This window comes from Balearica regulorum, chromosome 2 (assembly GCF_011004875.1).
Source record: "Balearica regulorum gibbericeps isolate bBalReg1 chromosome 2, bBalReg1.pri, whole genome shotgun sequence".
Lineage (NCBI taxonomy): Eukaryota > Metazoa > Chordata > Aves > Gruiformes > Gruidae > Balearica > Balearica regulorum.
The window spans coordinates 63,323,538-63,467,716 of record NC_046185.1 but is presented as its reverse complement, the minus strand read 5'-3'; the positions used below and the strand labels follow the sequence as shown (position 1 = coordinate 63,467,716).

At 37.9% G+C, this 144,179-nt stretch overlaps 1 protein-coding gene across 2 annotated transcripts; it reads left to right on the top strand.

Annotated features, from left to right (window-relative positions):
- Window positions 1–47,003: 47,003 nt before the first annotated feature.
- On the top strand, window positions 47,004–117,375 carry NETO1 (neuropilin and tolloid like 1). 2 transcript variants are annotated; one of them, XR_012834295.1, is made up of 11 exons: window positions 47,004–47,506; window positions 51,113–51,166; window positions 52,770–52,907; window positions 61,509–61,757; window positions 85,937–85,978; window positions 86,093–86,220; window positions 97,941–98,169; window positions 111,340–111,453; window positions 113,783–114,341; window positions 115,496–115,584; window positions 116,851–116,965. XR_012834295.1 is itself a non-coding variant. In XM_075747106.1 (11 exons), exons 1-10 carry the CDS (start codon window positions 47,479–47,481, stop codon window positions 115,568–115,570), a joined length of 1,602 nt encoding a protein of 533 aa, XP_075603221.1. In that variant the 5' UTR covers window positions 47,004–47,478; the 3' UTR covers window positions 115,571–115,584; window positions 116,851–117,375. The 2 variants fall into 2 exon arrangements, 1 of the variants encoding a protein (XP_075603221.1); XM_075747106.1 differs by having other exon boundaries at window positions 115,510–115,584; window positions 116,851–117,375.
- The last annotated feature ends 26,804 nt before the right edge of the window (window positions 117,376–144,179 follow it).

The window sequence follows — 144,179 nt, the reverse complement described above, 5'->3', positions numbered from 1 at the left end:
TAGCCCAGAGGCTCCGTGCATCCTTGATGTAGACTACCTCTGGAGAGGGTATTTCAAGGACCCAAAAGGTACTGGTGGGCTTTTGGAATAGCTGCCTTGGAGGAAATTAAACAGCTGTCTACTTTGCCTGGTTTCGTGCAGGACTCTTGTTGTGGGGTTGCTCAGGGTCGAAGAACAACAGGTGCCAATCGCTACCACAACGGTGCACCAACGGCAATATTGCACCAACCGAGACTGCCTCATTCCCATCCATAAGTTGATTCGTTGACTGGGGGGCCAAGGAGTGATCAGCAGAACCCACTCACCCTTTAACAGTCCCATACGGCCAGTGCAAAACTCTAATGGAGAGTGGAGTCTGACAGTAGACTATCGTGGCCTGAAAGAAGTCACACTGCCAATGAGTGCTGCCATGCCTGACATGCTAGAACTTCAACGTGAACTGGAGTCAAAGGCAGCCAAGTGGTATGCCACAGTTGATATCACAAAAGCATTTTTCTCGATCCTTTTGGTGGCAGAGCACAGGCCAAAATTTGCTTTCATTTGGAGGGGTGTCTTGGAATTAACTGCCCCAGGGGTGGAAATACAGCCCCACCATTTGCCATAGACTGATTCAGATTGCACTGGGACAGGCTGAGGCTCTGGAGCACCTGCAATATATTGATGACATCATCATATGGGGCAACAAAACGGAAGAAGTTTTTGAGAAAGAGAAGAAAATAATCCAAATCCTTCTGAAAGCTGGTTTTGCTGTAAAACAAAGCAAGGTCAAGGGGCCTGCACAGGAGATTCAGTTCTTAGGATTAAAAAGGCAAGATAAGTGACGTCAGATCCCAATGGATGTGATCAACAAAATAACAGCTATGTCTCCACCAACTAGCAAAAAAGGAAATAAAAGCTTTCTTAGGCATTGTGGGATTTTGGAGGATGCATATTCCGAAATACAGTCTGATTGTAAGCCCTCTTTATCAAGTGACCTGGAAGAAGAACAATTTCAAATGGGGCCATGAGCAATGACAAGCCTTTGAACAAATTAAAAAGGAAATAATGAATGCAGTAGCCCTTTGGCCAGTCCAGGCAGGACCAGATGTAAGAACTGTGCTCTACACTGCAGCCAGGGAGAACGGCCCTACCTGGTGTACCCGGCAGAAAGCACCAGGGAAGACTCAAGGTGTTTTGGAGTCAGGGATACAGAGGATCCAAGGCCCACTATATCCCCACAGAAAACGAGATATTGGCAGCATGTGAAGGGGTTTGAGATGCTTCAGAAGTGGTTGGTACTGAAGCACAGCTCCTCCTGGCACCCTGACTGCCAGTGCTGGGCTGGATGTTCAAAGGGAGGGCCCCCTCTACACATACGCAACCGATGCTACGTGGAGTAAGTGGGTCGCACTGATAACACAGTGGGCTCAAATAGGAAACCCCAGTCAGCCAGGAATTCTGGAAATGATCATGGACTAGCCAGAAGGCAAAGATTTCAGAACATCACCAGAAGAGGAGATGATATGTGCTGAAGAGGCCCCACTGTATAATAAACTAACAGAAGATGAGAAGCTGTATGCCCTGTTCACTGATGGGTCCTGTTGCATTGTAGGAAAGCATTGGAGGCAGAAGGCTGCTATATGGAGTCCTATATGACAAGTTGCAGAAACTGCTGAAGGAGAAGGCAAATCGAGCCCGTTTGTGGAAGTGAAAGCCATCCATCTGGCTTTAGACATTGCTGAAAGAGAAAAGTGGCCAACGCTGTACCTCTACACTGACTCATGGATTATGACAAATGCCCTGTGGGGGTGGTTACAGCAGTGGAAACGGAGCAACTGGCAGCGCAGAGGCAAACCCATCTGGGCTGCCCCATTGTGGCAAGATATTGATGCCTGGCTAGAGAAGTTGGTTGTAAAAGTACGTCATGTAGATGCCCACGTACCCAAGAGTTGGGCCACTGAGGAACATCAAAACAACCAGCAGGTAGATCAGGCTGCCGAGATTGAAGTGGCTTAGGTAGATCTGGACTGGCAACGTAAGGATGAATTTTTTATAGCTTGTTGGGCCCATGACACCTCAGGTCATCAAGAAAGAGATGCAACATATAGATGGGCTCGTGATCAAATGGTGGAGTTAACCATGGATGCTATTGCACAGGTTATCCATGAATGTGAAACATGTGCTGCGATGAAACAAGCCAAGTAGTTAAAGCCTCTCTGGTATAGAGGATGATGGCTAAAATATAAATATGAGGAGGCCTTTTATTATACTCCCACAAACCTGCCAAGGCAAGCGCTATGTACTTACAATGGTGGAAGCAACCACCGGATGGCTGGAACCATATCCCGTGCCCCATGCTACCACCCAGAACATTATCCTAGGCCTTGAAAAGCAAGTTTTATGGCAACATGGCACCCAAGAAAGAATTGAGACAGACAATGAAACTTATTTCTGAAACAATCTCATAGACACTGGGGACAAAGAGCATGGCATTGAGTGGATATATCACATCCCCTATCATGAACCAGCCTCTGGGAAAATTGAATGATACAATGGACTGCAAAAGACTACACTGAGAGCAATGGGTGGTGGGACCCTCAAACATTGGGATACATGTTTAGGAAAGGCCACCTGGTTAGTCAACACTAGGGGGTCTACCAATTGAGTTGGCCCTGCTCAATCAAAACTTCCACATACTGTACGACAAGATAAAGTTCCTGTAGTGCACATGAAGAATATGTTAGGGAAGACAGTCTGGATTACTCCTGCATCATCCCATGGGTGATGCAGAGAGATGGGGCAGTGCAATGAGTATCTCAAGGGGATTTGATTTTGGGTGAATAGCTAATAATTTAAATTGTATGATGCTAATTGCTATATGATATTACATGTCATCACTACTATGATTGCTGTATGCTATTACAATAGTATTACAGTAATAATACAATATAACAGACTAATGAAGAATGAATCAGCTTTGATGAAACTGAGCAGGGTGCAGAGGTGATGAAACCAGAATTGGCTTCAGCAACGAGTGATCTGTAACTTCCTCGAGTTTGACATCTTCAGCCCTCTTATGGTTTAACCCAGTAGGCAGCTAAAACCACACAGCCATTTGCTCACTCCCCTGCAGTGGGATGGCGAAGAGAACTGAAAAGGAAAAAAAAGGTGAAACTTGTGGGTTGGGATAAAGACAGTTTAATAGGACAGAAAAGGAATACACTACTACTACTACTACTGTTACTACTACTGCTAGAATATACAAAACAAGGGATACACAGAACATTTGCTCACCAACCGAAGCTGACACTCAGTTCTCAAGACGACCTGCCTCCAGGCTCACGCCCCAGTTATATATGGAGCCTGATGTCATATGGTATGGAATATCCCTTTGGTCAGTTTGGGTCAAATGTCCTGGCCATGTCCCCTCCCAGCTTCTTGGGTGCCCCCACCTTCTCGTTGGTAGGCCAGTATCAGAAGCTGAAAAGTCATAGAATCAATCATAGAATCATAGAATCATAGAATCATAGAATGGTTTGGGTTGGGAGGGACCTCAAAGATCATCTAGTTCCAAACCCCCCTGCTGCCATGGGCAGGGACACCCACCACTAGACCAGGTTGCCCAAAGCCTCATCCAACCTGGTCTGAAACACTTCCAGGGATGGGGCATCCACAACCTCTCTGGGCAACCTCTTCCAGTGCCTCACCACTCTCACAGTAAAGAATTTCTTTCTAACATCTTATCTAAATCGACCCTCCTTCAGCTTAAACCCATTAGCCCTTGTCCTATCACCACACTCCCTGATAAACAGTCCCTCTCCATCTTTCCTGTAGGCCCCCTTCAGGTACTGGTAAGCCGCAATTAGATCTCCCCAGAGCCTTCTTTTCTCCAGGCTGAACAACCCCAACTCTCTCAGCCTGTCCTCACAGGAGAGGTGATCCAGCCCTCTGATCAGCTTTGTCATCCTCCTCTAGACTCACTCCAAAAGCTCCATGTCCTTCTTATGTTAGGAGCCCCAGAGCTGGATGCAGTACTCCAGGTGGGGTCTCACAAGAGCGGAGTAGAGGGCCAGGATCACCTCCCTTGACCTGCTGGTCAGATCTCTTATAACACAGCCCAGGACACGGTTGGCTTTCTGGGCTGCAAGCGCACACTGCCGGCTCATGTTGAGCTTCTCATCAATCAATACCCCCAAGTCCTTCTCCTCGGGGCTGCTCTCAATCCATTCCTTGCCCAGCCTATAGCTGTGCTTGGGATTGCACTGACCTACGTGCAGGACCTTGCACTTGGCCTTGTTGAACTTCATGCGGTTCGCACGGGCCCACCTCTCCAGCCTGTCAAGGTCTCTCTGGATGGCATCCCTTCCCTCCAGCGTGTTGACCACACAACACAGCTTGGTGTCATTGGCAAACTTGCTGAGGGTGCACTTGATCCCATTGTCCATGTCACTGACAAAGATGTTGAACTGTGCCGGTCCCAGTACTGACCCCTGAGGAACACCACTCGTCACTGTTCTCCACTTGGACATTGAGCCCTTGACCACAACTCTTTGAGTGCGACCATCCAGCCAATTTCTTATCCACGGAGTGGTCCATCCTTTGAATCCATGTCTCTCCAATTTAGAGACAAGGATGTCATGCGGGACAGCATCAAATGCCTTCCCCAAGTCCAGGTAGATGACGTCAGCTGCCCTTCCCTTATCCACCGACGCTGTAACCCCAGCATAGAAGGCCACCAAGTTTCTTAGTGAAACTTAGTTTCTTAGTGGCACTTCTTGCCCTAAGTGAAGCAATGTTGGCTGTCACCAATCACCTCCTTATTCTCCATGTGCCTGAGCATAGTCTCCAGGAGGGTCTGCTCCATAATCTTGCCAGGCACAGAGGTGAGACTGACCGGCCTGTAGTTCCCTGGCTCTTCCTTTTTACCCTTCTTAAAAATGGGGGTTATGTTTCCCCTTTTCCAGTCAGCGGGAACTTCACCGGACTGCCAGGACTTGACTGCTTAGCAACAACTAAAAACATCAGTGTCTTATCAACATTATTCTCATCCTAAATCCAAAATACAGCACTATACCAGCTACTAGGAAGAAAATTAAGTCCATCTCAGCCAAAACCATGACAAGCCTGCAGACCGTGAGCGTAGACCATGCCAGATACATCACCTACTACAAGAAATAACTTGGTAGATCCTGCTAGAAGAGGCAGGCCTGTGACTAGTATTTTGCATAAGGACAAGACAAAAGGATCTCATACTATCTTTCTCTCTGCTCCCTTACCACCACCACCCCAATATATGTGGTACATGGTAATTTTGAAAGAAGTCATAAAAAAACTTTGTTTAGGCTTTGTCTGAAAATCACAGTCACCCCTTCATCACTCCTAACTGCCTGTTCCTCTCTGCAGTGGAGTGGTGTAAAATAGCTTTTGCCTGGTATAATACTGGATAATCCTGCTGTAGTGAATATTCAAACCATAGGCTCCAAGCTATTCTTTCAACAGCTCCTAAGAGCTTCATTTTACTCTTTTGTGCCTTGCCGGTGATTCTTCTAGCAGCAAAAGAAAGTATCAGTCTGCAATTGTTTATGCACCCTGAGATGACCTCCCCTCTCAGAAGTCTTGGAATATAGGGAGGAAATTCTGTCGTCTGTAATATGATTCTGTGCTCCTACTTTGAACTCCAAAGAGCAAGTAGTGATAACAATTTGTTTTGGGGTTGTGTCTTGCAATTTTGTTTTGACTTACATAATTTGTTTTCAATCTCATCTAACATAACAATTTTATATAGTCTAGCTAAATTTCCAAGCCCAAATCAAGAACTGAAAATATTGCTTTAAAATGGAAGTTTCAAAATGCAAGTTTTTAAAAGACTGCAATATTTCTAGCACACAGCAAAAATATTTATAAGGCACTTTTACTCTATCAATACATCTAACAAGTCTTCTGATACTCCTCTAGAAGGTTGATATTTGAGTCAAATGGAAAAACCTAGAAAACATTTATACAAAAAGTGAAAGTAATAAAGGACAGACATGAGTTCATTGTAATGAAAACAGTTTAAGCCACCCTGAACTACCTAACCTTTTAACCAGTGCTTTTTTAATGATGATTTGGGAAAAATATACTTAAGAAGATGGTGTCATTAACTGAAGGCGTAAATCTTCATAAAACTACTAATGAAGCTTGACATTTTCCTACAAGGTTAAAACAATGTTACACTGCTGGTTGTCCACTTCTGTGAAGGAAAATACATTTAAGAAGAATTTACTGAACACTAGAAGCCACTTTAATTGAGATTTCCCAGAGAATGACTTATCGTTTTGATCATCAAGCTCTTCAGGTCTGCAGTCATGGAGCAGCAGCAACGTTTTATCTAGACCCATGGATCTTTAAAAACTCTGTAGTTACTATTTGGGTGCTTTTTTGTTCCCTGTCAGCCCTTGCAGTGCTTTGTAGTTTTGCAAGAGTTTACCCAGTGCACTTGTGAGCATGACATTTAGGAAGTACCACAGCAAGAGGCTTAGTTTGCAGGAGCAGGTGGTGAGAAAGCTTGTTTGGTGCTTGGTGGGAAAGATGGCATTTTAAGCAGTGTATAAGGGGCATTTGCCATATGGTTAGGATTGATATTGCATCTTGACTTCCACTGGCAATTAAGCTGCTTTTGTTGCAAAAGGCTTATTTAAGGCCAACTGGTGGCATTTAAGGTGAGAAGGCATGATCTCTTTCCCTCATTGTAACGTCCCATGCCTTGCTTTGGATTCTGGTCAGAACGCACAGAGCACACCTGACCATGACTGCAGCTAATACTCTCCTTTGCATTTATCTTTATTTGTCAACTATATGTTAGAGGTTAACTAAAGTTTAGTTTTTATTTTCTGGACCTTTAACGCAATATTCGTCTAGTTAATATATTCTGAAGGTGTCACTCGGTGTCACTCTGTGACAATTCTTTTTCCTACAGTAGACTTTCTTTATATTAGTTAGTAAAATGGGATATTTTGATACAGCAACACGGATTGGATTATTTTTTTCTGAGCTCAAATATTGTAATTTTTTTTGGCAATCTATGTGCAATAAAAATGATCAATAAAAAAAGGCAATTCAGTAGAAGATATCTCAACAACAGATTGAAATATGTTTCACATATTCACTGTTATTTAAATTCTCAGTTGCTAACAGTGTTTTACAAGGTGCAGCAATTTTGTCTTGGCAGAAATTTAATTCTCTAGAATACTGAGCTTTCAAAAAATTCTTATGTACTTGGAAAATTAAAAATATTTAATCTAAATTCTGAATTACTGGTATGAATCAGTTACAATGATTTATTACTATTTTTCCCTTTGTGGAAATTGTTAATCTCTCATATTCACTTTAAGTTTTGTGGAATTTTTTCATTTATGAGCCTGGACTGATTAGTTATGAGCCTTTCAATGATTAGTTGTCCAGCTTATTTTGGCAGGAGTTTACCTATTTTCTAGCAAATCCAATATCCACCATGTGTAACAAGTCTGACCACAGAATTTATACATGCAATGTATCCTCTTCAGTTAATGACTGTAGCTCACTTTGCTTCTCTCTAGATGTAATCCATCTTCCCATTTGTAACTAACTTAACATCGTTCTCTAGTTTTATCTGTTATTATTCATTGTTACAAATGTCCATTGCTTCTTCTGGCATCAGTTTATAATTACGTTAATTGTCTCTTTGCTGGAACTTGCTGAAAAATGTTTGGTATTCTATTCCATTATCTTTTATATTCAGGTTATTCTAAGAGTCAAAATCATCTTCTCATTAACGTTGTGGAAAGAAATGTGCCACTATCTTTGCACTGCCCACATGCTGTCTGCCTTTCAAGTGCTGAGATTTTTATATAGACAGCTGCATTACAACAGTAGTAGCCACTACTTCCTGCACAGCTATTGTATAGCACAAAATGTGTGCATGACATCTTGAGGTTTTTTCTGATATCAGGGTCGTTTATGTCTCTTTTGCATCATCTTCCACATGTAAGTGATAGTGTTGGATAATGATGGTTTGGTATGCTCTTATGATTTTCTCCTCTCAGGAAGTTAATGAGTTCCTTTTCCAGGATAGACTGCAGACACTCACTTAGACATGTAATATAACAAAGCATAAAAACAAGGTTTCATCTCAAATGATCTTTATTTTTCTCTAATAATTTATTATGATAGGAGGCTTTTTAAATTGTCTTAACTTTAGTAATGAATAATGGATGGTGTAATTACACAGAAATAGCATTTAATTATGGTTTTTTTTTTTCTTTGCACACTATGACCTGTTAACTACAGTTATTGAGGCTCATTAAACTGCAATAGACAATAGCACTCACACAGTGTGTCTTGGTCATGCCAGAAACCTTTTTGTATTATTCTGTAGTGCTTGGCATTGCTTTATTATGTTTGAGTGACTGCAATGAAATATGATCTCTATTGTAGCTAAAATTAAAAATTCAAAGCTAATTAATATTTGAAATAAATCTTATTTCATAATCCTAGCATTGTTCCTGAATGCTGGCACTTTATGTGCTTTCAATATAACTTTCTGGTGTATTGAACTAAAAAGAATTATTATTTATTAATGGAAAAGCATATGGAATGTTAAACACATTTAGTTAATTCTACTCAAGAGCCATAAATCACCCTTGACCCCAAATTCACACAATCCTTGAAAAATGTATGGGATAGCAAACGGTTACAGAAATCTGAAAATATGAATATGTAAAGGAAGGACTGTGCATTCAGAGTGAAAGGTATCAATTTTGGAAAATGAAAAGGATTTTTATGTAGAGGGAACAACTGTATGAAGTAGAAGAATGAATAGGAAACCTTCTTTTATTGGTAAATAAGAATTCATTCACTCATATCAGTGGAAGTGCTGAAAGATTGATAAAAAATAAAAAACCTTCCAGTGAACTGAGGTCCTGAAACATAATAAATAGCAAAACTATAGAAAGTCAATGCCAATGAAATACTAGGACTACTGCTCTTCACTGTCTGCCTGAGAGAATCTGATTTGATTTCTAGATTTGTTCTTTTTCCTTATCAGGCCACCAAGTAACTGTAGGATTCTAGCCAGAATCCCTTTTCACTAAAGTAAGCCTATGTCTTTGGATGTTGTCCAGCCTTTGCTGAAAGCATAATGACTGCTTTATTTTTTTATACAGTTGGTGCCCCTTCAGTATTTAACTCATACTCGGTAAAATACATCTGAGTACCGTAAGTGTGAAAAGAGCTACTTAGGAACCAAACTATTCCCCTTCAGTTACTTATGGGAAAGGATGCTGCAAAAAGTGGTGTAATTCCAGGGTGTGATTACACAATAAAATTCACTCCAGGAAATCACAATCTGACTTTAATGAGAGCAGGAAAAGTCAAGTATAGCCTCGGTAATGAAGATTAAAATACAAAGCTGTGAGGTTGCTATCAGAAAACCATGGGGTTTACCCTACAATTGAGCTAGTCTGCCAAGCTTCACAACTTTTTATTTACTTGGTATAAAGTAGTTAATACACAACTACAAGACAAATAAGATCATACTGTCCTTAGCACCTCATCTCACTCTACCCCTTGGAGAGCCTGATGCTGCAACTCCAGCTCAGACAAACAGCCTTTGTAATGGTGGCTAGCCCCATACTTTGCAGCCGACGTCAAACAGATGAGGAACAATTATTTCTGTGAATAGAGTGCACAAAGGTTTAAATATCTCATTGAGAAGTAGTTGCACAAACTGAGCTGAAAAAGCATAGAAATATTTAAATGTCACCATTTAAATGTGTGTGAGACACACTCACACAGAGGTAGAGGAGTCAACTTAGAGAAAATCTTTTCAAGGTCTTGGAGCCTTACTGAGTAGCTTAACCCCTTAGGGATGATCCATCTCCTTGAAGTGAAGTAAAACAGTGACTACAAATATGCAAGGGTCTGAAGTATTTCAGCTATGTTATTCCATTCTTGTTTTACATATATCAGGTGCTTCGTATATTATGCAATAAGCAAGAATTAACAAACTGAATTATAATTTGATTAGAGTATCAGTTAAGTTTTTATCTAAGTTATATTAGAAAAGTGTAAAAATGTGTAAATATCTTGGAAACTAACATTCAAGATTAGACAATGGCAGACTAATGTCTTTCATTTGCCACTTGAATTTTTGTCATTACATACCACAATAGTGTTGGAGGTAAAACAGACTACTTAGTAGGAATGTCCTTTATGCTAATATGAAACAATGGCTTTGAGTTGCTTCCTCTCACTCTGCATGCAGATGTCTGGAGAACTAGTGTTCTCCAACGTAGTGCTGAGGATATGAAGGTTGAACAAGAATACAAATTTCCTCCAATTCCACAAATTTGCAAGTATTGCATCAGAAAAAAAAAAAAAAAGACTTCAATATTTTCTTGAGAAATAATTATTTAAAAGAGTAAGATAGTTGTACTTGCTAGTTAATTTTAGGAAAAAGCACTTTAAAAAGCCTAGGAGAATGTCTCATCTGATTATCTTTTCATCTGAAGAGCAGCAAACCAAAGTCACTTGTACAAATATTTGGCAGTGATATTGGCTAAGATCATTAGGAGCTTTAAAATCCCGATGAATTCTTGAGTCTTGGCAAGCAGCCAATGTGACTTTCCAAACTCACGACCCTAATGCAGGTTATGTAAGACAAGATACACACAGAAGACTAGATAATTCCAACCGTTCGACACAATTTATTCATACAGTATTCAACCATACTGTACGAGATAGTTACTATTTGGGATGCATTTAGTATGCTGCAGGTGCTTTAGTGCTAAACCACAACCTTCAAGTAATGACAGATATGATGCAATCTGGGATGCAGCAGCTGCTAATGAGTATTAATACTGCATAGGAACAGCAATTGTTTTTCTTGGCCTGTCAGGCTGGCTTTGATTAGAAGAACGCAGCAGAAATACTCAATTAAACAGTTCTTTCAGAAAAATGGCCTGCGCACCTTATTCTTTGAGTATTTCCAGTGTGCAACTGGACCTGTATAATTTCCTGTAGACGTGCCAACTCCTGTTGAGTTTTAGCTTTTGTCTTGCTTTCTTTAAATATTTTTCTTTTGCAGGCTTTTTTTGCAAACTGAATTAATGTGTCATCACAGTCATTGCTGAGTGAATAACATAGCAACACCAAAAGGAACACAGCAGAAGGTAAGGAGACTGCACTAGTAGGTAATGCAGGGATTTACGCATTTTCAGTCAAATTAGTCCTGTCTATATAGTGTGTACTTGTGTATTTTTGTAAGCAGTGGATGAAATACCTTGTTTTATTTAAGATGCAGCAACGATGACATAAAAATCTCCACTTCTGTCATCAAATCTTCACTATATGACTGGATTGCACTTCCTATAAAGTGAGAAGCTCTTTCCTAAGGGTCTGAGACATGACCGACATTAGAAGCCCAGACTCTCAGTTGAGAGACAGCAGCTGCTGTCAGGCACGTTAAGCAGTCCTTTGCCAGTCCCTGCTTGCCAGCTCACCTGGGAAAAGATTTGAAAGCGCCAGTGCAGACTGACAATATTTCAGCAATTTCTGTTATCAAGGCTTGTAAGTCTATGAGGAACCCATCATCTCCACAGAGGTTTTTCTGCACGTTTAACTCACAGCTCAGTGTCTTGGTTACAGAAATATTTCAGAACAGAGGCAAAACAAAACTCAGACCTTTCCACTGTTTCCAGGTAGGCTATGTTTAGCACGTTTCTTTTCAAATGTTAACGAGAGATAAAGACAAAAAGCTACCGTCAGGGCTGTGTGATCCCTCATTGTAATTTGGGCCTCTTTTGAAAGTGATCTTATTAGAGGAAACACTGCAAGTGGACAAAGAACACAAATATTCCTCCTTCACCTTGAGGTGAAGTGTCTCTAGGCTAGAACTGCATTCATTGACAGGCTGGCACTGAACCTGCCTACTTAACTTGTAAACCAAAGACATGAGTTTGTGGGAGGGCATGCTTTAAAGAAATTGTACAAATAATTGCCTGGTTTTCTTCCCACCTGTCGTCCCTACAATCAATAACTAGTGAATGCTAGAGTTAGAGGAGTGAGCACAAGCGTGAGAGTTTATCACTGTGTGTTTGCAGTGGGTAGCACATGTGTTTCTTGAACTGTTTAATTTCTTTTGTCAGACTGATTTTTTTTTTCCTTAATATTATCTTCTCATCTCTGCCCTACTTTTAACTGTGATGATATTTATTTGCAAAAACCTCTGTGGAGAAGTATGATTTTTACAAGATAATAGGCAGCAGCTGTCAAAATGGAAATATTTCCATTTGTGGCAGTGTGAAAGAAATCCTCTACCAGTGAGTATGGCTCTTCCTTTCTGAGTCTGAATTTTGCATAATACATATATATAGCTTGCTTTTTTCCTAAATAATATATCAAAATCACATGAACTGTGGAAACAGATATATTTTGTTCAGCTTTGCTAGCTTTGCTGAGCATGATGGTGTGAAGGATGCTAATTTTAGCAGAGATCAGCTGATGTACACTGTTTGTTATTCCTGGAGAAATTTGGTCGCGTGCCTAAGTCCTTTTGAAGTGCAAAGCATGATAATTGATGGCAAAAAACCTCTTGTTCCTTGTGAATTTGTGGCAGTAGATCTACTCTTTTGCTTCAGAGCAGCCTGTGTCTTCCTGCTAAATAATTTTCTGATTCCTTTACTTACAAGTCTTCTCAGTCAAGGAAAAAAAAAATCTAAAAAAAATGAGCAAAGTGTTCATATCTGTATTGTGTAGGTGCCCCCATATTCAACTTATATGGAGCACAACCTTGTTGAAAGCACTGCAATATGTACGTACCATTGTGCATATGGGATGGGCAGAACTAACTGAAGTTTCTCACTTCTTCTGCTTCTCTTGTAATTTAAAAGTGCCAAACAGAACTCGGATTTTTGGACTCCAATTGTTCATACCCTATTCTAGCCAATATGGTATAAAATTGAAAAATGTTCCTTTTCATTTTTCAGTTACCAAAAGGCTCAGTTACCTCTAGGAGGGGAAAGTAGTAACTTAGAGTGAATCTTTTAGACAGGAGTGCATCGTAAAGGGACATAAAAATTGCAGACTTGATGTCTTGCTGTGAAAAGTTGCCAAGCCATTTTCTCTGAAAACTTTGTTCAGTACAAAGTCCAAATTCTTCTATTTAAAAAAAACAAAACAAAACAAAAAAAACAACAAACAACTCAAACCCAAAAAAAACCCAACCTGCCTTTCCTTAAACCTTTTAAACACAACTGTCTGTCATGAGATTAATTGATTAATTTGCTGCTAAAATCAGAATCACTTTGAGCCTGAACAGCTACCCAAGATGCTCTTTCTGTCAAATGGTCTCTGTAGAGTCCTTAACTGTAGATCAGTGTTTCTGAATTTTTATACAGACTTTAAAGGGAGTATTGCAAGGAAGTGCTCTGTTTCCTAGAGCTAGTCATAGGTTGTTACATTTAGAGGGATTTTACAAAGCAGTTTCCTTACTGTTTTGTCCGTGTTATTGCCTGAAGGACTTGCTCGGCTTAAGTTGATGTTCCTCATTTTTTCCCATCTGTCCACACTACTAGACTGGAATAATATCCTCAAATTCTTTGTAAATATGAAAAGAACTCCTAGTGCTAGAAAGACTGCTGGAGAGAGCAAGCAGAGCAGTTCACCAAAAGTGAAGGGACTCCTGATAATAACTAAGAAGTGTTATGGAATAGGAAGCAGTGCTCTTAATATTTAAGACCATGCTTGAAGGGCTTTCTTGAATCAAGGTTGAACCTCATTAGGTATAGAAGTGCGAATTTTGATTTAAAGTGTCATCCTAAATTTGCTTCTGGCCTGATAATTTCAGGCAAGCAATCTGAACAAAAAGAATTGAACAAAACACTTCTTTTAGATTTTTCAATAACTAAAAAGTTCTTATGCTCTTAATTTTTAGTTCATTCATGATCTCATAAACCCTGTTACCAAGAGATTTATTTTCTTTTCCAGTCCCAAGATATAAATCCTCATTCTTGTCATTTTTTTTTTTTTATTTTATTTCAATTCTACCATTCCAAAATATCAATCTAGTAGTACCTTACATCTTTTCTTACTGGTTCATAGAGTCAATTTCTGTAAAATATTTATGTAGGAAATCCATAGGGTGTGTACTGGCAGCTTCTGAAATCACACATCTACCTTCAGGCTTCAGTTAGAAATAGAAATCACTAAGAAAGTTATACAGAATTAAAAACAAACACCTAAATTAATACAAATTTAAAATAAGATTCTGGTTCTTGAGCACAAGTTAATTCAAAGATTCATGCTCACTGAATGAAAACATTGGTACAACATCTTGTCGATAATTTACAGTAATTGGTGATTTGTGTGGTTTCAAGGGGGAAGCGTGCTTGTGTTTTGTTTTTTTGGTTGGTTGATTGGTTGGTTTTTTTGTTTGCTTATCTGAGTTTTTGGGGTTTTGGTTGGTTGGTTGGTTTGGGGTTTTTTTTTATGGTCTAAAATCTAACTGACTACAGATATAGGCAGCTTTGTATTCACAATGTGCTGAACTAAAAGTCTATATCCAAACATTTCTGAATTTCAGTCTTTTGCATACTTACAGCTCTGGCTGTGAAAGTAACTGCTTGGGCTGAATTCTATGGCATTGGAATTTGTGAACTAGTAGAAGTATTTAACTTCTTTTTCTCATGCATTTTCTTCCCACTTTGTCTCTTTTTTTTTAATCCACCTCTCCCAGTGGAAATGGAAAGAAGATAATGTAGAAAAATAAGAAAATACACTTGTCAGTACCTGGTTTTGATGAGGTTTTGCACAGTTTAGACTTTTAGATGAGGAGTAATCGGGATCCAAAAAAGAAAACTATATAAAATGGGAACTGCAGTGAAATATTACATTACAAATAGGAAGAAATATGGTGAAATTAATTAAAATTTTATGAGCTGTAGTCTGTTTTGTGATGTGATACTCACTACCGATTTCCAGTGAGTTCCATAGGAGAAAAAGTATTGTACTTCCTCTCAAGGCTCAGTAGTAACAGAGCAATACCCTGATAAAGGAATAATAGTGCTTGTTAAGGGAGCAAGAGAAAAGCTGATGTGCCCTGCTGTAGTGTCACAACTGAAACCTTTGTAAAGAACTGAATTTGATAATTACAAGAAATTAACTTTGGGATAAGATCAGAGAATTACAAAGTATTTAACTTGTGCTTTGAATGCAAGTAGAAATTAGTCAGCTGTTGTCTGTTCATGTGGGAAGCTTGGTGCTGACAATTTTGTTCTGAATGACAAATACAACTGCAGATAAATGACCTTGATTTCCAGAATTTAACTCAAGTGCTTTTCAGCAAACTAAATGGCAATCAAATAAAAACAAAACAAAGAAGTGTGGATCACAGCTCTCTCTTGAGTTATAGTGATTGATCTGAATAATCACTAACACTGTTTCATTTTCACTGATTCAGCAACACCTCTGGAAATGCAACACACATACATGTACACACAGAAAGAACGCAGCTTATCTACTTGTCAAATTGGTTTTTAAGCCAATGGTTATCAAGGGACCTGACCAAATATAGCGAAGAAAGAAATCTCATTAATTACCACAGACAAAGAGATACACATGGATGGCTAAAAGGGAAATGGTTGTGTCTGAGATTTCAGGAAGTTTTTAAAAAAATAAAAAAATAAAAAATTTTGGTTTGTTTTCTTTTCTTTTTTTCTTTTTCTTTCCCCTCCCCAAAGAAGAACATAGAGATTCACTCTGGTGTTCCCAGGGTCAAATTTCCATTCTACCTGAGCCACACACAGAAGCTCAAATCTGTTCTCCCAAATTCCAACAAGTGCTCTAACTTCTACATTTTGGGGTTCATAGAACCATAGAATGGTTTGGGTTGGAAGGGACCTTAAAGATCATCTAGTTCCAACCCCCCTGCTGCGGGCAGGGTTATTCTGTTTCATTATGTATAAATAATTATTCCTAACAAATGGGCAAGAGTCACATCTGTCAGTCAAGTGTATCCAGTTTAATGAATCAGCAATATGTCACTTCTAAGTCTTGACTTGTCAGCTTCCCTTAATTCTCTCCTGGAAGTACATGAAAGAACAATTTATTCTCCTGTTAGCTACGTTGTTAACCTTTGCTAAGTGAGCTCACAAAGTGCTTAATATCAACCACAGTAATAATTTTTTCAGCCTTGATTTACCCTCCAGGTAGATCAGTTAAAAACTCACATTGCTGAACATATTTTCACTGAACAACTTCTATTTATAATCAGTCTGGATAAACTTTGAACCAGGTTCTTGAAAAATATCACAAACAGTTCTTACTTCGTGAGTCATCCAGTCTCTTCACAAAAGGTATCCAAAGATGTTCCAAAGTTACTGTGGATTAGTCTTTCAAGTGGAGTAATTAAATTACATTAAACCTCTGTGTGGTGATGCTTAATCAGAATTACAGGATTTCATTTCAGTTTAGTTTAATGTATTTTGAAGTGAATTGCACCAAATCAATTATTCCATTTAAATTTTGAATTAACATGTTCATATGAATAGTAGATGGGGTTAAGTAATCTACTTTAAACTCACACCTTTAGTTAACTTAATTAACTTTTTGACCATGCCCATGTAGCCTCAGTTAATTTCAGCATTTATACAGGCACAAGGAAATTTAGCCAACAGCTTTTTTTCAGTACAATATTTTAGAATAACTAGAGAGAATGTAGACATTTTTTGGTTTTTTTTCTGAAAATTCTTTCTCCCTCCGACTGCTTGATTAAATCAGATCAAAGACTTATTGAACATATTTTAGTTATTGAATATATTACAATAATGATGTCTTAGGTGCTTGATCTTAAATAACTAAAGAAATGTACTTCTTTCTTAGGGAAATAGCATTTACCAAAGTTGATACTCAAGGAAAAATAAAACCTTTTTAATAGTTTCAGTTCTCTTTGCAGAAAAATTAAGTGCAGAATCTTCTCTCTTAGTAATTTTCTCTTAGCCAAAATCACTGTTGAGTTAGGGAAATGAAATCAATTTAATTTATTGCCAATTAGCAAACTTTTCATTCTTGTGTTGAAAAATAAAAACCAAACAAATAAACACTTAGGGAAAACATCTCAGCTTCCATCTGGACATATTTCCCTGCCACTCGCAGTCTCCAGTCCCCTCGCTGCAGGTGACAGTCCCTTCGGGGAGGCGACAGGTGGTGCAGGAGATGGTGGTCAGTGCCCTGTGGTTCCTACTCAACTGCTCCAGTGTGGGCTCCTCCACTGGCTGCTTTTGTGGTTATGCCTCCTCCTGGGTGTTCTCTCTGTCCCCACTTGGGTGTCTCTTTTGCTCCTGCCCTGCTCAGGGTGGTTAGCTTTGCTTTGGTGTTTTTCCTGCTCCACCAGCCCTCCTGCCCTGGCACATCTCTTGCCTCTTTCTTGTCCCTGCCCTGGCGTGGTCTCTTGCATCTCCTCCATTGCCCAGTACCCCTCCTTTGGCATTTTTTTCTTGGCATTTACCATCATTACTTAAATGTTTTCACAGAGGCACCATAAAGTCATCACATTGCTTCAGTTTTGGCACACAGTGTATCATCATCTGTGCTGTCTGTCGTGGAGCTGGCTGGAAGGGGCTGTGTCTGGCACAGGGCAGCCGCTCACCCCCTGCTACACGGGTTCCCTCTGTCCCTCTTCACTACCAAAACCAGGACAGTTATGTCCAATATACTAATGAGCTCCTAAATTTCTTGTTTGGTTAGATTCAGACAATAAATTTGTCAAGATTTTTTCCTGTGAAAGACCTTTAGTAAGCCAAAAGGTGTGTACTGTAAAAAACAGATTTTCTGTTATTATTCTGCACCCTTGTACACCTGAGGCTGTTCTGCTTCTGTCAATAACCCATTGACCATTTTTAATAGTCTTCATCCAGATGAAACTTTCTTGGCTGCTAGCATGATGATGTTTCCAAAGTGACAGAGAAATGTCTCCTTACAAACAAATAATAAAGACCTCACCACATTTGAGACATTTGCTTGTAAAAATGGTATCTGCTGGGAAAACCCAATCTATTAAGAGAGTGAGACATTAATCAATTTCAATATAGAAATCAATTCAGAATTTTTTTCACTTTTGAGTTTCACTTAAACCTTGGCACTCCCTTCCTAAAGAAAACCAACAAATATTTCCTGAGAGGATAGGCATTGCCCACATCAGACTTTTGCCATTAGCTGATAGTAACTGGTGAACTAAATCAAGAAGAAAAATGAAAAAACAAAGCAAGATCAGTTTCTACATCTGATTCAGTGTCACACAAAGGCAGAAATGAGTTGCTAGGCTGAAGAAAAGGCAAGGCTTCTCATGGAGACAGTGATACCTCATGCTGTCTAATGTTTTCATGAAATTTTGGGCTAAATCTTCCTGTTGCTTCTCCCTGGCACATTTTTGTTGTTGTTGTTGCATTCCCAACAATCACTTAAGACTCTGTAGGCTCTTCAAAGCAGTCCTCTCACTATGGCAGGGCACTGTATAGCTCAACATTTTCAGTGGGGAATGTATGCCTGCCCTGTCTACCTATCATCAAGGACCAGAATATTTTCTCATGGGTGGAGAAGTTAGAAACAATAGCCTTGCTAACAAAATCTGATCATTAATCTAGAGCATGACATAGGTAAAGTAAAAGGAGAGAAAAGGTGCATTTGGAAGAAGGGTTTCAGCGTAGTTCAAAACCTCAGAAGTGGAAATTATTTACGTGTGTGACTGGATCTAAGATTAGAACTATGCAGCCAAAGATGAACCACTTACAACTGTCTAGTGGTGCTTGAATCTAGAATTAGCTTTTGCATCTTATCCTTAATTTAAATCACCTGAAATTAGCATTTTCATATTAAGTGGTGAAGGATTATAAAATTAAATGTTGACCCACCAGTCACAGAATATCTGAGTGAAATGACAGGGCAACATGCTTCAATCTTTGCTGTGTCACTACTTGACAAACCTTCTAAAATATGACTCGTCAGTAACACTGTGGCTATTGGTTGATAAACACCATGCAGGACATCCTAGGTCACTATTTTTTTCAAGTGAAACAATTCCAGGATCTCCAAATATCCTTTCTACACTTACATAATCTATATATAAACATCTTTTTGATGTTTTCTATAATAGTTCACATAGCTGTGTAATCTTGAACATTTTATTTCAAATTAAGGAACATGTATTCTTAATTTAAGTATGTTTTTTTAAGTACGTTCATTTTAAGTATGTTAATTTAAGTATGTTTGCAAATGCGTGCAATATAATAAGAGCTAGACGAAATGCACTATGTATTCAGGTTTCTCACAGTTTTTAAAGACCTTTACAAAACCACTTTTAAAAAAGTTTTCCTGTACTTCTCAGTGAGTGACTCTACTAGTTTGTAGGGCAGCAGCCAAAGATGGTTTTGTAACGGAAGCTTCCAATGTGTGAAGGAAACTTTAAGTATCCTTATGCAGATCATCATTTAGCAGCCACTCGCATCTGAACAGATGGTGAAATCAATTAAAATGAATATGTAAACATATTTTCAAAGATCACAGCACCCTAAAGGAGAGTGCTAGAATTTATTTATCTTGAACAGTTTTTGATGTCTTAAAATAAGACAGAGATAAGACTACTGAGACAAAGATTTTTCACTGATAGTTGCCATTTTAGATGTCTAAATCCAAAGTTTAGATCCTTAAAATTTCTTCATAGCTGCAGAGGTTCCAGAATTTCCAAAGTACATAATTTTAATGCCAAAAGGACCCTTATAAGCCAACATTTCTGAAATAAGGCATATTTCTATCTGAATATATTCGACCACTGTTTGATGCTTAGTTTACACTGAGGATCCAGTAACATTCATAGCTCGGTGATTTAGATGTGTTTCCTGGTTCAAAATCTGTGACCGGCACTACCTCTCTACCTCTCAAGCTAAAATTTGAGAGAATACATGCTATTCTTACAAGCTACAATCCACCTACAATCCACCTGGAAAGCTCACCTGGAACCTTTGAGACCCAAGACTTGTCTTGTCCCCTCCTGAACTTCCTTTCTCTTCTTTACCTTTTCTCCCCATCACCATCTTCTATGCCCTTCTTTTTTCTAAATTCTGATTTTAAAATCATTTATGGGCCATTTATGACTGACTCAAATTATAAAACTGCATTTTTCTTATGATGATAGTCTAAGTAAGTGCTGCACTCCATCATTTTGGAGCAAAGCAAGACCTTGGCCCTGTTAAGAACAATTATGGTAGTTGTCTGCATCTACCATAGAATCAGTTTGTCATAGGAAACACTAAAAATCACATCTACTATTGCCAAGTACAGCCAGGCTGGAGTTTTATTTAAAGCAATAGCTAATTCCTTTAAACATTGAATTACCTCTCTGTGTGGTGTTAGCAGATGACACAAACCTAAGTCGCATTTCAGACTTTCACTTACCCTACTTCACTACTGTGAAACCACATCTATTTATTACATCCCATTAAAGGCTTTGAAGGTTCAAACTGATGATCACAGAGAGAGGTGAAAAGCTTATAGCTCTGGTGAAATCTGGTATACATGTAATGGGAGGTTGCATTTAGGATATTAATTCTTACAGAATGAATGACAAAGTAAATAATTTTTCAAAATCCTCTTCCTATTTTCATTGAGTGTGAATTAACTATTTTAAGGAATGTGATGGTTGCTCATGTTTAACTAATTCTTTGCATAATGAAAAAACTTTAATCTTAGTATTTTCAGAGATCTTTTGTTATTCTTGAATAGTAAACAAGGACATTTGTTGTAGGTAGCTTGTTACTTCTTGGTTTTTTTTTCTGAATTATAACTTCTTTTTTACTAGTACACCAAGATGTTTGAATTATGAGTGATGTCATTTATGGTGTGAATACTAGCTCTTACATTCTTTAAAGCCTCAAGGCCACTATATATTTTGCCAAACAAATAAGAAGTCCATTCTCCTTCCCTCTCTTCACTGTGTAATCCCCAGGTCCTATCAGAGTGCCCCTGAGAAGAAAGCAAGGACCAATTTCTATATGTATTTTGCAAAAGGCACATTAAATCATGCACAATCCTTATGAGTGACACTAACAGAAAAGACAATTTAGCCATCATGAAAACCTTTTGAAGTGTAACTGACTAACATCTCTTTTCATCTTCTCTATAATTTCAGTCTCATCTGAAACATGTCTAGTTAACAGGAACAAAGAGTATCCTTAAACCCATCTTGTCATATTCTTTTCAACTATCACTGAACCAAGAGTTCCCATGTCAATTCAGATGATCTTTTTTATGTTCCATGTACTTTTTTCCTTACTACCCCACAGCTGCAAGTCCAGCAATTCAGAAGAAGTTGGCCACAGAATTTGCATATGGAAAGAAAATAAAAGACAAAGAAAATTACTTGCAGTTTAAGTAATTTTTTCCTCTTGGCAGTGGTCTGTGTTTACCTGTGTCTAAAAGCAATTTTCATGTTCAAAAGGAAACCAGACTTTCTGATGTCAATGACAAATTGTGTATTTATGAATACACACGCGCACACACACACACACGCACACAAGCGGGCAGTAAATATAAAACCTAGATTGAAAGACTAACTATGATTTTATCATGAACTATAAATGAACGTGATTTGTGTGACAATTAAACAATTTACCTTCAAAATATATTGTACAATAGTTGATTGGAAAGAAATCAACTATTTCTTAGACAGATAAATCAATTTTTTTCCTACTATTCCAGTATAACCAAGATTTTAATCAAGCCATGCAGTTTTATCATTTCATTTGTCACAGTATATATCTACTGAAGTCCTACTGTAGACAGGGGAGCTTCCACGGATCTGCTGTGTAACATAAAAGTAATTGAGGTTAAGAAATCTCTTGATCAAATGATCAAGATGATAGGAAAGATTGCAAAGGCTGAGGAATTTTAGGATTCTAGAAAAGTAGTAAGTAGTAACAGCAACTTGAGGGAATAAATCAAGAAGAACCCATTAATTGTTAGTATTTTAGAAATCTTACAAAATGATAATATTTTAAAGTACATTTTTCCACTCACCTTTCTATATTTATTTTTCCTTTTTCTAAAGCTTCCAGGTTTCTTTTGTAACTGATTGAAAAAAAGCAAATCTCTCATATCTATTATGTCTGCTGTAGAGCTAGAAAAGTGCTATTGCAGCTCATCTAAGAGCAGAAAATTATGAAAGAGGAAAAAGTATGTATTTAAAAAAAAGAGCACTTTACTGTCTGATACTGTGGAGAACTTATACTGAGCATCATGTGATTATACTACCAAAAAATCTTTCTTTGGCATGTGCAACAATCTGACAAGATAATTAACAAAATATTGTTGGGAAAAAACAAATATAAGCAAATATTGTTTGTAAATGCAAACCAGAGATTGAAAAATTAATTTGATTTGCCTGTAATAATCAAGGCACAGAAATGCCACTGCAAGTTTACATTCATTGCCAAAGGTCTAAAGAGAAGTAAGATCAACAACAGCTGACATTATCTGCCAGTATGTCTCTCTGTTAGATTTATATTTGATTGGTTTGATAAATTCTTTTCCTGAAATCAGATTATGGAAAAATCTGGTGAGATCTTTGCAGCAAAAGGCTACCATTTTGCACCAAAGTAAACCTAAAAATCCAAACCCCAAAAGATGTAGAATCCTTGAGGCAGACCCCTCACCTACTGTCAGTATGAACTGAGCCACCACATCACTCATGGAAAGAGGAGGACATTTAGATGGCAAAACAACTGCACAGTAGTTTATGAACAGCAGAAGTTAAAGCAGTTCAGGTGTATTTCACCTCACTGTGCACAATATAATGAAATGATTTTTGCAATTACTGCAATGCAGCTGGAAATAAGGTACTGAATTTTTACTGACTGAAAATCTGCTGAAACCAAATGCATTGAAAATGTAGTGAAACTAGGCAATAAATTCAATGTATATTTGGGTAATTGAACTTTGAATGTGCATGGCAGATGATTTCTCTAGATATTAGATACCTGTGTCACATAGCACTGAGACACATTTTCTCATTCCTCTTTCCAGGCAAGAAGTTTCTGTCTGCCTACAATGTAATGAATTGACTTGTCTGACTTGTCTATTTAAGCACGCTCTCTGGAAAACCTTAACGTATGGTTTATTCTTTCTATAATGTTTGATGGCTTGTGACTCATTTTTCAGGTGGTCAATCTACAGGGATTTGTTAATGGGAAGATACCACTTCTGCTTTTCTAAAACCATTCAGGGATAAGTTAGTTATCCCTAACTGGGAGACAGTAAGGTCACAAAATATTTGTAGTTTTGAAAAGGTTAGGATGCTTACAATACATAAGATGTAAAAATTAGCATAATGAGATGAAAAAAATATTTTTTTTGTTAGTGCATTTTCATATATTTTTTGTTCTTGTAAGCACTTCATTCATTCATATCTTTTTACTTATGCTGTCAAGACCTGTTGGTAAGTTCAGAAACCTGCTTTAATTGTCACTGAAAAATTACTGGGCATTGTCTTGGTCATAATGCCCATTCATTCTTCCTGACTGTCATTGAACAGAGAAAGTAAGATGGCTCAACAATTTATATTAGTACCTTAAGACAAGCACCTGCACAACCTTGTACCCTTCTGAAACTAGCAAAACTGCCATAAAGTTTTAAACAATTTCTATGACTGTGTTTCTTTAGTAGGATAAACATCTTCATCTGCCTTGATTTAATGTTGATTTTCCCTTCAGACTGCAATTATCCAGCTGGCAAACATATAATGGTCTCCTTAGTTATTCCTCAGCTTAAATTCACAGATTCATCCAAACTGAGACGAGGAATTGAAACATGAAGCTGCTTTGGAAGATCTAGGAGAAGACAGCTTTTAATACTTCCACCTATAATTTCTCAATGTGTCTCAAAATAGAACTGCATCCATTGGTAATAATTCACGTATGAGTGAAATGCAAGTTACGGTGCATGGAGTAATGCAAGCTGGGTGTGTTGATATTATTTGGTAGCTTGAGCTCCTGAGAACTTTTGAGATCAATTTTTCTGTGCCATCATCTGTATATACAGGATACTTCCCTAGTCATAAGCACATATGATCATAAACATTTCAGAAAGTATCTTGACAACATAAAGAGGAACAGATTATGTAGCTCTGTTTCTTGGATCCTAAAAAATCTCATTTATGTACTTTACAATTCGGTGTCCTGATTAACTAAAATTGAAATGAATGGAAGTATAACCCCTACCGACAGTAAATATGATCAGACTTGTTTCTGTCTGGACTATTAAACCATATGATAGAGAATTCTTGCTTTACTGTATTTGAAAGAAAACCAGTTCTTGGCAGGAAACATTTGCTGGCTGTAACTTTTTGAGGTCTTCTGAAAGTGTTTTGATAAAAATAGGTCAGAGTGGAGACTCTGAGACAAAAATGTGCTCAGAAATAAGTAATTGTGACCTCATCTTATGTCAGAACATTTTTTGTTGTATTGCATTGTTTCTCTATGTTGGTGAAAATGTTATCTCGGGCTGATTGCTCAAGGTCCTGACCTGTAGACGTAAGATATTTTGAGTGAGATATTTCAGTGTAGACCAAAACCTGTTTTGAATCTTAGCATCCAAGTGAATACCCCAACCTTTACACTTAAAAAGCACACATTCAAAGGCTTCTATTTCCTTTTGAATCAAAAAATGAAAATAAATCATAAGAAGAATGCAATTATTATTGTCTGTTGTATTCTATTCACAGATCTTGCAGCTTAAGGCAAAGATCTGTATCAGCTGTACAGAGGATTATAGCAGTCACTTGGTAGTTCATAAGATACCAGAAATTCAAGTGGTTGCTTGTTTTCAACTTGTAACAAAAAAGGGCCCAAGGACCTGCTATTAATATCACTTTATCATTCATGTCACCATATTAGGCTGCCTTTAACAACATTCTAAGTGATATTTACCCACGAACTGGTACTTGAACAGCTTGTATAATACGTGCCTCCCTCAAAAATAAATCATGATCAAAACTTTCATATCCCCAGACATGTGACTATATCATTAGCAATGTCTGTTTTCCTACATGACCTTTTTCAATATATTCAGAAATGTCTTATTACTCTTGACACTATCAGCGTTTGACACCATGTGAAAGATTTCAAAATGAGCATCCACAGGTGTAATTGCTAAATGAAATCTTGTCTGATTTTTCATTACCTCCTGGAAGAGCTACATTGCAATGGCTGTCCTGTAGAAATAGTAGAATGTACTGCTTAAGGGTATTTTGCAGACAGAAAAGCATTTTCTGCACAGAGTGTTTTTACATTATGGAATACCCTGATGATTTTGAAACTCTAACGTTATGTTAATATCTCTGACAATGTAAGACACTCTTGCGGCCACATGAACATTAGTCACAAACCTAGATATGTCTTATAATCTCATTTTTCAAGCTACTAAAGAATGCAGAGATAAATTGCCACACATTGCTTGCCCCAAGGACAGTGAACTGTAGGTGTCAAAGCAGAGGAGACTAATTAGTTACCTTTCACTACCTCAAGGTCAGAGGAACAGGGTTTTTTGTAGTTTACATAAAGTGATCATCTATGCTCTCTTATGATCAGAATGTCCCTCTCCATTCCCCCCCCCCCGCCCCATACCAGTAGTATGGGCAGCCATGAGGAAAAGGCTGCAACACCGAAGTCTTATTTTTGCAAAATGCTTTGGTCATCATCAAGTCTTTGTATAATGATTTATTTTCTTCATGGGGTCAATTGATCATATAGTCGTCTTGGCTGTATTTTGGTAAGTGGGTAATCTGCTCTTGAAGTCTGTTTATCTTCACATGCAATGTCGTGTTTTGAATCTTTTTTAATGTGTGTTAGGATTCTGCAACTTTAAAGGCTAAAGCCATCTTGTACTTCTATATGTTTAATGTGCATGTGTGGTAAATGTCCATCCTCATTCAAGCTTTTTCTTTATGATGTCTTTGAAATAGCTTATTGCTACATTAATGCTGAAAGTAAGTTCTTCATCATTTCTAATGCACTGTGTGATGTCTGTTCATTCACAGCTGTTTAAAATTTCATCCAGTGTAAACTTTTTCCTGGTCAAAATTATTATCTTTAAAACATCCTGTAACAGTCACATTTTGCACCATTCAGCATTTATCTAGCCACAACTATTGCTCAAGTAAAAATTTTACAAATTAATATTTTTTTTTTAAATCTTGCTGTACTCCTGTAATTGTTGACACACAACTACTGAGGCACATATTCTATTTTAAATGGGTTTATTTTACCTGTGAAAGTACAACAACTCTTCAAGCTTTGCCATGCAATTGAAATCAGGTGGTCCACAACCATATCATACTTTGACAAGGGTAGATAGGGTGGGTATGTTAGATGTTCAAGAGAGAAGTTGCTTTCTCTTGTGCTGTAGGAGAATGAAAGCAAAGTTGTGACAGATGCTCCAGAAAGAGTTCTGGTTATTCTGGAATACGGCCAAACCTTACTAATGCAGTTCTCAAAAACATCAGATTCACCATGGAGCAAACACTCCCTTTCATCTATGACATCTCTAAGGCATATAATAAAATAAACCCTACTAGCTGGCATCTTCATCATGCTTTCATTCTTGTTTCTATTCTGTCCTCTCTTCATTTAGTCAGTCATACAAATAGAACATTTGGTCCCATCCAAACTGCAGTGTCCAGACCTAAAGCAGTTTAAAAGAAGAATCCAGTAGGTCTGTCATTAAGCAGAGGGGAAAATATGAATATCAGTTATGGGTCCATGTTAAAAGAAGAAAAGAAAGGAAATTCAGACTGTGATTAAGGATGAGAGACTGGCTTTGAAACCAAGAATTCAAATAGCTTTTTTTCTAATGTCTAGCTAAGAGTATTACATTGTAAATTGTGGTTATAGCAATATTTTTGGGAATATCATTCATTCAGTGCATTTAAAACACACATAAATGCAGATACATTGTGGACTAAGTAACAGAAAAATGTCTGAATGAATTGTATTTCTTTCTTTTTGCACCTTTAATCATAAAATACAAGCAAATTTCATTCTTTCTCTTTTAAATATGGCCTTTTAATGCAGCATTATGAAAAAGAGAAAGAAATTAAACAAGATGTATTTTACTCAGGATTGCGAAAAAGAGAAAAGACTCAAAAAGCAGCTTTTATTATTACAGTCAAACTTCTAAATTTTTCATAAAGTTCTGTAAAATGAATATTGATCTGTTGGGTTTTGAGGGGTTGGTTTGGTTGGGTAAGGTTTCTCTGCACTCTTTACAGCAGGCTGTAGCAAACCTGAGTTGTAGAATTAACAGCTCGATCCCTATATTGATTAAATTTAAGCTGAGATTTTGCCTCTGGGAATGTAAATGATTCAGATCAAATAGTTTAGTATATATTTCAAGCACTAAAGCCATGTAACTGGCTACAGGTTTTTACTCAAATTGCAGAATAAGCACAGGCTGTGAGACATTACTGGTATACTGACAGCCAGTCTGGAAGCCAGGATTTCCAGACTCTGTAGCTGCTCAGTGTTAAATCAGGGAGTCCAGAAACCCCAGGAAGGATGTTTGGGCAAGAGAGGACTTTCCTACTCACCCCTGGAGTGGGAGGAACCTGAAAACTCCAGACTCTTAACCTCATTCAAGGACATACAGGAAGACTAAGAGCCCTTGGGACTTCCAAGCACCTCAGGGAGCCTCGAATATTGCAAGAGCTCTGTGGTGACCAAGGCAGAGGAAGATTGCTTGGCAGGATGCCCTTGGAGCTTGAGAATCTGAATATCTTCACGTCCTTGTGACCTACTTGAGAATACACAGGGAGGAATGGAAGAATTTTTCAGGTCTTTTGTAGCAGTGGGTTTAACTTGGTGCCTGACAGGGAAACATCTAGCTTTGAAAGAACCAGCATCACCCAGTGGAAGTCTGTACCAGCACATGCTAGTACTTGGCCAGTGATTCATGTGATATGACCACGTTCAGGTAAAAATTTCTTTCCTTTTAGACTTATCATGCAGATTGCATGCAAACAATACTTTGACATGCATTTTTCAAAGAGTCTGAAAAGAATGCTAATGAGAATATTTTAAAAAATTATGCATTGCATCAAAACAAAATCTTGTTCAATGTCCTATCCCTCACAATCAACAAGAACAGATTCTTAAAGGGGAAAAAAAAAAAAAAAAAAAGTATTTATCCTCCAGTTTTCCCAGTTCTCCCACTTCATGTCACGAATAATCCTCTGGGACTCCCATCATATCTGTTGTCAGCAGGCCCTCTCCAAACCTATAGAAGCTACTACATTTCTCTCAACACACTTCATATCTTTTGATCCATATTTTTTCATTTTAATGTAAATTTGGAATGGGATGAACAGTACTGTAGGCAGCATGTAAGAATATACATTCTAACCAAGTTGCCTATTTTGTTCTTTCTCTATTCCTGATCACAGCTAACACTCATTGTACCTTTTTGCCTGCTGAAAATTCTCTCTGACATTTTCGAAGGACTACCTCCAAAAACTTCAAGAGCTCTTTCATTCATCATAATAGAGTCTGTTATTGTGAGCATGTCATTGGGTGATTTTGTTTTAAATAAATTACCTTGTATTATCTTGTTTGAGTGAATCTGCCACTTTATCTTCCAGTTTCTTGAGGCTTCATCCAAATATTATAAGATCCTTTCGTAATACTTCACATTCAGCTTTGAGTCTTCTGCACAATTTTGTGTTCTCAGCAAGCTATATCACATTGTTTCTCATATAATTTTCAGGTTTATTTGTGAACATATTTAACAACAGATATCCAAAAATGTTCCTCTGAGAAGTCCCTGTAATTGTTATAACTGACCCTTTATTCCTGTGTTTTGTTCCCTACCATGGGAAAATCTTACCTTGTATCTCTGATGTCTTAGTTTATTTAGGAACTTTTGTGTAAAATATACTGAAAAGCCAAGATTGGTCTATTAACCAAATTGCCTTTTATTTTCTCACAAGTTTATTGCTGTCTTGGAGAACTCTGGTGGATGTATCAGACATGGCTTGCTTCTACAAAAGCTGTGTCGACTCTGCCGATTCTATTTATCCTCAGGTCGCCTTTTCTTCTTGTTTCTACCATTTTTCCCACCGTGGAGCTCAGGCTGATCTGTAGTTATCCAGATCATTACCCAGCTTTCTTTCACAAGCTAGCATTGCTACTGTCACCTTTTATTCTTCCAGCACCAATTCCAGTTTAAGCAGTACTTTAAACTCACCCATAAAGCATAGTTCCAGAGAGAGAACATCCTCACCTACTCTGTGATGAAAACCAATACATAGAATTTATCTACTTCTTTTTCTGATAAAACTTTAGTTTTCTTGCATATTCTCTCTATATTGTCTCTATCTGCCTTATATATGCCTTATATATCTGCCCTGTCAGGTTTTCATTAAACTATGAAGCAATGAAAACTAAATGAACACATTCTCTTTTCCACTACCTCATGTATTCTGAAAGTAGTATGAAATCCAGTGCTAATCCTATTAAAATTTTCATCTTATAACTCAGAATGTGAATGTGGCTGGTGGTGGACTTTGGCAAATAACAGCATTTCATTAAATGAAACTAGTGATATGTTTATTCAGTTTGAATCTACTGTGGAAATTAAACCTGATCAATAGGCTTTTTTTAATTGAAATTATTTTGCAAGGGTAAACACAATTTAGTGATGAATTTGGGTCCATTTTTAAAAGTGCATTTCAAAGAAAAGTTTAAGACAGTATAAATTTTCTAACAGTATTCATCACACAAAAGGATGAGCAGACAATAACTCTCAGAGCATTCTTGAATTAACTTTTGAATTATCTCAGAAATGTTATCACCTGTAATTTCTCCCTTTCTGTATGGCAGGTGAGTTTCTGAGTATTTTGAAAATGAACTGGTATGATCTGTGAGGATTATTGCTTTATTTTCACAAATGACATCATCTGACTGTTCCTGAGATTTATTAGGAAATCAAGGGATTACCTGGGAATTATTTAGATTCCAATAAACATGTTCTGATTACAGGCCTTTGTGTTAGACTGTACCTTAATATTACATGTTGTGGATAAAGCATAAAGACCTTTGTGCTTACTTTGTAATTTACCTTCTTTCTTCCTTATTAAAGCTTTATGCAGAAGTGGGCTCTGAGAACCAAATTCTGATTAGGAGCAGCAACCAAAATGGGCAAGGTGAGCAACAGTGAGGGGCATCATCTCATGTGCTGCACTAGGCAGCCAGGAGGGCAGTGAGGAAGGAATACTTGGGCCCCAATTGTCTCAGGGATGTGGTGTCATATTATATCCTATACCACAGCATAAATGGTGTAACTGAACTAAAATTGCAATGCTTTCCATAAACCAGTGAGAAATCACTAAGTATCCCATACATAAGCTTGCAGGGGCAATAGTTTGGCAAAGAGTTCCTCTGCAGGTAGTTTGGAGGGAGGGATTACGAGTGTTAAGCCCAGAGTTTATGTTTTGAGATATCTCTTTTTTGTACTTTTCTTTTGTGATCTCTGTTTGAGCCAAAGACTAGACTGACCATAATGTTTGAGTGCAGAATCTAGTTCCCTTAATGGGAGAGTAACCTTCAACTGAGCAGCACCACTGCACCCAGAGCAGCGTAAACCCAGAGTCTTGTGATGCTTAAACACATCCAGCTGACCCATGGCATTTTGTCAGCACATGGCGGAGTTGTATCCAAAAAGATTCAGGTTGGATATTAGCTGTGGTGAGTTGACCCAGGCTGGAGGCCAAATGCCCACCAAAGTCATTCTATCACTGCCCTCCTCAGCTGCACAGGGGAGAGAAAATAAAACAAAAGGCTCATGGGTCGAGATAAGGACAGGGAGACATCATTCGCCAATTACTGTCTTGGGCAAAACAGACTCGACTTGGGGAAAAATTAGTTTAATTTATTACCAATGAAATAAGAGTTGAGTAATGAGAAATAAAACCAAATCTTAAAATACCTCCCCCCATCCCTCCCTTCTTCCTCAGCCTAACTTCACTCCTGAGTTCTCCCTCCTCCCCCCAGCGGCACAGGGGGATGGGGAATGGGGGTTGTGGTAAGTTGATCACACGTTGTCTCTGCCACTCCTTCCTCCTCAGGGGGAGGACTCCTCACACTCTGCCCCTGCTCCAGCCTGGGGTTCCTCCCACGGGAGACAGTCCTCCATGAACTTCTCCAATGTGAGTCCTTCCCACAGGCTACAGTTCTTCACAAACTGCTCCAGCGTGGGTCTCTCCCACGGGGTGCAGACCTTCAGGAGCAGACTGCTCCAGCGTGGGTCCCCCATGGGGTCACAAGTCCTGTCAGCAAACCTGCTCTGGCGTGGGCTCCTCTCTCCATGGGTCCACAGGTCCTGCCAGGAGCCTGCTCCAGTGTGGGCTTCCCATGGGCTCACAGCCTCTTTCAGGGGCATCCACCTGCTCTGGCATGGGGTCCTCCATGGGCTGCAGGTGGAATCTCTACATCCCCTCATCCTCCCTCCATGGGCTGCAGGGGGACAGCCTGCTTCACCATGGTCTTCTGGGTGGGCTGCAAGGGAGCCTCTGCTGCAGTGCCTGGAGCACCTCCTGCCCCTCCTTCTGCACTGACCTTGGTGTCTGCGGAGTTGTTTCTCTCACATCTTCTCGCCCCTCTCTCTGGCTGCAAAATTGCTCCTGGTTGTTTTTTGTTCCTTCTTAACTCTGTTATCCCAGAAGCGCTACCCCCATCGCTGATGGGCTTGGGCTTGGCCTTGGCCAGCGGCGGGTCCGTCTTGGAGCCAGCTGGTATTGAATGGGGAAGGCTTCTGGCAGCTTCTCACAGAAGCTACCCGTGTAGCCCACCCACTACCAAAACCTTGCCATGCAAAACCAGTGCATTAGCATAACTGTAATAATAGGGTTACTGAAGCATGGAAAGAAATTGCCCATCAAGACTTATGTCCTTCATTAGAGATTTTTAAGGACTGGCTACACAAACATGTATCAGGAATGACAAAGATATAGTTCATCTTGCCTTGCGCCAGAGAACTCAATGACCTCTTAGAGTCCCTCTCAGCTTTATTTTTCTGTGATTCTATGAAGATTTGAAAATAAATATAATAAAAGCTTTGAGATGCTCACAGACTCCAGTAATGGAGCTATATAATGTTTTGAATAGATGACAACTGGGACTTTTGCCAGGTAAGTGATTTTGAACTACAGCTTTTCTGAACACTTATACTACTGAATCCCTCAATTTCTTTCCAGTGAAGCCTTTATTCTTAAATCCATATAAATAAATAAAGCATCTGAACAGAAGGGAACACATTCTGATTGTTAGAAATTTATTAGTATGCTATAAATGCTAATAAATGTAAATCCTCTATAGAGAACATTTCTCTGATTTAGTCCATTTTCTTTTTGCTCTTTGGAGACCTCTTTCAATTCTGATCGCTGTGCAGGTCATGTGATTAGTAACAGGTACATGCAGATCTCAGAGGGCTGTATGAGTCCTTTCTGGCTTTCAAGCTTTTTAATATTGTCAATGGAAAAAAGCAAGTTTTCTGTGATCAAAGGCTCATTTTTGTATAAATTTTAAAGATGAAATCCAATCAATAGTGTTAATTACTGCAATGTAATTTAGTTATGGCAATATGTATAAAATTGAAAATTACCTTAAAAGTACCTGGAAACATAAATACAATATGCATTCAGAGGTTATGTATACTATATGTGAGATTATTTGATATCCTAATAGTATCCCTTGTTTGTATAACAATAGTATAGACTCTAATTAATTTATCACAATCTATTTTTTTCTTAAAAGATTTTTTTTACCACAAGAGCGAAGCAATAGCACCATCTAGAAGAAGTATACTTTCAGTTATGTGTTAGTCTTTTCATATCTTTTTTTCTCTTTCCTTCCTATTGTGTAGAAGATAACACTAATATACTTCTCAGTATCCTAATTTGGTCAAATATGGGTAGACTTTTATTACTTCTATAAGGCACTAGAAATTTAACTTAAGTTCATATCTCTCTATTTAAAATAAGGTCTCTCAAACTTTTCAGTGAAATAATTGTCAAAAAGATAAATAATTAATTAGGAGAATTTTTTTTCCTTTACATCAGACTGAGAAATGACTGAGCCATTCTCGACATTTTTCCAAAGTATGAAGACAGAATCAGATCCTTGCAGAAAAAGTCTACACAAATTGATAAAGCTTAGAAAAGTATAAGAAATTGACAATGGTTCTTAAAATTAAGAATGCTGAAAAACATCAGATAAGCCTTGATACACCCCCCAGGATATGTGCTCGTATCAGTAACACTGGGCCAATATTAACATGTCACATGACAATAATGTAGCTTGCAAAAAATTCTGTCTCATATAATACCATGATAATCCTGATAAAATTTTCTCCCATAAAAAAGATGATGATATAAGATTTTATCTGTAGCCAAAGAGCAGTTACTCAAGTGTGCAGTACATCAAAAGCAAATTTCACTGATCCTGGATGAGTGAATGGCCAACTCGTTGAATGGTTAAACTCATTCTCTGAGTAGAGAATGAATGATTGAACACCCTTCTCTGGGCATCTCTGCTGGTAATGTAAATTCAGGAGCCAAATTCAGTAATGCTTGTGGTATCGATATTTATGCTTTACATTTGGAGTTTTAGTCACTAATTCTGCAGTTGATCCTACCTGATATATGAGCTGAAGAAGCCTCTTGGACTGTCCAACACAGTTTTTGTGTTGCACCAGTTAGTGTGACTAACATAATTTGAGTATTTGATATCTCACTGTCTTGAGTATGGAGTGGAATACTGTGTTTTGGTTTTTCTAGTTTGCTAAGATATTATCTCATATTTTGGAAGGGCTAGGATTTTTTCAATGCAGCACTTTGATGGAAGAGGGTTGGTTGTTTGTTGTTTGGTTTTGGTTTTTAATTAGATCTTAATGACTTGTTGAAGTGAAAGTTTTTAGTAGCAATGAGCTAGTCTCAAGAAAACATCTTTTGAGAAAATTTCTTCTTGCATTGGATTTTCCAGGAAATGTAAATAAGTAAAAGAAAAGGCCATAGTCAACATCTTGATAATTACTTAGGATGCAGCACCCCTAGATTAAATCTGTATTCTGAATCAGAAAAAAAAAAAATACTTGAACCAAGATTTCTTAGATTCCAGATGCAGGTTTCCTGTCCAAGTCTTTTAAAGTGTGTTAGAGAAGACAAGGTCAAAGAAATGAACCTTGTGGCTGGCTGGGAAGAAAGGGAAGTATTTTTCTGTCCTTTGCTTCACAGTGATGATAAAACCTTGCAACAGTTTCTTAACCTTTATTTGATGCTCTTGCAGGCTAGACCTGCAATCTACAGCAAATTTTATTTATTTATTTATTTATTTTACTGGAAGAGTAATCCTGTTTTCTCTGTCTTCCTCCTCAAAATTTGAATTTATCTTTTAGTTTCCCTGGGCCCTGGCCATAAATTAGCAATTAAATTAGAAATTATAGGGAAAGTCAAGTATCATGGAGAGGGAAGGACAAGCCTAGCCTGTTGTTCTTGTCAAGGGAAGTTTTGTGGTGATGCTTGTTGTACTACTGCAGCTCAACTACGAGGTGAGGTAAGCGTGCATAAGTAATAAGGCAGATCTGTGTTGTGCAAAGGAGCTTCGTACATAGATACCTGAGCTAGCCCCAAGCAGTGCTGATAAAATCATGTGGCACACACAGCGTCGTGTTCTAGAAAATAAACCATGTCTCCCATGGGTGCCTTGTAACTCAAACTTCTTCTGGCCATGGTGATTATCCTGTTGGAGATTCCTGTTTGGCAGCAAGTGGGATCAGTGCTAGTCTGGGAGCAGCCGTACTGTGCTCCGTGGCACACTGCAAACACACCTGCTGAGACTTTCAGTGCTCCATGAGGAGACAGAACCACCAAATGAGACTGTAAGATTGTAGTAGAAACAAAACTTCCTAAAATTCATGTTTTTTCACATGTAGAGTGCCTTCCTTGTGCATATTGTGCGTATTGTACAACCTGGAGAAGTTGTAAATTTACAAAGCATAGGAAGCACTACTCCACAGCTTCAGATGAGAAGTGCTTTGGACCTTACATCTTTTGTGGAACTGTAGGAGGCAGTTGTCATAACTGCACAACTGAGGTCTGGCATCTTATGCAATATGAATATGATGAAAAGACCTATTATGTACCCGTTGATTTTCCTACTCAGCACAAGTTGGAAGAGAATCAACAAGAAAAATGGCACAGCATAACCAAAAAATATGGTATATGATCTAACTTTGGGGTTTTTTTTCTTTTGAGTTAGTTTATAAATAGCAGGAACAGGATGTATGCATTTAATATGTTTCAACTTACATATAAAATATATTAAATGTAACTAATTTGGACTTTTTTTTTTTTCCATGTTCTAAGTAAAATGAAGCAGGACATTAGTATTTAGTGTTCTTTTAATTAAAATACAGTTTACTCTAAGCCCTGGAATTAATTACTTTTTTGAACTGCTTCTCTGCTTTACTAATAATGTTTGGCAGTTTTAAAATAGAATAGCTGAACTTGAGGCTATTCATTTTAGAAAGCTGATGCAGAATACACTGAGTAAGCTGAACTGTAATTAAAAAAACCTGTCATGTGCAAGTGCATACTATTCGTTTAACCAGAAGACCTCTGTGAAAATTTGCATATGCACACTGTGAATGAAAGGCCATTCAAAAGACAGAAATCAAAGCTAATTTTAACATTATTGACCTCATGATACTAAATTTTGCCCTAGCTATGACTTTAAAGACAGCTGATTATTTTTTCATGAGCCCAGCCCTTGGAAAAGAATAGTTTGCATTTTGCAGGAAATGTGTACTAGAAATGCTGGGGTTTAACATATTTTTCTTAACTATGAAGAAGTGCTATACGACTTAAATGACAGAACATGTGTATTAAACTAGAAATTGAGAAAAGATTTCACCTGGTAAAAACTTGTTGATGTAAATAATAGTCAAGGAAGGACTCTGTATTTATAGTTATCTTCTTGGAGAAATTACAACCTTAATAGCTACTAACACTTTGTCCCAAAGTGTAATAGAATCATTTTGCCTCATTTAGAATATTTTGATGCCGGTCTCCTAAAAGTAAAACCGCCATGTATGCAGAAAAAAGAAAAACAATCCAGATGATAACTTCAGGCCTTAATAAAGTAGGCTCCTACATAAGGCAACTCATTTCTGGAAGCAGTAAAAATACCCAAGTAAGGACAGATGTCACACCAGTGTGTCTTGGGCCATTATAGACAGGGACTGGCTGTATGAACCATATGTGATACTGTCATGGTTTGACCCCGGTAGTCAGCTCAGCCCCACGCAGCCGCTCACTCACTCCCTCCCAGCAGGATGGGGGAGGGAATTGGAAGAGTGAAAGTGAGAAAGCCCGTGGGTTGAGATAAAGACTGTAACAGGTAAAGCAAAAGCCGCACACACAAGCAAAGCAAAACAAGGAATTCATTCACCACTTCCCATGGGCAGGCAGGAGTTCAGCCATCTCCAGGAAAGCAGGGCTCCATCACGTGTGACGGTTACTTGGGAAGACAAACACCATCACTCCAAATGTCTCCCCCTTCCTTCTTCTTCCCCCAGCTCCTTATATGCTGAGCATGACATCATGGAATATCCCTTCGGTCAGTTGGGGTCAGCTGTCCCGGCTGTGTCCCCTCCCAACTCCTTGTGCCCCCCCAGCCTCCTCGCTGGTGGGGTGTGTGAGAAGCAGCGAAGCCCTTGGCTCTGTGTCAGCACTGCTCAGCAGTGACGAAAACATCCCTGTGTCATCAACACTGTTTTCAGCACCAATCCAAACCGTAGACCTGTACTAGCTACTATGAAGAAAATTAACTCTATCCCAGCCAAAACCAGTACCAATACACAGGCAACAGTCTCTTCCAGGCATTTGGGGTGCTAACAAACAGTCCCTGCAGCAGCAGTTGCCAGCTCCGTTCATGTAGGTGCTGCTGGGGCAGTGACTCTTGGGAGTGCTTTTCATGTTCTGCTCAGGTCAACTGTCCCCATTCTGGGGATGCTATGGCTTGAATTTGCTTGTATTGCTGAGAACCTCAGGTTGATTCTCTTTTCCCTCATGGTCACTGTGTTTAAAAGTCAAACACCTCCTGTAAGCAGGGTGGTATGATCCTGAATGAATCCTACCCTGGCGGAGGTTGTCTCCGGCTATTTCTGTCAAGTGAATTCAGGTCCTCAGAAGTATTTAGATTTTTACTGCCAGATGATGATCTGATATTTAATAGCGGAGCTTTCTGGATTTGTAAGTATTTGTAAAGATGCAGTTTTACCCAAGAAGAGTTAAGTCTGCAATGTTATCCCTTAATATCCAAGCATCTCCATTAGGAGTATGTCACACTTGTCTTCATATTTCTACTCTTTCCATCCCCTACAAACCTTCCCTTTTCTGCCCATCTCAAGATTAAGAACAGAACAAGACAATTCAAGTCTAAACTATGTGTTAATCTGGAAGCTAGTAATTAAAATAGGACTTCATTTGGACTGATAAATGTGTATCCAACATCTTCAGTGAAATTCTGTTGATTTACACCTGCTGACCAAGGTAGGTTTCTGCTTCTAATTCAGTGTTCCCGTATAACTCTTCCTCTTTTACTGTCATCTCAGTCTAGTTTTCAGTACATCATTTATTTACTTGTAGCTTTGCTGTATATGCTACATATATAACTCATGTGCTAGATATAGCAAAGATGCTGACTTCGCAGTTAGCAAATTGCATGCAGCATTCAAACTCCTTTTCTCTAAGAGATTATAAATAAGTGCCCTTTTTGAACCAGATCTACAGTAATGAATATTTTCATGGTATCTAACAATAACTGATTTAAGTCCAAAAATGTGTGACCTGCCACTGCCTCTCTTAGTGTCTCACAATGATGAAAAGTTTGGTAAAACAGTGTGATTCATTTCTTTCCATGGCATGATATTACAAACATGCCATTTAAATAATAAAGACAACCTGCCCTGCCTCCCTAGTGTAAAAAAGAGTGTCTGTCTTAAAATGTAAATTGAGTCCTATTAAAAATCCCCTGGAAAAAAATGCATTTAATCACAGTGTTCTGCTGGAACACTAATGGAATAAAAATTAGTTGAATTTTCCAATTAATTCTTTTAAGATTCCATACTATTACATAGGAGAAACAATGCTGTTTTGTCTTAATAAGGTCATTTCTTTTGTCAATGCCAAAGAGAATATTTAATGAGCTTCAGGAAAACATGCAAGTATCTTTATAAATAAATTAAACTTTGCCTTAAGATGCAACGAAAAACAAGTACATACAGTCCCTACATATGTCACATTATTTTTAAATACAATTTTCAGGTGGGACCCCCTTTTTATATTTGGATATAATTACCCTAAATACAGATACAGGAAAAAGAGTGCAGGGAAAGTTGCAATGGGATGGCTCAAAGGTAAGTGCAGGTGAATCACCTAACAGTTAATGTTACCAGAACACAGCTATACAGTCTACTTTATCAGCATATTGTGCTGAGGTCCCAATGATATCAATCATTAGGCTATAATTTATTACTACAGTAGTTATCTGCCTTATTTCCAGACATTTTCTATTCATACATGGCAGACCAATAGGCAAATGAGTGCTCTGGTATTGTATTTGCACATAACTAAAGACGACTTTTGTATTCCCTCGTGACTCAAAAGGGAAAGTTGTCCTTCAGAAGAGCAACAGGAGCAAGGCCCAAAACTGTCTCACTTGCGTGAGCAGAAAGTTCCTGCAGTTCATCAGCAGCTTCTCTTGGTTATCTATAGGCACTGGAGTCCTCCAGTGGAGTATGCAATCACTTGATTTTATTGAAAAATCCATCCTACAATTTACATTTCACTCCTCTACTTTGGAACCTTGCAATTTTATCAGATGCTTTCTTTTTGAATTAACATTTTCTACAGCTGGCATCATATGGGGAGGATTCTTTTTCCCTCTTTTTTTAGGATTGAGTAAATCTCTGCAAGTACTCCTTTTAATTCCAGTAAATATGGAAATGAATGCTCTGACTTATATGAGTATTTATACTTGAATTGGCATAGTTCAAAAGAGATGAAGTTAGAAACCTCAAAGTTGGCTTCTCTCTAGTCTTCATTACACAAAATAAAGCAGTGATATCATGAATCCCTAATTCCAAAATTCTGCATATGCATATGACTATGTTTATGCATATATGTAGCATTTGATTTTAGGAAGATTTAAAAATGTAAAATATAGTTTAGGATATAAAAGTGAAAGATGGCCTAGATATTTCACAGGTTTGAAAAATTCACAAACTTTTTTTGTGTAAATATGAATCACAGAGGAGCATATTCTCCCATCTAAGAGATTACACTCAGGATTTAAAAACAGGTAGGCATATAAGCATTTTGAACCATTCTTAATAATTCTTTGAATCCTTTATTATCATATTGTTCTTTCTTAGTATTGAATAGCAGGTTTAATAATAAAGTAATTACAGAAGGACTGTTAAAATATTTACCATTAGCATATAATGATATATTTGTAATTTATTACTTCATAATAAATATCAGATAATTTTAATTCATTCAAGTATTTGCCCAACACAACATGCTGGTGAAAACAGTATTGCATTTGACTTTGCAATAGATCTTAATTTATTACACCAATTATTGATTATATGGTGGTTAGCAGGTTTAAAAGGTCACCCTTAACTGTGATATAAAAATCTGAGTCTTCCATCTCAAACGTGGGCCAGCCAATGTTATGGGGTACTAAAATTTAGTAGAACTTTATCACGGTAATATTCGTGATTTGGATTAGACTGATCTATGTAAAACAGATTTTTACTTTCACACAACATGTCCACTGGGTGGAAACTGGCTGGAAGTTATTCTTCAGAAAAAATGCAAGTAACAATTTTTTTTAAAGTTTTTATTGTGTAGTAAGTTATATAAGTTTTGTAGGGAGTAACTTATGTATTTTAAAATTAATTTAACTTCTGCCATTTCAGTTTTCAATTTTCAATTAAGTATATTTCCATGGTTTATCTTCCACAGTTGTCTTCAAATTCTTAGCCTGTGACTGATGATTCAGAATATAATCTTGAGAAAGGTTTACCATGAGATTCATGTACTCTTACAGTTGATTCTTTGAGAACTGATTATTTATCATTCTTTCTTGTTTTGTTTTGTTTTTTTTTTTTTTTTTATTAGTTATTTTAGCCAAAGAGTAGTAAAAATTCCTACTGGATGAGTTAGAAAGGAGAAAATTTTTTCAATTATTCCTGTTTAACAGCTTTCTTCCAGATTTTGCCAATAATACACATGGAATTTCAAGAGTTCTTTCAGATAGCAATATGTCTATGTTTAATTCATGAACTAACTCACTAACATGTGAATTACAGAAAAAATTCCCTTATTCTCTACTAAGAAGTTCCGTTAGGAATGACCCTTACTCTTTAAATGGCAAAATCAAAGGTTCTTGAAACCTTTAATTTAAGTGCCAAATATATGTCAGCCTAAAAATTGGAATCCTGGCTAGCACTTTTGCAAATCTCATTTGCTCCAGAGAGGATAGTTGACAGTGATTTTCTAGGTCAGTGGTCTCCAAACTTTTTTGATTGTGAACCACTATTAGTGAAAGATTTTTGAGCATGTACCCCCAATATGTGTTTGGTTTTTTATTTATTTATTTATAAAATATATACACATACTACTGTACTAATGTATTTTGTACATTATAAAACATATATAAAAATGGAAATTAAAAAGAATGAGATAAAGATGAAGTAAACACTATTTTAAAATATTTTTATGTATGTTGTTTATTAATGGTGAAAAAAATATTTTCTTCCCACACTCCAATGGGTTGTATTGTGCACCCCATAAGTGCACAATCTCCCCCCATTTTGGAGACCACTGATCTAGATAAAACAAAGAAAACTGAGTACAGTAAGCAACCGTGCCAATTCCTGTATCACACAACAAATACTTTTTAATTATTCAGAATAAGACTAATCAAATAGGAAGGGGGGGGAGGGGGAAGGGCAAAAAAGGCCAACATCCTGTAGAAGAGAAGTCTATTATCTGATGGAAATTATGGGGTATCATGTAAATCCAAATTGCACTTAGTAAATCCTGGGCTAATTATGAGTAACTGCTGATAAAAAGTATCAGATTATTCTTCTTTCCTTTTTTAAACTGTTTTCTTCCCATATTTAAGTATTATCACCCAGACTAGCTTGTAGAAGGGAAACACACTTCAATTTCCAAGAAAAGTTTGTGAAAAGAGGTGGTCTAACCCTGTTGTTTTCAGGAAAGTTTTGTTGGAGGATGCAGACCCAGGGTCTTCCTGCACTCCTCCTGCACAGGAGAGAGGTCTGTGAATGCCCAGAAAATGGACAATAAGAGAACAGAATTTATTTTAAGGGACCAAAAGGTACCATTATCCTGATATCAAACAGGGACCGGTGTCTGTATGTATTATGCCTCTCAGTAGGTGTTTCATCACAAAAAGAATGGAGCATATTTCAGTTTTTCTTGTTTCAGCTTCTGAGTTGAAAGAAATATTGGGTAAGTCCACATTAATAAGTAACTCCGTGCAGAAGGAGCTTGTCTGAAAGAAGAAATGATTGGTACTAAGATCTCCATGCTTTCTCTGTATCTGCTTTAAAGGATATTTATTTAGCATTAGTTTTACTCTGTTCCTGTGGACTGCATGCCCTTTAGAAGTTGGAAAACAGACTCCACTCCTGGAACACATCTCTCATCTTAGTTTCATCCATAAGTAAAACAGCTCACACACTCAGACTGCTCCAATTTGCAATCCAAAATGCGGTGAGCGGGGGCAACTGGGAGATTCACTTCAAATCCACACTCCTAATCTGAACTAAAACACGAACGTAGATGTGCTGATCGGCTTGGTGATTCATTTTAGCGTTTCCAAATGTCACGCTGTGTATAGCTGTATTATTCTGAGCCTGTAGTTTGGATTTGCTACATTCTAGCAACAAAAACCATTCACAAAGAGATCGTGACAAAAAGCGTGCATCTGTGATTATTTACGTCAGCACAGAATCCACACTGTTTTTAAAGAAAATGTAGAGAAGTGAAATACCACTCTCTTATTTCTTCTTTCCCTCCCTCGGATGGGTAGATTGCTCTCCATAAATCAGGAAGCAAATGTCTTCTCCATTTCATAACTTTGCTCTTTCTTGCAGTTCAAGGAGTCTTTCAGCAGGAATGTGGGTAACTCATGGCTACTTTGGATCTTTTGAGTCTTTTATCTACACAAATTGGAATTAATTCGCTTAGTTATTAAGGGGCATAATTAGAACAGTAGTCAATGGCAGAGCACGGATAGGACAAGACTATCTGAAGTGGCCAAGAAAAGGTATAAATGCTGGACAGTTTCTGTTTTCACAAGAAAGATTTTAATGGAGAAAGGTACAGGGGCAATTTACTTAGGATGCCTCTGTGTTGGGGAATCTTTAACTGAGACCGAATAATTTTCCCTTTTAACTGAGTCTGAACAATCTCCTCTCGTTCAAGGAGAAAATAATCCAGATATATTGTCTAATTCTATTATAAGTTACAAATGGAAGCAAGCTAATTCAATCCTGAATATTAAGGAGTTTCTTCTTCTCACTAACCATAAAAATGAAACCGTTCCCCTCCTTTATGATCCATTGTCCCCCGTTGCTTACAGAATCACAGAATCATGGAATGGTTGAGGTGGGCAGGGACCTCTGTAGGTCATCTCCTCCAACACCCCTGCTCAAGCAGGGCCACCTACAGCCAGTTGTCCAACACTTACTTCTGCTATTTGTCATGTAAACACATAGATTAACCACAGAAGGGGGAAAGCAAAACAGAATTTTTTTTTTTCTTTTCTTGTGATTGAAACACCAGCATAATACAGTCCAGAGGTAAAGTATTTCTTCTGTCTATTAAAGTGTCCAGTCCTTCACTTAGCTGTCAATAGGAGACTGTACACTGCTGTTTCTGACAAAAATTCCAGAAATATTTTTGTAGTTGTCTTTTTTTTCATTTTGTAATTTCAATTTGAAAATGTTCCATAGTGCTTAAATTAGTCTCCAAATGGTTGATCTCCTTTCTGGATGCTAACCATCCTCAGGTGGATCAGTGTCTTAGGTTAGCCTAAAGATGTTAGACCACAGGAAGAAGTGCTTCATATCTTGCTGAATAAAATATTCTGGGTTCAAACAAACTCCCATAAAAATCAATAGAAAAACTCAGCTGTGAAAGTGAAAGAGAGAGGCTGACAGAATGTGCTATATGAAGAGATTACCATGTAATGGATGGTTTAAAACTACAAAGAATATCATTGTATGTACTGAATCAAGGAGCATAATTGTGTTTTGTTGTCTTGCTTATTTTTAAAAAATAAGATTTCAGCTGACATCCAATAAAGAACTAATAAAAGTACATATCTAATCTAAAAGTGTAGCTGTCATTCCGTGTAATAAAATAATGCAATGTTCTTACTCTAAGGAAAATGCAAAACTTAAAACTTCAAAAAATCTTAAAATGATTTTAAAAATCAATAGGACTCTTACCAAGAAAAATACAAAGGATTCCAAACATTACTAAGATGTCATTTGAGACAATTTTTATGGTCACTATTCTTTTCCTTTTTTTTTTTAACATTTCATGTTTTATTAAATGTGAATCCCTTTCTCCCTTTTTAAGTTTACTGCCTAGTAGAAATATAAAGGTATGGTTATTGGCTAATAAAGGATGCAAAAAATACACACTAAGTATATAAATATTTGCCCATACAAAACAGGGTAGTGAAAGATGCATGCTGACTCGTGAGCTAGTACCTTTTTAGAAAGAGTATTTACCAAAACTCAGATAAACAGATTTTGCAACAAAATGAGACATAAAGGCGGCGGGTGGGGGGAAGGTGGTGGTGAAGACTTTAGTAGGTGTATGAAGTTCAAAATTTCAGACTTTCTACAGGAGGGAGATCTATTGAGGCAGAAAGTGATTTTGACCAGTCTCTAACTTACAAACCCTGTGTGCTTGCTTATGAACATATTAAACAAGTTTTTAGCATCCAGCTATGTAGATCCTGAGATATTCCTGTAAGGTCTCATTAGCAGAACACGCAATGGCCACTGTGGCCATTCCTCAGCTATTTTGTGGATGTCTCACTTCATAATGATGGTGACTGATTACATTTTGGCCTATTTTAAACATACCTGGTATGTACCACATGCTATTTATCAATACTATTGCAATGGTGTCCTTAAAATTAAGAGTGCCAATCAAGAGAAATCTAAGATCTTTAAAGATGAAAACACCCTATTTCAGAAAAGGAAAAATGTCGAAGCTCACTGTTATATGATGTGACACAGCACATTTTCCCAGAACAGCAAAATCAGCTGTTTTGTGCCTACTTGTTCTATAACCTTTTTTTTTTTTAAAGTAACTATAACTTGAAACTTAGCCATATGGATGTCTGCATCATCCTGCAGAAGAAACATCTGACTGTCTATAAACACTCCTATGACTGTTTTCAACACTATCTTTTTTCAGTTACTCTACTGTTACTTGACTAAGGCAGACTGCACATCTGTAATAGAAAAGTTTATCCTATGGATAAATCGGGTAACTTTCAATTACTGCACAAATAAAGTTCTTTAACTTGAGGCGGGAGAGAATAGGGAAGGTCAGAGAAAGTACTGAGAGGGTTAGAAAACAGAGTAGGACAGTTTATTAAGATTAACAGCTGCAGACTTTATGTTGCTAATGGCAAGACAGATTACACAAAACATAGGTGAATCCTCTCATGGAGTCTTATACCCTCTATATTCCTTATTATAAGGAGCTTACTGCAGAGCCCTGTAGCTGAATCCTGTACCTTTCTCACCCAGCAGGATTTTTAAATGCTCAAAGTCAGGCTGGCTGGGGTGATGGCTGGCTGGCTGGTTGAATGGATGAATTCTGCTAGCCAAGATCACCTCAGAGTCATCCTAATAGCATGCTGCTATTGCTGACTGTCTGCACTCATAAGCATCAACGGCAGATATATTCTTGATTTCAGAGTACAGAGCAGACAATCCACGGGCTGAAAAAAAAAAAACCCTGAAGTTCTTTGTTAAAACCTGGTGATTCACTGGAAAAAAAAAAAAAAGAAAAGAAAAAAAGAAAAAAAATCGAGGCTTCTCATCGTTCACCTTCTGGAGTAGCCGTTGCGCGGTTCAGTGCTGTCCCAAAGGGAGCAAAGGTACCTGCCTCATTAAAAAGCTACCTTAAAGACAACAGGTAGCCGAGTACATTATTACTGTCCACCGGGTACCCGGCAGACGCCAGGCTGGAGGACCCGACCCGGCGGGCAGCCCGGCTCCGCGGGTGCGCACTGCCCCTCCGCGCCCGGGCGCGGGGACCGCCTGCCAACAGCGATCGGCGCCGTCTGACCTGCGCTGGCCTCCCCTTTGCCTTTCTTTATCCGCGCAAAGGTGGATCGCGGACTGTATTTTATTTTTTATTGATTTACAGCCTCCTCCCCAGCAGCTCCCTCCCCTCCCGTCTCGGGTGCTCGCTTCCAGACACACTTTTCTCGTCGCAAACGGCGTGAGCATCAGGTGCGGGCAAGGAGGAGCGGGGACGCCCCTACCTCCGAGGTGCTGGCTGCGGCGTGGGGAGACTAGGGAGGGGGCTGGGTGTACCCCGAGACCCAGGTGCCCCGGTTCTGCCCCCCATGCCCTCTGCCGCGCCGGCTCTTCCCCAGCCCCGCCGCCGCGATGTGGAGGGGCCGGGGGGATCTCATCCTGCTCCCCTCGCACTTCCGTGGCACAAATCTTTCCTTTTCCTTTGCCCTCCCCGCCGCCCCAGCGGTGCGCTTCCCCCCCCCCGTCCATCCTCGCCGCCCTCCCCCTGCCCGGGCCGCGGGGTGCCGGGGCCGCGGCGCTGCGGGAAGCAGCTGTCTGCCGTGCAGGGCCGGTTGCTGGGGCCAAGAGGGGACGCTGCCCTTTCTGTCCATCCACTCCTCCTCCTCCTCTCTTGTTTTTTCGCTGAGATCATTTCAGCTTCTCTCGGTACTCTTATTATTAATATGTTTTCCCCACTCTAGTCTCCCCCCTCCCTTCCCGCCCTGGCCACCAGCCCTCCGCAACCTCGTCAAAGGCATGGATGTTTGGGGCGGGATATAGCCGTGGAGGAAGATAAGCCTGAGAGAGGGAGGGGGGAGCGAAAGGGAGAGATTTTGCTGTCGTCTCTGGGCTGATTGGAAGAGGCAATCATTGTATCTGCGGCCGGAGGATTAGCAGCTAAACTTTTATTGCTCCCTTTTGTGCGGGTGCGTGCGTGTGTGTGTGTGGGTGTGTAAACGGAGAAGTCGCCTCTCAAGGGGGGAAATCTTTTCAATTTCCCTTTGGCAGGTGCAGTTCAAGGAGGAACTCATGAGCATTTTGCCCCATCCATTAAATGATTAGGGGAGGGGAAACGATCCCTCTCCTCTTACTCTTCCTTTCCCAGTTTTGAAATCATTCTTTCCCCACCACCGCCACCCTCCTCCCCTTCCCCTTCCCGTTCCCCTTCCCCTTTCCCTTCCTCTTCCCCTGCACTGAATGAATGGAAGAGTCTCCAGGGTTTTCTTCTGCTCCTCGCCCTGGACTTGAGAAGTGAGGGGACATCTCTCTACCCTCATCCATCTCTATCTCGCTCCATCCATTCCTGAGAGGATTTCAGACGGTGCAATGTGTTTTCAACCTCCTGCCGCTGCTGCCACTTGATACTGGGCAACGCGCAGGGAGAGGGGTTTTGCAAAAATGGATTTGTTCGATTTTAAAGGATTTCTTCTCTAATAAGGATCGCGTTGCACACAAATATGACTAAATCCCCTATTTGGTAAATCTTTCTTCCCCCCCCCCCCCCCTTCCTCTTTGGGTTCCCTCCCGCCCGCCCCCACCCCTTCAGAGGAGCAAGCACAGGGAGCTGATGACGGACCCATTAATCCCTTCTTCAATGCATCAAAAGAAGCCGAAGGGCTGGAAGTCGCTGGGCTCGGAGTCCTGCAGGAAATGCTTCGATCTGCTTTTGGTTTTGTATGAAACTGGTGACTAGGGGCTCGGCTCGCCCCGCCGCCGCCCGCCGGCACCTGGATGCGCGGGCCGCCGCCGCCGCCGCCGCCTTGCCCGCCGCCGCGATGCAACGCTCATGGTGGTGCTGATGATAGCTCGGGTGTGATGGGATTGAGCCGGCGGTGATTATTTGAAGGCGGTGAGGGAGAGAGAGCGAGAGGAAGGGCTGCTCCGCTCTGCTGTGTGTGGGCTTCGGGATTTTTTTTTTTCTTCTTCTTTTCCTACTTCCATCATCTCCCAGCCACTGGAAGTCCTCCCGTATCTAAATGGAATTAGTGGAGACCGAAGCCCCTTGTGTAAGGAACAGACATGACCCATGGGCGCAGCTTCTTTCACAGTGAGTATCTCCCCCTTCTCGCCCCCCCCCCCCCCCCGGCTAAGCTCCGCCGCCGCGCACGGACTCCTGCCCTCCGCTGCCTCCACAACTAGCGTAACGGGACGCCCAGACCTCCGCGGCGTGGGGGTAAAACTCCCCCCACGCACACACAACACCCCTTTCCCCACCACTCTGCGGTGCAGCGCAGGGGGGGCTGGTGTCCGTCCGCGCTGGGGGGGGGGGGGGGGCACGCTCCTGCGGGCTGGAGGCTTTCACCTGGGCGCGACGCGTCTGATGGCTTTCAGCGTGACGGGAGGAGAGAGCGGGAGAACGGCCCCCGCCGTCCGCGGCGGTGCGGGGTCCCCCCAGCCGGGGCTCGAACCACCGACCACAGGGCGAGAGGGCGCGGGGCAGCGCCGAGCGCCGCGGTGGGGACGACCACCGCGGGCGCGGATCCCGGCGGGCTGCGGGGCGGGGGCGGCCCCCTCGGGAGAAATCCTCCAGGAGCAGCAGGGAGGCACCGAAACGTGACGGTTACTCGTCGAAGACCCCCAGGGGCCTCAGGCTCCATGCATGGGACCCCTCTCCCTCCTCAGTTTTGCAGAGGGTCCACTCCGCTGAAGGGGCTTGACTGGCCACTGTTCGTTCCAGCACCTCCCTCTACGCCCACACCTGTAAAATAGCAACGCTAAGGCCAGGTATTTCTCGTCCAGCAACTCTTCGCTAGGCTAAGCCATGTCTATGCCAAATCACAGCCTCCAAAAAACTGTCTGGTCCAGAGATAAATCTCTTAATGTATAGCTTGTAATGGAAAAATGCACTGATCCAAAAAGATGCAAAGATGCATAATGAGTGGCACTAGGAAGAGTGATTATAATTACACCCGTGATTAGGAGGGAAAGGGGGAGGAGGAAGACAGAGAGAATGCAATAAGAAATTTTGTGGAAACTTCTTTAAAATCATTCCCAAACCCAGATAATCACAATATTGTTGCCGTACTGTCAAAGCTTCCCGAGTGACAGCTTTGAATAAGTGGAGACTGCGTGACTGGTCTCTTTCGGGTTTTGTTTTGTTTTTTTTTTTTTATTTATTCTCTATGAGAAGCACTGTTCTTCTCCCGTGGCTTGAGAAAGAAAAAAGCAAGGGGTCATAAAATAAAATGGACTGCCTTAACTGCTTATGTAAAAAATACTGTGTTATCGTTTCCTATAATGCCCATAATTTTAATTACTTTCTGGCAATATACAGATTCTGGTGATGCTGGTGTTAATGTCACTTTCTCTTTTTTTGGAAATATGAGAGAAGTATTTTACTTCATCAAAATGCTAGATGTGATATGTCCAGAAAAAAAAACCTTAAGTTCTTAGTCTCTTCTTGTCTATTACATTTTATTATCAAGATTATTTTGACTCCTTATTAGTGATGAATACTGGCATCATGATATGTAAGTAAAGCTCTTTGCTTTGGAATAACATGGCTCTGCAACTTGGAAGCATCCTTTCTAGCGGTTACAGCTGGAATTGAAAAGACCTGTAGTTTTTCTATCATCTTTGTAATAATATCTCTGTGATGTGGACCAACTCTCTTCACTTCTCTGAACTTTAATTTTTTTCCATATAGAAAAGGAGGGGAGGGCTAATAGATAACGGTTCTTGAAACGAACCTGTAAGAATAAGATACGAATTGTTATTAATTGCCTAAGAAGAAACATTTCTCACTTTGGGTTTGTTTAGCTTCTGTGACTCCTATTCTAGCTTCCATAAATTTGTGGGCAGAAAGAACGCCGGCAGCTGGCTCCATATTCTAAAACCAATCCACCTTAACGCTATTGAGAAATTAGGTTTTGATTGCTGAGGATTACAGGCATAGATGCAGTATGTTCACTGCATGAAACGAAGCTAAAGTAAATGAGCAACTTAGTAAATGGGTGAATCCTTCATTGCCTTCAGATTCTGACACAGCCGGCGGGCAGAGTCCCAGCTAGCACGTATTTCCAGAATCCATCCCTGAGGAGAGTAAGGGCATGAATGGTTGGGTAGCATTCACATGCAAGCAGAAGATGTAATGTTCTCACTGAATGCCCATGACACAGAAGAGTTTTTAACTACCAGCTCTGTCAACATCCGCCTCTGTTAGCTGGGGGATTCAAAAAGACACAGGGGCTTGTGAGCCTGACCAAGAAATTGTGAATATGCTGCCAAGCCTTCATTTTCCCAGCACTTCATCCTTTCCCTGTTTAATAAGATAGCCATCATTCGTGCCTCAAACCCTCTGTCACATGGAAAGGGTCAAAGGCATAGAAATAGAGATCTCAATGTCATTACAATACTGGAAATATGGAGTGGCTGGCTTCCTTTGGGGTAAAAATTGCACACAACTTGCAATATAAAAACTGAAAATGATGCAAGAACCATTTCTGAAAGGATCATTTAGGTAGCTTGTCACTAGTCTATGATGCCTTTTGGTGTCTCTTGGCAATAAGAGGAGGAAAGTGTGCCATTCAATTGCATTTGTTAAAGACCACAGGTCCATCTATTCCTCATCATGGTCAACAATACAAATGGCAGCTGATGGATCCAAAACACTGAGTATAAACATGCAACTTCATTCCACTTTAACTGTAGTGCAGTCTGGGCACTATGTCCGGGCTTAACGCCAAACTAACTGGGGTCAAAACCCCGAGCATTCCAGGAACTGACCGATCTGTTCTCTTTTGCTTTTGCTATCCCACTTTCTCCAATAGCCAAAGATATAGGTGATGATGAGAAAATGCTATTATCAGTACATGATTTCTTCATCAGGTAGCTAGCTAGTGACTTTGATCTTCCAAAGCAGTCTCATTATGACTGGCCTCAGCCTCTTCTAGTTAAAATGTTATATTCAGAAACTTCCAGAAACTCAGGAATTATCTCCAGGTTGAAGTCTGTCTAAGAAAGGCCACATTTGTTCCCAAGAGGCACAGCTGCCCTATCACGGTTGGAGATAGGAGATTTCTATTTGTAAAATGGGCTGCAGATTTACTGCAGCACAAAGCAACATCCCTTCAACAAGTCAAACAAACTAGATTAATGAGATTGTTAAGCACACACAATAATTTACTTCACTGAGTATTTGCAAATGCTTTGATGTATGTGAAGAACCCAACCCCTACTTCTTTCATACTCCCAGAACTCATTTTTAGATTTTATGATGTCATAGCGAGAGGTATGAGACCAGTGGCATTGAAACTTAGCAGGCCTTTGTCTCTCTCTGTTAAAAGAACCCACTTTTCTATTACTGGGCCAAGCTATGTGTATAAATAAATATTGGTAATTTTTTTTTGTTCTCTAATATTAAAAAATTAAAAAAAATCAAGAGGGAAACATCAGTGCTTGGGAATTTTGTTTTAAACCCAAAAGATCTCCTCTTTGTTTGGATACATCTACAAAGATAAATGCTTACAAGGACAGATCACAAAAAGAAATCTGTTTGTACAAAATATGCAATTTAAATATGCAGGTAAACATGAAAGCTTGGTGTTTTTTACAGTAATTCTATTTGATTTTATTCTTTTAAGATAGAAGTTTACAGTTAATTTGATTGCAGGCACTATCACACTGTGATATTTAATGTGTATTTCTCTTTCAGTTGTAGCAAGTCTAATCATCCTACATTTGTCTGGGGCAACCAAAAAAGGAACAGGTATGTAAACTTCAGACATTTTTTCAGACATTATATTAGAGTCCAAAGTATGGATCTGAGTTGTTAGTTTAGGTCTTGAATTTTTTAGTAGTTCACCTACTTCCAGTGTCTGTCGTTTGTTCATTTTTTTTGAGTACTAGCACGCCCGTACACACCAAAAAATCCAGTGGTACTTTTTTTAACAAAGTAGTGATCTGATCCACAGCTAGATCTAACTAAAGACTCAGCCTGACTCCAACTGAAGACTGTAAAGTAGCCCAGCTTCCCACTGGGGAGTCCAGATTGGGCACTGAGCTGCCTACTCTTAAGATCTTTTTGCTTGCTGAAGTAGAATTCAAAATCTGAAACTGGGTATCGTGGGTGCATTTTGTGCAGGGTGGGAACAGAAAGAGGTTCTTAAAAGCCCTGGGTGCTGCAGTGAGAACCAAGCAGGGAGAGTTGTGAAGCACAGTGTGTGTCTGAATTTGTGTCTGAATGCTCAGTCCCTGCAGGCCTGAATTCATTTCAGGAAATGAGGATCCGTGTCGTCCTCAGCTTGGATACAGACCAGGAAGAAACACCTGCAGAGCGTAAGGCAGGTCTCAGGTGGTTACAATCATCCTTGGAAGGCTCCTGTCTCCCTCCGCTGATCGTGAGAGGGAGCCTCAAACAACTCAGCTCCACACATCAGAGGCTTAAGTTAGATACGACACTCCTTGGATATCGGTACCTCATTCAGAGCAAACTAGAGTCCTCTTTGGACACCTGTGTGAGGTCTAAGAACCTACTATCCTTCCTTTTAATATGAGCCTAGATATTTTTCTCTCCAAATAATCCATCTTATTTTAGCCTACTTGTTACAGTATGATGCCCAGGAAGTGATTCTTCATCTTCTTCAGCCTGAACAGACTCAAACTTTTGTCTCCAGGCTCTCTGCCAATGCGCAGAAAGGAAAGCAAGAGTTTCAGGGCTAGGAAGAAAGCAAACAAGAAGGTCTGACTCTGCTATCTGATGATTCACCTGGGAGGAAGAAAGTTCTGGACGTGATTCCTGGCCCCAGAGCTATGTATTAATTTTACAGCAAACGGCAAGATAAAAATAAAGATATTCTGTGAACCAGAATCCAGGAATTCCCCCGTCCATCTCTGTCTGGTGAATATAGAGTCAGTCTGCTAAGAATGAAAAACAATTCTTATATTCTGTCATAATTCTGCATTTTTTTCTTGATTTTGCAACTCTGATGTATTCCTGTATTGCAGCAGGAGCTGCAGCTTGCTGATAGAGCACATGATTGAGCCGTTTCAGATATACAAGGGGAAAACTCATGTCTCCCGTTTCTTGAGCACATGCTTTCCCTACAGGGTTATTATTTAAAAAGCAGTATAAATACGTCTAGCCCTAAACATCCAAGCCTCTTCTCTGCTTTGAAAAAATGTTTTGAGTAAGAATTATATGTTTCTACCCCTCATTTTTCCCCAGGTCCAAGATCATCCTCTTAGTCTCAACAGAAAAAAGCAGAGGCCACTGACAGAAGGGACTGTTTATTCTGTAAGAGTTATAAGTGTCATAGGGACATAATAATTTGTGAACTAATTATATAATGCTTAATGTGATCATTTCACAGAAAAGCAAACTACTTCCGAAGGGCAGAAACCAGTGCAGTGTGGAACTTGGACAAAATATGCAGAAGGAGGCATCTTCACTTCTCCCAATTACCCCAACAAGTATCCTCCTGACAGAGAGTGCGTCTACATTATAGAAGGTGACTAGCCAAAGAATCTTTATATTCTATCATCAAGTGTATAAAAAAAAGTGTTTTGTTTCATTATATGTTAAGCATTGGTAAAGCCTATATGACCATGATAAATCTTCTCAAGACACAAGATTTAGAGAAGCTCTACCTCTGCACTTTTTCGTTTCCCTTGTTTAAAAAAAAAAAAAAAAAAAAAAAATTGTAGACCATACTAAGAAATACTGTAAAATACTGGATTTATTTCCTGACATCACTCATAAATTAGTTCAGGTGGTAAGTATGCATGAGTCACTTAGTAATAAACATAGTATAATTTATTTCAAGATATTCAGAGAATGAATAGAACCTAAATGCTGTAACATGACAGAAGAAAGAATATTTAAAAATGAGTAAAAAAATTGAACACAGGAAATGAAAATGCTTTTGACTTTCATATAGGTGTTTTAAACTTATCATAACTAAATCAGGGATGATAAGCATAGCTAGGCAAAGTACAGTAAAGAAAGCCATACAGAAAATATCCATATAGTGAGTGTAAAAATTATTTCCCATCCAAGTATTTATGAGAAATGAAAAGAAATGAAAAAAACAAACCCAAACCAAACCCAAATCAGAAAAGAAAAATCATTAACACCAAACAGCTGTTAGACACAGTTTTTAAAGGGTAGACAGTTGCAGGCATGGAGGTGATGTAAGACAGGCTAGAGGTGTATTACAAACAAGTTACACGGTGTCTTTTCGTCAGTCTTAGCACAATGGATGTTGAAGGGATTGTTGTAAAAACCAATCTGTGGAAAGTAATAGAGATTAGATACTGTCAGAGCTTAGTAGCAGAAAAGATGAATCAGCTACAGAATGGTAAGTCATCGGAACCAAAAAGATTCATTCATGAGTTGTGAATACATGCAGAATACAACACTTACACTTGTTCTATCCATGCTTGGTTGGATGGAATTATTAACTACAAATGATGGAACCAGGAATTATAGAAATTGTTTTACTAAAGATGCAGGTGGTTCCAAGAAAGATTTTCAAAGGTGTATAGCTAATTCAAACTGAATTAGCTGCTTTAGAACCCCACACTAGGCACTTTTAGAAACCACTCTGTCTTTCCAAATCTAGTGCTGAGTTACTAAAAGAAATATATTTCATAAAAATCTTCCAGGGAAATGATGGATAGTAAATGTATGTATTGGTTAGGAAAAAAATAAATCACAGCAAAATGACTGAGATCTCTGGATTCCACTTTAGTGCTAGGTAACGTGACTGAAGTCAGAAGTAAAGAGGTGATTATAAATCATGAAGTCAAAAAAGCCATTTAAAGAAAATTTACGCTTGTCCAGTCTTCCCTCTTGAGTTTGGAATTTAAGCGCAGACATGTGGTAAACATTTAAGTTAAGTTCTTTCAGGGTTTTGTAATTGATTTAAAATACAAATAAAATAATTTTTGAAAAAGATAAATGTATAGATTTAATATGTACTTCTTAGTATTATATTTTTGTTACACTTATGCTGCTAGGTCCAGGTCTTTTTGGAAATATTAATCAATTATCTTTCTAATATTCCTGTGAGGCTGGGAAGAAGTAATCCTAGTTTATCTTCAAGGATCTGAAACAGAGATGTGTTTTATCATTAAAGAGAATGTCTGTTGAAAAAGAAATAATATATAACCATTTTTGTAAACCCTAGTCCAGTATCTCAAGCCATAAGGCGTTCCTCCTCTTAGTAAGAAGGTGCCTGAAAGACCTGTATTGTAAAGACAATATATTTATTATCTTTATTATATTAGTTAAGTACTTATAAAAATATAGATAATAAGCTGAAAGGTGGCAAGATATGCTATTGAAATAGCTTAATTTAGAATAGCTCAAATTGGAAATCTCTAAGAACAATTTAGGAAGGAAATATTTAATCAAACAGCTCCCATGATGAAGATGAAATTCCATGTTGACAAGTTTGGAGCAATGTATACTAGAAGGAATAATCTGAATCTAACAGACATTGTTATATTTTATGGGAAAAATCAATCTGGCAAAAAACAGTTGCACATAATTTCTTATGACACCAATATTTTCTGCTTTCTGTCCAGCCATAATCAACAGTTTGGATTGCAACTGGGTATTTTAAAACCTATGATGATAGCAGCTCTATCAGTATATAATTTGATGAGAACCATGCATACTGCACAACATTTTCAGCTCTGATCTCCCCGTCTATTTCTATTTTCTAAAAAGATCAGGAGGACCAGTCATGTCTGAAAAATGTCACAAAAATGAACAAATAGGAAGATGTTGGAGCAATTACATTTTAAAAAGCGGCAGTTTTCAAAAAAAGGTGAAAGGAGAAACACTGAAGGACAACGGAAATAATTTTGTAATTGGAGACAATTAGTTGTTCATATTTATTCTTTTTAGAACATATAAAGATTGCAGAAAATGATAAAGAATGCTAGCAAGTGAAAACCTTTCCCCGTATCTTTTCTATGGAACTCATTGGCATAAGATATTGAAGTTAAAGGACTGTAAAAAAAGGATTAATTATTTTACTAATAGCAACAACTTTGAGGTAGGATAACAATCTACAGAGTGGATAATCCTTGCTAATCCAGGACACAACCATGCATTCAATTTTAGAGTAAGCCAGAAATATCTCTACATGTGTCTTATTCCTGTATTTATTATTAAGATTTGAGCTCGCTTCAAATAGCTTCTGGCTGCTGTTGAATACCAAGTACCAAACATGGGGGACTGTAGATATGATCCATAATAGTATTCACACATTGCTATCTCCCCTTCATATGTCTTAGAGAATTCAGTATACCAGGACTGTATATACCATACTGACAGCTGGTGATGTGAATTTAAATACGTATATGAATTACCAGGTTCCTTCCTGCCTGCTTGCTTTTGTTCATTTTTTGCTATCAAACCCAACCTAGGGCAAATTCTGATGGCTTCCCTCAAATACAATTCCTACCAACTTTAGTGGGCTTCAGTGAGGACTCCAGTATGTAGTGTGTTGTAATAAAATTGAATTTCATCTCATGATACAATTTTTTAACCCACATTGTAGCTCATCTGAAATGTATGCAAGCCTTTTATCATTTCAAAATTACTTTGGTGAAGTAAAGGAGCTGGTGAAAATTGCCATGATCATAGACTGTGAATTTCTAAAGGAGAAGAGGATTTCTGACTGCAGAGGCTTCTATCCTAGCAGTCAAAGGCAGATCAAACAGCTAGAAGTTTCTTTTTCTTTTCTTTTTTTTTTTTTTTTTTCTTTTCTTCCATTTTAGTAGTAATGATAATTAACTATTGGAACAACTAGGAATTTTAAAGTCCAGATTGGATGCCTTTCTAAAAGAAATGCTTTAGGTCATCCAGAAGTCATGGACTCAGTACAAAAATTATTATGCTATAGAGGAGATTTTGGTGAATCCAAAAGCATTTCGAAATGCATTGAGAATTTGTTGGGGTGGGTTTTTTTTTGTTTGGGTTTGTTTTGTTTTTTGTTTGGTTTGGTTTGGTTTTGGGTGTGGGTTTTTTCCAGTCTTATTTGGAATATAGAAAACATAGGAAATAGCTGAGTGTACACATTAAATTCCCTGTCGGGCCCAATTTCACCCTTGTTTCGCATATTTGTGACTCTAACCTGGCAAAATTCACAGCTGCCCGGAAGAACCACAGCAGTGGCAGCATTAGCCTTTGCCAGACTGCAGAAAATTTGGCATGTGTGCTCCAAAGGGAAACTCTCAAAGGAGATTTTGCAGGAGCAAAGGCTTTTGTTTGCGTTAAAAACATTTGAGAAGTGGGATAGTCATACTTTACACAATATATCTTAAGAATTGGTTGGAAATCCTGTAAGTGAAATACTGGTAAGATTTTATTCATTCTTTAGTTTTTAATAATTAAATGTTTATTTATAAATATAAGTATGGACTAGAATTACTTTATGGAAATATAAAATAAATCTTCCATTTTATATGTTTGTGGACATTTAGAGTTAGCTCTCTTGAAGGTCTTCCATGTTTTCCTCAAGACCATTGAACTCTTTAATCCTAGATATTTCACAGGTGTTAGAAAGTGGTCATGTATCACTGTACAAAAATCTCTGCTCAAAGTCCTTTTGTATTTCACAGTGGCTTTTGTGTTCAAAAGGTTTTCATCAAAACAAGGAAAGAATCCTATTTTAAAAGGAGGCTATAGGTGGCTTTCTTATCAATAATAGCTGGACTACCAGAAAGACCAAGGATTATTGAAAACTGTTAGCACTGTAGCAACTCAGATGGTGGTAGGTGTTGAATTCAATGTCTCATTTCCATGAAGTCTGGTAAATTGAAACAGATTTTTCTCTTAACTTCGGATGTCAGTTACACAGACTTAGAGGCTGATCAGAATTAAAAACTCAAATAGTGTGGTTTTGCTGCAACTGTTCTTCTACCACAAGTTGGAACCCAATGCCTTTTTTTTTTTCACTGAATGTAAAATCTCAAGACAGCACTTGTGTAAGATAATTAGATGAAAAATATGACAAGACATGCAAGCATTAAGTAGTCTTTTCATGGTATTAAGCATTTTTGAAGAATGATAATGGAAAGCTAAATATGGAAGATTTTTAAGATTTGAAGTAAAATCATTTTATGAGACAGCTTCAATATAGTTCATTTGGACTTAACAAAAACTTTTCCTGACATTGTAGCCACAGGAAAAGTTCTGAAGATGTGAATGGGCTTTACCAGTGAATACGGGTACAAGAATGACCACTCCATCCCTTCTTTTCTGATTAGATGGCCAGATTCCAATCCAGTCTGGAAGAATTGCATATTCTGGGCTTTTTGTTTGGTTGATTTGCTTTCTAATACATTAGTATTAGTCATTATTATGGATGTGTTCTCACTATATTTCTCTAAGTTTTACTTTGACCACACTTGAACATGCTTTGTTGCAAAAGCTGTGGCATAAGATGTGTATTTATACAATATCTGCTTGGTTTAGCTTGCGTTTGGCAAAGAAACCTTTTGCTAAAGCCAGAGTGTAAGTCCCAAACGGTATCTTTTTTGCTAAAAGAAAGTTAGAGGTGGGAGTTTGAATTGTGTGGTTTCATCCCTTATGGTAATTTCCAGGAAGACTTGAATAATTTCATTTCTTAGGTAGATTATTGCAAACAAAACATTTAACCTTTAAGTCTAAATATTGTGCAAGATGAAGCACGAAGGTGCATTTAAAAGCACATGATGAAAAGGTGCATGGATGCCTGTATAGCACCCTTCTTCCCTTTGTCCCATCTTTTGTGATCACCACAGTCTTCACAGTCACAGAAACACAAAGTGTTGCATTCCTTGATCGAGTTAGGAGGAAGTACCTTGTCCTGTCTGGACTAGCAAAGCAGGCTGGGACACAGGCAGTACCTATACTAATACCTAAAACAGGTCAGGAAACATTCACAGGCCTTAAGGCCAATAGGCACAATCACACATGTAGAGATGGACTCCTTTCGCCTACCCAGTCAAGAGTACAGATACAACCTGCTTGCTGTGAATGGTCCTTGACTGACACGAACCACCACACCATGGCTGGGAACAGGTTTTGGCAGTTCTGACCGGCATGGTCAAAATGATGCCAGGAGCTGATTTTAACATTTAAGGAGTGTGAACAGTCAGCGGTCCAGCCCCCAAACTCATTCCTCAGCCTTGTTTTATTTTGCAGTGGAGAAACAGTGCTAATGAATAGTCAGTGTTCCATTCTTGAAGTGGAGCAGCCTCAACACATGGGAGCTTTGGAGTAAAGTAGAAACTCTTTCCTGATGTGGTTCTCTCTGATCCTCTAGCAAGAAGTGAGCTTCACTAGGAAAAGCCTCGTCTTGACTTTGTTGACAAATAAATAAGAGCAGAGAAGAGTAAACTATAGCAATATTCTGATCGTAAAACTAGTTTGCAATGTGAAATTCAGAGCGCGCTACATGAGGTTGTGGAAATCGTGCAGGTTTTTCTCAGGCCGTGCTTTCACTGAGTCAATAGATCTCAGGCGTAACTCTGTAGGCCTGATTCTTTTATACCCACAAAGACTCCTTTTATATTATACTGAGGCTGTAATTGGCTTTAGGACTCCTTTTCAACACCAAAAATCATATCAAATGACTGAGCTATAACTCAGAGGGGGTCTTATGCCCATTTTTATCATACGTTACCTGAGTCTTGGATTCAGACAAGACCTGTTAAGGGTATAAGTACGGGCCAACACTTGTAAGCCACCTCTTGGAGGAGTAGTGAAGGTCTAACACAGGAATTTTATAAAGGACAAATGTGTTACGTTAATGAAGCAGGTATCTCTTTGTTGCTGTGGAAAGCAGAGCAGCCACACACTGGTATGATGCTGTCTGACACTAACAATACTAGCAGAATTCATCTTTATATCTCGTTACAATACATTACAATAAAGCTTTAGGTAGGCTAATAGCATAATATTTGAATAGTGACATAAGATTTTCAAGTCTTAACAAGCATTCTTAAGATTACTTAAAGTGTTGTCAGGATGGAGTTTCTGATAGCTGACTCGGCAGTCTCTAGGTGAATGATGAGTAGTTCTCAACAAATCTCCTGAAGTGGAATAAGAGCATACAAAATATGATCCCAGATTGAAAGGTGCTGATTTCTCTCTTCTGCCCTAATATTGCTTAGTTAAGTTTAAATATTTGTTATAAGTGTGTGAAGTCAGAGGTAGAAACATTTGAATAAAATTAATCAATGATGTCTTCCAGTTATTCAGTCTTTTACTATAATCTAAAAGCTCTGCTTTGGTCTTCAAACCTCACCAGGGGTAGTATTAATAAGATCTTCCTTAGAAACTTTATTATCTGATTTTAATTTTGTAAAGAAACTTTATTATCTGATTTAAATTTTTTAAGGTTTTTTCATACTTTCAAAGCAGTTTCATTTCCATGGACTGTGAATTTGATGCAATTATATGTAAAGCTTTAGGTTTTGACTTTGCTATTGAATCTGTATGGGCAAAAAGATCACAAATTTCCTGTAAATTGGTATAAATAACAACAAGCCAATAGTAAGTACTTCCCTAGATGGGAAGTCCTTCAAATTGAGTACAGTAGATAAGCTTTCTTTCCTATGTTAAATTAAATATTTCAATCAATATCAATCACCCAATTATATTCACATTGAAAGTAAAGCTATTAAAATAACCTTTTTTTTCTAAAATAACGTTTTACTTCTTCAATACTCATAAAATGAGGGTGGTTTTATTTACATTAAATAGCTGTAAATGGATCTGACTGTGTGCTCTTATGTATAGGTTATAAGATTTACCTAATGTCTTCTTATTTAGTTAATTTTAAATAGTCTCCCTTCTTATGTAAGTAATGAGCTTATCCCAAAAGCTTCAATTTAAACCATTTCAAAATACATACAAGATCTAGATTCTGGTCACACTGATAGTTTTCCTATTATTTCTGGGAAAATAAATGGAAGATACTGACTGCTGGAGTGGAGCAGTTTCTATGTTAAGCTTATGCACTCGGCTTGGATTTTCATCTTGCATGTTTTCACGTGAAATGAATGGTAACTCAGGCAAAGTTCATAGTAATTTCAACCTCCTCTAATATGTGTAAAGTGTAGGACATGATCCCATGAGAGGCACAGCAGGCAGTGACACAACAAACCTTTGTCTTAGAGAAAGCTTTGTCAGCAAACGTCTATATCACACCATGATCTAGACACTGAAGGCATACATTTTTTGCTATGCGCGGGATTAAGAAGGAACAACGCACCTCAAGGATGTTGCTTCTGTTAAAATTTGTAGACAAAACTATGAATTTTTTTTCTCCTTTTGAGAAAATATTATAGTTCAACCAGTAAATATTTTGCTTTATACAGGAGATGCCAGAGAAAATTTGTTTTAGAGGTCATTCTGGCTGCCACTAACCTTAGTATCTATGAATAAAGTTGGGATTTATGTCTAATTAAGTGACCACTATAAAATTTCTCCAAGGTTTTCAGTAGAATATTATTTACTCTTTAGTTAGACGTTAATTTTGCTTCATCCTTACCTAGTTTCCTAAGTTCGAATTCACTACACTTGTCCTTATGTTTCAGATGAGATGATAAGTAATTCTGAGTATAAGCAATTACACTCAAGCTCATTACTGACTGCAATACATATAGGAACGGAATTTGTCCTTCTTACTGTAGCACAGTTCCGATCATTTTTCTTCTTCTTTGTGAGCATTAAATGAAAAAGTATTCTGATTAACATCTCCCTCCCCAATACAAGAAAACACTTTTTCCAGATGCATAATTTTCTTAGAAAGATTTTGTGTTTGAACCAATAGTTCCTAAACTGTATTTTGATTTACATCATAGATAGGTCTCTTAGTTTTGCTAAAAACTGCTGTCATGAGCACTTTTTTAAAGGAAAAGAACAGACAAGTAAGCTGATGATGTAAAATCTATAAAAATATAGATGTACTAATTTTCAAACAAGTTTTTAAAGCAAAATGTTAAGATGCATACAAAATTGCTATATTTGATTTTCTTTAATTTTCTATTAGGTTTGAAGGGTCTTAGTCTAGAAAATAATAAGATAATTTTCTTTTCATCTCTAGCTGCCCCTAGACAATGCATTGAACTACACTTTGATGAAAAATATTCCATAGAGCCTTCTTGGGAGTGTAAATTTGACCATATTGAAGTACGAGATGGACCTTTTGGCTTTTCCCCAATCATTGGACGTTTCTGTGGACAGCAAAATCCACCTATGATAAAATCCAGTGGCAGATTCCTATGGATTAAATTTTTTGCTGATGGTGAGCTGGAATCTATCGGGTTTTCTGCTCGGTATAATTTTACACCTGGTGAGTACAAACTATCACACTTTTTGATAGAAAAAGCTTAACTTTGCTAATGATGTATAATTGTGCTGTTGAATTTAACTGGGACTATGTTTATTATCGAGGAAAGTATTAACAGATAGGACAATGATAGAAGGTATATGCATCTTTTGCATAACAAGTAAGGCTTATTCAAGGAAGACATTTTCAAAACAGTTTTGTCCAAGAGGCATATATTCAGCCTCTGCATTTTTTAAAAGAATTGTTTTCAACTGAATTCTATTATAGAAAATCATTCAAAATGTTTCATGGGAAGTTATGTGTTTTATGCTTGATTGTGCAGCTTTTCTTTCAAAATGATCATTGATAAAGCATTTTAATAAAAAAATTTAATTATCTCAGAAAATGCCATCATTGCTTTTCCGCTTTGCTAAACATTTCCCCAACTGAAGAGTGGAATAGTTCTTCCTTTTCAATAAAGCAAACTGTTAAAAGTATTGCCAGAAGTGTGAGGTTCAAAGAGTAAAATGTATTAAATATTTTTCTAAAAAAGGTGTAAATCTTAATTGTAATTGTACAATTATTCCTTGTCACTTTTCAAATTGAATTCATTAAAGTAAACCAAAATTCATAGTCATACTTTCCATTAATTCTCCTCCTCCTCAGACTTATTAACAAAAGATTGCTGATTTTAAATTTCATTTTTGGCTCCAGCTACCCTATACTGCACCGCACTGCTGGATTTGACGTAGTTCTGTACCTTCTTATGTATTGAGTGATGAGTCATACCTTAATATAGCTCTCTCTAAAGCAGTGTAATTATTATGTAATTTTGTCAATTATGTCACTATTGTTTCAGCTAAATTGTTGTATTAGGTGGAACAATATTCTTTAGAATATCTGCTAAAATTAACAGACCCCAAATTCTGCTTGCTTAATTATTCCAGTAGCATCTCGGAAAATAGCAGGACTACTTGAATGTTCTTCTATGTGGTTTTCTTTCCCTAATGCAAGGAAAATAGTTATAAAATTACCTAGCATAGTTCAATTTTCTTTTTAGTCAAAGATACTGTCTTCCAGAGATAAACATATTTAGAAGGTTCAAACAGCAACAGAACACAGAATTTCTGTAGCAAATAACCTGATAGCCAGATATGTGTATCTGTTATAAGTGTAAAGACAATGCTTGAAATTTTACTATATCCACACCTACTTGTCTCTGAAAAGTGAATTAATTTTTTATCTCATTTACCATGTCTCTGTGGGCTTTTGCCATTTTCCTCCCCACTTCCGCCAAAAGTTCTTTGCTTTAGATTTCATGTCCTGCTTGTTTCAAAACGTTATGTATTATGGTTGAAAAGATGTTCATAGCACAATCTGCAGCTCATTCTGTCTAAAAAACTCTCAAGTGAAAAACAATTGCATGGACCATGTTTTATCCTTGTTCCTTTTCTACTCATGTAAGGTAGATTTCTACACAGAGATCAATGCTGGTAAATTGCCATAGCAGCATAAATTTTTCCAGACTTCAAATGGAATAGCTATGTCTTTCTTTTTGCTTTCTCTTTTCTTTTTTTTCTTTTATTTTTTTTTTCCCCCTATAGATTTCAATAGAAAGCTCTGCAAATGATAGCAGATTTCTAGGAATACCGGCCAAAATAAGAATATGATTAATCTGACAAGTGCAAAACAGCACTGCTGCCTCCTTGATCACCCGTACCAGGAAGCAGTTCTCATTCCACATGATTACTTGACCAGTCCTTTATTGTGTAGGCAGGGATAAGGCTTGACATTTTGAGATCTGTTGTCCAAATGTGTGCAGTGGGAGGGGTCACTGTCAACTCATCGAAAAGAGTCATGGCTTTCAAGAGTGTGTAAAAGAGTAGCATAGAGAGGAATTGCCTCCAGAAATTATTGCCTAAACCATCGAGATCCATCTTGGGCAGTGACAACTTATGAAATTAAATTACAAACAAAGAAAATTTTCATCTAACCTCTCTTTAAAGAGCATCAAGAAAATGATCCAAAGTGAAGACTCATTTGAAAACTACTGGTGTCTAGAGCAGCTGAACACTCAGGGGAGATTGTTGCATTCATCTCAGTGGGCACAAGCAGCACGGTCCGCCTAACTGCAGCCTGCATAGGAGCCTTTCTCCATCCCAGTGACAAGCACAACAGAACTATTTCTTTAGTACCACCAATCTTTGAGGTTCTTCCCCTGTGTGGTCCCCACCCATGCCTGAAATGTTCCTCAGCTGCCACTTTTGCATTTGGTGTCTTGACGGAGGCCCTGGTTTGTTGATAAAGACAAGAAATGTGATGTTGAATGTGTGAGTGTGTGGTAAGATTTTTAAAAAAAAAAATTAAGTTGGTAAATTTGACTAAATTGAAGCTGCAGCCATTTACTGTTATTTGAATGGTACCTGGGGAAGCAGGGAAAGAAATTATTTACTATGTCTCCAGGGTGTACAAAAACAACTAAGTGGATGAAGTTGAAAAAAAAAAAAGATCAATTAGGGTATCAGGAAGAATGTTCCAATGAAGATCTATTAGTCTGTGCAAATGGAAAGAGCCCTGTCACCTGAGGCATTTTAGAACTAATTTGGACTAAGTCCTAAAAAATTAAATTATATAGAATAATCCTGAGGATAGACTAATATTTTGCAATTACTAGAACTTTTCTTTTTAATAATTTCTTTGACTTCTTGGTATTGAAATGGTTGGAACTCCATCCACCAATGTAAAAGTCCAGTGGAGTTTCAGCAGTCTCTCAACAGGCTGAGGTTTCAGGCATCTTGAAATGAACATAATTCTCTTGCCATAAATTCTGTTCCATTTAAATAGATTTTTTCAGAGCACTTTTCAGCACTCTAAAAAGTGAGATCTAGCAGAAGAAAAAACTTTAATGATAAATCCAGAACTACACAGAAAAACCAACACAAACACACCCAGTAAGTGGTAAAACTACGGAAAATTTTGCAAAAAAAGTTCCTTATTCAGAGGATAATTTAGGCCTTCATTTTTGTGATTTTATAAATTATAAGGTTAAACAAGATGTGGTTGAATGAAGCTGTATGTATGGTATAAAGATCAACTATTTTAAATGTCAAAGCTCTGGGCTAAGGGAAGAAGTTGTCTTTTTTATATTATTACATATTTACTCTTTATGTACTATTTTAATTTTATTTTTTATTGTTAAATGCTGATTAACCAATAATTTCTAAATGAAATTATCTGAAACTATGAAACCTTCATAAGTGCATATAAATATTTTCTTATTTTTTGGGGGTTTTTTCCCCAATCTCATTTATAAAAGAAATAACATATCAGATTATAATATCTTCAGGTTGCACTGGTTTGTTTTGAATGCAAATATGATTGGCTAGGGAAAGACACATGAGACAAGTCACAAGAAAACTGTTTCTTGCTCTTGTTTTGTCATTCTTTGGGCCATTGAAAGGCCTACACATGAAATTCTATTTCAAATCTCTGGGTCCTTCGTCTCAATCTATTACCCTCATTTTTCCTAAAAAGTTATGTGTCAAGAGCTTTTTCTGAAATGGTGCTAAATCACTGCTTTGTGTAAAAAAATTCAAGTATTACGTCAATTACTTCTTGACAACCATTCTTTAAAATGAGTCAATTTTTTATTGTAGACAAGGATTCAGACAGAGAGAGGGTATGTTTATTTGAGCTTTCTTACTCTGCTAGAATAATCAGATTTCTGTTTATCCTGGTCCCTGATTTTGCAGGACAGTGGCTTAAGATAGCACATCATTACTTTCAGTTCCTTCACTTAGTAGAAGCCATCTGTGTTTTTATTTAGCCTCATTAATATAAACGTCAGTCAGTAATGTTTTCTGTTCAACTGCCTGATGATGGAAAAAGAAAAAAAAAAAGCTTTATACTCTTATGTCCCGAAAAGTGGAGCATAAAACACTGTCTCATCAGAATAATGGTACTTTTACATCCCCATTGCAGTGGTACAAGTAGCTGTAGAATGTGAGAGTAATAGAATAGTGACATCATCTATCTTGAGGAAAAAAACCACAACAAAACAACAAATTCTTCCTGATTGGAGAATTTCCATATTTCAGGACTGCTGAAAAAATTAGCATGAATTTATTAAATTTAATCACAGCTCTAAAGAACTTAGGTAAGATATTGTCAGGTCGTTTTGCCATCTAATACATGTATTTAAGGAAGGGGTATTTCTCAGGCACCTGGGACAGCTGAATACTTGTGAGACCTTGCTTACTTGCTTTTATTTGTTTGTTTATTTATTTTCCTGTTCTCTTCTGAACTTGGTCCGACTGCTTCTAAGTTAACATCAGCAGTGACAACAAGTTTTCATAGAATCATAGAATAGTTTGGGTTGGAAGGGGCCTTTAAAGGTCATGTAATCCAACCCCCCCTGCAATAAGCAGGCACATCTTCAATTAGGTCAAGTTGCTCTTGACCAAGCCCCGTCCAATCTGACCTTGAATGTTTCCAGGGATGGGGCACCAGCCACCTCTCTGGGCAACCTGTTCCAGTGTTTCACCATTGTGATCGTTAAAAAAAATCTTCCTTATGTCTAGTCTAAAACTACCCTCCTTTAGTTTAAAACCATTTCTAGCCCTCAATATGTCAAATTGTTATAAGCAGCTTCTTTGCGTTATGAACTTTTAGTATCTTCATACAAGTGCGTAACAGTCAGGCACTTCATTGTTGTTTATAACATATTGGGGCATCTGGTCTTGTGAACAAGAAGAAATTTCACTGTAACATCTAGGATGATGCATTTGCATGTTACATTGAAAATCATGATCAGCTACATAAATATGGTCTTTACAAGGGAATTTGATTTGCGTTGTGCAGTTCTATATATTCCATTAACTTACATGAACTGTAGGAACAGACCCGGAGTATTTCAGTACCATAAATATGAGAATGTAATAGGATAATATGTTTATTTTAAATTTCAAGTGAAAAATAATTCCTTGTATGGAGCAAATGAGTATCTAAAATATCTCTCAGGATTATCAGGTCCCGTATTACCTCTTGTTATCACATACTTACATTTTTCTTACTACAATACCCAAAAGGCAACTACAGAACTTCCTGTTTTAGAAATCCTTGCATGCTAGGAGTATCCTATTACCAACAGAAAGAAGCTGAACAGTTAAGTTCCTACTCTGTTGAGCTTTCCTGTAAAAATAAGAGCAATAAAAAAAAAATAAGATATAGTTTTCAATATTCTAACATTGGAAGACAGAAAAAAAACTATCACATGTTTTGGTAAGAGCTGCATTAACTAGAGATGTTAGAGTTGCATTTGTATTGACTGAGTCTGAACATCGGACCGAAGGGGCTTTCCAAGTCATGTAGTGGTGTCTCACACACTGGGACTGCAAGCAGCAAGTTTCTCACTCATGTCACAAATGTTTAAATTCATATCCCGCTATTGATGGATCTTAGAGGACTTTCAGAGTTAATTTTATTTGGGTATTTTCTGCTTCAGCCATTGTTATGGAAGACTGTTCCAGCATCCAAATTATTTGGAATGTTCTTTTGATTTCTTAACCTAAGATTATTCACAGCCAGTTTAATGTCTTTGCCACCTTACACCAATGTCACTTGTTAGGCTTGAAAACTTTTTTCTCACCAGGACTATATGCTGCTGCATCATGAAGTTAGAGAAGGCAGTCGTCTCTCTTTTAAGGTGTCATTTTGCTTGTCTACACAAGCCAAGTTGTATTCCCTTTTTATGCCCCCTGCCATCATGTACTGGGTTTGCGTGGTACCACCCTCCCTCCCTCCAAGAATTTCTTTTCTGTTTCTCTTCCACAACAAGTTGAACACGGACTTCTAGAGGAGGTTTACTAGGATATTGTACTGCAGTACAGATACAAATAAATCTTTTCTACCTCTACAGGAAATACCTCTCTTGATATGCAGGTGATCTCACCAATAAAAGAGATATGGTGTTGCATTTCTAATTATTTACAGAGGTCCACGTTTCTCTGACAAAAAGTATCTTTTCAGAAGCACCTGGGAGGAACCTTTAACAAGCTTAGATGTGCATTCAAAAATAATACTAGTACACCAACATTTTTAGATTAAGCTGCATTTTTACATCACCGGTGTCGTCATTCTCAAAATAGTTTATATTATTACTTGTTACAGAACAATTTAAACTACTTCTTAGAGGCAGGAGAGGATCTTCCTTAAATATGGTCCTTTTCTTATGCTCTTTCCCCTAAGGCTTTATGCAAATACTATACTGAATTAGCTTAACCTTAGGTCTGATATAGAGTGATTACCCTTTTCTTTAAACACTTGCAAAATGTGGAAATAACCAGCGAGCCCTGGGTATTTGTTTTCCCTATTAATTCTTGATTTCTGTGTAGTGTTTGTGAAGCACTTGGAAATGGCAGAGCAGGGAAGATAATATGGAATTTGTACTGAACAGAAAGTCAGAGTAGTTGTCTTCCACAAGTGTTTGGAAACAACTTGTTTATAATGAGAATTTTCACCATTAATATGGGCATTCAGAATAGCACCTCTAAAACCTATTGTTAACTATCTTACCCGGTAGTTCTCACTGAAACATTTTAACACCTATTTCTTCAGGGAAAAAATGAGAGACTTCATGCCTCATATGTAATGAGTAAGGAGTTTCTGAATACTCTTCAGAGTTGTTCCAGTTCATCTGACTTCCTTATCTGGCAGATTTTCTAACAGCTCTTACAGGGATGCACTTCTGGCTGATTGTGTTGTGGCCTCATCCTGACAACACTGTTGTCTGTAACAGTTTCTTTTAGTGACCTTGGCGATGTGGATGTCTGCAGAGATTCTGCTGACGTTGAAACAATTCTTTTTCTTTACTTATCCATTCCTTAAGCCATTGAATTTTCATCTTTATATATTGTAGATACAGGTTTCTGAGGTGTTAACGGGTATAGCCAATAAATCTTGACAATCACCTCAGTGCTTTTGTCTAATCAGCATGACTGGGGCTCTTCTGTTAGGTGGAGAAACTATTTTTTATTCTAGCCACAGAGTCGCAAGTGGTCTGATTCTTTAGCTGTCCGTATAGAAAATGATGCTTTTATGTTAGATACAAAACCATGTTTGTATCACTTGTTTTCAGTCACCCATATTTGTTAATTTGATATTTGCGTTGATTCAAGTAACTGTGTTGATTTTATTGTTGTCATCTGTTCATTTAATGAAGTATTTCTCAGTTCTAACAGCAATAAGTAAGGATCTTTATTGACATACTTAGCTTTCCTCAACAGATTTTTTACTCTTTGAATAGTGCTTCTAGCTAATTCTCCTTAAAGAATGCAGACAAACCCTTGTTAGAAAGCTCCCAGTCCTCTGTAACTAATAAAAAGAGTTCTTGCCCAATATTTAGTAGCTCTGATTCTGCACACTGTAGACTTTGGAAAAGACAGTCATGTTTCTAGTGCTAGAATTGAAAATTTTTGCAGTATACAATGGTTAGTAAATGTGTCAAATTCAAAATATATCCTCTTTCAGCCTTTGTTGTGTATACTCATCAACTGTTTAGCATGGGTTCATTTTCTTAGGGTATTATTTATATTTTTTGTAAAGAGGTCAATCCAGAGAATCTCTTTGACTTACCAGTACAGAGGTGAATGTTATTGAATATTGTTTTGTATGTTTGCAGTTCAAGTAGGTGTATGTTGTCACCTTAATATATCTTTTGTGATATTGATGGCTATGACCAATGTTAATTTATTTACTACCTGTTGAGAAATGTAGACTATGTAATTCTTTCATCTTAGATATCACATTGAGCTTTTATTTGTGCTCAAGTCCAAAAGTAAGATCGTGCTTTCTTCAACTTTGATAGAAATTTTGTCCTAACTTTTTTTGTAAATGAACTTTTAGCTGGCCCATTAGAGTATCTCTGCCTTTGACGTGTCTTCTCTTTCTCTCTTATTATGTGATATCAAACACTCAGCAGTCTTCAATATCACACTACTCACAAGGGGTAGAGAAATGCTATCATGCATAGTCCCTTCCATGTGAGGAACAGAAATACAAAGATTTCTGAGAGAGGTAGATGTCATCTGCAAGGCTAATTCTCGCCAATCTAAGTATTGCTAGACACAGAACTGGTGGTCAATCAAGAGCTTGAATCAAGCCTCTGAACACCTGGACTTACTCTTACTCCTGTTTTTTTCCTTTTTTCTGCTTCACTCTCTCTCTGTGCAATTATAACCTACCTGAAGCTACTGACAAGCTCTTTTACCATATATACCTTTACCTTATCCATACACTAAGGAATTACAAACTCCATCTCAGTAACGTTAGCTGATGTTATGTAAACAATAAATGCAGATATGTTATCCTACAAATGACTGTGACAAATTGAGGAAGTGAGAAGTTAAAATTTTTAAGTCCAATTTTCAAAGAATCCAAACTTTAAAATATGGAAATCTATAATGAAGAGATATGTAATGGTAATAATGAGTTCATGCAAGAGTCACCTGCTTATTCTGAGTGTTGTTTAATGTTTGTGAATGCTGAGTAGATTAAAGTTTGGGTTTTTTTTTTTTTTTCTTATAATATTAATTCACAATATGCAGATATATTCCTTTAAAATCTCATGAGTAGTGTATTTTTCTAGTCAATGGGGTAAGATTGACAAAAATTTCAACCACCAAATACAGAATGCCACAAGTGTCTGAGATTTCTATTTAAAGTTCCAGAATTTGCTAGCCTCCTATGGTCTGTTTCTATAATGTCAAATAATATATTTTACACTGTATCTTGTAGCAATTTTATTACTTAGCTTTGAATTAAAATAAAAAAAAAATTCTCACGGTATTTTCATTCCCACAAATCTTTGAAATCATCTTTACATACAGAATGCCACTAACACAGCTAATGTTTTTCCTTTGTTTGGGAAAGCCAATGAGTCATTTTTGTTTAATTTATGTTCAATGTGCAGATATTTTCAATTTGCACATGGTTTTTATTGTGTCAAGTCCAAATGCTAGGTATCTTTATTTTTTTCTCTGCAAAACCTATTCATTTCACTGAGGCCTTCGTGCCAAATAAAAATAACAGCTACTATAATTTAATACTGTAATCCATCAAAAATCTCTGAAATTACTTTCTGATATGCCCAAGGATAATTCCAAAGAACAGTTGCTTAAGCCTACTATACTCAAATGCTTCACTGACAAGCCACTAAATCTAGTCCCAATTTAGCAAAGAACTTCAGGAAGCCTACATTTAAGCATGTGCCTAAATCTGGACAATCTCTAGGCTTGGGTACTTACTTAAAGGTAAGTAGATTTAAATACTGTCCTCTACCTTTTCATCTATTGAACTAAGTCAGAATGAAATATTTGATGATTTTGGAGAACTGAACTACTGTTTTGTCAACTCTTTTCACAAGTCAAAAACCTAGTTGTCTACCTTTACACAAATTATGTGCTAGATATTTATCTATTCAGTGTTTGTCTATTTGATCAATATCACACTAGCATAGCCTTAATCGGCCCAACTTATTCACTGATTCCCAGTTTCACTTGTTTTCATATTCTGTTACAGTAAGCTGAGTTTTTGTTGGCATTAGAACATCATGACCTGTGATTTGTCTGTCTTCCTGTGCTATTTTCTTCTAGTTATTGTTGTCCCAAAAAAATCACTTCAAAATTGTCTGAAATTAAATTATTTTTCTGTATATAAAAATGTACAATTTTCTTCAGCCACGCTTAGACCTGAATTCATTCAGATAAGTTTTTTGGTCCAACTCAGTTTGTCAATCAGGTTTACAAGTTGTAAAATGAAGTGATACTTGTTCTGCAACCATTTGCAATGAGTACTGTTCCATTCCTTTAATTTTAAATTTTAAACGTAAAATAAAGTTTCCACTAGATTTTTACTATGTTCCCACTACTTAAACTTGTGGTAATGCATCCATTGCCAAATGGGCTTTTTAAAATAAAAATGGAGCAGTACTTAAGGATACTTTTTTGAAAGGTACAATCATTTATTGATGGGAAAAGAAGCCTGTGGGTTTTTTGTGTTATCATATGTTCTTTTCTCTAAAATTGGCAGTTAAACTCCCAGACAATGGGAACAAGAGGTACCTAGGGAAAGCCAAGATGGTCTTTAGTATCTTGCTCTGTCTGCAAAATCTCATCTCCTCACTCTGGATGATTTTGGAACTCAGTAGAAGTCAGGACTGGGGAGTATTTGCTTCTATAGCATGCTGTTGTGATTTAACCCCAGCCGGTAACTGAGCACCATGAAGCCGCTTGCTTACCCTTCCCCCTGCCAAGGGGATGGGGAGGAGAATGGAAGAAAACTTGTGGGTTGAGATAAAGACAGTTTAATAGGATAACAAAGGAAGAGAATAATAATAATAATAGCAGCAACAATAAAACAAGAGATGTACAAATGCAATTGCTCACTGCATTTAGAAGGAAAAATAAAACAAACCCCAATGCCCAGTCTGTTTCTGAGCAGCGATCCCACCTCCCAGCTAGTTTCCCCAGTTATATCAGGAGCATGACATTATATGGCAGGGAATGTCCCTTTGGCCAGCCTGGGACAGCTGTCCTGGCTGTGCTCTCCCAGCTTCTTCTGCACCTGGCAGGGCGTGAGAAGCTGAAAAGTCCTTGACTTAGTGTAGATACTACAACGACCTAGCAACAACTAAAACATCAGTGTGTTACCAACATTATTCTCATACTAAATGCAAACCACAGGACTATACCAGCTACTAGAAAGAAAATTAACTTTATCTCAGCTGAAACCAGGACACACACCTTTCGAATAATGAAGAAACTCAGATCTCTTGAGTATGAGCTAGCATAGCTGCGGATCTTCCAAAGAATGATGTCTGCCTTCCATGCTGTATGTTGTTGGCAGCTATGACTACTTACCACTGGTTTATTTACTCTTTACTCATTCATTTATTCAGCAATCTGCAGACATTTAAAAGTGCATACATTCTCTGTTCATTTATTTTCTCAATTCATTTAGGAGTAAACATAAAGACATTTAGGTGGTGAGCCGTCTGTTGAAATAAACAATCGTTTAGGCAAAAGAACTACCTCTAGGAAGATTCAGATTTAAGAAGTTTATTTTCTTTGTGGACCTGGCACTTCATTATCTTTCCATTGGATTTTTCATATTTGTATTATCTGCCTTTTCTTTGCCCTTTAGCTAAAAATAAACCTCCAATACATGGTTATTTGCCAGAAATTATGTTCTATTAATAAAAATGTGATATTTTTATTACTATAAGGAAATATTTAAAACTACTTTCAAAACTTGCATTTGTAATTACTGAATGAAGACTACAGCATTCTTTAACCCCTCTTGTCTTCCTAAAGTTTTTTTTTTTTTTTTCCCAAAGTGGCTTTGTTGCAGTCCCATGTTTATTTAACTAGTATAATCTCATGCATTAAAGCATTATCTACAGTTTCATACAATATAGATTTCAGCTAAACAGGCCAAATTTTTCTCTGGTTTAAGAATACGAACTTCGATTCATACCAATGAACTTGGATGCACGGTCAGGCAGGTTGGGTTTGGTCTTGTATTCTGGTCTGCCATGGTATTTCCAATCTGATTTAAGAGTACTTTGCAGTCGTGTGGACATACAGTCTAACTGAGAATATGGCATATTCATATGGCAAAAATATGCCAGTCATTCATAATGGAATCAGGTAACATTATTGTTAGCAAAATTACTTCTGCCCTTACAGAGCAATTCTCAAGACAGACATTTTCTGTTTCTTATTAAAATTGCATGATATAATAAATCCCAGAAATATTCAAGTACACAAATATCTTTGGAAGTTGAGAGATCCAGTGCCCTCAGATTATTCTTGCTCTGAAGACTCTTCTCGATTATGTCAAATGCATATTGTTTACATGATCACAGCATAGTCTGCAATTCACTAAGTAAATGTCTGATATTAGTGTTTCCTCAAATAGATTTGAGGAGGAGAATTTAACTTCAGTGAGACAAAATGTTTTGGTCTATGCTACACAGGCTAAAATGGACTTGCAATTAAAATTCCTTTTTAATGTTTAGAGAGATGAGATCTACCAAACAATTGACAATGCTATTGAAAGGAATAAATTCATTGCAAAACTGTAAAATAAGTAAGCAAATGCTTTTGATCAATATTTCATAAATATTGCTTCAGAGATCATTCCACACTAGAGATGCAGAAAGGTCATTTGAATACTTTGATGTCGAAAGACTAATATCTAATATCCAGCAATTTGTGTTAAGAAAGATTGTTTGAGTCATGAGTAAGATGATGAGAACAGAATTGCCAAATATTTTCTGAGAATTCAAATTCAAATAAACTGATGTCTGTGGCACATCCATTATTAAAAATTTGTACTAGCATGACAGAAGCAGGTAGCGTGAAATGTGTTATTCTAGTCACATATCAATCCCCTAGATGACACTGAGAAGCCAGAAAGATGTTGTGTAACAGGACTTACAAACATCATTTGCCAGATGTTATCTGATAGTTGAAGCTCAAGAGACAATGTTATCAAATCTACTGGTTGCAGTATGTGGGTTAATAAAAGATTGTATGATACTACTTCTTGTTTTCTCTTGATTTTTTTCCTTTTTTTTCTTTCCTGTAGCTAATTTCTTAACTCTATGTGAAAATTAATATTAAAAGAGAATGCAGAAAATTCCTATTTAAAGTATTTTGTTCTTTAATGCTGATTTCATTATGTGTATTAGGCAGTTGTTTATTAACTACTACCAACTAGAAAGGCCATACTGAATTTATATAAAATAAGTTTATAGGTTGGGGTTTTTTTAATAAAATGCATACTTAGTAGTTTAAAAATCAGATTTGGGTAATTTGAATCTCTGTAATTCTATGTGCTCTCCCTACAGGTATTATTTGTAGCATTAATATAGTTGTTTGTATTCCAGAATATTACATATCAGTGATATTCCAATATATATATAGATCAATGATTTGCCAAGTGCTTTTAAATGAAAAGTTTTATTTCTATTTGATTATTTATATTTATTTATTTATTTATTTATCACCAGAGCTTTAAATGATTCTTTCGAATCAAGCTACAAAAAAATCCTGCTGTTTGGCACTCAAAAACTTGATCTGGTCAAATTACATGTAATTATTGCCTGCTTGTTGGATAAGCAGCTGACCCATACTTAAAAATCCCAAGTACTGTGACTGACCATCATGTTTGACCTGCTGTTGCTGCTGCTGAAAGTGAAAACTGTCCTGATACCCCATTTCTTCTAATATTACCACATCAATGGCAGAACTGGACAATCTCCAATCAGTATCAAATTTGCTGTTCTTTTCCTAGTCCCTTTAGCCAGTTAAGGCAATATTGGATATTGTATAAAGTAGACATAAGGACTTAGTTACGAACATTTCCTTTCCAAAATGTGATTCAATGCATCACAATGGCTTTTTCATTGTGAAAGTAATGCAAAAGTCCAGTTTTTATTATTTCTATGAGTCTAAGCCAGTCAATCAGTGTAGGGCTCAATAAAGCAATTACTAAATTCAGGTCAGATTGTGGGCCTAAACCTGCTTCTGTTAGAATGAATATTAGAACTGTGGGTAAATATGGTGGAAACCAAATTGTTGCTTCAGACAGGTTGAATAGAGGAGAAAACCTGAAAATCTTTTAAATTCCATGGAAACTATATTTTTTAAAAAAATCTAAATTCCCAAGTTATGACATAGAATTAAAAAGTTGCTAATATATACTGAATATAATCGCTGTTTAGGGATAGCTGGATCTGGAGTTTCTGGAGTATGAAAAAGTCAGCAGTAACTGAGCTTTTATAAACACAAAACTAAATCTATTGAAACTCTAGATTACAGATCTCCAGTTATCCACAGACCCATTTGTTCGCTGATATTCATGACAAACCAGTTTGAGAACTGGTGAACACATGGCATGTGGCATAAATGATGCTCAAAGAGGACTGAAGATCCATTAAAAGGATCTTACTGTTTAAAGAAAAAGTTAAAAAGCTGAAGACAAGAACCTTTGATTTAGAATTTAACATCCTGTTGATTTTTTTCATGTGACCATATAAGAAAATATGTCTTACTGATGAGCAGCAATCTTTATTCATTAATTTGAGTGGAAAACATTTGAGACTACGGTTGATATGAATTATGTTTGGTTTAGTCAAATACATAGTAAAATATACAGTAGAGCTTTCCTCATCAAAATAATAGTATTCCCAGCTGACCTAGTGTCTTGTTTCTAACAGATTATGTCTACGCTAGGTCAGTATTAGCAATTAATCATGGCTTGGACTGTTCTTTGGAACTTTTAATTGCATGAAATTGGAGAAAAAACATCTATTTGAACAAAAGGGAATGTCACTCTCATGAAGTTGTAACTACCAGGAAGCAGATGAACTGTACAGCAAAAAACCTAGCTGTAAAGCCATACTTAACCAAAAATTTATCAAAATATTTTGAATTTCATAATACAGGAAAGAGTGGAAGGGTTATTGCTCCCTTCCCATATATTATTTATATCTCTTAAATATCTGAAGCTTATCTTGTATAATAAAATCTAAAATTCATAAGTCTATGGGTAATTTAAGTACGAATTCGCAGTTTAACACACAGAGTTATCATCTTTCTGACAACTGGACTATACTGAAACTCATCCTCAGAGAAAACTTCTACCCTATCCTGTTAAAAAGATGAAGAAACAAAAGAAAATGCAAGAATATCTCCAAGGCAGCTCCATTGTGTACTCTGTAGCTAAAGCCGATGAAAACCCATCTTCTCATCCTGTAGAGGGGGCTTTGTACATTTGGGAAGACTGCTGGGTTCAACAGCTCAGTGGTCCCCAAAAGGACGACATCTAGGCAGGAAACCTCCTATAAGTAGCAGAAAGAGAAGAAAAACTCTGGGGTCATTGAAAGCTATACTGTTATGGATGCTGAAAGGACAGGACAGAAGACTTATTTTTCCCACAGTTGTTTCTTTGACTTGATGTTGATATGCCTTCCACAGCAATTCATTGATCTGTGTGGCTTTTAGAAGTCCTCTTCTTGATCACTGAAAGTATAGGTTTAAGCTCTATTGCATTGTCTGTGGTGGGCACATATATTTATAATTAGAGTTGACAATTTGGTTTAACAAATGAGTTTCCCTCTTCCTTTGGTTTGGCTGAGGTTTTGTTTGTTGGGTTTTTTTCCTTTACAAAGAGAGTATTCAGGCTTCAGTGGGAATGAAAACCTAGAATTCTCCCTTTGATGCTAAACACCAACAGATTTCTACTCTGGATATAAAGTACATTTTTAAAACATCCCATGACATTGACTTTTGGAATCATACAAAGATTTTGTTATAGGAGAGCACTACAATATAATTAATCCAATAACTTTCAAAAACCTAGCAGTTGCACAGTAAACTAATGAATGGCTTTTTGCCTATGGCTATTTAACTTGTTTCCACTCTAAGGATCATATTTTCAGGACTATTTTGCCTGGTTCATCTCTTTCTGGTATCTTATATGGCCAGATGATTAAGCAATCAGTTGTTTTTACAAACATAACTCAGTTCCCTTCCAGTGCTCTCTGACATGGTTATTCACTTTAGCGAAAGTCCACCTAGTGCTTTGCTAGGCTGTAAGAGAAAAATACTTGGAGATAGTGCCAGAAATCTCTTGTTGAAGTGGAAGATGAACTATTCACACATGGGAGCTAGAGGAGATATTTGAGTTTCTCATGTGAGATGCAGTTGTCATCAAAAAGATGAAAATAGCATACATGTCATAGCTGGCATAATGGCTAGCTAGAGCAAAGGAATGTTAGTAGGTGTAAACACTATTCTAATGTTTCTGTTTGTATTGGAAATGTGTCTTAACATGCAGTCAACTACAGCTCATTCAGTACTATTTGCAGTATCACAAGTAATGCATTCTGTTGACTATAAGAGCTGAAAAAGACTTAACTCTTCAAAAGAATTGGGAAAATTGCAGTGAATATATTCATTCTGTTGAATGTTCTGAGGTAAAACTAAGAGAAAGCATTATTTATATGATAAAATAACAAAGGTTACTTTATATCACCAAGCTATTCCCATAAGTTCCCTCTGTCCTGGGAAATCCACTCTATGGACTCATACAGCACGAACAGCCTCTCTAAAAAGGACATGAAGATTTAGCACCATGGTACCAAGCAATAACCAAGTATAAATTGATTCATTCTGAAGAAGTAATCCGTAGCAATCAGTTGTGGCTAAACCCTCTGGATCATTTTCCCCTATACTTATGCCATGAGCTTAAAGGTTTATTTCCTTGGTCTGGGCTGGGAGTCATTGCTAACAAACCAATGAGACAAATCCCAAGCCTTAGTAGTACTGTGCCAAAATTGCACGATTAGGCCATACTTGGTATTCAACATCATTCGGGAAAGGCTTCATAGCACTTTTATGTTGCACATCTTTCTTCCTAGTCAAGTTCAGAGACCATTAGTCAATCACAGGAAGCCACTGGGATATTATCTTGGGGAGATGCATACGAGGTCCTGCCCTTGACTGATAGTCGTGGCGGTCAAGTCAGCTGCCCTGTTGCAGCAAGGCTGCGTTGCCCAGATAAAGTGGGCTCCCGAGCTCATTTAGTCTTGTTTTACATGTTTCCGGGCAACTGGCAGATAAAGTTAGATGCAGCCCCTGAAATATTCATCACAGGATCATTTTTTCCTGTGTTTCCACACACAGTGTGCTACATAAGGGAAATACGATGCTTAATTAAAGCACTCAGCTGTTAATGTAAATATTTAACATAATAAAAATGATCTGCCAAATAATCCCACACATATCATCAAGGCTCCCAGGCTTCCTCTTTCCATTCAGCAGCCTGAGTATGACCTTGTTGCCCATTCTTGTTTTTCTTTCTCACTAGGTCACTTCCAAGAAGCACTTATCACTTCTAGGATTTAGGTGCACATATCTAATAGTCCAAACACTGTCTGAGGATAAGACCCAGGCTCTCATGAGTCCTCTTACCTTCTAACATGGTTCCCACTCTTACAGAATTTACACTGGAGAAAGAATATACTCTAAACAGTTTACAGAGTAGACAAGGGAGGCAAGCAGGCCACGATCTCAAAGCTTGCCACTGTGTGCATGAAAAGAGAAATCTAGGAGCAACCTTTGTGGTCTGTTTTAGTGGAGTTCATTCAGGCACTCCTTGGCTGCTCAGTTTGACCAATCTTAGCAAGAAGTTATGCAAAGAGATGGATTTTCTTTTTCTGATGATACTGCCTTTTCATTTCCAAATAGATGTTAAAGAAACAAGTATTAACCTTTGGTGTATAGATGACCAGCTATTGCTAACACTTGCAGTATACCTCATCTTAATGAGGTCACCATAGCAGTGCAGTTTATAAATCAGTATAATATATTAATTACACTATAAATATACTTTGATTGTGAGTATGAGCTGAGATTAGTAAATGTGACAAAAGAAAAAACTAAAAAAAAAAAATTTTAGAAATCATACTTCTGGGTGACAGTTTGTGTTATTTCAATACAAGGAATCTGTTTAAAGTAACTTGAGTAGGTTGACTGTTTCTTTCTGAATACGATTTTACTTCATCTACCGCTCACAGCATTAATTTATAAAATTTCTTCCTAAGACAAATAGCTACTTTAGTGTGAGTCAGATCACCAAGAGGAGGACAAAGTAGTGTCCCCTTATGGAGTTGTTACATACTCAAAAACAGAGTTTCTTGATCTTCTCCAGAGTAAAAATATTTTTTGGCTTATTTGTCTTCATATGACTCCTTGTTGATCTAATAGCAGGTAGAACTTCTAGGTGAAATACAGAGAGTCATGTTCACTTCTACATTTGTACTTACCACCTTTGAGTTCTTTCATGACAGTGCTAAGGAGTGAAAAATTTGAGAAGTATTGTCTTAGATTATAAATATATAGCCTCCAAAATAGCTGCCCTTGCTCACAATATTGTTCTTAAAAGAAAGAACACAGAAAACAAAGAGCAAATACAGCACATACTATTGCCAGCTATAATTATTATAGAACTGTTTTTCAGGGTGTCCAGCAAACTATAAGCTTTCTTTTTGGTATCTTTAATACAGATATATGTTGAAGTTTCAACAAGACAACAGGTATGAAAAAATTCATCAGAACAAATTTAATTTTTGACTAAAAAGACAATATTTTGCGTATTTTTACACATCTATTTCACCTAGGTTTAATGGGATTTTTTGTTGGGCTTGTTTGTTGTTGGGTTTTTTTCCCTTAGTACTTTACTTTGATTCTCCACAGCAGAATAGCTAAATCTGCTTGTTTGTACACCTCACAAAAAATGTTTATTTATAGAAATGTTTTGTTATTATTTGAGCAGATTTTTATACTTTAAAATCTTTTAGTAATCATCTTCCAGTATTTTCACTGTATCATCAAATACTAGGAGGCAACCACATATCTTCAAATAGTCCTGCTGTTCTGTACTGAGTTCTGCAAGCTCTGCTTTTACAGAGAATTACAGTTCACACCTCAAGAGGGCAGGGCTGGTTTAGGCTCCCAGAAATCATTGTAAAAGAACCTGACTTCATAAACTTGAAAATAAATAACTGGTGACTTGCTGAATAGTGCAATTCTTGTCACTTTACCACAAGTAGTTACATGTAAAATCAGATCTCTAATAACTTCTATGACAGTGAACCACGTGCATGCATTAAAATTTCTTAAATATTGATAGATAGAAGTTGAATGCCTATTTTTAGTCATTCAAAGACAGGAAAATGAAATGATGTATCTACAGCTGTCTGTTCAATGGGTAAAAATGGACACTTTTCCTATTTATCATTAAGAAATATGGTTTCTATGTATTGTGACTAGTTTGTGTATACATTCATTAAAAAAGGAAGGGGTTTTGTTCACAAATAGGAAAATCACCTTTTTATTTCAAACATCAATCATTTGTAGTGTATAGTTTGGTCAAACAAATCCTTAATTTCTCATTTATAGAAGAAAAGAAAGCAAAATACCTCAAAAGTTAATCACAATCAGGTGTCATATATGCACCAGGATTCTGTGGTACACATTTCCTTCATCTTGATTTCTGACCATAAAGTAATTGCTCATATTCTTCACTGTATACACTGTATTCCCAATATACCAAAAAAAAAAAAAAAAATAATCTATGTAATTACGTATATTCTAGTCCAGATATGCTAAGGAACATATCAGGTCAATCTTCCATTTTTTAAAAGAGATATTGAAACATCTGTTGACTTAAATCATTTGACTTCCAAGAACGAGATATCTATTATTTCTGTCAGTACAAGCAATAGGTTTGATGCTGACAGTGTAAGAAAGTGTCCAAATGAACTTTATACGAAAAGCTACAGAAACTGATGAATAAAATGCGAGAGGTTTACTCACAAATTTGTACATTTGTAAGAAAGAAAATAGGATAGTTTTTCTGTATGACTTTAGTTTTAATAACCTTGCAGAATCCATCTTTCAAGACAAGTTGTACATATTCGTTAATTTGTAATGCATACCTGAGAGTTGTGTGCTTGCTTAGTTTTTACTGAAGTCTGAGACTGATAAAGACAAGTGGTATTCAGTGAGACTTTACTTTTGATTTTTTGCTTTCATGAAGGATAAAAAGAGTATCAGGTACTATTTTATAGGAGAATAAAGTAAAATGTTAGCCAGGGACTTCAGGTAGCCGGCCAAGTCTGGAGTGAGCGTTAGTGACTTTGAGTGAGAGAGTGCATACATACGTGCATGCATAGGTGGGTAAACATCTTTCTGTGTGGATATGCCACAGCTGGCCAACCACATGAGATGCTGCAGTTTACTTGTAAACAGAGTCATTTACATACTCTTCTGAGGAGCCCAGAACTGGTGTGCCTTTATCAGTGCTGAGTAGAGGGGAAGGATCACCTCCCGCAACCTGTTAGTAACACTCCTCCTAATGCAGCCCAGGACACTGGCGACCTTATTTGCTACAAGGATACATTATCAGCTCATGTCAGCATGGTGTCCCCTGGGATGCCCAGGTCCTTTTCTGCAAAGCTACTTTCCAGCAGGTCAGTCCCTAGCATATGGGGTTGTTCCTCCCCAAGTGAAGGGCTTTGCACTTCCCCTTCTTGAAATTCATAAGGTTCCTGTCAGTCCATTTCTCCAGCCTGTTGAGGCCCCTCTGCATGGCAGCATGACACTCTGGTGTACCAGCCACTCCTCTCAGTTTTGTGTCATTAACAAACTTCCTGACAGTTCACCCTCCTTCATCATCCAAATCGTTAATGAAGATGTTAAACAGGATTTGACCCAGTATTGACCCCTTGGGTACACCATTCATTACCAGCCTCCAACTAGACTTTTTGCTGCTGATCACCATCATCACGGGCCTGGTTGTTAGCCAATTTTCAGTCCACCTCTCAGTCTGCTCATCCACTCCATTTTTTTACTGGTTAAGGAAATCACTATTTTCTCCTCAGGCCATTCTGAAGTTTCTCATTCCACTTGTTTGCCAATAACTCTACATAACCTGGCACGGATTTTTGCATCTGGTAAGAAGTTTCAAATATAATTCTGTGCTTCACAGATACTTTACAGAACAGCTTATAGTAACTAAACATTGCAGGAATCTGTTATTTGTGGAATAGGTTGTAATATATCACCAAAGGAAATTTTTGGATAACCTCTATTTTGTTGGTTTTGGTTGGTTTTAAAAGAGACATTCAATACTTCAGGAAAGAGCCACAGAATATCTTTTGGCTGCGAGGTCTCCATTTGCATAACCTTTACACATTTTCACATTTCTTATGAAAATTCCTGGTTTCTTCTTTACATACCTCATTTCCTCATTAAGGAGAGCCCCATAAAAAATTTACATGTATTGTATTCCTCTCAAGGCCTATTACCTCCTATTTTTCTCTCTCATTATAGGCGGTCAATGCTGGTTTTCACAGCAAAATCATAGAATCATAGAATCATAGAATGGTTTGGGTTGGAAGGGACCTTAAAGATCATCTAGTTCCAACCCCACTGCTGCAAGCAGGGACACCCTCCACTAGACCACGTTGCCCAAAGCCCCATCCAGCCTGGTCTTAAACACTTCCAGGGAGGGGGCAGCCACAGCTTCTCTGGGCAACCTGTTCTAGTGCCTCACCACCCTCACAGTAAAGAATTTCTTTCTAACATCTAATCTAAATCAACCCTCCTTCAGTTTGAACCCATTAGCCCTTGTCCTGTCACTACACTCCCTGATAAACAGTCCCTCACCAACTTTCCTGTAGGACCCTTCAGGTACTGGTAAGCCGCAATTAGATGTCCCCGGAGCCTTCTTTTCTCCAGGCTGAACAACCCCAACTCTCTCAGCCTGTCCTCATAGGAGAGGTGCTCCATCCCTCTGATCATCTTTGTCATCCTCCTCTGGACTCGCTCCAAAAGCTCCATGTCCTTCTTGTACTGGGGCCCCCAAAGCTGGATGCAGTACTCCAGGTGGGGTCTCACAAGAGTGGAGTAGAGGGGCAGAATCACCTCCCTCGACCTGCTGGTCACCCCTCTTTTGATGCAGCCCAGGACACGATTGGCTTTCTGGGCTGCAAGCGCACACTGCCAGCTCATGTTGAGCTTCTCATCAATCAATACCCCCAAGTCCTTCTCCTCGGGGCTGCTCTCAATCCATTCCTCGCCCAGCCTATAGTCGTGCTTGGGATTGCACTGACCCACGTGCAGGACCTTGCACTTGGCCTTGTTGAACTTCATGCGGTTTGCACAGGCCCACCTCTCCAGCCTGTCAAGGTTCCTCTGGATGGCACCCCTTCCCTCCAGTGTGTCCACTGTCTTGTGAGGTTTTCCTAATGGGAACATGATTTTCATCAGGACTCTCTGTCTATCAGAAGATCTAGCCAGTCAGTGTTTAGATAACATTAAAAGGGTTCTGACTCAGCCAGACTGATAATAACAATTTGATTGAATTACATACATAAGAGTTGCTAAAGTATAAGCTATTTAATGGTAGACTATTTAAAAAACAAACATTTGCTGGGTAAATATGCTTAAACATGGTTGAATTTTCAGCATCTCTGATAATATCTTATTTACAGATTGTTGTTTTTATTACAACAACATTGGCATATTATTAATGTTTATTGAAGTGTATCACCTCAGGTGTCATACATTTTATTTCACTGTAACTCGAGATGTTGAAAAGCTGCAAAAAGATCATTTTTCAAAACTGAGCAGGAATTTTAACAGATTGTGCACTTTTATGTGGTTTTGTTCTAACCATATTGTTAACAAATTAGAATGTACTTTCAGAATTGTGTTGTGGGGCAAACCGCATGGTCTAATTTACACTTCAGCCTGGATTCTTGCTACTAGCACTCCTTCATATGAAAACTCCTTCATATGGGAGAAACCCTGTCAGGACCTTTTTCTCCTCCTTTCCTCCTCTGTACTTTGCAAACTCAGCAATAGGAAGAAATGTAATGGTTACACTAGACGCGGCTTGGATGTTAATTTGAACCAGTAGTCAAAGTAGATTACCTTGAAGTATCTTGCTTTCAGCACTATATATCTACATCTGAGTACATTAACTGAAATTTTTAATTACATTTAATGTTGTTGGTTATCACATCTATTTATCTATAAAACTGCTTAACAATTAATGCTAATTGCCTACTCAATTATATTTGCAGTCCCTTAAGTTCATGAGTGTTTACTCATGATTTCTATTGTGCAAGTGTAAAAGATAACTGGGAAGAACAACAGCAGCCTGGTTATAGAGGGACAGTTTAAAAAAGTGATTTTACAGTTCCTATTTTTGAAGTCAACACTTTCTCACTGTTCGGGTTAAAATCACTGATCTTGCTTATACAGCACTAGGCTTTTTCAGAATATTGTTTGGTTATGATTCTTACTGTCCTGACTCATCTAAGGCTAGAGGGTAACAGCAGTTTTGGTGGTGAGTTGTTTATTTTTTTCATTTGATACATTTCCTACTTCCAAACTTTCTCTTCATTGTTTTATTTATAGCTTTTTTCTACACTGACCCAATTCTGAAACAATAAGATCAGTTCCATGAGTAGACTACATGGCTCAAACTTTACCTTGTTTTTTTTCTTGTTCAAACATTTTGAGGCATGGGCAGTATGTACGTGGCTCAGGGGAAGCTTAATGCAGAGTGTTTGTATATAAGTGTTTATTATTGATTTCAGAAGACCAGATCCTATCAACTTTCCAGAAAAAAAATAAAGACCAGTGGATTATTTTTTTTTCCCTCCTGAAAAATGAGAAAAACTGGGCAGAACATTCATTTTAGGTAGAAAAGCAGTGCCAGTGATAAAAATCTCCCAGACAGGACCAGTCTATTCTGAACAGATCATCTTCTCTTGAAATACTTTGGCCTCTTTCACATTTCTGGTTTTGGACAGTATCTTCAAACTGGGCCAAATTTTGTGAAATGATGATTTGTCCATGGCTGGCTGGCTGTTGAAACATAGGTCTAAGACCAAACTCATTTAATCTATGTGTTATAGCTGACTATAAAGACATGATACAGAGCATCTCAGACAGTAAATATAATCAAGTTTTTCTGATCGAAAATAGCACATGTATTAAACTTGTTAGCACAATGAATTCCATGGTAAATCCTTGTGGTATTTATTCCAGGAAGACCAAATGGATACTTCTGACAAAGAAAATGTCTCTTCTTTTCAACAGAGATGGCAGAGTACTCATAAACACAGAATGAAGTATAGATTTCTCTAGTTAAGTTGAGTGTTATAATCATACTGCAAAATGCAAAGCAGGCAAAAGGATTCTGAATGGATCTGTAAATATATCCTCTTTCATTAGACTGATGTATTAAAATATCATGTGGTTAGCTGTGTGATGTTCTTGCTTGCTAGTGTATGCAGAAATATTTTTGAACTCACTCGTCTGAAAGAACAAGACAGAGAAAAGTAGGATTTCATAACAGAAAAAAAAAAAGAACTTGGTATGATAGTATCAGTAATTTCTACATTAACAATTAGGGTGTTGCCATCGTTTTGAAAGATTTCTCATTTCCAAGAAATGTATGTATAATTATATCACTGAAGTGCATTGTCAAATTTTAGCACATTGACGTTATAGCCAAGATATTGAACAAAACTAATTTTTTCTTTCTCAATTTTTAAGATCCAGATTTTAAGGACCTTGGCGTTTTGAAACCATTGCCAGGTTGGTATGTTGTGTTGTGTTTTTTTTTTTAACTTGGAGGCTTTTGCACTCTTCTGTAGAAAATATTTTTGTTTGCTGTTCAGGTTTCATTTTTTCTGGTATTTTGTTATTCAGTTTGTGAGTTTGAGATGGGAGGACCTGAAGGAATTGTGGAATCTGTACAAATTGTCAAAGAAGGAAAAGCTTCTGAAACTGAAGCAGTAGATTGTAAATGGTACATCCGAGCACCACCCCGATCCAAGGTCAGTCCTTCATCTACTTGCTGATTTGCCATTTAATTTAAGAAATTGACTTTTCTAATATGTTGTGCATTTCTTAGTACAGTGAGATCTTGTTTAATAACTTTACAGCTTGAACTTGTAAACTAATTTTTTCCTACTGCCGTGGAAGGGTAATTTGTCACCTCAGCCAAAATAACCTTCTTTCTCTATAAATAACAATGTGGGCAGCATTAATGTGCTTTTTGTGCCACAAGTAATTTTCTTAAATTCATCTTTAATTTTTCTCATATTTTTAAAGAATCAATGTGTTTTCTTAAGCGGGAGGTAATCTTATCACTTTAATTTTCAATATATTTTAAATACCTAATATACAGACTAGTAAGGGAACACTTCTGCCTCCCTAAGGTCATCATTGTTTCTCATCTGGGAACTGTGAAAATGGAGCCAAGGTAAATTCACGTTCCTCTGTATGAGACCTTTAGCTCATTTGGTTTAGAGCCACAGACAAAAAGAGATAGTGTTCTCATTTCTCTCCCACCAGTCAGCAAGCCATGCCTTTGTAACAAGCAGGGGAGGGCTGCAATGAATTTAACAGTTCTTAATTCTGTTGAGGTCCCCTCTTATCCATGACTCATCAGTTATTATATGGATTAATTGTTGCTGGTTACACTACCATTTCTCCTCTCTCTGCAATTGGAACAGCTTTGTGCCTCCCACCAACTTTCATTCACTGTGTTAAAGAAAGCTCCACGTTATATTTTTTATAGTGTCTTTTATTGGACAAGAAAGGTTTAACGAGGTAGAATTTATATATACACTAATCTCTAACATCTTTAAATAGATAAGTTTGGGGGGGGGGGGGGGTGCGTAATCTCAGAGCAGACTGTCCTGAATGTATCTAATTGTTTCAGCATTTGGTATTGGATAAACAGGAGGAATGGTTTCCAGAAGAGAAAAAGTCATTAGTATCAGCATTTTTCTATTGTCAAAGTTTAGGAGAGGATTTCAATAGTTAGCTCATAAAGATTACAGATAAGTTATTTCCAGAACATAGTTTACTCCTTTTTTTTTTTTTTTTTTTTTTTACTTTTGAATAAATTCAATATTCATAGATGTTTTCAATTAAGTAGATGAACTTTCCACTTTGCTACAGTAAGTAGCTATAGATGTGAAATGATTCGAATGATGAATGATTATTGCATATGTTATATCCACAGAATCACAGAATCACAGAATGGCAGGGGTTGGAAGGGGCGTCTAGAGATCATCTAATCCAACCCCCCTGCTAGTGCAGGATCACCTAGAGCAGGTTGCACAGGATCGCCTCCAGGCGGGTTTTGAATATCTCCAGAGAAGGAGACTCCACAACCTCTCTGGGCAGCCTGTTCCAGTGCTCGGTCACCCTCACAGTGAAGAAGTTTTTCCTTGTATTGAGATGGAACTTCCTGTGTTCCAGTTTGTGCCCATTACCCATTAGTAGAAAGAAATCAGGTAAACAGATAATTAGAATTGTGCTTATTAGAATCCGCACAACTAAACTCATAAAATTGTCCTATAATCTTAATTTCAGTTTATGTTTAGTTGGTCAGAAAATGTCATTGTGATACTCTTACTTGATCTAACTCTGAAGTTCTGTATGATTCAAAGTCTTGCTAGAAATACCATATTTACTTACCTGTAGGATTTATTCACACTTCAGTCCTGATGTAGAAATACAAATTATGTAGCTACATAACCCTAACCACAGTGTTTAACAGAAGAATGCCCCACTATCACCATTAATAGAGGACTAAAGATTGTTTAGTTGTGGATTGTTTAGTTGTGTTGCATTTCAAAAAGCGTAGATGAGCTGAAGAGCATCTGGAAGGGAGTGATGAGAGGGTTCGAGAAAACCTGAGGAAAGGCTGGAAATTATTTAATGTTGTCTAGAAGATTTTGTGAAAGAGCATGATACCAGTTAATAAAAGGCTTTTACAAAGAGGAAGGAATGCTCTGATGTCCATGTCTATAGGATAAGCCATGGTTCTGCACTCTGAAAAAAAAAGATTCAGGTTAGATATCAGGGAAGAAAATTTCTAACAGCAGGGAGGGGATTATGAATGATTGGTCAAGGAAGTTTGTTCAGCCAGCATTGCTAGCGATCTTAAAGTGCAGGTTAGGCAAAACCCTATGAAAAATAAGTGAAACATTACTAATCCTACTTTTAGGCAGAGGGGGTGAGTTGGGTCATCTCTTGACAAATCCTATTGCTCCCATCTCACAGAATTTTCTGGGTAGAGAGACAGAGCAGTATAAAAGCGTATAAATCAGTATTTCCTAACACATGAAGTTGAAAGCTTTTTCAGCAGGCTAGGAAAAAATCCCAGTTTTCAAGCCTAGATTCATCTTCGAGGGGTAACTCCAATTTAGCATTTGAACTTTCTTAGTGTGGTTTTCACATATATATATACACACAAATATATACACAAATATATAACTGTATACACACACACACATATGGTTATGGTATCACCATATGGAGAAAGGTTGAAAAATTTGCAGATATTAAGGAAGGAATTAGTGGATAAAATTTTAAAAAAACATTGCATGAAGTAAGATTTATGGTAAGAATGTTTATGGGCCTAATTCTATTGAACTGGATTCTATTGTCCATATTTTACAGTCAGCTTCCTTTGTGCTTATCTAACCTTGAACTAATGACATACTCAGTATAATAATTCAGTTACATCATTCTAATTTATGGCAGCTTGCACCTATGAAAACAGGCTTTCCTGCTAAGAACAGTAAGAACTCAGCAGACATTTTAAATCCACATGTTCCTGTACTTTGGCCTGCACAGTTTGTTACTGGGATCTATGCCTAAAAGGCCAGAGTTTCTCAGACAGAGTTTGAGTTGGATCTTTACAGTTTCCTAATTAAACTGTGCCAGAATGGGGGCTGCTTGCAATTTCATTTGGCTTAAGCTCATCCAATATAAACTGTCTGCAGAAGCAAGATGCAAGTCCTTTCCTTGGTTTGCAATTCCAGATTCAAGCCAAGTCTGAGCTCAACATGTGAGCAATGAGATCAGTCGAGTATGAACTTGAGATCTCTAAGTCTGAGCTTCAAACTGACAGTCTGGGTGTAACATTGCTGCTATCCTCAGCAAGCTGGAATGGGACAGAGAACAGCAAATTTCTTACACACACTTAAAATAGAGCCATCACTGATTGCCGTATAGAACCAAAAGTAAAATGCTGAAAATGAATGCAGAACTGAAACTTTCTGGAAGCGCAGAAGGCATTTTAAACATGACTTCAACCTATACACCTGGAACCTCCTATTTGACAGTGACTGGTTGCAAAGTGTGTGTTTCTAGTAATCATTCAAAGTCAGTTCCTGGCGAGTAAGATAGCTATGAATCTGGAGCTCACTGGGGGTTCTGCACCTCATATGGAAGCAGACTTCAATCCATAGAGAACGAGTGGAAAATGAAGAAGAGAGCTGCTGACCAAATTTGCCAACCTACCCAAAACAGCAAAGAGCTGAAGGAACTTCACATCCCAAAATTCTTCACTGTAGAATAAAGCCCAAAGGAGGAAGTGGATGAGCTTATTGCACTGGGATTTAAAAAATTTCAGAGGTATCATTTGCTACAGCAGTGGATAAGAAAGAAAATGATAGATAAGAAAATGAAAAGAATGATAGTATTTTCTCACTTTCTGTTAAGGGTGACATGTTAGAGGATAACATTGACAACAAGCATTTTTCTATTTTGGATGTGTCAGCAGAGTTTGACAAGGCCCCCCAGGAAGACAGAATGCATGTTTGTGCTCAGGTAGCACTCCCTTTGCTGGTAACTTTCCCAGCAAGGACCATTGTATCGTGCTTGTTCCTTGAGAGGTTTCGTAGGGGAAAAAAAGAGAGTAGAATTTGATGGTAAAAGTAATAAAACCTTTACAAAGATGTTCTGATGCTTGGAAAAACAGTAAGCGATGCTTATAAACCAGAAGCTCTGGCCAGCTCGGGAAAGAGCATCCAAGCTACAGATAAAGTGTTAATTTGAATCCAGTCCAGTAGTAGTTATCTATTCAGGAGGAACAAGCAAGAAGTACACTTAAACTGGGCAAAGAGTCTAGACACACCACAAGAAATAAAATGAAGTTTTAAGCTAGTTAGGCAAAGCAATGCCTCATTTTCCCACCCCACCTGAGCACGCTACTGGGCAAAGAAGGTATCTTTACAGGTTATAGGTCGCAAGACTTAATAAAAAGCTTAAGAAACTGAAAGGATTAATTAATGGGTATCTAGTTTTGACATATTATTGCAGTATCCTTAAACCTGAACTATCTACGAGCGGTCACGTTTGTTTCAAATAGAGAAACTCTTGGGGAGCAGCTCTTGGGGAGCAGTGGGAGGGGATGCACAGCACGTGGTGGGGAGCCAGGGCGAGGGTGGCCACAGGGCTGGGACATGGCTGACAGGGAGAGCCGGGCAGGCCCAGCCATAGCAGCTGGGGCGCGGCGGTGGCTGGGTTTGCCTGTGGCAATGGGGCCAACCATAGCTTGAGATGGGGTGGCAGCTTGGTGAGGCGAGGCCTGGGCAGTGACACTCGAGGCTGGGCATAGGCCAAAAGCCCAAGTGGGACCAAAACACTTGCACATTTACAAAGGATGGGTACTGCTACCTGGTAGAGGCTCTAAACCACTTATCACTGTTTTCACGGTGGGCCTTATATCCACATACCTGATGAGAGAGATGATGCTTTTGGTTCCAGATGCTTGACTTTCAGATTGAATGTAGTCTGGAGAAAGGATGGGCTGTTACGCACACATTTCCTAGGCAGTTAGGAAGAAACACGTGGTGAAGCAAATTGCAGAGCTATAAGTCTGTATAAACCAAACTGACTAAATCAAAACATTTTCTGTTCTCACATGTGAAGTGGAAACTTGTGCTCTCGGATGAGAGAGAAAAACAGTTTCAGCCATTGGCACTAGCAGGCTAGCATATACCTAATTTTTGGAGGCTTCTTAATCAGATGTAGAAGAGAAGCTTTAAGCAGTACACTAAAGTTTAATAGGAGGCAGTTGAATGGTGATTCCTCAAATGTTACAGAAAAATAAAATTTAGAGACTGAAAAGCCTAATAGCCAGAGACACTTTTATAGGCTTCAGATGAGCTCCATCTCTGAAGAAGCTCTGAAGCTTGCTAACATACAGATAATGCAAATAATACTAGGAATGAAAAAATTCCCACACATTTATACGGCATTCCTGGAACAAGGTGAACAAATTATGTTTAAAGAAGTAGAAAATAATGTTTAACTATGTTAACTCATCAAAATCACTTCTTTGAAACACTTTTGTTAGATGATGATGCAAGACAAGCACATGTGTAGCAGGCATGGCAATACACATGCAAGAGCAGCACTGACAAAAAAACCCCAACAAACAAAGAAAAACCCACACTTTTAAGTTAGCATGAATCTATTCCATTCAGATATAGAAATATAATCAACGTCAGCATCCTCAAACCAAATAATTGTTAGGAAATGCAATAAAAAAAAGCTACTGGTGAAAGTAATAAAACATCTGCCAAACAGAACAGCAGATTCAGGATGTGTTCTACAGTTTTCAGTGTTAAAAAGCAGAACAGCACCAAGAAGCTGTAATGGTGGTCACTTGTGAGCATTTTTCCACTGTTCGAGAGAAAAATGAGGATGACTTGACAGAATAAATGTCAGTTACTGGGGACTTGAGGAAGTCTGAAGAAACAAGTAGGACAAAGCTAAGAAATCTGAAGAGCTTTACTTGTCCAGGAAAATGGTATTTTGATATCTGAGCCTGACTGTGAATCACAGAGTGTTAGAAGAAGTACCATATAAGATCGTCACCTTCGAGAGACAGTATTCTCCAAACCCCAGCAGAGAGGAAAATATGAGGTATGGAGTTCTCTGTTTTCACAGCATGGTCCCAGACTGGTAACAGCAGGTCCAAAAATGTCAGAAAACCTAAACAAACAAAAACCCAAACAGAATATATACTGCTAACATCTCCAGCCTGAAGTAAGGTTGATTTTCAAAAAAACAGTTTAGGAGCCAAACAACAGGACAGGCTACTTTAGAAGACAAATTCAGCATTGTTGGTAATATGCTTTTTAGGCTGGTATGCTTGTCATCTTTTTGCCTTGAAGGAGATTAATTAGTGTTGCACAATCTGCTTTAAAAAAACTGGGCTTGCCAGGCCCAAATACTGGAGGTATCATCTTGAAACTCCTTTGTTAATCACATAGAGCTGAACAAGATGCAGGACAAGCAAACGCTGTAACTGTTCACTGAGCAACGGGGAAGGATGTAGGACCATTTAACCCAGTCCTGTGCTTACAAGAGAATTGACTGAACCCAGAAGCCAAATATGCAAAGTCTGGACTTTAGGCCCTGATGAAGAGGAGATTTTTGTCTTACATTTAAATTACTTTTGGCAGTTGAACAATTGCTTGTTTGTTTGTTTGGTTTGGTTTGGTTTGTGTTGATGCATTATAAAGGACTGAATGTCTGTGCACATATATTAAGTCTGATATGCTGGGATATGGTTTGAAGCTTTTTCTGACTGGCCTGATCAATCATGTTGTCAGCCTTAACCTTCAGTGATTGATTAAAAAGCAGAACTCATCAAAAGTGATTCACTGTGAAGAGATTATAATCTGACCATTTTACTGAGGTGATATATTATTCATAGTTTACAACCATTCTTCCTTTTTTTTTAATATATGCAGTCAGAGATTTCTGTTGTTTTCAAATTTAAATAAAAAAAATAGTAAAACTTATCCAGCATTTCCTTTTTTATTACTATGATGACAATACAAACCTTAAAGGTGACAAGACAATTATTTAAAATATAATGTGACTGAGTGTAAATTATATATGCCACAGTTGCAGTGAGGTTTTATCAGTTTTGTTGCTAATGGCATTGGCATTTGCAGTGACATCTCGAAGCTCAATAAAAGCTAATACTTGTGCACTAGCAGCCTGTTCTTCTAAGTAATGTGGAACTGATGATTTGAGGAAAGCATCTTATTAAAACTTTACAAGAAAAATGCGAACAAAGAAGATACGGCAGTTATGCTGCTTCTTTCAAATAAGCTGTTCTCTTCAACAATAATGTCCCGATTATGCTAATATAATGTGTCAGTTCCTACAGAAATGTTATCATTCTCAAAGCTCCCATTGGCATCAATGAAAAAAGGCTTAATGAAGGCAGACAGTGGTATTTGAGTTCGTGACCTCTTTTTTGATCACTTGTTTTCTTTTGCAGGAGAAAAGTTTCTTATCCACTGCTGGTAGAAGTAATGACTAAGATCTCAGTAAATGAAATAACCAGAAATATTGATAATTTTTCTCTCACTTTCTGCTTAATTTCTTTTAGTGAGATCCATATACCAATGAAAGTAATGAGAATATTGCTACTGATTTCAGAAAACTATGTTTCAGGAACATTTTGCATTAGATAACAGTTTGTCATATAATCAGTTTTATTCTTTCCCTGGGGAGCCCAATTTATTAGTCATTTTCTTCTGACAGTGTGGGTCTTACAGCCAGTGACAATGGCAAATATATAGTAATAAAACCATAAAAATTGGCAGAGGCGTACAGATGCAATTAAATTATTCCAGCTCTTTGAAATAAAATCTGATCCAATATCAGGTTGTCAGTTTGTGTAATCAGTATCCAGTTTTTAAAAATGCACTTCAGTCTTAATCCATAGGTCTGATCCAAATGAACTTAAGTAAATGGAAAGATACCCACTGATTTCAGTGAGCTTTGGATCAAGTCCTCATTACTTTACATAAAGTTCTGGGAATAGTCATCTCCAAAGGAGACTATGAGAATGAAACTCCAACTGACCTCAGAATATCAGGAATTTATTTTCTCTAGTTTATGAAACTTCATGCCATTGGAGAAGGTGCCATCTTTCTTCTGAAGGATGGACATAGATTTTAAAGCCAAATATTTCTTTGCAGTGGTTCCAGTGCCTATCAAGTCTGTTATGATCTGAGTTTATCACACAGAGAAATGAAGCATTATAACCAACAGCAGAATTCAGGCTTGGGAAGAACTGAAAGTGTTGGCTTCTTCACAGAAAGATTCAAAGTCAAATGCGAAGTTATTGTTCTCTTGATTCTTTCTCAGCATTTATAACTGCTTCTCTAAGAAATATTTACTATTTTATAAGGCTAGCATGCCACCAGAAACTAGAGAATGTCAAATGATAAGCTCATATAAGTAAGACTTTGGCTGTACTGTTATATGAACAATCTGTTTGAACAGATCAGGAATAATTGATGAATGCTGGAAATTGCTGTGAGAGCTGGTATTTTATAACCACAGTGAGGATTAGCACACATTTCTTGTAAGAATGAAAGCTGATATAAATTACTTCTCAATACTGAAATGGAATACCCTATACAAGATATAAGTGTGCTTATATAGATGTATACACCCACACATATGTACATATAAATGAATATATATAAGACAGCAGGATTGTAATGAAGAACAAGTGAGCAAGCATAAAAGGTTTTTCCTCCATTAGATGAAGTATAGTTTTACTATTGTTTGGCAGTCAGACCAAGATATTTTTTTCTGAAGTAAGAGCTTTCCTGAGGAATATATGTACATTGCATTATATCTGTACATTGCACTATATCTGTATGATCTATCATATCTATACATGGTATATTAGAACATATATATGGTATACATATGATAGGCATATATGGCATTAAAATAATTATTTATGACAACAATATGTTGGAAGCCTTCTGTGCATTCCTACGAGACATGTGACATGCTTTGCTGCTTGGAAAACAGTCCTGTATATACAATATTGCATATAATCAGCTGCAGAAGGTTTTTATCGCATTATCTGTGATAAAGCTGGCAAGCACCAAACCCCCCATCTGAAGCCAGCAGATTACGTTAGCAGAGGAAAGAAAAGCTAGGCGCACATTTAACTCCCTGCTCTACGTGAAATGTTATGCAGAGATGGACTATAGACCATCTCAGCACCCTCACAGGAGAGGCTGGGTGCCAGGGCTTCACAGTACCTGTCATGCTCTTGTTTGAGCAGGAGCCACTGGTCTCGAGGACACAGAAGCAGCTCTCTGCTGTGTCCCAGCTATGGCGAGTTGCTGGGTGTGTGCATCGCACCTCTGCCTCTTCCCATACATCCCTCCCTCACACGTAACCTTGCTCTGGCAGGACAATGCCGTGCCTGTTCCAGCTGGACCCCAGGAGCCACTAGTACAAGAGAGTCTTCTCAAACCATGGGAGTGAGCAGTAAAAGCCCATCTCACACTGCCCACCCCAGTTCTGCATGGCTGCGTTCGAGTCACTGACTGGCCCAAAATTCTTGTCTGTGGCTCTTTTGCTGGCCTTTTGCTGCTCTTTTTTTGCTTGGTTCCAGTTAATTTCTGCACATTTTCATACACTTCCTATCAGAGATGTAACAGTTTCTAGGAAGAAGCTGGCAGTGAAGGTCAGCCATCTGCCTGGTGGCCATGGAAGTGGCTGATGTTATACAAACAGGAAAGAGCAGGAGCCACACTGAAGACTAGGAACACCCGAGGGGCTAAAGTAGACAGGCATCGGCAAGACAGAAATGTTCTAAATAGCTGGAGAACACCAAGAACCAGGATTTGGAGCACTAGAAGGACTAAAGGGTCATGTGTCTGAGCACCTGGGGAAGGGAGGAAGATAGTGGAGAATGAAAGAGAGACTTGTAAAGGGATGTAGCCAGTGCAGAAGAACTTCAGAAGTGCATTTTATGCACTCAACAAATCTTCAGAATTCAAACCAAGCCATTAAGTATGACTTCACCAAGGAAGTAGGCAACCTGTTTTAACAGGAATGAAAACTGCATGTCCCCCATTAGGAGAGGAAATGGTGAGACATTTCAAGACAACACATTTATAAAAAGTGATGGATATTGTGAGAAAATTTCAGCAATGCCGGGTGACCAAACTCTAGTAAATTTTCATTCCACTGCAGGGGTGGAGCGACCAGTAAATGAAATGAAAAACACTATAAAAAGTATTCCTTGATATACGATATTGTCATCTGACTATTACTTTGTGTATTCGTGATCCATTTTGTAGGGATCAATAAAAGCAGCTTCCTTAATTTATAGTATTTAAAACCCAGGATATATGGCTAAAGTAGAATTCACTTACCTGCAATTTAATTGAAATATATACCTCTGAGTTCTTCTGGAGGATGGTAATGTTGGAACATAGGTAAGGATTATTGTAAGCAATAACATGCTAGAAAAAGGTTAGGCAAGCAAAATGAGACTTGGTATACCAAATTTCATATGCTAGTAAAAATTGTTTTACAAATATTCTTTTCAGAGAGACCAGTTGCAAAGCATAACAAGGAACGAAAATGTACCGTAATACACTACCTGAAAAGGCTCATTTAACAATCATCTGAGCTATTATTAAACTGTGGCAGACTGCTTAATAGCACATAATTCTCAAACCATAAGAGCTTTAATGTATTAATGAGGTGGTGAGTCCTGTTGCTACTAGGATATGCTATGTTTACGCAAATCCAGAGAAGCTTTTTAAGCAATTGTTCTGTGCATGTAAAAAACTACCTGAAGTTAATAAGATTGTTTGTAAAGAAGTATATCTGATGTCACAGTGGAGTTTCTTTTTTCTTATTTTTCCAAGTGAAGATGCATATAGCCAGATGCTGAATATGTTTACTGGCTTTTTATGCTATTTCTGCCCTACTTCACCTTTCTGTATCATTCTCCTGAAGTCTCCTGGGTACACTTGGCAGTTTGATTATGTATCATATGTCTATTGAAAATATTACTTAGCTTCTCTGTTACTGGAATATTTGACGTTGCTTGTATTAGCAATTGCTTTTAAAATGAGTGGTTTTCCCTATTAAAGTCCATGTAGAGTTGAATATTAAATAATAGCATTTTCTCCTCACCCCTGCTTCTTTCTGGGTAGATTTAAAGAGTCCTTTGCAAAGGGCAAGACATCTATTACATTTATGAGATAACTTAGCTGATATGCAAGAGACATTTCCTAACAAACTTTCTAGGTTTCTAGCAGTTTCCACGAAATACGTTTGATTTCAACCCTGTTAAATTATGAAGATATATACCATAGGACTTTGTTTAGAAAAGCTGCAATGGTGCCTAAATTGCTTGAGGAAACATAAAAAGATTAATGATTGAGTTCTGCCTGGCTCCCAGATTCTCACTTCCTGAATCAGTGTAGCTGAGACATATCACAAAGATGACACATATTGACTCTGGGGAGGGAGCAGCAATTATTTGCCTTATTATTTTCCATGTCAGGCAAGTAATAGAGCAATATTGTGCCAGCCAGAGAAAGAAGAAATTTCTAGCTTGTCTGTCCTTCAGCTTGAAGCACTGTTGTACATACTTCTCAAAGACGGGTATATATTTGGAAATTAGGACCTTTACTGCAAAGAACAAAAATATCTAGATCCTCTGCTGGATTCTACTTTGAAGCAAGACAAAATACCAGGAAGTATAAACATGGTTCAGTTTCCATATTAATGCCCTTCCAGGGAAGTGGCCTATGGATCGCCAGCTTCAGAAAAATCATTTTGATGGTGGTGGTGTGTAGTCTTCCTCGCACAAGGTAAAGCAAAGCTGTTTAATGTTTGTTTAGTCATTCTCAAATGTCTGTACATACTGCTTTTGGTTTTTGTTTCATAGATCTATTTGCGATTCTTGGACTATGAGATGCAGAATTCCAATGAATGCAAAAGGAATTTTGTAGCTGTCTATGACGGAAGCAGCTCTGTGGAGGATTTGAAAGCAAAGTTTTGCAGCACTGTTGCTAATGATGTAATGCTGCGGACAGGTCTCGGTGTGATCCGCATGTGGGCAGATGAAGGTAGTCGAAGCAGCCGATTCCAGATGCTCTTCACATCTTTCCAAGAACGTAAGACCCTAATCAATGTGGCCTTTCAGTTTGTTAAATGATTCAAGTCCCCAAAACTGTTAATTTTTACTTCATGCAGAGTAGTTACCGAAGAATGTTCCCAAACAAGTTATATAAACACTCAGAACGGTTTTTATTCCAAGCATTTATAGCGTGCAATGAGTAGTAGTGCAGTGGATAGAGCACAGGATTCAGAGACAGGAAGACAGGTATAAGTAGTCATGACCCGTCCTGTCATATGACCGCTACTTTTTATCACTTCACTTTTATCTGATCCTTAAGCTGCCGGGCCGCGCTCTCTCAGTTTTCCCTTACACAACATGGAAAATAATACAGCTCTGAAGGTTTTTATCAAACCTGATCCTTTTCTATAAATTTGATTTTTTAGAACTCATTATGATGGGCATTTGAAAAATACTTTATGATTATTTTATTGCAGATGGTGGGTGTGTTTGTGCATATTCCAGAATGCATATATCAATAAACATATATGTCATATATTGTTAAGCAAAGAATTCAGTTAATTTTTTGTAGTAATAGAAGTCTTCTAAAAGCTTTATGCGATATTTTGGTTAATATTTTCTCTATGCACCTTGCCTGCATTCATATGTTTGTATTATTTCTGGAGTCAGATAATAAGCAAAGCAGCCTTTGAAAGAAATAAAAGGTAGTTCTAGCCACTTTAAAACAAACAAACAAATAAACCACAAAAAAACCCTCAAAAAAACCCAATAATCCCATTCACTCAAAATGATTGAGTCAATCAACTGTGAAAGATATCGATTTGCTTTCTTTGATGGAAATAATGCATATTTGGTCCCTTGAGGAAGGAGTATATGCATTTATTTTTACATGCCGATTCATGTTGGTTTTTAATGTATTTTTTGGTTTGTGCATCACATGTCTGACAGGAAGATTTCTGTGTGGCTGTCAGTGGTTGGAATGAAGGCGCGATCCTACGACACACATTCTTCATCTGTATTCTCTGTGTGTGTACCCTGCAATGAGGCAATAAGACTCTGTTGAGAACAGCCTCCGTAATTCCTTAATTATGGCTCTGATTGATTAAAAATTTCTGACAGTCTACGTGCCTGAAACTGCATATGCCACTGTACTCACACAGCAGCCTTAGGGCAGATTATATTTTTTCTTTGTCTGTAAATCAGGCCAGGGTCTAAAGGATATTGAGAACCCTCATTTGAGATGATACTGCCCTTTTCTCATTTCTGCAAGTAGAGATGTCGTGAATATTCAAGATCTGATTCATTTTTTTTTCACAAGGCATCCTGATCTGTTACCTTAGAAACAACTGCATAGACACTGGAGGTTTACAGCGTATAAAGAACTGGAGAGTGAAGCACTATGATGACTAACTTGAAATGAAGGTTTGAATAAGTGTGTGTTTGCAAGGCTTTCATATTTTAAAGGAAAATAAGGAAAAATGTGCTTTTTTTCTCTTATAGTATTCCTAATATGTTTACCTGACATGCTACATCTTATGAGCTACTCTGTTCTTGTAAAGAGACAATAGTTTCTACTGCATGGTATTCTGACTGGGAAGTTGAAAATATTAACATGATGTGTTTTCTCTAAATTTATTCTGAACAGTCATTGCGCGCTAAAAGCTGAAAATTTATTAAGGGCTAAATTGTGCTTCGAGCTATGTATACACAGCCTGCTCATAAATATTAGAAGAAACTGCATCTGTGTTTTTAATGCTGGAAGTTGACTTTAAAGGTTTAAAGGTGATGCCAATTGTACTTGCTGTGCCATATCAGTTGTCCGTAGGTGCTGCCCTATGCTGCAAACTGTTGCTGGCTGTCAGAAGTCAGCTAGAGCAGATACCTGGTGTGTGCACTGAGAGACACAGCTCAGAGCATGTAAACTGCAACGTCTTTCAGCGGCGTGTGGGAATAATTAGATCATCTGCATGGAAGAGAAGGAATGTCAGCCCTCATTCAGGGAGATGCGCATCAGGGAACAGACACCTGTGTCTCTACTTGGGGACAAAGAGGAAAAAAATCTATTTTGTTCACCTAGAGCTGAGAAAGAAACACAGTAGAAGACCGCATTTATGTTGTGGTTATGTGCATGGGAAAGAGTGACAAAGTAAAATTTCTGTATTTATTGTTGCTCTGGGAATGGCCAGGGGGCGTTGTAGCTCCCCGAGTTCCTCTCCTTAGCGTGGAGTTAAGTTGTCGATATTGTCAGTCTTCCCTTACTCTGTGAACTGGAAGTGGGTTTGTTTGTGGAAACAGGCTACTTAGCCTCAGGAATGGTTTCTTTATCATTAAGTCTGTTCAGCGTTAATTCTTGTTATAGAGCCATTTCCTGGGGACTTGATATTTGTGTAGAACAGAGAAAACTTAGAGATTTCTTATGTGATTATTTTCATACAGTTTGATCAGTGTGCTCCAATTATGTTTGAAATATATATGTCTTTTTTTGGTGGCATCTAAAAAACAGTCTTACAAGTTTCCAGACCTGTAGTGGTGATGCTCTGCAGAGCAGTAATGATATAAATATGTCTGAAGGAAAGGCATACAATGCAAGAAGTTGTTAAATTTCCCACACCAGAAAATCAGTAATGATTCTAACATCATCAAAATAGTAGTAGAGCTCTAAATAACACTTAATAACCAATTAATTCTTAATAGCTGATAATTTAGAGCGGTGATCTGATATTTCATGATCAACATTATTAGCTATTCCAACTATCATTATACGTTTTGTCTACTTATGTCCCTATCTTTTTAATCTTTAATATATCTTCTAAGCATATATATCTAATCATATTTTTCTGTATGGTAGTCACTGTCTACAACAGATTTCAAATATCCAATAAATTAATTTAAGAATCAGAAAAAAGGAAAACAGGAAAACTGGTATTATCAAAAGCTGTCTGTTCATCTGGTAAGAAGACTTGAAAAATGAGTCTTTGTTTTTCACCCGCTGACTAACTGCTCATTTCATTTTCCATGACTGTGAGAGTGATCTCCAGCCTGATTAATGACAGACATGCTACACCTACAGCTTCTTCAAAAAGCTGCTCCTGAGCAGACACACCTACGCTTTAGCCTAAAAGCAGATTCGTAGAACCAGGGCACATATGGGATAAGAGAAAATCCCTCTGTATGCACAGCAGGCAGGATGTTCATTCTCTCACCTCTGACTGCTCTTTGGTAGCACTGCTCTCTTCTCCATCCATAACCCTACGTCAAAAACCTCAGGCCATAAAAATATAATTCCTCTTCTTTTATTGCCCTTTTGAGCTCTAAGCCTGTTTCTGAAGCCCTGTCACACGTGACTTTCCTAAAGGAGCACAATATCCATCATCCTTATTTTCTTTTTATTTACGAAACCTTTATTTGGATAGAAATCTAGGGCCATGTTTAGAAGAGTAGTGCACAGCTTTATCGAGTAACAGCACTCAAGTCCTTGTTTACAGCCAGAATCGCTGAAGATGATCTCCCCAGCATGGGCAGTTCTCTAATGGGGAAAAGACACTGCAGGTATGACCGTGCTTGTTGTGGTAATGCAAAGGGAACTACTGAGAAAGGGAACAACAAAGCGCTAAGTGCAACACATGTGAAGAGATGGTTTCCCTTTGCAAGGTCTTAGGAGTGTAAATAGATTGCAGCATTGCTGTTTTTTCTCCCTGCTTCCACGCTAATATATACAAAAGAAAACACTGGGGTTGCCTCCTTACTGGTGGGCACTCATCTGTGATCTGCCCGCCTGTGCTATTGGCAGCTATCTGTAGTGAGAAACCCTCATTGGCGAAGCATCCCAATGCCTCCCTGCCCCTGAACAAAATCACTGTTTGTGAGTTCGTATTCAACGCCCCACACCCCCGAAACCACAGATAAGTGTTTTTTAAAGACTAGATTATCGATGTGTGTCTGGTATTAACTATCCATAAAAGTTACGTTTAGTTTGAACAGAGCTGTCTGAAGGTGACTGAGAAAGAAAATTCAGCATTAAGCACATTTCATTTTCAAGTTTCTAATAGCTGTATTTTAATAAGATTTTTTTTTTCATTAGTGGCAAATGAAAAGATAAGTATTTTTACTTTAGGTAATATACTTGTAGTGTGCAGTACTAAAACCATCTTAATAATTTTAATAAAGTAAGTGAAACAATCTCTCAGCATGACTGATGAACTGTTCCTTGGAGAGGCTGAGGGAAAACTTCTTCCTCTGTTTCAAGGATGATTCAAGGAACATCTGCAGAATTTATTTTTTCTTTCTCTTGTGAAGGAAAGAAAGCTCTGTTTTTCAGTAGGGAACAGTGGGAAAAATCCAGATGATCTATACTTAAAGAATTCATGTGCAGAACATGATGCAATGAGCTATCTTGAGGACATGAGGAGTAGGCGTGAAATGTCTAATGAGTTCAGTGTAAAATATTTCTCACATTTAACCATTGTTAAGATTTCAGAATTTTCCCATTCACACTCAGGATAAAGCAAGACCTCTCAAAAATGTTACGACAAGAAGGGAAGGGGTGGAAGAGAGCAAAGCCTAAAAATAGCAAGTAGGGTCTTCATCTAAGATTAGAGAGTCCCAGACTGAAATCCCTGTCTTGAAACAGGCTCAAAGGGTAAATCTGCACAGTTCGATGAAGTACGATGTAGATATCCAAGCTAGCTCACTCAGAGCTAGTTTACACCCTAGAAGCAAAGGAGTTACACTAACTCTGCAAGGTGCTGAGAAACAGAGTAAATACACTAGGGAAAGCGCTGCGCTCAAGTGGAACAGCCAAGCTTCACACCAGGCCCGTAACAAGTCAGATTTTGACTTAATCTTCTAAAAATATTTTGACCTGGCTGTGTTTGCATTTTATACCCAAAGTATTCTGTAATGGCCAGCAAAATGATGCTTAACACACAGAGATAATGTATTTTATTATTAATGTCATAACATCTCAATATTATAATAATTACAAATAACACACAGAATATTTAATTGCTATAGTGCCTTTTAAATATTGTTATTTTATAGTATAAATGTGCATGTATTACCTGTGATTATTTATTTTATTCCATCAGTGAAAGCAGTATTTTTTAAAAAAAGAAACATAAAATATGACTGCTTTTATTTCATGTTACATTGTGAACATGGAAACTGGAGGAACTATTAATGCTCTTTATGTTCCTCTGCCTTAGGGCTATTCAGGATTAAAAGAATTTATGAGAATGTTGCATTAATAAATGAAAAAATATAGGTTATTGTCTCAATGTGCATTCCCAAAACCTTCCAATAGTGAGAAAATACAGACAACTCCATTATAACAATCGCCTAACTTGTACTAGAAACAAAATATATTTAGATTCCAGATAACAGAAATAGGGTTATTATTATAGGATTTTTTAAAGTATAGGTTTCCTAAACCTGAAAAAGACTCTGGGATATCATGTCTGTTCCTGTTGCTCACTCCCATATATATATTTCTAGGATAAGTGCACCATCTTGTGTTCAGTATAAATACTTGTTGCAAAGCTGAAGATGTTACATTATAATTAATTCAATAACTATAAAATCTGTTTGTATCTTAAAATACAAAGTATTCCTACTCATACCACACAAAGTTTTAAAAATAAAATATTATCATTAAAAATAATGTAGAATGAAAGTGTTTGAAGTTTTTCATTTTGTATATATTATTTATATAAACTACATTTTTACATAAAAATAATTATTGATTCAAACCCAAACTGCAAAAGAACCTTTACTAGTAATTTGTTTCTTTAATTGGTGAATTAATTTAAATTATAGAGTTTTCATGCTGTAAAAATCCAACAATTTATCAAAGACTTAGAGTTATTAAAATACATCAGGTTGAGTTATATGTATAGTTCTAACTTGCTCGCTTTTCTTATAATCATTATAATCATTCATTGTGCTGAATACGCTATCTCACTCATTTCTAGGCCAGTACCTTGGCAGAACTTAGCTCAAGACAGCTTTAAGACACAAGAGAAATAGCATAACTGTGTGTTCCCAGCTGTTACTTTTAATCTAATTATGAAGCCATCTTTTCAGAGAATCAGGGTTGAGGTTGGAAGGGACTCCAGGATGTGGTCTAGTCCAATCCTCCTGTTCAAAGCAGGGTCAGCTACAGCAGGTTGCCCAGGGCTGCATCCAGTTGGATTTTGAATATCTTCAATGATGGACACTCCACAACATCTCTGGGAAACCAACTCCTGCACAGTGTTTGACCAGCCTTGAAGTAAAAGTTTGTTCTTGCATTTAAGGGGAATTTTCTGTATTTCATTTAGTGCTCATTGCTTTTTGTCCTGTCACTGGGCATTGCTGAGAAGAGCATGGCTCTGTCTTCTTTATTTCCTCCCATCAGGTATTTGTACACATTGATGAGATCCCCCCTCTGAGCCTTCTCTTCTCCAGGAGGACAGTCTCAGTTCTCTCAGCCTCCAAGCCTTTAATGGTCTTTGTGGAGCTTTTCTGGACTCACTCCTGGATGTCCATGTCTCTCTTGTGCTGCAGAGCCCAGAACTGGATGCAGCACTGCAGATGTGGCCTCACCAGTGCTGAGCAGAGAGGAAGGATCACGTCTTCAACCTTCTGGCAATGCTCTTTCTAATGCAGCCCAATATACTGGTGGCCTTCTTTACAAAAGGGCACATTGCTGGCTCATGACCAACTGTGGTGGGTTAACTCTGGCTGAGGGCCAGGTGCCCACCAGAGCCACTCTATCACTCCCCTCTTTCATTAGACAGGGGAGAAAAGGTACAACGAAAAAGCTTATGGGTCAAGATAAGTACAGGGAGAGATCACTCACTAATTATCATCACGAGCAAAACAGACAGAACTTAGAGAGGGAATTCATCTAATTTATTACCAAGCAAAACAGAGTAGAGGAATGAGAAATGAAATCAAATCTTAAAACACCTCCCCCCACCCCTCCCATCTTCCCTGGCTCAACTTCACTCCCAGCTTCAACCTCCGCCCCCCTCAGCGGCACAGGGGGACGGGGAATGGGGGTTACAGTCAGTTCATCACATGTTGTTTCTGCCGCTTCTTCATCCTCAGGGGGAGGACTCCTCTCATCGTTCCCCTGCTCCAGCATGGAGTCCCTCTCACGGGAGACAGTCCTTCACAAACTTCTCCAACGTGAGTCTCTCCCATGGGCTACAATCCTTCACAAACTGCTCCAGCGTGGGGTCCCCCACGGGGTCACAAGTCCTGTCAGCAAACCTGCTCTGGCATGGGCTCCTCTCTCCACAGGTTCACAGGTCCTGCCAGGAGCCTGCTCCAGTGTGGGATTCCCACGGGCCACAGCCTCCTTCACGTGCCTCCACCTGCTCCAGCATGGGGTCCTCCATGGGCTGCAAGTGGAATCGCTACACCCCCTCATCCTCCCTCCATGGGCTGCAGGTGAACAGCCTGCTTCACCATGGTCTTCACCACGGGCTGCAGGGGGATCTCAGCTCTGGCACCTGGAGCACCTCCTCCCCCTCCTTCTTCACTGACCTTGGTGTCTGCAGAGTTTCTTACATCTTCTCACTCCTCTCTCCGGCTGCAAAAGCTCTCTCTAACTGTTTTTCTCTTTCTTAAATACGTTATCACAGAGGCGCTGATTGGCTTGGCCTTGGCCAGCGGCAGGTCCGTCTTGGAGCCAGCTGGCATTGGCTCTGTCAGACACAGGGGAAGGTTCTAGCAGCTTCTCACAGAAGCCACCCCTGTAGCCCCCCCGCTACCAAAACCTTGCCATGCAAACCCAACACACCAACTTACTGCACACCAGCACCTTTTCTGCAAACTTGCTTTTCAAATAGTCCCAAGCATGTACTGGTAAATGAAGTTATTCCTACCCAGCCACAGGACTTTGCATTTCCTTTTGTTGAACTGCTTGAAGTTCCTGTTTCTCCAGCCTATTGAGACCCATCCTTACAGACACCCAACCACTTGGTCTATCAACCAGTCATCCCAGTTTTGAATTGCCTGTGAACTTGCTGAAGACACATTCTGTCCCGTCATCCAGCATATTAAAGAAGAGGTTAAAGAGTATCAGCCCCTGGGGTACATCACTAGTAGGTGGCCTCCAGCTGGACTTCATGCTACTGATCACAACTTTTTGAGATTGGCAGTTCAGCCAGTTTCAGTCCAACTCACTGTCCATTTATCTAGCCCATATTCATCAGTTTGTCTATGAGGATGTTATTGGAAACAGGATTGAAAGCTTTTCTTATGCAGAGGTACACAACATCCACTGCTCTCCCCTCACTCACCAAGCCAGTCAGCCAATTGTAGAAGTCTGTCATGTTGGTCAAAAATGATTTTCCTTTCTTAAAGTCCATGTAGGCTACACTCCTCTTGTCCTTCATGTGTTTGGAAATGATTTTCAGTAGTATTTGCTCTGTCACCTTCCCAGGGATTGAGATGAGGCTGACTGACCTGTAGCTCTCAGGATTCTCCTTCTCACCTTTCTCAAAGACAGGGGAACTTTTGCTTTCTACCAGTCCTCAGAAACCTCCGTCAATCACCATGACCTTTCAGAAATAATCAAGACTGATCTCATAATGACTTTAGCCGACTGCTGGGGGCATCCCATCAGGGTCCATAGGCTTGTGTCAGTACAGTTTGTTTAAATATTCCCTAACCTGGTCCTCCTCCACTGAGGGTAAGTCTTCCTTGCTCCAGGCTTTCTCCCTAATCTCAGGTGCTTGGAACTCCAAAATGCAAATCCCACCAAAAAAAGATGGAGGAGAAGGCAGCATTTGGTACCTCAGCCTTTTCCATGTCCTTTATCACCAAGTCCCCTACAGCATTCAGCATCACACCCACACTTTCCCTCATCTTTCTTTGGCAGCTGATGTACCTGTAGAAGTCCTTTTTGTTGCCATTTACAGCCCTCACCAGATTCAACTCCAGGTAGGCTTCAGCTTTCGTAATTGTATCACTGCATCTTTAGTTAGTGCCCCTATATTTCTAATGGGGTCATTTGACTCTGCCGCCACCTCTTGCATGTGTCATTTTTATGTTTGAGTTTTATCAGGAGCTCACTGTTCACCCATTCAGGCTAACTGCCACCTTCGCTTGATTTTCTGCTTGTCCAGATAGACAACTATTGCACTTGGAGGAGGTGATCTTATAGAATCAAGCTTCTTGGATCCCTTGTCTTGCCAGGACCACCTCCCATGGCATTATTCCAAGAAGACCCCTCAACACTGAAATTTTGCTCTCCTGAGGTCCAGGGTTGTGATCCTACTTTTTGCCTTATTTCCTCTTTGCAGCATTCTGAACTGCACCATCTCATGATCACTGCAGTCAGGGCTGCACCCGACATTCGCATCCCCAACCGGTTCTTGCTTGTTTATAAAAGTATGAGGTCCAGCAGAACTCCCCTCATCAGCTCTTTGATTACCTATATCAGGAAGGTATCATCAGTGCACTCTGGAAACCTGGATTGCTTGTGCCCTGCTGTGTTGTCCTCCACAGATATCAGGTCATTAAAATCCCCCATAAGGACCTGCAAATGTGAGGCTTCTTCAAGCTGTCTGAAGGTGGTTTACTTCTTGTCCCTGATTAGGTAGTCTGTAGCAGACAGACACCTACTACAATATTGGTAGCTGTGGGCTGACACTGGGCTGCCCACTGATTCTGACCCAAAACCTCACGTGGCTAATCGCTCGACCCAAGGCAGGGCTCTGTGCATTCCTGCTGCTCTGTCATGTAAAGGTCATTTACACAGTCACGGGGAAGACCATAGATTGATAGAGTAGGGCTTCTGCTAGGTGGAGAGGTTTGTGCTGCTTCACCTGGTTGAAGCTAGTGATAACAGTAGCTTCTTTTTGTGAAAACATCCACAACGTTTCCTCACGTTTTAATGTTTTCCTATTTAGGCATTGCCACACATGATGTTCAAGACTTAGGTTAAGCTAGCAGGTGTTGCTGTCACGTACCTTGTCTGCTTGATTCCAATCCCATCCAGGGTTCTGTAACAGCTTCAGGAAAGCATCAGCACCAGATCCATCTTGCTGTAAAAGAATCTTGTTTACTACCAGTTCATTATATTTTTGCTATTACTACAATGTCCTTGATGCAGCATCCCAAGACCCCTTTGCTGTGCCTCTTCAAGGGCAAAAAACCTAATTCTTCCAATGTACAATGGGACTGAGAAGTTTTCAGCTTCCCTTGATGCTTTCATTCATTCCAACAAAAAGCCTTCATTAGAGTTGAGAAAATATATTGATTTCTTGTCCAGCTTAATCACTTCAGGTTCAAGGGACCACAGAGAGGACTTGACTATACTAATTTTATAAACATGAACAAGGGAACTGGGGTTGTTTAGCCTGGAGAAAAGGAGGCTGAGAGGGGGACCTTATCCCTCTCTACAACTACCTGACAGGATGTTGTAGCCACATGGGTGTTGGTCTCTTCTTCCAAGTTACAAGTGATGGGACAAGAGGACATGGCCTCAAGTTGTGCCAGGGGAGGTTTAGATTGGATATTAGGTAAAATTTCTTCACCGAAAGGGTTGTCAAGCACTGGGACAGGCTGCCCAGGGAACTGGTTGAGTCATCACCTCTGGTGGTATTTAAAAGATGTGTAGATGTGGCACTTAGGGATCTCCCTGCCATCACTTTGCATAATTATCCCTTCTTCCTAAATCTGCAAAAAATGTCTTTTGTACTGCTTTTATTTTTTCTCTCTTATTTCTGAAACATTTCCTAATATTTTCCATCTGATACAAAATCTCTTGTCATTCCTTTCAGTGCAGAATGTCTTAAGTGTCATCTGTTTTTGCTGTGTGGTTCTCTCTTTCTTCCTCTTCCTTTCACTTCCTTTACAACCTTCCTCTAGTTCTTCCTTTTCTACTTACCACCACTATACTTCTAAATTCCTTTACTTCTGCCTTGCGCAGCTGTCCTTCCTTCCCTTAAATTGTTCTCTATCTTTTGGGGGTTGTTGTTCCACTATTAGTCCTCTCTTTGCTGTTGCATTCAGGATCAAATCAGACTGATTTTAAAGTGGCAAGAGCAAGTCATAGACATATAAGAGGTTCTGTTCAGACACAGCACTCTGTACTCACCACTTCACTTCTAAGGCCTTTCATGCCACTCTGCATGGTTTTTTGGTGTTTTGGTGGTGGGTTTTTTTTCTCCTTTATGGCTTTGGTAGCATAAACTTTCCTAATCCTGCACTTCTTTTTTTTCCCCTTGTTCCCCTGTCACTCTTGTGCTTTCCCCGTTTGTCATTTAGGTCTTCTTTTCTTGTGTGCTCTCTATTTATTACCATGCATTTTGAATCAGTGGCTACTTAGGTCTTCTTAGGCTTCCCTTTCATAAGTTCTCTCCCACTCTCTTTCACCTTTTTGTTTAGAGCAGGCAGTGAGACTCTTTCTGTGTGTTGGAAAGAACTGGTCCCAAAAAATCCTCGCCTTGCCCAGAAAGAGGAATTGCAGCTAGTGTGTGAAGGGATGATAGTGCCTCTGGTGGGTCCCCTCTGTGATGTGTCACATCATGATGTGACACAGTATCCTCCAGGCTCAGCCCTCACTGTCCCCAAATTACAGCACCGGATAGATAAGGGCCGTCCCGAAGCACCCTCCCTTGCTAATATGCACATGTGCCGTTCTGCACTTTCTGTGCAGTTTGAAATAAAAACCTCCCTGTACCAAATTTACCATCTGTCCAGGGTCACTGCAGCTTAGGAGATGGTATACCAGATTTTTCCAAAAATTGAACAGTGGGCAGAACTAGTCTGGCTGATCCATCTTCTCCATTGGCTAAGAAATACAGTGCACATATGCTGTTATACCTAAGTGGATGGTTGCATATTTGGGGTTGTGTACAAGTTTTGATGGCATTTGCTATTTGTTTAACAGACCATGACTGCTCTGAAGAAGCCATTATAGTCACTTATGGATATCTGAACTTAAGCACTTATTGAAAAGTGGATTTCTTGACATGATATATGGAGTCATTGAGTTCTATAATATAAATCCTTTGTGTTGTCCTTAGTTGGCAAACCACTGAAGTTGTCTGCTCAGTTGTCTGCTCTGAGCCAGTCACTATGCATATATGTTGTCACAGGAACTGCTTTTAAAGTTGCAGAGGAGAAAAATAGCCATGAACATCAAATTCTAAGTATCAATAATACGAGCATCATAAGTCTTTTCTGATTAGTTAAAGGTCTTAGGTTATTTTTTAACTTTCCCTTTAAAATGATTATAATAATGGGTTTGGGTTGTTTGAGCTAAAAAAATACATAAACAGTTCATTTTTACTGATTTAACACTGATAAAGTTTATAGTTCTAAAGGTTTTCTAAATGGAGGTAGATCTTCTGGTTTGGTTTTAATAAAAGAAATGTGAGGACTAATTTATCTTTACTATGTGACATGATTTTGAAGTAGTATCTTTACAAACCCAACACCTAAGGATCTCCCAACACTTAAGTAGCACAGTTTAGTAGCGTGTACAATTCCTTCCGATGGCGTCTAACCTGCTTCGTCACAGTAATAGTATATGGCCTTCTGTAAAGCCTTCATCCTGCAGCTTTCATCTTCATGATTCTCCTAGACCATGGCCTTCAGAGACACCAAAGATTGTTGCTTTTTTTAATCTTCACACTTGTGATCAAAGGGGTACTTTTTTACTGTAGCCTTTCTTATGACCAAAGTGTTTTTAAAATAATTTTATTTTCTCTGTGGATTAATGTTCAAGCGCTGTTAATATGGGCACTGAAGTATATATCTTCTTTGAGTCACAGGTTTTCTTATAAAACTGGAGCTTTGGCAATAAACTTTAAAACACATTATTTCCCATACACTGGATCTGGTTGGGATAGAGTTAACTTTTTTCATAGCAGCCCACAGGGTGCTGTGTTTTGGATCTGTGGCTAAAACTGTTCGTAACACATCAGTGACCCCCCACCAATGTATGGGGGGGCCAACCCACTACAGCCATGAGAGTCAGACTATGGGAAAGTCTGTCCGTCTTAGAACTGAACGTCTCTTGCTACAGAACAATAAACAGCGTGTGACTTGAGTGCTCTCACTGCTGCATGACAAGTATTAAATATGCTCAAGGAACCTGTGTTGTATAGCTTTTTCCTATTACAGATTACATGATCACTCCTAGATGTGTTTGTTGTGAACTGAATGATTTACTACTTAATATCAGCTTTTTCTCTCTTGTTTTTAGCCCCTTGTGAAGCCAACACATTCTTTTGCCACAGTAATATGTGTATTAATAATACATTGGTCTGCAATGGACTCCAGAATTGTGTGTATCCTTGGGATGAAAACCACTGCAAAGGTAATGTGTGGAATTTGAAATGTCAAGTCATTTAGACTGCATGGGATACAGCATATTATCCTTAGTTTCCTCTTAAGTATGTGCCAGACGGGTCAAAGCTCAGGAAGAGTAATACAGGGAGAGCGTACAAAAAGCAACAGGGAAAACAAAGGCAAGTGAAAATACTGATGGATTTTACTTTCAGTGTTTGCATTTGTTTTGCTTGGTGTTGATTTGTGTTGGTTATGTCCTTCTGGTTGGTTATGTCCTGGCAGGCTTTCTGATCACTTCGTCTCTGTTTCCCGTACAATCTAAAATGTAATTGAAAGTCATGTTTTGGTTCCTTTGCCATAGTTACCTTTGTAGTGGAGTACCATATGGGTAGCAGGTGTCTTTCAGCTGCATACCATGTCTATAATAGCCCAATTATAGTGAGCTAAAATATCAAGGTGAAGTGGAATTAACACTGTAAGAAAGCAACCAAATCTACCTATAATCAAGTGACATTGAAGAGCAAGGAACAAGCATAGGAAATCAGCCGTAATGTCTAGTACATAGACAGGAACTGATGTTCCTGACCAGGCGCTGACAATGGTTTCTAAATATTGCTCTGTGTTTCTTGGGGAGGGGGGGAGAATCAACGTCTGTGTTGTCTTCAGGGAAAAGAGCTTAACTAACTTACGTTGCAGGCTAGTGAGACAGTTTGCTTCCCTCTCGCCCCTCCTTGCTACTGCAGATTTGTTCCTGGAAACATGGGATATGCCAAATTTAGGAACCAATCAAGAAAAAAAATTCAGAATGAGGTGGATTAACAGTCATCCCATAAGTCTGCTGAAGCCTGTAAAATCCTGACAAGCAGTGCAATAGGGTAAAACTCAAATGAAAACATACTTCAAAAGGACACAGCAAAACTGTGGCATGGAATAATATTCTTCAAAGAATATAATACACAATTGGGAAATAATTATCTGCTCTCTACTTCTTCAGCACAGAGGAAAAGAGCAAACCTTCCCCATTCTTTAATTTCCAGAATGATTTTAATCTTTCATTTGCCAACTATCTTTTGATTTGGTCTTGTGCATTTATCCTTTCTGGTTTTTCTGACTAGAAAAAGGCGGTTTGCTGATTCCAGCAAAAAGGTTGGTTGCTGCTGTGTTGCTTTTTCTAACTCTGCTACTTCCCCAGAGTCTCTGTCAGTTAGAGAAACCCCAGGTGAATCTACAAGAGTAGGCAATGGGGAGTACTGGTACGTTCGGTTTTGGTATCTAGGAGATTATGAAGAGATGGATGTTATTGTTTTGGTGCCAATAACTTTCATTTCAAAGGCTTTTTATTAACTCCATTGATATGTTGTAGGTTGCCAGGAAAAAAATACACTAAACTGGGTGTTGAAACTTAATCACAGTTGTCAAGTCTTGCTATGCCTGTGAGAGAGAGACTGATGCGAATGCTTTCAGCTTGGATTTCTGCAAGGCTCAGTCACCGTCTCACGTGTCTGCAGCCATCTGAAAATAAATCACAGAGAAATATACACAACAGTAGGGTGAAACTGTTTTCCTTTTTATTATTTTCCTGCATATTTTCTGTTTTTCTTCATTCACAACACTAAATTTGCTGGCTAACTTCCTAGAGGCCCTTGAGTTAAGGATAGTAGGTAGGATCAGCTTTTGGATTTTTATGGATGTTTAGAAAAGTTGTGGTAATTAATAGGGCAGGAACAAAAGCAATAACTTGCACACTTTTTTTTTTCTTTCTGAAACCTCAATTTTAATAACTTTTCTGCTTTCTCCTGATTTAGATTTTTCATTGAATACTGTCAACAGTCCCAGTCAGCTCATAAATATTGGGATTTCACTGAAGTTCCCAATGCAAAGAAGAATTTATTTTTAAATCCTGTAAAGTCTTTCTCTTTCATTGGTCCTAATGTCCCAGTTGCATGTATTTACTGGAAGAGACAGAAAATAATGAAGAGAACATCTGTAACAGTCTTGGGGGCTTTAGCAGCAAATGGAGTTCAGAGGTGACACTAAAGCCATCTGCTTGTTATGGTGGTTGCTTTTTTATAAAAAAATGTAAATAATTCTTTCATCTAATTAAGCTTGTAATACACCCTGAATAAATCATTTTCCAAGGGAATAGGCACACAGAGGACCTGTGTGTTGTTTCTTTGGCTTTCATGAATACCTGATTTCTTCCTTTTTCGTTTTTATCAGTGAGATTGATTAAGTGAACTCAAACATAGACTAGGCTCAACTTTGCAGTAACCTGTGAACCCATCATGGTTGTTTTTATTCTTGAACTGCCATTAACGCTGTGCTTTTTTTTTTTTTCTTTTTTTCTCCTGTCACAGAAAAAAGAAAAGCTAACCTATTGGACCAACTTACCAATACCAGTGGGACTATAATTGGGGTGACTTCTTGCATTGTGATCATCCTCATTGTTATCTCTGTTATAGTACAGATCAAGCAGCCTCGTAAAAAATTTGTCCAAAGGAAAACAGACTTTGATCAAACAGTGTTCCAGGAGGTGTTTGAGCCTCCTCATTATGAGTTGTGCACCCTCAGAGGGACAGGGCCTACAGCTGACCTTGCTGATGTTGCAGATGACTTTGAAAATTACCATAAACTGCGGAGATCATCTTCAAAATGCATTCATGACCATCACTGTGGATCACAAGTGTCTAGCATTAAGGGCAGCCGTAGTAACCTCAGCACAAGAGATGCTTCTGTCTTGACAGAAATACAACCCCAGCCTGTAAAACCACTCATTCAGCCCATGAACAGGAGAAATATCCTTGTCATGAAGCATAGCTACTCACAAGATGCTGCAGATGCGTGTGAGATAGACGAAATTGAAGAGGTACCAACCACAAGTCACAGGCTGTCCAGACATGATAAAGCTGTTCAGCGGTCAGTATCAATAGATTTTTGATGAAGACTATTGTGTGAGGACTTGATTGCCCAAACATATTCACTCTTTATTCAGTAAAGACATATTTTCTTTATTCTTTATTTATTGTTTAAATTTCTGTTTCCTGATAGCACATACCATTATATTATCTCTCTCTCTCTTCCTGTCTCTCTTTCTCTCATCTCTGCTCCTGTTTCCTGAAGGATCCTGTATCTCAGTTTTACCTTTCTACTTTATATCTTTCTTTTTCTTTTACTATTTTACCCATACCCACATGCATACACGCACAGATCAACAGAGAACAGGTACAATTTTTAAAAACCAAAGAAGATTTTGTGTGAATCTAGTTTTTGAAAGAGCCACATACACGTGGTTTCCTTGTAACTGAGGTGGCCTTGAGTATCATCCACTGTTGGTCTAACATATCTAAATCAATACATCAATAAATAAAAAATTACATGTATCCATTTTGATGCATGGCACAATAATGAGAAACTCAGTCCTGGGGTAAGGAAACCCCTTTTCTCATGAAACATTATATTTTATATAATGAATGACAATATTTGCAAAACTTTACTGTATCTGTTCCATTATTAATCACAGTATCTTGACTTGTCATATTAACATAAATATATATATATATTGATTAGAACATGAGACAGCATAGTGAATAGAAAATACTCATATATTTACATATAAGAATGTAGTTAAAAGGGATCTTTCTAATCAATAAAAAAAGTAAATTCAAGCATGATATTTTTAATAAAAGCTATTTCTACTGTATATTGCACTTTGAATGACTGTAAATATCAATGACAAAGTTTACAAGTAAAAGAAAAAGAAAAGCAGAAACATTTATGAACCATTTATTTGAAAAAGAATACAGAAACTTTTTATATATAGTTGTGTTTTCTCTTGCATGCATTATTTATGCACTTCTTGTGACTGTTTACATGCCCTCCATATTTTCTTTGCACATTAAGGCATTTCTATCTTATTATAATAAGTTATTTGATAATTTTAATCTAATTGCATGCCAATGTAAATTACTTCATGATTATTGATCAGATTATCAAGGTGTACTGTTTATTAAGTATCTATATGCATATATTTCTTTTTTTCTATGCAAACACTATTATTTTGAATGAAATAGCCATAACATTCCAGGTTCTGCCTCATTGGGTCTCTAAGCAAACATGAGTCTGAGTACAACACAACTAGGGTCTAAGAGACAAACTCAAGGTAAGTAAACATACCTATACAACAATTGAACCATCTGTTCCTTTCCATTTTATTTGTTATATTGCTAAAATGCATGTTAGTTCTCAAGTTATATGTCACTTTGTATGGAGAGAGCCAGGTTCAAATACTGAGAAAACTGAAAGACCACTTCAGCATTGTAAACTAAGGAAAATCTATTAACTCCTTATTCTTGACAGCACTATGATCACCCCCTAGCTAAATATAATCTTCATTCCAAACACATGATAAAGACAACAGATGCTTTGCATGGCTCTGGTATTTGTTTTGGATTTTTGTTTTTGGATTTTTTTTGTTGTTGTTGTGGTTTTTTTTAATTTATGAATATAAAATTTAGAGTCCCAGCATGTAAAAACTGGCAATCTAACCCAAGACAGGAAGATGTGGAACTATCTGTTTTCAGTTCATTTTATTCATTCAACCTTGTGAATTGTTGGGGGAAGGGTCTATGGTAGTACTGATAAAGTTCGGGATTCTGTAGCACTAATGTTAATGTTTGCAAAGTAAACTCCCTATTTTCAGTCTTTTCCTAGGCTTTTCATTTTGTATAATTTGTTATCAACACTTGATCTCAATAAACATAATCTCAGAAGTTTATAATGAAGTTATAGAAACCTGCTACTATGTCAATTTACATATGTATATGTATATACACATAGATATGCATATATCCATGTTTATATGTGTATATATGTATACAGCAATTATGCTGGGAAAGAATCCATTAATGCTTTTATTTTCCCTAGATAGTTTAGGTAAATATTTGTCTATATTTTTCCTCATACCGAGAACATATTTTAACTTTGTTTTGCTTTCAGACAACTATTCATGCAGTCATGCAAACTCTGAATGGAAAAAATCTATAGTGAGTTGTTTCAGCTGTCTGAAAGAGAGAGTGGACATGTTTCTAATTTCATTTCATTGCGTTTATCCAAACCTAAGAAGTACAGGCATATCTTATCTCCTTAGCAAGATATTCCCATTGCACAATAATATGTTTCTTTTGTAATTTTGTTGCTGGCCACCAAGTGCTCCTTAGTTTTTAAATACCTTTGGAGATTTGCTGCAAGCTTGAAGAAAAAATTAGCTCCTAACTGACACTGTTCCCCCCCCCCCCTTTTTTTTTTCAATCTTAGTTTTATTTCAGTTGATATGTTTTATGTCTGTTATTTACTTGTTTGTTGTGTGATATGTGGAAGAAGATTTACATTGAATTTTTGTTATATGTACGTTGTTTTCATTATATAGACTGCTTGAGAATAGTGCGCTCCTGGGTGATTTTGAACATGCTACAATGAAATGTGAAACTATCGTCCTTGGAAACACCAGCTAGAGGTTTTATGGACTGACCAGCTAATCTCATATCATGACAAAATTCAGCAAACAGTGTTGAGTAAAATTACTAGAAGGCAATAAGACTTTGGTTATTATGCTTATTGGTCATTTATCTTTTTCTTTTTCTCTCTTCTTTTCGTTGCAAGTTAAATTCCCAATTATTTCAGGAACAATTTATTGAAATCAGGTATTTAGCCATTCATAATCACTTCAATAGAAATGTTTGTTGGATAAGCATCTAGCAATATGACTGAATTTGACATTGAGAAAATAATCTGCATGTATGTTACTGAATATTTGAGTTGGCAAATATCCCTTTATTAGATACATTGTAAAAAGCATGCATTCACAAATATTGCTGTTACTGTTCCATTTCTGTGTCATATGCTTGCTACCTGTAACTTTTTATATAAAGATACATAAAACAATGGATAATAATTTCTTACCTTGAGTTTAATGGCAATGTTTTCTTTTACCAAAGTTACAAATTTTGTGTAATTCAGGACATTAAGCTCAAAATGTAGGTTTTAGGAACTTGAAAGCCAGATACATCACAGAATCAGCTGTCTCTCATCCCTCACTTACTGAAAAGCAAAATACATTTATTTCTTGAGATTCAAATTAATTCATAATACATAAAGTTATTCACCTAATTTCAGTTAAAAGGTTTGTGATAACCTTTGTGTTCAATTCTGTACTCTAAACTAATTTATTTCCATGACAATTATTGGGAAGTTTGCTTCAGTGTAGGAGAGTAGCAGATTTTTATCATTTTTACAAATGTTATGGCTAGGCTCCAATTTTGGAGATACAGATGTAAATCACTTCCTTATGCAAGATAAGATTATATTCATAATTCAAGCTATAAATATTAGTAACCAACACTGAAGTAAAATCTGAGAGGTGTAAGTTATTAAGAAATTATTGTAGGCTGAAAAGCCACAGTTATGTAAAGTAGAAACCCCCCCTCATTTAAGAACTCAATAACCATGCATGAAACCATAGCTTCTATTTAAAGCATTGTCTTCCAAATTCTGTTTCAAAACAAATCCCAGTTCCTTCTTAAACATATTCTGTCATTCATGGTTTTTAGGTTTTTCTGTATAAAAATTTTGCTAGTTTTATTGAAAAAGGGGGAAGATTTCCATAGGTCTTCCCAAAGCATAAGTAGATGGGAAAATGGAAAACATGAAAGACTGACATAAAAATTAAGATGATCGATATCAGTTCTTTAAATATATAGTACATAATTTACATAATTAAAAATACAGGAAATCTGATTTCTACAAAGCATTTTCTACAAATGTGATTTAGAAATTACATGAGAAGAAGAAGGGTTTCAGGTATTTTGCTTCCTTTTTTTTTTTTTGTACACTGTATTTGCAATGTATTTTACATAATTTGATTGTAGCTTGATTAATTTGTTTGTTATCACGTTAGCTGCAAAAAACACTATTTCATCCTCTGCAGTCCTTGAGAGTCATTGAGTCATCTCTCAGTTACATAGATTTTTAGCATGCACTAATGGTTCATTTCCAGGTCAGTATCTCTTTCCAAGTTCATATACTTTATCACTGTTTTTTTCCTTAATCTTTCTGAGTCCTATCTCATGATCCTGTCTTAAGTATATTATTTGCCACATCCATGCTTAAAATGGATGCATCTATGCATCCATTATAAAATCATGGAAGAATGAAAGACTTGCTGAAAGAAATGCATATACATGCACACACATTTATGTATATTTATAAATATTTGCTAATGGAGATAGTGTATAAATAAATATATAAGGAGAAATCTAAATATGTGAATTTAGCCTTGAATTAATTATATTAGTCACCTAGAAAAATGCTGAAGCCTTGGATTTCAAAGTTGCTATATATATAAGTGCCTAAATCCCACTGAAACACAGAGTTGGTCTAGTCCCTCCTAGACAAGCACACAATGAAATCCATTTTATGATTTTTCCAGTGAAGATATGACTGAGAGAACTTAACTGGAGAAGAAATGGATATTAATAATTTTGTTGCATGCACATCCTTGCTTTCTTACAAAAACCTAATTGCATCAAGGAAAATGAGTGAGAAACATAAAACCCAGTGTAAATAGAACAGGTCAAGCAAAGTGAGAATGGTAATGCTTACTTGATCTTGGAAACTCCTTTAGAAACATGTTGTCTAATAGCTAAGTATACCCTTAAAAAACACACCACTGTAAGTGACAAAATATGTCTATACTAGGGTAAAAGCATCAAATTATAAAATTATCTATAAAGAGAAGTAACAATAAATTCAAACCCAATTCAAATATTATAACTAAAATATTTAATTTATAAGTAATTATATTCTGTATATAGTCAGTGTAAATAATAGCCTAGTCCACTATACTGCAAACAGTGAAGATGATAACTTTTTAGTATCACACAACAGTAGGGTATTTTAATGTGATCTATAAAACTCAAGATATTAAAATAAAAGGGGTTGTTGCTGAAAGTAAACGGTTTGCCTTTCCTGGGAGTATTTTTTATTATTATGAAGACATTTTCACTTTTTTAAAAACAGAAAGCAGTTCAAGCAAGCTAGTTCAAACAGACAAGCTAGTTCAAGCAACTTCAATTAGCTATAAAGAGAATACTCAAAACTGGTATCTGACCACATACTATAAGTGAAATTTGACCTATGCTATTACACCTTTTCCATTATATGGAAAGAAGATTTAGCTTGTTAAATTAACACCGCTACATATATTCTGCGTAACAACCTAGTAAATTACCGTGGACTTGCTGAGCTGGTAGTTTTAGCTTCATGCATTTTACCTCATGTTTGCCTTAAGCTAAAATTAAGAATGGTAGTTATAGATCGTTTTGGTTTGACTGGTGCAATGTGTGTGATGTATAGCCGTGTTGACAGTACGCTTATTTCTTATATATTTTTTAAAGATGAGGTTTTGTTATCACAGTGCATTGCCATATTGTTCATAGATTTGCTTTTTTTTTTTTTTTTTTCTCTCCCACGGCTGTAGTGATATGTACATACTTTTCTTTTTAGATGATAGTGTGAACAACCACTCCCAACCATTTTTCTCTGCTCCAGGAAATATAGTCTTTTCAGTTTGTGAAGTCTTCTGTGCAGCATCATTTAAAAATCTCAGGAAGTCCATTTTATAAACCAACTCAGTGTAAACCTTTTCTATCTTCCCAATTCTAAAAACAGCTTGAAGAAAAAAAAAAAAAAAAAGACTCTGAGAAATGTTAGTGCCTCATTCTATTTTTCTCCAATTTTTATGCTGGAGATATTCTCTTGAACCTAGCAATGATGTAATCAATGGGAGGGAATGAGAAAAAGTAGAAAGGTTTCCTGCTCAAAAGCAATTGCTAGTGCACACACACACACAGAAAAAAAAATAGGCAGACAAAGAAAAGAAATAGAGAAAAGTATGCTAATAAGAAGAAGAGTATGAAGAATTATTGGTTATACCAATTCACAAATTTACAGACACATTTAGGACAGATAAATTCCTTAGCCACCAAATAAAAATGTACTATCCATGCCCAACTCCAAAAGATAGCTATAATACCTCTGCTTTATAGAACATTGTCCTGCAAACAAAAAAAAAGTTGGTCTTTCGTGTTTTCTTGTCTTCTACTTTATATGCAATCTCCCTGGTAGCACAAAGATATTCCAGCTGAGGGAGCACAGATGAAGAACTAAGTGATACAAAGTATGAAAACTGCACCATTCAAAAATCTTTCTAACAGAGAATCATAGAATGATACAATCACAGAATGGTTTGAGTTGGAACTGACCTTAAAGGTCATCTAGTTCCACACCCCTGTGCCATGGGCAGGGACACCCTCCACTAGACCAGGTTGCCCAAAGCCCCATCCAACCTGGCCTTGAACACTTCCAGGGAGGGGGCAGCCACAGCTTCTCTGGGCAACCTGTTCCAGTGCCTCACCACTCTCACAGTGAAGAATGTCTTCCTAATATCTAATCTAAATCGACCCTCCTTCAGCTTAAACCCATTACCCCTTCTCCTGTCACTACATGCCCTTGTAAACAGTCCCTCACCATCTTTCCTGTAGGCCACCTTCAGGTACTGGAAGGCTGCTATAAGGTCTCCCTGGAGCCTTCTCTTCTCCAGGCTGAATAAGCCCAACTCTCTCAGGCTGTCTTCATAGGAGAGGTGCTCCAACACTCTGATCAACTTCGTGGTCCTCCTCTGGACTCACTCCAACAACTCCATGTCCTTCTTATGTTGGGAGCCCAGAGCTGGACAGAGTACTCCAGGTGGGGTCTCATGGAGTAGAGGAGAAAAAACACCTCCCTTGACCTGCTGATCATGCTTCTTTTGATGGAACCCAGGATATGATTGGCTTTCTGGGCTTCAAGCACACATTGGTGGCTCACGTGTTCATTGAGCTTCTTGTCCACCAACACCCCCAAGCCCTTCTCCTCAGGGCTCCTCTTAATCCATTCTCCACCCAGCCTGTAGTTGTGCTTGGGTTTGTCCCAACCCATGTGCAGGAAGTTGCACTTGGCTTTGTTGAACTTCATGTGGTTCGCACAGGCCCACCTCTCAAGCCTGTCAAGGTCCCTCTGGACGGTATGCCTTCCCTCCAATGTGTCAACCACACAACACAGCTTGGTGTCATTGGCAAACTTGCTGAGGGTGCACTCAATCCCACTGTCCATGTGGCCGACAAAGATGTTGAACAGTGCCGGTCCCAGTACTGACCCCTGAGTAATGCCACGCATCACTGGTCTCCAACTTGGACATCGAGCTGTTGACAGCAACTCTTTGAGCGTGACCATCCAGCCAATTCCTTATCCAACGAGTGGTCCATCCATCAAATCCACATCTCTCCAATTTAGAGACAAGGATGTCATGCAGGACAGCGTCAAATGCTTTGCACAAGTCCAGGCAGATGATGTCAGTTGCTCTTCCCTTATCCACCAATGCTGTAACCACATTGTAGAAGGCCACCAAATTTGTCAGGCATGATTTTCCTTTAGTGAAGCCATGTTGGCTGTCACCAATCACCTCCTTATTTTCCATGTGCCTGAGCATAGTTTCTGGGAGGATCTGCTCCGTGATCTTGCCAGGCACGGAGCTGAGACTGACTGGCCTGTAGTTCCTCACACTTTTTTCCCTTTTTAGAAATGGGGATTATGCTTACCCTTTTCAAGTCAGTAGGAACTTCATCGGACTGCAGTGAGTTCTCAAATATGATGGACAGTGGCTTAGTCCCTCAGTACGTGCGGATGCATCTCATCAAGTCCCATGGGCTTGTGCACCTTCAGGTTCTTTAAATGGTCTTATACCTGATCTTCTCCTACAGTGGGCAGTTCTTCATTCTCCCAATCCCTGCCTTTGCCTTCTGAGGCTTGGCTGGTGTGGCTCGAGCACTTGCCAGTGAAGACTGAGGCAAAAAAGTCCTTGAGTACTTCAACCTTCTCTCATATCCCACGTAATCAGGTGTCCTGTTTCCTTCCAGGGAGGGCCCACATTTTCTGTTGTCTTCCTTTTATCGCTGATGTACCTATATAAGCTTTTCTTGTTGCCCTTGACGTCCCTGGCCAGATTTAATTCTATCAAGGCTTTACCTTTCCTAACCTGATCCCTGGCTGCTCTACTCAGACAACTCCTCTGTATTCCTCCCAGGCTACCTGCCCTTGCTTCCACCCTCTGTAGGCTTCCTTTTTGTGTTTGAGTTTGTCCAGGAGCTCCTTGATCATCCATGCAGGCCTCCAAGCATTTTTGCTTGACTTCCCCTTTGCTGGGTTGCATCACTCCCAAGCTTGGAGGAGGTGATCCTTGAATACTTTCTTGGGCCCCTCTTCCCTCCAGGGCTTTGTCCCATGGTGCTCTCCCAAGCAGGTCCCTGAAGAGGCCAAAGTCTGCTCTCCTGAAGCGCAGGGTAGTGAACTTGCTCTGCGCCCTCCTTGCTGCCCTAAGGATCTTGAACTCCACCATTTCATGGTCACTGCAGCCAAGGCTGCCCTTGAGCTTCACATTCCCCACCAGCCCCTCCTTGTTAGGACCTTGAGAACAAGGTCCAGCATGGCACCTCTCCTCATGGGCTCGTCTATCACTTGGAGAAGGAAGTTATCATCAATGCATTCCAGGAACCTCCTGGATTGCTTATACCCTGCTGTGTTGTCCCTCCAGCAGATATTGGGGTGGTTGAACTCCCCCATGAGGACCGAATCTTGTGAACATGAGGCTGCTCCTATCTGTCTATAGAGGGCCTCATCCGCTCAGTCTTCCTGGTCGGGTGGCTTGTAGTAGACCTCCACTATAAAGTCACCTCTCCCTGACCTCTCTTTAATACTGACCCATAAGGTTTTGATTGGCTCCTCATCCATGCCCAGGTGGAGCCCCATGCACTTCAGCTGGTCATGGACCGCCTTCTTGTCTCCCCTGCCTTTCCTTCCTGAACAACCCGTATCCTTCTTTTCCAACATTCCAGTCATAGGAGCCATCCCATCATATCTCCATGATGTCAATGAGATCTTAGCCCTGCAGGCGTGGGGACGTCTCTAACTCCTCTTTTTTTATTCCCCATGCTACATGCTTGCACAGAGGCATTTAGGTTGGGCTCATGAAGAAGCTAACTTACTTGCTGGAATTCCTTTGTGTTGCACTTCAGGTGTTTTCCTGCTGACCTGTGATCCATCTCCCATCTCTGGGCATCTATTGCTGGCACTGGCATCAAACTGGTAGGAGTGGGATGGATAGACATTCCCCTTCACTGGCAACTTTTGTTTAAAGCCTTCTTCACCAGCTTGTCAAGCCTATGACCAAAGTCTGTATCTGATCTGGAAGTCTCTTATCTCTTCATTCCTGACTCAACATTTGATGTGAAGTCCTGGACTCATTGCTCCATTGCTCTTCCTCATCATTACCTTAGCATCATCTCTCTTTGCTCTTTGATGATCATTTTACATCTTTATCACTGCTACCTTTCATTCCTGTCCACAGTGAGTTTAGTTCTGTTCCCTTCTCTACTCCAAATTAATTGAAAATGCTGAAATCTTATCAGCTCACTGACCTTGTGCTACCCTTTCATCCACCTGGCTCTTTCCCATCTATCACTTCAGAGCCATCTTAACCTTACCTTGCCTATAAACAGCAAAATGAAAACATGTGATCACAGCATATCTTAATTACCTTTAATTTATGCAACACAACAAAAACTGTGAAGATGTATTGGGATGGACTGGAGCATGGACTTTTTAGAGATACAAAATTTGTATTTTTTTAATGACTGTGCATCAGTTTTGTGCGGGCCATCTAGCTCTGGGTTGTCATGCCTGCTCCTGCTATAGTCATACCTCAGTGTGCCACAAAGAGAAACTCACCTCCATCCCTTTTGTTCTCCCAGTGATACCTGCACCATTGTCAAAATAAGTTTTGTTTCAAGCGCTTCTGTGTTTCCTTCTGTGCTGTATTTTTATTAGTATGTCCCTCCACACAATATAAATTACTGTCCTAGCCTCCTTCACACGCCTATTAAAACACATTTGAGCCGCATAGGCTGGCAAACACCTGCCAGTGGTGTGGCAGAGCTATCATCAGCAAGGTAAGAACATCAGCTACCAGGAGAAGCAGGAGTTGCTGCTTGCCTCCGTTTTCTTTCCCAGGAAAAGGAGTCGTGGTGATCTGCAATCTCCCAATAAAGTCAATATAGGAAAAAAGGGAAGCTGCCGTCCCCTTCAAGCAACAAACCATAACTAGGAGAGACAATCTAAGCAGCCCATGATAAAAATTGGAAGGAACAAGATTGCTCAGATTTCATTACCAAGTAACAGGCCTGACCAACACCATGCAGCAGCATTCATCTCTTCATTCTCAGATAAGGGAAGAAAGAAGTGCGATCCTTCTTTATCCCTGGGAGCAGGATACCACAACTGTGAGTACCGATTCTGTTCAGGGCTCTGGAAGGACTTAACAGCTGCTTGCATGCCTGTAGGCAGACAAGACTTACTGGGCCTATAGTGGTGGTCTTGTGTTGCCACGTGCAGTGGGCAGCTCTGCAACATCTAGTTACTTGCACCTTTTAAGTCTGCCATTCTTCATTCTGTCCTCCTTGGCTCCAGTGAGAGACATAGTAAACACACTCAACTATTTCTAAAATGGTGGCTTCATCGGAAAGTAATTAATTGGCATTTAATTTAGTTGGATGTGAATGGCATCCATGGCATTTGCTGCAGCTACTGTAAAAAAATAAATAAGTAAATAAATAAAAAAGAATTTTTGCATAGATCCTAGAGATGCGTATCTGGTTACATGAAGCATTCAGCTGCATCAACTGCGTCAGTAAATGAAGACACCTTCTACCTGAGATTTTGCTAATAGAACTGCAGGGCTTGATTTATGGTCTATTCACATTATCCCTCTAGATCCTGTTTTTTTCTGAGTTCAGTGAAAATTTTAATTAAGAAAAATCAGTTTGTTGAAAGCTAATGGCTTTTCCTATCTTTAGTGAAGCACAGAATACAATTTACATTGGGAAAAGAGAACTTCATTCCACATTTCTTGCTTAGTGTTAGCCGAGTTTTCAGTATCAGTGAAAATATAGATGGGTTGCTCCTTCCTTTTGTTTGATAAATCAGTGATTCAAAGCAAATGCAATGCTCCATACTTAACTGACCCATGTAATTTAGAAAAGAAGTAAAACAATGAAAGAGAATGCCAGAAATCTAAAGTAAGCATATTTTCCCAATGATCAATGCAGCGATAATATTTTTAAGTTACAAGACAAACACCTGACTTGGTACAGTAACCAAGACTTGGTTACTATACAAACCCAATCCTAACCCCCATTTTCATAACAAATTTCATATTATCATAAAATGGAGTTCAGCTGAGGAATATGAATGATTTTATATTTGTATACCAGTTTAAAATTATAAATCTAACATTTAAAAATCTGTATCAGGGAGCTGATATCTTTTATTTTGAGACAGACATTTTAAATACAACAGATTTTGCTGGCCAGAAAGAATTATTTTCTTCTTTTTTTCAGAGCCAAGTCCCTGCATTTTGAGTTTTCCTTGCCAAATGGAAGAAATTTTTAATTCCTTTCCAACTTTTTCACTCCCACATTCTACTGGTTGATTTGGTGTAGAAAACACCCATGGGGTGCTTTTGTTTGATATTCTGAGCATATCTGGCACCTCTTTAGTAATGAAACAGTACATTACAGCTTTGCCTGCAGGAGGACTTTCTTCAACTGTTATCTAAGTTGCATGGCAAAGATCCAGGCCCAGAGACTTATGCTGTCATTTGAGAGTAACTTTAGTGACATAAAGGATCTCACTAACTTTTAGTGTGTTGGTGGAAAGTCTACACCAATCTAGGCAAATATTAGTTAGCTAGTAATAGCTTAAGTTTTAAATTATTAGAAATAATATAAATATGGCATTTCCATCTCTTAATATCACCAACATGTTGATGAGTGAAAGAGGGATAATAACATGGAAAACATTCAGTTCATAGCAGAAGGGAGCAAAGATAATGTGACATTATTATTACGGGTTTTCAGGTGTGTGATTTTCCTTCGTAAATTCAGCTAGAATTCTTAGCTTTACTCCTCCTCACCCTTTTGTAATGCAAACTTTGTACCCTGTATATGTTTATTGGATGAACATCACTTTTGCAATTCAGTAGCTTATCTTGATGGGGACTCAAAAGGAAAAAAACATTTGCTGTGATAACATATAATATACAGCTTTTTTTAAAAAAGGCTATCAGATGTCAGAGCTTAGTTGAATCATTTAATGTGCTGCTAGAAAATTACTAGATCCAAGATGCATAAAAATAAAAATAGGAAAGTACTCTAGAAGCTCTGCATGATTTTAGTTCTCTAAGATTTTATTATTCAACTGGCTTTGATCAAAAACCAGAAATCTCAACAGGCATAAACTTTTATGGAAATCTCAATAGGGACATAAACTTTATATAGCATAAAGTTTTAAACACACATCTGTTTTGAGTGTATGGAGAAAATAAAGGGAACATTTAGGAACTTTTTTAATGGTTTGAGAAAAGGAATGGTTCTTCAGTCTCAGAATTAGTCAAACAGATTTTGCACAGGATCCTTTCTGTAGAATCTGTACGTTGTGATGAACAAACCATTTAAATAATAGGTATAAAATGCAATCTTTAAGAAGCAACAGAAGTAGATCATGGTGTTTGGAAGTATGGTGTATGATTCTGAACCTAGTAAATACTACTCTGAAATACTGCAAAACTTAACATCTCCCTTTGGTTTCCTTACAATAAGGCATATGTTTTCAAGCTGCTACATACCAAGGGGGTAACATCCAGTGAAGTCACTAGGAAAGTCCTTTTCTTACTGAGGCTCTTGTCTAGTTCTTGAATCGGGATCTTGTCATTCAATCTGTGATGGTGGATCACCACCCTCTGTTGCTGGTAACACAAAGTGGGCTGATTATTCAGAGGCAGTGCTCTTCGTGACAGACCTGTTGTCATTTTTGTTAGCACTGCAAATCCCATCTCCAGCTATGATGATAATTACAGAAGTTAGTGGGTGATGGAGAATTTGTTCTTGTCAAGCCTTAACTATATATCTATATCATCTGTATCTGTCTTTATATTTTAGCAGTCAAAGTAGAAATAACAAGGGTAGTTCATTTAATTTAAAATGCATTCTATCACTCTGGATTTTCTTTAGCATTCTTGAGACATGTTGTTCATTGATAAAAACGTATCTGAAGAATTTCTTGTTGAATGCCGTGGCTCAAACAACATTTAGCTTGAGCATGAAGCTCTGAAGATCTAAATTTTTGTATTCCTCCCACCCCTGGCATTTATTAACATTTTAAAGCTCTCCAAAAAGAGAGAGCTTTTTTTTCTCTCTCTCTCAGGAACTGTTATCCAGTTTGGAGCTGACTTTTGTCAGTGATGAGTACCAGCTGGGTCAGAAGAAGGAAGAAAATCTTTGCATCTGAAGATTGCTAAAATATTTTCTCAATGTAAACAACCACCTGACTACTGAAGCCACATGGATCCTTCTACTGTTAGGGGAGGAAAAAACCTGAAAATTCCAACTAGCTAGGTTTATGCCATAGTTGTATTTTTGCCATGTGAAAACAGTCTGTATTATCCTCAGCTTCAAAGTACAGACAAGAAAAAGTGGAAAGCAAAGGAGGCTGCTAAGAAAAAAAACATCTGAAACTCCAGCAGTGGTAAGTAAATAAACCATTGTACACTGTGCATAAAATTAATGTACAGCATGCCATGGAGTGGAGCCTCTTCTGTTGCTTTTGGAAAATTTGCAAATTCTCTAATGAGTTTATGGGGTTTGTTTTTAGACATGGATCAGGCATTGTCTGCTAACATTTTAGTTATGTTTGCTTCATCTAGTTCTTATTATGAACTATCTACATTCCTAAATACTTTTGAAAGCTGTTAGACAGACAGTTCCAACACCTTCCTCTATTCTATGTATTTTATAGATCATTTAGAAACAGGAACTACACTATGAAACTCCTGTTGAGCCTAGAAAAACTTTGCAGAGCTATGGCATCTAGCCAGTACTGTAATCATAGTGCATTGTTTGAAGGGGAAAAATGCAATGATGTAATATAAGGTCACATTTGAGGACCTGGTCCACAGACCCCTGAAAAAGGACCTTTTAGTGAAAAGGCAGTGCAGAGTTATTTCTGAGGAGCTTGAATTTATCCTTTTTCGTATGCTGATGTCTAAAGTGATAACAAGCATTGTGAAGGAGAAAGGGAGAACAAAAGCATAATCTAGATTTTTTTCTTTCAGGATAATAGTAATGCTTATCTCTACATCTACTGCTTGAATGATGTATTATTTGGGGAGAATTCTGTGCTGATACAGGCTTTCAATCATAACATGTAATGCTGATGCTTATGCAAGCCTCCCCCAAGCTTGTTATTGAAGTTTCATAAAATTCATAAATCCAATAAACATGATATGAGAATATTACAGCATTTTGCCTTTGCTGTTTTTAACAGGAAATACATTCTAGATTAAAAATTTGCAGGAAGCTCAAGTTTGAACACAAGTCATGAATGCCTCCCCCCAGTCATGCATACAGTAGAGTTTAACGCAGACTAATTTGTAAAAATGTGGTGCATATGCTGACATATTCAATCAATTTTCTAATATAGCATGGTTTCCATCACTTAGTATGCATATCTCCCAGGTATGTGGATACTCCATTATGAACACAAGAGCTTATATGTCCCCAGACAGCAATAAGCAGTCATCAAATTGCTGAAAACTGCAAATGTGCCCAAGATACTGCTGCAAGTATTGGGACTGATATTACACAAAGAAGTTGGACAGAGAAATACAAAGGAAGGCTTTCATCCATTTCCAGAACGTTTCATGGTTGGCATTACAAAATGTATTTCAATTGCTATGATGATGAACATAAATTAAAAAGATCTATCAGTTTGCTTTCTGAAGGTGCTGGTAGTGTTTTATTCTGGGGAAAAAAAAGATGTAGCTAAAAGGTCATGATACTTAGAAAACATCTGTTCTACCAGATCATGACTAAAGAAACTCCCACTTAGTTTATTTGTATTTTGGCATTGGATTTTATATCTTTCAATCACTCTTAATGAATATTAAAAGCTGTTAGTCAAAGGTAATTAATGTCTCAAAAATGAATCTTGCTTCAAGAAGATCTTGGATGGGTTGGACCCTTACTGGGATAAATACAGCAGGAGCCAAAGGGAACGATGGGTACTTGGCATTTCCCCAAACCTCTGCCACTGCAGGGAGAGTAGGAAAGGAAACAGCCTTCTCTGAAAAACTGCTAGAGGTTTGTTGGATTCCTTAAATCTATTGTACATCAAAAACCAAAGCACTGCAAATAAAGTCCCTCTTCTGTAAAACTACTTCTATTGCCGTCATCAAAAAGGATATGAGAGGTAGATTAAATTTGTCTGACATTCTTCTAGTTTATTACTAGGTGATTGTTCATCTGTATTAGTTTTCAATAAATAGAATTTGTCTCTCCTTCTGAAACTGAGTTCCTTCTGAAACCAAGCTTTCATGTCTCCCACATGAAAGAAAATGGCCTCTAACCACTAGGCCAAAGAGTTGGACTTTTCTTCACTCCTCTCCCTTCACTTTCCCTCTTGTCCTAATGAATGGTTGTCTTTAAACAGAAAAGGAATAGCTCTCATGAATAATTTAACAGAGAACTATTCAAGAACAGCTAGAGCATTGCATTTGCAGGCAATTAGTTTTAGAATAAAACATTATTTCCATTAAGTTACTTGAATTCACAGCTTTAGGTAGCATTACCTGAAACCTTCCAGTTGAAGACAAGTGTGATACTGCATCTGTCTCTCCACGCTTCAGTTCTGCTATTCCAGTAGAATTTGGAATCTCCTGCTTCTGAGGGCTGGAGGAAAATCCCTACAGAAGAAGGGCTGCTCCCCAACATATGCCTTAGATAGCCGAGTTTCCCTTCCTCCCAGCTCAGTCACTTTCACAGATGATCAAGGTCAAAGAGGTGGCAGCAACCAGTAGTAGCTGAAGGACTGAGATCCTGAGGCGGTGGTGTTGGCAAAGGGAGATGGTGGTCTTTTCCTGGTCTATTATTACTGCTCTTTAACCAGTAACAACCAATAAGTTGTCTTGCATCCAGGAGAAGGGAGTGAAGTTTTCTTTGGGCAGCTCCTCCTTATGTGAACTTACACCTTAATGTGAATTTACAGCAAGTGCTGGCTGGCAGAGGGGACTGTAAGCACAAGCAGATGTGCCTTTTCCCCTTCAACTAATCTTGCTTTTTTTTTTTTTTTTTTTTTTTTTCCAGAGAAGGTTCAATATTTATTGCGTTTAAACAGAGCTACCTTATCAGCAAGGTGTTTAGACACCTCGGGTTTTTGTGCAGGACAGGTTTTAGACACTGCAGTAGTGCAGTAGGGCAGTCAGTTTCTATCACGAAGCTCAGTGTCCAGCATTGTTATTTCAATGAATTTGTAGTCAAAGTTACTTTCCTCATGAGTACTTACTTCTTTTGATCCAGGTCAAAACAAACTCAATTACCTGCCTTTGTGACAGATTTCAATACATTTTTCTTATTTCTTTCTGCTAGAATGGAAGATGAAGGGAAGAGCGTAACATTTTATCTAAAGTCAGTTCCTAATTCAATTAGAGCTTCATCTTGGCCCCATTGAAGTCACTGGGCTTTTTGCCACTGACTTTAATAAGGTTAGAGTCAGACTCATAACATTCAGTTTCTTATTTCTTCCAGATAACCAATTAAAATATTAAATATCTAAGGGTGAATGCTTCCTCCTTGTCTACCTGTCCCTTGATATTGTATTATTGCTTTTTCTTCTGTCCTTCATTAAGTTTTAATTAAGAGTTCCTTTGTGTGTAGGTAAAGGGGGGCTGTTTTATTTTAAAACTTTTCAGGATATGCTTCACTTTTGATGGTTTCTAAAGAGAAAAAACATGAACATGATTTTTTTTCTAGTGGAGGCCTAATCTACCAAGTGTGCTTGCCTGAGGATGAATTGGAAATGAGATGACAAATAAGGGATATGAGAGCAAGCATGCACTCTCTCCTCTTTTAATTAAAAAAAAAAAAAAAAGAAAAAAAAAAGAATGTATTTGGTTAATATGAATCCTGGTTCTCATCAAGGCTTTCCAGAGAAAATAAACCTCTTATTTCATAGAACGTTCATTGTGAAAACAAGATTAATATTACTGATAGTTGGTTTCATTTCTGAAGCCTCATTACATTCTTATCCATTCATTCTTCTTTTTAAACCTGTCAGTTCAGTGCTTATTATTTTACATCAGTGACAACTAAAAGTAATGCCTTTTGATCCAATTCGTAGCACTGGTTGCTGTGAAGGACAATATGGGTGAAAAGAATGTGATACCAGGAACTACAGATTCAGATAAGAACGTGAAGGAAGAGATGTGGGCAAAGCAACACCTGTAAAAATATACTTGAATGTTGGCATGTTCTTCCATGAAGAAGGAAGATATTTACTTGAGTGGTGGAGAGCAGAAGGGAAAGATAAAGAGAATGATTTAGCTGGATTTTCATTCAGATTTGTTCTAGTGACCATGTACTTGTTGGGGTGCAGGATGTGTACCAGTAGAGCTGCCTGGCTAATAGTTGATTGAGTGTTCCTTTCAGATACGTATTTGAAAATCAAAACTTTAGTCTAAGTGAAGATTGTGCACTACAGTTGCTGACTTAGGCCTTACGTGCAAGGCCAAAAAGATACTAGCTATCTCTCTTCTGTGCGGGTATATACAACATACTGGTGTATGCAAGATGATAGTGGAAGACCTTTGTAGGGCATCTGAAATTAATGAAAAAATATTTTTTTACTTGGATTTAATAACTGTAGGGGGATAAAAGAGGAGAAAGTAAAATCCCATCCAATCTACTGACTTGCCAAGTCAGTAAGAAGTTATTTGTAATGGTGTACAATGTAATTAAGTCTGCTAACTTTTTTTATTCTAAAACCTAAATTACACAGTCTAGGGTGTTAGATGCATAATAACGATTCCCACTCCTTGTAAGAATTAAACTGTTGGCTGCTTACAAGGTTTTCTAATGACAAAACTGTCTTGTGAATTCATTATGGCCTTGTTTATCCATTTCTCTAAGTCTCCAGGGAACATTACACACTGATCTGAAATTTCTGCCTCAGATGTATATTGAGAGACTTAGAACTGCTGAAAACAATCTATTTAATACAGAAATACCTTTGTCTAATTGTTGAATTTAAAACTAGCTTAAACAATGTGTTGGATGTCATCATGGCATTAACTATTCCCTCTGACAAGGGTGTGCGAGCATCCTCCTGCACACTTTAAGTTCCTTGCTGTAGATGTAGTAAGGGCAAGAAAGAATTTTTCTCAATACAGTGTTGTGCTGTGAAATCTTCTCCAGCAAAGTATTTTATCTTGACTAATATTTTTTCCTTCTGTCTGAAAATCAATGGGGAACATTTTCTATGCACTGTATATCCTGGACAACTTCCAGGGTTTTAATTTTGGCCAGTGTCACTGTGAGACTCTAGGGGCAGGAATTTAACAGTTGTTTAGTTAAATGAAATGGGAGCCATAGATCAAGATGTTATTTATAATCCAATGACCCAGGCTGATTTTAGTAGCCAAGCTGTATACGCCTTGAGCAAGCAGTTGCTAAACCTTGCTTTAAGAGCTTTGATGCCTATTGATCTTGCTGGTTATAACCATACCTTTCATCTGGAAAGTGATAAATGGAGATCCTTGGATAAATTGAAAACCACCTCAAAGCAAATTAATGCCTTTTATTTAAACAAATAGATGTGAAACTTTATTTTGTCTATATTGGCTTCAGCCAACAGTGTATAAACTCTACAAATTTTCTTCTTTTTCCACCTGATCCAGGTTGTGGGATGCTTTCATTTTCTCCATCAATTTTAAGAGACTACAATTTGAATGAAACAGTACTGATTAGATATCATTTTAAACAAGAACAAAGGGATGGAAAAAGATATTGAGTCAAACTGAAAACAAGCCTTGTTCAAAAGGCTTGCAATTGGGTTAGCTTTTGTGTTACTAAATACTGGATTCTAAGCTGAAGTAGTGTATCTGGCCAGAACTTGTTAAATGAAGAAGAAAAAGAAATAAATGTCACAGACATTTATCTCAAATCAGGTGTTCCTTGATGTCACTCATGACTATGTGAGTTTTAGAGGTGATTAAAGTTATCCTGCAGAGCAAGGCAGTTTTTCCTTTACCAGAAACTGGTAAGATTTGTAAAATGACGTAAGTTTATTTTACAAAATAATAAAGTGATTTTTTTATTTATTTTTTTTTTTTAAATTCAACAGGGAAAAGAAAGAAATCCAAACCGCATCATTTTATTATAATATTCAGGTGGTTTGGAGAGAAATATATGATGGTGATTCATACCATGAGGTGATTCATACCATGGATGCAAAACTGAGGTTTTTCCATATTTTAGGAGAATCCTTGCATGAGCATGTTTATACTTAGGCACATGCAAAATAAATCTATTCCTCCAGAAAACTGTCATATTTTGATGCAGAGATTTAAGATCTGCTTCCTTTATCTCTAAAATTAATCAGTATAAATGCTATCAACAGGTTTTTGAGTTGCTTAAAGCTAAATCTGAGTGGTCAAACAGTACTGCAGAAATGGCTCTAGTAAAATATCTGCAGTAAAAGTGAAGGCAAAAATAGTTCTTCAGCTCAAAACTTAGCCTAAATTGATCTATTTCACTGGCTTAATGGGAGGATGGTGACATGCCTGCAAGTATGAATGCGCTGATCTCTTCATAGTAAATCCTATTGAAATTATGGTAAATTTACATTGAATTTATTTATTTATTTATTTATTAAGCAATAGAATATAACTTTAGAAAGATCTTTATAATAAAGTGCATGGCAGCCTGGATCATATTTTTTTAGTGGAATGATTAGTTATTGATTACAAAAAGAAAATGCTTCAACTTTTGAGCCATTCTTGTCAGTATAAATGACCCAGGTAAAATAATAAGTACAGCTAATTGCAGTTTAATACAATGTGAGCAATGGATAAAGCTACAGAACTTTTGGACTGACTGATCTGTCCAGTGGTTTATCAGAAATACAAGTTTTAAACAGTAGAAGCACAAAGTATTTATTTCAGACTTTTATTTTATATAAAACTGATTATAATACAGATATATTTTTGTATCTGATTTAATAACACTATAGTAATTCTCTCCATTTACTTTCTGTCTGACAAAGTTTGTACTAATATAACATTCACAATTCACATCTGCAAGTTCTGAGAACTTAAGAGTGTTATTACTATTTGTAATGTTAATATCTTTCTGCCACTTTTCGTTATTTATGAACTGATTGTGCTTTGTTATGCAAACTGAGAAAACACTTTGAGAAGCCTTGTATCTCACCTTATATGTTAGTTTAAAAAGAAATACAACCAAAACCTTATATAGTTACCTGTGCTATAATCTTTTAGTTTGTCCTGTGTAGTCAGGCTCTACGCTGATCTCTCCAAAAGCATCAACGTGCATCTGCCCATTGGTCTAAATAGACCCTACTGTGTTTTTGAAGCGTGCACTGAACAACATATATTTCTTTGGCTTCACTTGTTCTTGCTGTTTTCTCATTAGGATGCCTAAGGATTTTGACTGAACTGGTGGGATTGAATATAACTAGGAACTGAAAATGCCCCTAGTTAAGGTTTTCTTGTCACTGAAAAAGACTTTGGCTTCACCTTTCAAATTCCAATGGATGGCAATCTAAAGTGAAATTATTCGGCTGAAAGTTTTGGGACCTTAGGTACTCCAGGCCACTGGAAAGACATCTTATTATTAATCCTGCATTAAAGAAGAGATCGGACTTAGGGCATGATCCAGAGCCCATTGTAGTCAATGGGAGTCTTTTTCCATTGACTTCAGCGGGGTTTGGATCAGGCCTTTACTTCCTAAAATGAATAGACTCACAGAGAACGTCTGCTGTAAGCAAGTGGCATCCTTTCCTGAGATCTTAGAAGATGCTGAAGATAATAGTATACTTCTCTCACGAGTATGGCTGTATGTATGGCTCACTGCTCATGGGGAGCACCCAGTGTAAGTAAAGAAAACCCTTAAAATCTAAGCTTTGCTGGTCACATTCAGAACACTTGATCTAGAAAGCAAGGATATATGTTCATATAATAAATTAGTAAATTATGAGAAACAATGCAGATGATTAATTTCTGAGTATTTCTTAGTTCCCAAGGGGAAGGGGAGAATTTAAGTTTAAAACTCCCAGAATGCTAGTACATAAATCCTTGACATTCAGAAATGAAAAGCAATGATATCACTAGAGACTTCACTTTCTGTCACAATGACTGTAATGAAAACTCACAGTACCAACATAAAATCATCGATTCTTCTGTGAGGAGTGACCATTTTCAAAACTTCTATTTCTATAAAAGGGATCTAAATATGTTACAAAATTGAAGGAAACTAAAGGATTTCTTTAAAATGGACAAATAATAGGGAGTTACAGAGTTCCTGTTTTGTTGTTGTTATTTTTCCTGAATAAGTTTAAAGAATTTTCCTAAATTAAAGAGCAAGTAGAAAAAAATTAAATCCTCCCCTATCACTTGAATCCATGTACTTTCCAAGGGAAAAGTTCTGTTTCAAGCCATGTAAATGTCTGAAATCCAGAATGCCTGAGACCACAGACTGAGCAATGGCTTCAAGGCTTTTGGCTTCATAGTCTTGATTAGTTATGTGATGTCTGACTTTTAGACATCTGCAGTATTATCTCGATGTCTGAGCTAGTTGGCCAAGATTTCCTTTACAGATAACACTTTTGTAGCGGAAGTCTTATTATGCTTATGCAGTTGTTTAAAGTCGATCTGATGAACTATGCCCCAAAACTACCTCTGTCCCTCCACTGATTATGAAAGGAATAAATACAACAACTCAAAATACATGTATATAATTGAGCACATGATCTGCTTCTGCCTCCCTCTTCAGTTGATATAAACTGAGAACCTTAAAACCATCTGATCAGTACCAAGAAAAAGCTTGCAATCAAGGCTAGAGGTTCAAGAATGAAGTAAGTGGCTGAGCAAGCATTTGGACTTCCAGCAATCCTTATTGTAAAAGTGAGAGGACTTGGACATTGCCAATGCAATTTCCACAGCTCTAAAACAAGTGTTTTGAAAAGGGAAGAAAAGGGAGCCTGAAAGATTTCTGCCAGATGTTCAGAGACATCTCAAGTCCAGACACTCCTGATACTTTCTCCTTTTCCTCCTTCCATGTGAGGGTGCTCATATCTTCCACTTCTGGCCAACAGCCTGAAGCAATTACTTTCTGGTACTTTGTAGAAAATTCAGTCAAAAATTGTCATTTTTTAAACATAGTTCTGTGCTCCTTTCCCAGGCTTAATGAGATGCATAGAGAGAAATAATTTTTTTTCCAGCTATCTCTGAAATTTTTGTTCTATCTGGCACCTCTGAAGAGAGTTATCTGTAGTGTTTAATTAGCATAATCTTTGACAAAACTAATAATTTCTACTGAACAAATAGTATGGGCCAAGTTGTTGGTGCTTCTGAGGTGGCTCCGTCCTCTACAATAATTCCATAAAGGTAGAGTCTCCTGGCTGACTGAAAATGGAGCTGCCTGAAAAATCTGTTTTCGAAATAGAATGATATGGTAGAACTCCTCAAGAATTCTTGGTTTTGTATATAATCCAAATTTCTTTTCCCATTACAAGTTGAATGCATTAATCTTTTCACTTAAAGCAAATTTTTCAGGAAACTTTATAGTCAAAGTATGTATAATTGGGATCATTATTTCACCTGATAATTTGTTTTCTTATAAAAAGTTAACATTTCTTACTAGGTTACTCTTGTGATAGTTCGTATCTCCCTTGATTGATGTGACTCTATTTGACCCCATTTGTGCAGTTTAAAATCTTGTATAGGTCAAAAATTCTCTTTGAACACTGGAAAGATGCAGTATCAAGTCTTGCAAAGTTATATTCTGTGGGGCAGATTGGCATGATTGTAGTTTATAATGCAACAAAACTGTAAATCTGTATATGTAAATTGTCAGTATAGTCTTGAGGTAGACTTTGGGCTACTGGTTTTTGAAGCTTGCTCTTATATTGTATAGTTTCCTAAAAATGTTACACTCACTTGTTTTATTTGATATAGTCTCTTCACTTCAGTTTATAATTTTCTTATTGCTAATTCTTAGACTTCATGCAAGAACACTAATTAAAACTGATAATATATTGCCTGCTGTAATGAAGCTCTTTTTCTAACTTGCAAGAGAATGTTGGTATTGTGCCTCTTTATACTCTTGAAAAAAATGGTATGAAAAGTTTTGGAATTGTTTTCCTCTATACTGTGCAAATTGTTTCTGTCATCTATGTTATTAGATTTTAATTCAGTAAAGCTGAGCTGGCAAACTATGAAGGACACAGACTATAAACCTTTCAACAGCTTTGGCAAGAAAAATCATGCAATGAAAATACATGTGCAAGTATGAATGGGGATTCGGGTTGTGTGAGTGATCTTACAAAAGAAGGACTGTATTTAGTATTATGGATGATGATTTACATCTTCAGCTTGAAAAAGAATCTGCATATGTTTTACAGAGTGTGATAATTGAAAGTCACTAAATTTCAAGGATGTCAATAAACCTCCTTTTCTGGTGTCTACATAAAACAATTTTTTTTTTCCTTTTCTTCTTCTTTGAGATAACACAGAAATATGAAATGTCAGAATTCATACCAATATGCCACTGTGGTGTGGCAAATGGCATATTGTCCCAGCTCAGATAGATAGAATGTTCTGCAGAATCTTTACATGTTGTCTCTAGAACTTGATGTTATCTACAGACCACCTAAGAGTTGCCATAGTCTTATTTTTAAGAATCTTTTAAGTGATGTTATCTATGTAGCTGTCTATGAAACCATCACTGTTTCAAATATATCAGGAATATCTTATTGCTAGTTTCTTATATCAAATTGATGTGTGTGCATTAGCTGAGAATGGAGATGAAATGGCTGAACATTAGAAAAACATTCTGATGGGCAAGTTGGCAAAAAAAAACCCAAACCAAACCAAAACAAAATTATGGGGAATTGAATGTCTATAGAGGTTTGTTTCTCATTGATTAAGGTTTATTTAGGACAATAACTCAAAAGTATACAGAAAAATAATTCATCCTCTCATATGCAAAAAAAAGAACAAATGGGCACTGATATGAAAATTAATTAGTTGAATAGCTATTACACACAGGGATATTAAATGAAGCATTTTTGTTGGCAAAGAATATTGATTTTTTATACTGCATGCAATGATTGAAATAAGGCTATAAAACAATCCATTCATGTGGAGAGACATCTTTTATGAGTACTAGAGAGTGATAATATTGATTTTGTACAGAAGTGATGCATGTTAGAAGAGAAACCATATTAAGGCCTTTTACCTGAGAGTTTACACCCAGAAAACAGAATAAACATTCTGACTCACAGTTGATAGTCTCAAATAGATTTATGTCATTGGAAATTAGTTCCATTGTTCAGAGCTGGTATATCCCAAAGTACTAGTGTGTAGGAAATCCTGAGTCTTGAAAAGATATTGACAGAAAGTCTCAGTTGCCATACTCACTTATACAAGGAAAAAATACTGTTTCTTAACTGAGCTGTGAAAATGTGCTACACATACACAGACACACAGACACTCAGACACACAGTTGAGTGTGTGAAGACCCTCTTCACATACAGTTGATTCATGTGCTATTCACTGTTTTGACGACTCAGTTTTAGTACTTCTGGTGTGTTTTATTTTTGAGAGAAGTTTTTGAGAGAAGATGGTGCATAAATTATATGAACAGCAAATAGAGATATGATTTTGGCACATGTAAGAGTAAGGTATAGAAATAGCTTCAGTTTCTGTAGTATATAGTCCTAGAAGCACAGCTGTGTGATGGTACAGGGTCTAAGATGATCTGCAGAAGACATTTAATCAGCCTGGCAACATGCATTGTTGGCTCTGATAAATCTTTCCCATGTAAGCTGAACAGAACTACTGTGGATCAACCACCACCTCTGTTTTTTTATAGATACACACAGACCTGAATGTTTCAACAGTTTCACTATGCATGAAAACTACATCTTTTGCATGGCTACAGTGGGCCTCTCCTGTTACTCCTCTAAGTATTGAAACTCTCAAAATAAAATATCTTGATAGTGCTTTCTTCCATATCCTTACAAATGGTTATCACTAATGAATTCTGGAGCTGAATTTCTGTACTGCTGTCAGTTGTAACAAACTGCCAAATGAAGTTGAAAATTGTAAATGTTATGTGAATATGATGTTGAAGAAGACAACTACTGGAACTATCAATTCAAATTCCTAATTATCTGTTGTCAGTATTTAACTATCACTTATTCTCCCAGACTAGCACTGAAGTTGTGATGTTTTTACTTCCCCCCCCATAGAGAATAACCTGTCCCATATATTCTCTAGAGTATATCAGCTTGGAAGCAAAGATGATGAAGGGTAGTTTAGGTTTAGACTGACAAACTAGAATATTTTCATTTCAGTCTCTGCAGCATTAGAACCCTAAACCCTGAGCTTCTAAGGGCTAGAGAAGAGAGAGGTTTTAGATAAACTAGTTTATTTTGAATCTGCTTCTACACACCACACACTGAAAATACAGAACATAATTTGTAAGGCAACTTGACAGGTGAGTTATCAAACTTATCTTTTGCGTGATGTCTTTCATAATCTTATCAGGTAAAAAGGAGGTAAAGATTTCAACAAGGGTCCTTTATTTTGTCAGGTACTCATCTGTTTGTGTGTGTTCTTCTTAAATTGCCTTTTTGTAGTTTATGGCACTCTCTCTTCCATGCTTCTCATTTATTTCCTTTCCAGGAGTGACCCAGAGGAAAAACAGCAAGATGGATCTGATTTTACATATTAATTTTCAGAGCTCTAATATATAAGCATAGGTGTTTCTATTGTTGTAGGAGACAAAATGCATCATTTTGGCCTGTGGATATATTGAAAGTATTGTATTCTTTCGTGATACCAGATGGTTTCTAATTACTAAGGCAGTTGCCTGGAAGACTGTTTTTAGTCACTGACAAACTCCCATGCTATTTGCATTTAAATGGCTCTCAGATGTACCTAATAGCTTCACAATACGCTGTCAGCAGGGACACAATTGTACACTCCAGTTCTATAGAGTAGCTACACTGAAGTAGCTACTAGCCTGCTGCCTGTCTAGGAAATTGATATTTCTGATTGGAGTAAATATCTGTGGATCTAGAGTGATGACTAATTACCTGTTATGTCATTCTTCAGAACATTCAATAAATGCTGATAAACAAACCTCTGTCTTTAACACGAACCATTCTTCTGACAGCCTCTTACATCTCTTTCATTATAATTTTCCGAGGAATAATATGGTCTTCCCTAATAAAATAAATTACTTCCAAGTACCACAGGTACTGCGCATAAAAATCTTCCTCCTACTTAGAATGAAGAAAAAGAAATTCCATTTGTTTATGCAAAGCTTTCATTGTAGCACTGCCGAGGCAGAGTCATTTTTTGCATTTCATCTAAAATTGACTGAACTTCAGTTCAAAAGTAAATTCTATTCAGGGCAGATTAACTTCATAGAATATATTGTACAAAATTGAACTTTGCTTCAAAATCAACAACTTTACTGTGTGCTTCTGAATCCTGTGTTGGCAAAAATTAAACTGGAGAATGTGTCTAACATAAAAAATATGGATGTTTAAAAGTTTAAGCAACAGTTGTGTTATCTCCAGACTTGTACATTGGTGATCACTGACATGTAGGAACTTTTCACTGGATATCATTTCAAAGATTATACTTCTGAATTTGACTATTCTAAGATCAAATGGTCAGAGAGAATCGTTTTCTGATTTCTGTTATTTAATGCAGGTGATAGGATGTCTATGAAGTGATTATGTACCTCTATCTCCATGATATTCATACAAAGGCACTCCTTATTTTTTTTTGTATATACAGCAGTTTCATTTGTTTACAAATTTACCTTAAGATTTTTAAAAGTATTTAATTTTACCATTAGAATTCATAAAGATGAGAAAACCACTAAGTCTTGATAATTCCATTACCCCAGCTAATGGCATCTATTAAGTTCTGCAAGCTCGCGCTTTCTAATTTCTGTTTCAGTGCTAGCCCACCGTATCTATCTGTGCTGCCATAGCAGGGCTTACATATTGTTGTTGTTGCAATGGCAGTGTCAGCTAACTGCAGTGTCAAAGACTATCATCATCATCGTCTTGAACCTGACAGAAAAACTTGTATTATGGTCAGATTTTCATGAACTGCCAGATGAGGTGAGTATGTACTAACGTTAAAGGAATTTTAAAATGGGCAGTTAATTGTTTTGTAAGTAATATATTATTACTCTCTGTACTCTTTGTAGTTTGGGGTTTTAGCCCACAAAAACAGGGGCTTTTCTGAGCCAAAACCTCAGTCCTGCTGAAGTCAATGTTAAAAGGCTCACCGAACTCAAAAGGCCAGATCTCACATCTGGTATTTACATTCACTGTAGGCCCAGGTAAAAGCTAGTGGTAGCTCTTCTGTACCACTCTGTTTTTTTGGGGTGAGGAGGTGGGGGGTGGCATCAGCCAGATATGAATGCAGACAGTCAGGAAATTATCGTTTTAATGAGCGAATGAGCATGAATCATATTCTAGATCAGGAAAACCTGTTGCTAGAATTTCCACCACCCACAGCTTTAAAAGAAATACATACTTTGCTGAGGCACATTATTATTGTAAACTGGTGGCAGTAATCCTACAGCTGGCAGTTCATATGACAAAGGATGGAGGCCTAGTAACAGCTGACAGTGATGGGAACTTTTTCTCTGACTTCATTACGATTCTGGAATGAAATGATGGCCTTATCTATAGTTTATCTACCTCTTGTTTTGCTAGGTTCCCCTTGCAGTCAGTGGAAAGGCACAGCCCTCTCTCTAGAGGGTGATTCATTCCATCCAAAGGCAAGTGTGAAGAAGTATGCAGAGGGTGATTCACCTGAGTTATTCCCTTCCATCCACTTGGAGAGGAATTAAAAACATGACTAATACAGGCAAGTCAAATATCCAGACCTCTAATGAATCTTTGAAATGGGATCTTCAAAATATCATGTCAAAAATCTTGACATGACTAAATATAACAGACAAAAATAAGTTTAAATTTAGTTTCAAGAACCACAGTCAAATTGTGCTCAAGTTTTCAAGCTGAATGGGAGAGAAGGATGAAAACAGTTTTCCTTGTTAAGTCTTGTCTCCTTGTCCTGGCTTCAGCTGGGGTAGAGTTAAGTTTCTTCCTAGCAGCTGGTATATGATTTAGGATGAGAATAATGTTTACAACACACTGATGTTTTAGTTGTTGCTGAGCAGTCAAGAACTTTTCAGCTTCTCATACTGCCCTGCCAATGAGAAGGCGGGAGGTGCCCAAGAAGCTGGGAGGGGACATAGGACAGGTGACCCAAACTGGCCTAAGGAATATTTCATATCACATGACATCATGCTCAATATATAACTGGGGGGTGGGCCAGAAGGCAGTTTAGCTTGAGAACTAGCTGAATATCAGCTTCAGTTGGTAAGTAATTGTGCTGTGCAACACTTGTTTTGTATATTCTTTTATTAATATTATTCTCTTCCTCTTATGTCCTATGAAACTGTCTTTATCTCAATTCACAAGTTTTACCTTTTTTTTCTTTTTGATTCTCTCCCCCATCCCACTGTGGGGGGCCAGGGAGCAAGCAAATGAATGGCTGTGTGCTTGTTTTAGCTGCCCTCTGGATTAAACCACAACACTCCTATATAAGGTGCTTCCTACAGTGCAGGCTGTTTTCTCTTTCAGTAGCATTTTTAAAGCCATCTGCATAAACAGGAACCATCAAGGGCAAAACTCCATTAGTGTCTGTCAGCTAAACTGGGCAGGCATATGCTCTATATTGCTGGAAGGAATATAAAGGCAGGCATGATCCCTCCCTGCTGTCTTGGAAGTGAACAGATCTAAGAATGTACATAAAAACATTATTTACCCAATATGTTGGTATGACTCGCTTGGTTCTAATAAAAAAACTGATTTTCAAATCAGTATTGTGATGGCTGCCTTTAGGAAGATACATTTCTGTAGCGATGCTGTGGTAGAAAATATTTGAAATTGATCCTGACTTGAATAAATAATGTCAGAATTATGAATTTGTGAAGGCTACATCTAGTTTCTGGTGCTACCACTGTTGCAAAGTCCAGGGAAAGGAGAAGACATTCTGCTAGGTGCTAAATATATTATGGTGAGCAAATAGAGAAAAGGAAGAGAACTGTGGAATCCCAGATCCAGGTCCCACATCAGAAAAGTATCTCTGTCCAGCAACACAAGCTTAGTGTATGCCTTTCATCTGCGTGCACCCTTGGCTTGGCTGGGTGCTTGGAAGGCATTCAGAGGAGCAGAGCAGCTAATCTTTTGAGAACTTTCAGAAAAAAGAGCATTCACTGGGCTGTTCAGCTGAAAAAGAACCAGAATGAAACAATCCTTTCCACACATTAGGCTTGCTTCCTGCTGAGGGCAATAGAGATATTATCTGAAAATTTGTAGAGGAACATTTGCCTTTATTTTTTTTTTTGGCCATATAACACCTATTAGTTTCTTCTAGAT

Coding starts and splice junctions, on each gene's coding strand:
- NETO1 (XM_075747106.1), top strand. CDS start 47,479: ATGACCCATGGGCGCAGCTTCTTTCACA. Junction 98,170..111,339: donor CTTCACATCTTTCCAAGAAC/GTAAGACCCTAA, acceptor TCTTGTTTTTAG/CCCCTTGTGAAGCCAACACA. Junction 114,342..115,509: donor CATGATAAAGCTGTTCAGCG/GTCAGTATCAAT, acceptor ATAACATTCCAG/GTTCTGCCTCATTGGGTCTC.